The 144,179-nt window shown below is 39.0% G+C and overlaps 5 protein-coding genes across 5 annotated transcripts; 4 read left to right on the forward strand and 1 right to left on the reverse strand.

Moving 5' to 3' along the window:
- Positions 1-10,318: 10,318 nt before the first annotated feature.
- LOC308132882 (ephrin type-A receptor 6-like) lies at positions 10,319-68,971 on the forward strand (the record flags this gene model as incomplete). Its single annotated transcript, XM_080500068.1, is given in 20 exon segments — positions 10,319-10,397; positions 20,842-20,906; positions 34,464-34,592; positions 35,532-35,681; positions 35,780-35,941; positions 36,065-36,293; positions 48,014-48,169; positions 48,743-49,093; positions 59,610-59,734; positions 60,104-60,266; positions 61,557-61,662; positions 62,968-63,038; positions 65,443-65,568; positions 66,669-66,866; positions 66,869-67,041; positions 67,138-67,347; positions 67,428-67,577; positions 67,663-67,856; positions 68,208-68,357; positions 68,857-68,971. Coding segments are annotated over 20 exon segments (3,102 nt in total).
- Positions 68,972-73,524: 4,553 nt separating this feature from the next.
- arl6 (ARF like GTPase 6) lies at positions 73,525-77,100 on the forward strand. Its single transcript, XM_080512882.1, has 7 exons — positions 73,525-73,654; positions 73,908-73,969; positions 74,129-74,197; positions 74,285-74,379; positions 74,593-74,722; positions 75,057-75,112; positions 76,249-77,100. The coding sequence occupies exons 1-7, from the start codon at positions 73,535-73,537 to the stop codon at positions 76,272-76,274; spliced, it is 558 nt and encodes a 185-aa protein (XP_080369008.1). The 5' UTR covers positions 73,525-73,534; the 3' UTR covers positions 76,275-77,100.
- A 4,212-nt stretch (positions 77,101-81,312) lies between these two features.
- Positions 81,313-85,458, forward strand: slc5a7a (solute carrier family 5 member 7a; the record flags this gene model as incomplete). The annotated part of the gene is made up of 8 exons (XM_080496209.1): positions 81,313-81,496; positions 81,929-82,042; positions 82,357-82,512; positions 82,645-82,793; positions 83,078-83,221; positions 83,553-83,706; positions 84,449-84,666; positions 84,784-85,458. The coding sequence occupies 8 exons, from the start codon at positions 81,313-81,315 to the stop codon at positions 85,456-85,458; spliced, it is 1,794 nt and encodes a 597-aa protein (XP_080352335.1).
- Positions 85,459-97,762: 12,304 nt separating this feature from the next.
- Positions 97,763-99,402, forward strand: LOC308137624 (BTB/POZ domain-containing protein KCTD12-like). The gene has a single exon (XM_080506376.1). It carries the CDS (start codon positions 97,860-97,862, stop codon positions 98,640-98,642), a length of 783 nt encoding a protein of 260 aa, XP_080362502.1. The 5' UTR covers positions 97,763-97,859; the 3' UTR covers positions 98,643-99,402.
- A 13,394-nt stretch (positions 99,403-112,796) lies between these two features.
- LOC308131233 (LIM domain only protein 7-like) lies at positions 112,797-139,381 on the reverse strand (the record flags this gene model as incomplete). Its single annotated transcript, XM_080497884.1, has 30 exons — positions 112,797-112,803; positions 112,874-113,062; positions 113,173-113,344; positions 114,509-114,561; positions 114,807-114,851; positions 115,000-115,163; positions 115,422-115,505; positions 115,613-115,720; positions 115,833-115,858; positions 117,222-117,281; positions 117,412-117,475; positions 117,596-117,750; positions 117,889-118,050; positions 118,703-118,817; positions 119,724-120,023; positions 121,190-121,434; positions 121,603-121,798; positions 122,035-122,218; positions 122,395-122,540; positions 123,340-123,508; positions 124,183-124,242; positions 125,516-125,851; positions 128,705-128,861; positions 129,400-129,565; positions 130,023-130,136; positions 133,006-133,036; positions 133,571-133,677; positions 135,135-135,204; positions 135,642-135,712; positions 139,313-139,381. The coding sequence occupies 30 exons, from the start codon at positions 139,379-139,381 to the stop codon at positions 112,797-112,799; spliced, it is 3,825 nt and encodes a 1,274-aa protein (XP_080354010.1).
- Between the last annotated feature and the right edge of the window lie 4,798 nt (positions 139,382-144,179).

A 144,179-nucleotide genomic window follows, 5' to 3' on the forward strand; every position in this document is an offset into this window, starting at 1 on the left:
AATACAGTGGTTCAAATGAGCCTCCAACCTTTCTTCATATCAGACCAAAGACTACTTCTTGGAAGGTGTAGGTGCAATGTATTTCAAGTGAGAATATAAATAGAGAAAAATAAGAAGAATCATCTGTGGCCTTTTGAACAAGAGCTTACTACAAAAACTTGATAATTACCGCATTCATAATCATTCAAATTCATCATTGGTGAAATCCAGTAAGCTTGGCTAAAAGGTTGAGGTCAGCAAGGTCACAGGGTATCACCAGAAAGGGCATTCAGCATAATCCACTGTGACAAAATTTAAAAAGTAGCAGAGAATTTTCATCTGCATTTGCCCTGGGCTGTCCTCAAAGAGTTAAAGATCATCCATCTGATGTCAAATAAATCTCCTGGAAATTTTAACATTTTATCAAAATCCATCTGGTATTTCAACTTGGACATGCCGTGAGAAGAAATCAACAACCAAACATGTATTTTGGCAGAAAAAAAAACATGCTGAGAACTGAACATTAAAGAAAGGAAATGTTTGCACAAACACTTTGCTGTTGCCTGAGGCAGCGATGAGAAGGTCTGTTTTGTTATGTCGCAGTATTAGCCTATTAGTGATGATGGATCTGAAGTCCTGCCAAACGTGCTGGAGGATGGATTGGATTTTAAAATTGCTTGTTTTAGCTCATGGTAGGAGGCACGCTGAGAGTTGTGTTTATGGAAAGTGAGAAGCGCTTGATGGCACCTCCTCGTAGTCTCCACTGGAAGAGTGATGCACAAATTTCACTGACTCATCTTCCCAAACCAAACCTGAATCAGAGTCTCATTTAGAGGCTTTGTTTTTGTATAAGAAGCAAAAGAAAATAGCTCGAGAGCTTTTCAAGAAAAGTGTCAAGTTGCTATTGATTTTCTTAAAACTGCCATTTGGGTTTAAATAAACACACTTATATTGTTACAGACAAGCTCAGCCACAAAGACAAAACTGCCTTTAATCCAGAAACCTAATAACCCCTTTGATCTGTTTGGAGAGCAGTTTATATGGTGTCAATGGTTATTTTGAAACAATAGTGTGTATAGACCTGTAACGATCAAACACTTTTGAAGGACATGAAGCCTTTCACATCCTTAAATCACTCAGTGGATTCTGCATCCCACTGGGCCTCTTAGACACAGCTTCAATCCAATTCCTGAAACCACAAATCTGGGCTTCCCCTCCTGCCACTGAGATTGATCCTGTAACAACAGGTGTTCACAGGTGTTCAAATGTGGCCGCGCATCGACTGGAAGCCTTTCTGAGCCTCAGAACAAAAGAAATCAGCTCAGAAGGCAGCAGGAGAGGGGGAATCGCAGTTTATGTGGTGTCCTCTAGATGTTTGATATGTCACCTTTTCTTTGCCCCTGAGATGTCGACCTGAATACTTAGCGTGTCTTCCAATGTGAACGAAGATGAAGAACTTATTGTTCAGTACAGTACAAAGAAATGGGATATTTAGCTTCTTTGATCGAGCCAGATATCCCATTTGTAGCAATTTATTAGTGTTTCCGTGCCAACCTGGCAAGTAATCAAGGTTTTCCGTTTTCCTTAAAAATTGTTGACAACAGCAATTAAAGACTTCCACCTAACTTCAAAAAACTGAAACTTTGCTTTGCTGACTCTAAAGACTGCAGACTGTTTCACATCTCAGAATAAGTAAGGACAAAGTTTGGCTTCAAGCACAACAAACCTTAATAAAACTTCAAACTTTGTAAAACTCCTTTTTGTTGATGCACACTGATGGAAGATTGTCCTGTTTTGCATATCTCTAAAGGAGTTGTGATGTATGTTATCTGATTGGTTTAGTGTGTATCTATTTATTTTCATGGTTATTACCATACTTCACACAGATCACACAAACATTAACCAAATGTTAATTGTGACCTTTTTTTTTTTTTTTTTTGCTTTAGACTGAAATGAAACTTCTCCCCGAGGGGACATGGGGTTTATCAATCAAACTCTACAAGCTTGCAAAAGGGCAGAACAAGCCCCACATGGAAATTAAACTTAACATACACATAACCTCATTTTCACACGGTCCATTTTCTTCCAGCTTTGAGCCTGTTCGGTGCTCACTGTTCCATTTAATAGTATATAGGTAGCTTGTTTGAAGTTGTGGTTAATAGGCAGAAAAGATGCAGGCTTAGTCCACTCAACTGTAATGTTTAAGTTGGGATTTTTGCTGCTGACTTCACAACTTTGAAGTTCTAGAACCTTTATGTGGAGATAATGTTCTCACTTTTACTATACAGACACTTGACAGCTCGGATCCAGGATTTTTTTTTTTTCTTCAAGCCTATTGATTATAATTCTCAAAGCAATAACCGCTAATGGAGACCACAGCTCTCAAATGCACTCGAACACCACTTTGCCCACAGAAAATGAAGTTTTTCCTATAAAAGATACTGGTATCCATTAAAAAGAGAGTAGGTGAGTAATGTGAACTTTGGCTAGAATTAAACAAAACAGTAGTTAATAGCATAGTAAAAGTTACAGTTTTAATAGTTCAGCCTGGGAGAAAATTGCTCAAATGCATAATTAGCGAGCATGAGAGTTTTTATTTGTCACATATTTTTCATATTTTTTGCTCCTGGTTCTTGTTTTCCTGCTAAACAATAAGCTAATTACATTCCAACTCCAGCTGTAACTTCTGTCAATGTGGAAAAAGAGAATGAGCCACCAAGTAAATACCAGAACCAACAGTCTGGCAGGAGGCTTGATAATTCTTGATTCTCAGTTGTACTTTGAGCTTAATTCTTACTTCAGTTTTGCAATACATCTAGTACGTTGATCCAATTCAGGGTACAGGAGCCCATCTGGGCTGAACCAGGACTCAAACAGGTGACCTTCTCACTAGGAGGCAAGACTCATAATTACCACACCATTGTGCAGCTTGTTCACTATCTAAATTAATGTTTTTCAGCTAACATCGGATAAAATAATCAGTCAAATGAAATCACAGAAGTGATGCGATGTAAGTACAGTTATTTTGAATTTGAAATTATCACCAACTATGTAAAAGTCATCTTCTGAGGAGCCAGTGTTTACGTAATACTATCTGTTTAGATTTTCCAGTGTGGGATAGCTGATGAGCAACATATTGTCATCATGAACTTCTTTTTCTTTAAGGAACTGGAGCTGCAATCTGGTCTGTGGGAAACCCAGACAGCTAATTGTCTTGATTTGAACTCCCAGCCGCTCCCTGTGATCTGGGTGAATTACAAGTTCTGTCTGCAAACTGACTTCAAAGACATTCATGCATAGTAAATTTCAGAATCACTTATAGGAAAATTAAATTAGCCTCTGTAAATGCATCATAATTCCTGTACACAAGAACTGATTGTTTGCGTGATGTACAGGGCCAGGCAGTAACAAACTTAATCTAACCTCTTTCTTTCTATACACACACACACACACACTCACACACACACACACACACACACACACACACACACACACACACACACACACACACACACACACACACACACACACACACACACACACACACACACACACACACACACACACACACACACACACACACACACACACACACACACACACACACACACACACACACACACACACACACACACACACACACACACACACACACACACACACACACACACACATTTAGATATGCTGAACATTTCAGCATTGCTTTCCAACTCACGTTTTTCTGTTAATCATACCTAATAAAATATAGCTAAGTGTTTCTCGGTTGGTCTGTCTGCTTCTAAAACATCGCACAGTCCTTTCCTTTTCTCTTTAGTGATAGCACCTCCTCCTTTTCGAGCTCCACTTCTTCTTCCCCTGTCCTCACTCTTCTGCATGACCAGTTCCATGTCAGCCCTTAATTGTGTTTTGATGTTCTTCCAGACCTGCAATTGAGCTCCATTCTCGCCAGCCAAAACAGAACAGACATTTGTCAATGCACAGACACCGTGAGATTCCCACTCTGCAACACATACTCTGCAGTTTCCAGTTATTTTATCTATCTATCTATCTATCTATCTATCTATCTATCTATCTATCTATCTATCTATCTATCTATCTATCTATCTATCTATCTATCTATCTATCTATCTATCTATCTATCTATCTATCTATCTATCTATCTATCTATCTATCTATCTATCTATCTATCTATCTATCTATCTATCTATCTATCATCTTCCCATCTATCCAAGAAAACTTCAAAGATGTGCAGTGGAGAAGGAACATCAATGGAGGATGAAACCCAAAGACCTCTTTTCCCCCTCTGGGGCCAATGTCACATGTAATCACTGCACTTATAACACAAACACACACACACACACGTGCGCGCGCGCACACAGACACACACACACACACACACACACACACACACACACACACACACACACACACATACACAGACAGATAGTCAGTCCTAACGCTCAACTAAGCTCGGCTCAGGGAGTAAATATTTGTGCTGCGCAAGCTCCAGACAGAGAGAGGCTCCTCAGCACTGTGCCACCAAATCATGAAATATTCAGAGAGAAGATGCGAGGAGTAGAGAATGAGAGAGTGAGGATGAAGTGAAAGAGAGAGAGAGAGAGAGAGAGAGAGAGAGAGAGAGTGAGGATGAAGTGAAAGAGAGAGAGAGAGAGAGAGAGAGAGAGAGAGAGAGAGTGAGGATGAAGTGAAAGAGAGAGAGAGAGAGAGAGAGAGAGAGAGAGCGAGAGAGAGAGAGATAGAGAGAGCGAGAGAGAGAGAGATAGAGAGAGAGAGAGGTCACACATAACAGTATAAGATGGACGGAGGGGAAAATGTGCGTGGGTCGGTGGCTCTGTGCAAAAGCAGAAGATCTGAGGGGGGAAAAAATGGGGAAAGCCAGAGGGAATGTTGAGAAAGGTAGAGGATATGTACAAGTAGACTGAAGGGTTCAATAGAGATAAAGAGATGCAGGAAGTAGAGTGGTTGAAGGGTCTGACAGTACAAAAAAAAGGAGAAGGCGAGCGGATAGAGGTGAAGCAGTGATGGGGCAGTCTAAATGTGTGAGACAAGCAGAGATGTACACTGACAGGCACAAAACATTAAGAACTGTAGACAACACAACGTGTGGTATCCGACAACAGAGGGGATGTGTAAGAGTAAATGGATTGCAGGAAATGATGCTCTATAGCTTTTAATGGTCTCACTCAGTCTGAAGCTGAAGAGTGATAATCCCTCACCAGGACTTAATGAGGGTTTATTCTTCCACAGGATCTTCTGTCCTGGGATCCTGAAAGACTTCTCACCATTAAAGCGGCTCCATTCACATCCACTCCACACACTTCGAGGGATCACTGCGCTATTACATTGATTCTCTTTTGTGAAACGTGTAACTGTAATTGAAATAAAGTTTACTTTGAGATAATCAAAGGTAATCTTCATGAGAGGAACTCACAAACATTTAAAGGTTTTCTTTTTGGTCAGTTTTTGTTCAGTTTAAGCTCGATACTGAGTCTGTCTCACGCACGCAGTGAAAGAAAGCTTTGATTCAAGTCTGGACGTGGGACTCCGATGTGCAGAGTTTGCATGTTCTTTCTGCATGTGTGAGTTCACTCCAGGTAATCTAGTTTCCTCCTACAGCTAAAGCATGCATTTGAGGTTATCTGGTGACTCTAAACTGCCTGTAGGTGCAAATGTGATTGTGTCTGTCTGTGGTTGCCCAGTGATGGACTGGTGACCTGTCCAGGCCATAACCTGCCTTCACCCATCATCAACAACTGGATAGAGTTAAGAAGATGGATGATGGTTGGATAGGGAAGCCATAGCTCATTGGAAAGACATACATTTTTCCTCCCTGAAAAAAGACTTTTTCTCTGTGGGCTTGCTGAGTTAAGAAGAGATAGTTTCTTCTTCCTAAAGTTGAATGTCAGATTTAGCAAAATTTACCAAAGAGTCATTAATTAAAGTAATTGGTGCATAGTCTACAAATAATGTAGCTGCTGCACACCAAGCTGTTTAACCTTCTCCTTTAATGGTCCCTCTGCAGTAATTCAGCGGCCTGGCTGGCTTGATTATTATTATATATGCTTTCCAAGGTGATTTGAGCTGCTAATGATGCATTATTCAGTGAGTTTGAAATCACTTGCAGTTTTGCTTTAAGGTGTTTGTTATTTATATCTGCAACTGTTCCTGTCTTAGGTAGTTTTGTTCAAAACGAGACATGGTATAAAGTTCAATACTGCTGTACTTTAGTTTACAAGTTGGATAGTTGGCTGATTATGTAAAGAATGTGCCGAGTACAAAACAAAAACTGCATAAAAGATGTAAAAGGTAGACTGAGTCGGTAATGGCTGCATAAAATGCAAAGGACTAAATACTAAACAGCAAGTTTTTAAAAAAGGTCTGTGGTGCTAATTGGTGTGAATCATTAACATTAGTGAGGTATAAAATCATAAAAGGTTCACCCTTAAGCGTAATGATCTCTGTAATTTACTAAGGAAAATCTAACTTTGAAATGGCTCTTGGTCATGACAATGGCTCTGATGATCTAATCGCATTTTATAAACTACATGTGGATAGTCGACACTTTCATGTACAGAATGCATTTGCAAAGATATGCTTGAATAATTTTTCATCTGAAGAGCAAAAACATACATTTTCTTTGGCTCTGATGGAATATGTATTAATCTCACTCCCATTTAAAAATAAGCTGGGTTTTATTTAATGCGAGTTGCTGTCATAAATCAGCTGAAATGTTTGTGTAGAAATCTTGTTGATAGTCCTCGAACTTCACCCATGAGCTGGGATCTGTTCCAGACCCTCATCATTCTGTGCTGGATACTAAAGAATGAGGATGGGTCATTGTGAGAGCTTGTACATATTTAATCATCACTAACAGAGAGTCACAGTTTTAACATTTACTCCAAAAACATATAGGAAATCTTATCAGAGCAAATTTGATGACAAGGAGTTATTGTCTCTGGATTTAGCCAACACTATTCAGTTTATGTGCTTAACATAATAAATAACAAAAACAGTTGTTAGTCAATTTAATTGATAACAGGATCAAATGTCATTGAAATAACTTTCTAACAAAATATGAGACCAATGATCCATTATTCTCCAGGCCACAAAATGCGAGGATGGAAGGGACACAACAGCAGTATACATGTTACAAGTTTTCATTTTGGGACTAGAAATATTCCCATTTGGAGTATAAAAAAGCCAAAATGTGTCACGGATTGCAGGGGGACCCATATGCAGACTTGCCAGGTTGCACAAAAACTGAATATATTACAGAAATAAATATCCAGGAAGATCAACATCCAAAAAAAACCCCAGCAAAGTCCAAAAACCAAAGAGCAAACAGGTATCACCAGGTTGATGCGATGTACTGACACAGGCAACAGAGAATAAGAGGCTTAAATACACTGGGAAAAGGAGGACACAGGTGGAACACATGGCTACAGGTAGGTGCACGCACAGGGAGAAGACAATTGGATAATTGAAAACGTGAGGTGAGCCACACAAGGGGAGATGCATACAGGAATCTGACAAAATGTAGTTGTCACTTTTCAACGAAGGCTTTAAACAATGATCAAAAAGGAGGAAACAAGTAATAGCAATAATAATAATAATAACAATAATAATAATAACAATAATAATTATTATTATTATAATAATAATAATAATAATAATAATAATAATAATAAATAGCATCTTGTTCAGAGTCACAAGGTGGCGAGGATAAGTTATCCAAATTCCTGGTCTAAAATAAGTGGAATATAAGATAAATTATCGATACAGTATTTAGTCGCTATACTAACTAAAACTTAAACTTCACAGCTGAAAACCTGAAACAGCAAATTTCTGACTGAATGCTTTGATTAGTGAGTTAGAATAAGGTTTGCTAAGACAGGAATGAACTTGTGATTCAAGATAAAAGCGCTACAGAAAAGTTTTGTCATTCGCAACATACTGAAATTTTAATTATTGAAAAAGTGTATGAAATTACTTTCTGAATTCCTCTAAGAATCAAGTATTTTCTCTGCATTTAGACTGAAAGTGAATTCATCCTATGTGCAAAACATGAGCTATTGAATAATGGGGTGAACAGATTCAGTCACTATAAGTATGCTGACGCTCAATAACTTATGCTAAATGATGGTCACACTGTTGGAAAGGTAAAGGCTGGTGAAAGATATTCACTAAAACTCAAAGACCAAGATGTTAAAGACATTGGAGCCAATCCCAGCTAACTATGGCAAATGCAGAACACACCCTGGACAGGTCAACTGCCCTTCACAGAGCAAACACAGAGACAGACAACCACACACACTTACATTCACACCCAGGGTCACCAATTAATCTCATTTGCATTATTTTGACTGTGGGATGAAACCAGATTACCTGCCGAAAACCAACACAGCACTGTGAGAACATGTTTGCATGCACAGAATCCCCCATAAGCAGAGGTCAAACCAGGAATATTCTTGCTGTGAGGTGAGAGTTCTAACCTTTACCCCAGCGTGTGGTGTTGTAGTAACACATCTCTACACTCATGTTACACAGGTTTGAAATAGTTGCCTGCAAGAAAAAACAGCAATATGCCAATTTCCAAGTGATTGTATGCAGATGCCGTGCAGATCGTTACAAGGTAGAGCCTACATTTTTAGAAATTAAGCAAAAGTTTGAAAACACCAGGATACTTTTAGAGACAAACTGTTGAAGTAGCAGATTCCTGTGCTGACTGGGGTCGCTATCCATGGTGCTGAAATGTGTTGGTTTTTTTTATATCAGCCTTTAAAAAAAAAAGACAGCTCTAAATTGCATTAAAAGCAAAGCACTCTTTATTTTTAATAATTTATTTTTTCACTTGCCACAGGCCACTTCACTCAGCAACTTGAAGCTGCTTGCAATGCTGCTGTCGATACTTTTCCTGGATGTCTGTTTCCCGATCAAGACTTTGCAGAACACACGTTATTAAATGATATTTCTTGTCAGAAATCACATGTGTACATTGGTGAACTTCCTGACCAGACTAAATGTAGCACCATTGTCAATGCAGCCAGCAATTATTTAAACTGTCAGCTGAAGCGAGCAAGTGAGCGATGTGACTGCAGTGAACATTACCTTTATCCTCCAGTAGCCAAGCTATGGCTCCAGAGTCCAAAAGGTCATTATATCCTGACTGCTAGTCCCGGCGGACTTCTATTAACAGTCATCTCCACTATTGTGTCGCAGGGCAAAGCTCATAGGTCATTAGTGAGGACAGGTAGAAGTGTTTGAAGTCATGAGGAAACTCCTCATGTCACAGTGTGCTTTAACTGAAGCTCAATTACAATGTGCAAACGTTGAGTTCTTTTCTAATGAGCAGCACACAGACTTGCATGTGTGTCCACCTTCAACCCTCCATTCTCTGTCTCAACTTCTACCCAATCTATTCGTCTGCTTGCCTTCCTCCCCTGCCACCGTAAATAGGAACTGCCCCAGACACATTACAATTCCTGAAGCATAATCCAGTTCAGGTACATCAGAGCACAGAATTGATACAGTGGTCGACTAATGGTTTCATATTTCTCTCCATCTCCCCCCCTGGAATCAATAACCCGGGGAAAGAAGAAGAAGAAATTATTATTCCCAGTCTGTTTGAAACGATGGGTTTATATGTGAGAAATATGGTGAAATAACACGGTGAAATAACACAAGATCAAGTTTTAGGGGATTGGACCTGGTTTGTAAATCTTTGATTGTGAGAGAGAGAGAGAGAGAGAGAGAGAGAGAGAGAGAGAGAGAGAGAGAGAGAGAGAGAGAGAGAGAGGGGTCGGGGTGTACAAGCAGTGATACGGGGACACAGCAAGGGATGGAAGTGAGGCGAGAAGTCCGGATTATTTTTTCTCCCCGCTTCTTTCTTGTTTTAGGATCAAGACGCTGAATAACAAACACACCGGAGACCCTGATCGAGAAACCTCGCTTTCAGACACTTTAGCCCGACTTCTACCCGGACTCGTCTTTGAGGGCTGATAGTCAATTACTCCTCGTTGAACTTACTGCGCCGAGTTTTCTGTTTTGTTTTTGTTTTTTGTTTTTTTATCACGCACAATGGCGAGTCGCTGGTCTCGACTGTCCGTCTCTGTCCACATGGAGACCTCCGCGATGCGTGGCTGAAAAGAGGAACAGGAGAAGACGAAGAAAGAGAGGAAACAGAAAGACGGGACTCCCGTGGATATACTGGGAACATTTCAGTTGCCTCTTTCATGACATCTCTCCTTCTCACTGTGGGGATCTGTTTAGGAGTCTGTGCAGCGTTTTAGCTCGGAGCGCACTTGTGTCTGACTCAACGATGAGCTCCGCTGGGAAATACTGCGTGTTATTGTTCTTGCTCAAAAGTATCCTGTCGGACCCAACAACCACGAACCAAGGTGAGTCGAGCTGGTTCGTCACGGTGCATCACAGTTTCAACATGGTTTTGTCCTCTCCGCACACGACCACAACGTGACCACATGTTTGAAATTCAGTTTCATTTAACCTTTCATAGACAAACTGCACATGAAAACTTAAAAATTACGAATACATAAAGATATGTAGAACCTTCTAGTCTGGACATCCAAGCCGTCTTGGCTCAACTGCAAGATGGGGAATACATTTTAAGATGCTGTATTTTGAAAGTGTTTTTAAAATGCGTATACTGTTTCGCATTTTTCGTCATATTTCAAGCTTATTAGTGCATTGAAATTCATGTCATGTTTTAGGTGAATTTCACCCCCCCCCCCCCCCCGACAAATAAAAAAACATCTCAGTTAATTTGGAGTTCATATTTATACCTCAAACCATGGCCTTTGCAACTGTGGAAGTCAGAGCTTAGTTTTCTAACAACTAATGAGCATCATAGTGGAAACAAAATGTGGCTGTGTGTTCCGTCCTTGTGCTCCATCAACCAAATTATAGGACAGAATATGACATCCTGCTTCACCTCCCAAATATGAGTGCATAGAAACATCACCACAGCTATAGGGACCAGTGAGTATTACAGTAAAATGTCAGCCTCTGGCACTTTCTGTCAGCTTTACTGATGCTTTTTAGTTGCTATTTTTGACTCTCTGTCTTCATTGCTGAGCTTATATATAAAGTATATGCGCTTACTGTATATATTCCTATATAAATACATTACAGATTTTAGTCAAAGAAACTTAGATGAAGCTTCTTCCCAAACACCTTTCTGTAGAAAGAGAGTGTGGGACATTAATTTCATTAGGCATGAAATAGTTTTTTCGGAATACTGTTCCAGTCAAAAATGTACAGATTTGTATGGAAAACACAGTACATTATCTCTCATCGGCTGTACTTGTGAGTCTAACAGGTAAATGGTTGTCATAGTGTAATCTGTTTTTGACATATTGCACTTCACACATTTGCAGAGGTCAGTTTAATATTCATTGCTGAAATGTTTAATGTTGAAACTATGCATTTTCAAAGACGACAGGAGCCCTTTCACTATAGCCAAATGTCAAAGTCTCCTTCACTTCATTTCTTTCTGTCCTGTGTGTGTGTGTGTGTGTGTGTGTGTGTGTGTGTGTGTGTGTGTGTGTGTGTGTGTGTGTGTGTGTGTGTGTGTGTGTGTGTGTGTGTGTGTGTGCACGCGCGCACTCAGTTTTCCCCACAGGATGCCTTTCTGCCTGTGGTGGTGACAGGTTTGAAGAGAAGGCAATGCACACAAGGGAAACTTGAAAAAATGTAAACGTGAGGTGTTTAGAATGTAGTGAGAACCAGCCAATATACTGTATGTCACCCCTGTGCAAAATGTCTACCCTGCTAATGGATGTCTTATCAGATTATCAATGGCAAGGTGAGATCTCAATGTGTTAGTTGATTTAATTAGCTCATTTAGGAGGTGAAAACAAAGTTTAAAAGTACCTTAAATTATTTTAGGGAAATTTAGCACAGTTTCTTCCAAAATAACTCTGTTTATGTGACAATAGATACAATTCCTAACTGAAATTGTTTGACGATGCAGTCACCTTGTAAGCTGTTATTAGTTACAGCTTACTGGTTCAAAATTATGAATCCTACATTATGAATTAGGCATCATATGCACACAGGCACACATGATAATGTGCTAATTGTATATTAGAAGGAAGCAGCAGCATACTGTAGCTCTTGCATTGTATACACTGGAAAATAACAGATCAGAAATAATAAATAAATAAATACATACATACATACATACATACATACATACATACATACATACATACATACATACGTACATACGTACGTACGTACGTACGTACGTACGTACGTACGTACATACATACATACATAAATAACTCTTGTTGAGTTCAGAAGTTTCAAACCCTTGATTTTCAATTGTCGGAGCAAAGTGATGCTTCCATGGCAACATTTGTATTGCTATAACCGTTATTATAATGTTCTAAGGAAAACTTATTTTTGCCTTTTTTTTTTTTTTCATTGCAGTGTGACATGTGTCCAGTGGGGAAACTTGACTGTTTAAGGTTTAATAACAGTGAAGCAATATGGTATGTAAGAGCCAAAGCCTGGCAAAGAAACTCTCACAATTTGACTGAACAATTGAGACTAAAGTTGGTAACCTGAAAGGAATGATTTTTGTGTTTCTTTATCCACCGACCAGATATGTACTGTGTCTAAAAAATGGGTGTCTGACATCTCTGGGATCATTTTACCTCACAGCAGTACTGTTCAGGTAGATATTGCACTGTATTTTTCTTTAAATACGAAGAAGCAGTGCCACCTGTACCACCAGTGAATTAGATACTACTGTCCTATTTTATTATCATTCCATATGGAAATAATGATTCTTTTTCTCTGTGCGGCTCTTCGGAAGCACATCCCAGAAAATATAAGCCATGGGGCCTTATAGAAAACATTGTCTCTGTGGAGATTCTCATCCATGCTGGTCAAAGAAAACTGCCACAGTATGAGAGTGAAGCAACAAAGGCACTTCTGTCATACATCACAATGTATCATGATATATATATACACACACACACACACACACACACACACACACACACACACACACACACACACACACACACACACACACACACACACACACACACACACACACACACACACACACACACACACACACACACACACACACACACACACACAAACAGTATGTCTGACTGCTACAGAGGTTAATTGCTTAAATCAGGCAAAAATAACTTAAATTGATGAAGAAAACAAGACAAAACCATAGTCATAATATTTCGCGTTTCTTTCGGCAAGCATAGTGGTTGATGCTACATATTCAACCAACCAGACACAGCCTGTCCAGTTTTGTAATATCACACATTACAATCAAACACTTTTAGTTGTCATTCCAGTGTCTTGTCTTTTTGCCGTCCAACTGGAAGGAAAGAAGAAACAGTACTTGGCAACTGCTAAATCCAAAGGGACAAACAACAGAATGTGCTTGAGGGGTTGTTGGGGCAGAAATGGCAGAGTGGGACGTCGTATGATCTCAAGGTCAGAAGTTCAGTCCATCCACACATTTGTTGAAGTGTTCTTCATCAAGCTGAACTCCACTGAGCCTTAAGTTACTCCCGATGAAGCGCCTCCTTCTCCACTGAGCAGTGTAAAGCCCATTACTACCATGATATGTTAAAAAAAATAAAAACAACGTGTGTTTTATATCCCACACACTGTACCTTGAAAGAGATATTAAATCAATGTCAGTGTCATGCTTTTAATGTAAATATGATGCAGAAGAGAGATGCTGGCATAATTAGATCCGTGTATAACTAGAAAACAGACTGGAGCAGTACCAATATAGTCTTCATGGGGTCGTTCTTCAAAAAGACCTCCACCGTTTTTTTTTTTCTTCTGGAGCTCCCTGCATTTGCATTCATGTTTATTAAGTTCAAGTTTTCTTCTTTCCTGCCTTTGTTGGCCCATTCCTGCACATCTTTTTATGTTACTGCCCCCTGTGGATCACTGGAATAGTTTGAAACCACTGAAGGGCACTCGTTTGAATACAAGACCGCCTCTCAAGCCCAAAGCACCAGTAAACTCTGCTGGAAACAGTTCAGATGTAATGTAGCACCTACGGTGTCAACCCTGTAAATACACATGGCTGAAGAGAAGAAAAGACTGCACTCTGCTTTCATAACAAAGAATATTTTATCAAAGGCTGAAAACCCATGATGACTGCACTGTGTTTGAGGTGCAACATGAGTTCATTATGTTGCTGGCACAATTTAATAAGATTTGTAGCTGAGCCACAACCTCCACACACCAGCGTCAGTGGATATATATTTGTGTCCGTTTTGTCAGGCTTGTCGGTTGAATTCTCCTAATTCAGTCACTTCAGACTTAATGGTTTGGTAGATTAATTGGTTAAAACATACATAAAAACATATGGCTTAAGTGACAATTTAGAGCTCACATGTTTCCATCTTAATTTCTGTGACAATTCACCCTTCAGACAGTGAAGCTATGGAAGGACAGTTGTAGATCATCAGGCTTCCAGACACAATAACCAGACAAGAAAAATGTGATTTGGCGTCCCGATAAATAGTGCGCGTGTGTGTGTGTGCGTGTGTGTGCATGTGTGTGCATGCCTGTGTGCGTGTGCTTGTTCACTTTGAGAGGTAAATCCATGTATCAAATTCGCCACTGCAGTCTCGACCCATTATTTCCGTATTTGTGGAATTTAATTACTGTATGATTACATTGCTGTGTTTGTGTGCGTGTGTGTGTGTGTGTGTGTGTGTGTGTGTGTGTGTGTGTGTGTGTGTGTGTGTGTGTGTGTGTGTGTGTGTGTGTGTGTGTGTGTGTGTGTGTGTACATGTGCGCACAAAAGATCGACAGGTACAGTTTTGTGTTAAAAAAATGATTTCTGGTTATGATTATGAAAGATCGTTCTAATTTTCCCCAAAATCAATGCCGTTCTGTTTGAGATGCTCCGATATATTTTTTGATACTGATCCAATTTTTTATGCTTGAGTTTCGGCTGATACTGGTACTTTCCCAATCCAATACTTAAATTGGTATTGCGAATTTACTTAGCTAGAATTATTGTAAAACTCACTTATAGAATCAAAATTATTCTCAAAATCACACAATTACCTATTTTAACTTCATGCAGTCACAACAATTAAAAAAAAATCCACTCTGTGAAAAAGCGAACATATTCATTTGGAATCTATGGTCCACCTAAATTAAAGCATAAGCCACAATAAAGTACAACATTTACAATATTCAGGAACATTCCTTTAAAAAACATGCAAATACACACAGTGCTGCTATGTGACAGGAGCCCAGCATGAAAAGCCAGATGAAGCATGTGTGCAGCGCAGCACACACTGGACATCCCCAATTTCTTACATTGCCTTCTTCATATTCTTTGCATTATCACACAAAATGACATTTTATTGCACCTGGCTGTTTGCATGGCCTCTCATACAAGACTGTTGACATGTTCACCACTGGTTTGGTCATGTTGCTTACAGGATGGTTGCTATTTCTACATTTTCGGCAGGTCACAAATGGGGATCAGTGGACTGCCGCTGACGTAAAAAAGATCGGCAAGGTGATCGGTTGTGATTTATCGATACCCGATCATTCAAAACTCACCGATGGGCCTGATCTGATCGGGACATCCCTACATTCTGTGTGTCTTGGTCTATCTCACAGTCTCCCTCCCTCCATCTAACGATGTCCTTTGCACCGAGGCAAGGCCACCTTGTTATAATTCAGAGCTTAATTACAGGAGGGAATCAAGGCTAAATAGAGTCCCGGTAAATACCAAAGCAGTTCATTTGGTCATTCTCACAGCGTATCATCCCTGGTTATCTAGCTTGTTTTCAAAACAGTCACAACCCCATTAAATTAGTCCAGATTTGGCAAAGTTCGCTGTACACTGGAGTGACAGGTCGGCTGAAGATGTGACTCTTTGGTCTATAATGTCCACCACTGAAGTGGGACATACTTTTATTGACAAGAGACTATAATTAACTGGCTGTGTGGAGACAAAGGAAATTGCACATTCATCATATCAAATTGGCTCACGGGGCTTAGCAAGGACCAGATAATAACTATTTTCATGCCTGAGCCGTGACCAGAGTGCAGACAGCTACAGATCGTTATACATGTTGGTACACAATGCTTCATGGATTCATGAAATGGACATGTGTTCACATGTTCTTGCAAAAATGTCCATGCATCAAAGTGTCTGATTTGCTAAGAGTTTATTAAGTGTGCACACTTGTGTTTCCACTTTGCATGCATTTTCCAAGTGATTGACTAAGAACAACCGCATGAGTGATATTATATGCAAACAGGACTATTGAAATGATCAGTTGGAATACCATTGCTTTCCTATTTAATTGCACGGAGCCCCAATAGCACAAACATGTGGTGTTGGAGGTGTTAGTGGAGGAAGATATCGGACATGTTTGAGTCATATTTTGGGGAAAAATGCAATCCAGGAGATGATCAGTCACAAATTCAAAACTTGAGGTACATCTCATAAAGCATTTTACAATAAAGCCAGTAAACAAAAGTTAGGTTGAGGTGAGGGGACAATGGCTACCATCACATCAACGTCAAACAATCTGCTAAAGGATGAATTGATGAGCTTCTCCTTGTCCAACATAGTAAAAACAGATGGAATAATATACAATGCAAACTTTATTTCATAGGTGGTAAATCTTAAGTAAATCTTAAATTAAGCAACATTAATTATTTAACATAAACTGCTCCTAGTATTTTTACATAATTTGAAAACACCCAGGATATTTTATATTCATGAATGCAAACATGATAATTGCAGAGTGTGTGTTATTTAATATGTCTTTCAGACGTTATTTGTGCTGCTTTTCTTAAGTACACCAGCTTCCATATGGGTCTGTGAGCAATGTAATGTTTGTGTCCTTTTTAATTTTAATGGCAAAACCTTTTGTTGATCAGGAATTAAGTCTGTTTTTGCACAATGAATCCTAACTTGCTTCCAATAGGGAGCACGCATCATGAATTTCAACTGTTGTTACTGATGCGTGATTGTGTTGCTTGTTTGAACGAGTTAATACGACTGATCATGTTCTGCATGTTAATAACGCACCCACAAAATTATTTAAATGTCCCCTCTTTCATTACTCTAAGGTCCAGTTTAGTTTCTCAGGTGCATTCTGCTAGTGTGCGGGCCCCAACCCCACATACACACACCACAAAAAACCCCAAAAAACCCAAAAAGTAACAAACCTGACATCTTTCTATTATAAACAGCATGCAGGTCTGCAGCAGCTTGGGCTTTTCTGTGTGATCAAAGACAAATACACCAGCCATCATTCTGCACCTACACCAGTGAGGCTTATTTGCTCATGACCCTGTCACTGGTTGTCCTTGCTTGTATTGCGTTTGAAGGCTACTATCCACTGCGCACTCATCAAGACCTGCCATTTTGCAGGGACTCTGATTGAGTTGCCTACCCATCAAAATAGTCTGAATTGTTCAAATCCTTACAAATCTTTTTTTTTTCCGCACAGCCGTTTCGAGGTCTGTCTGTATGTTTGCAGTTTGATTTTCCACCTCTTGACAGATGCCACCGTAACAAGATATAAAGACATTCCCTTTAACTGTGAGGGGTTTTAATGTTGTGGCTGTTCGGTGTAGGTGATTTGAAAGATGTCAGGGACTGAAGTGACCTTATCAGTTCCACCCCACAGCATCAACTATAGATTCACAGTTTAATGAATAAAAGAAACCAAGCATTGTCACTCTGCGGTGACAGTGAACTCTGTCTTTCTCTTTTTACTCAGTACAAGGAGGGGAGGCCTCAGGGTACAGGGCATGAATATGCAGGGGGTCATGTCACATCCAAATCTGGAGCATCATTGATTGATGATCCCGTTAGTGAATACAGGATTGGAATTAAGATAAATATGATGTGTTTCTACTGTATTTTTTTGTTTTAATTTTAACAGTGAGTTCATTGTGCAACATTACTGAATATTTAATGGTTTTTCTCAATTATTAACACGGGAGGCAAAAAAAAAATCAATGTAATACAAAGTTATTTCTTTAGAGGCGTTGCAATATATTCTTTATTCTGCTTTCCTTGTTCACAAGTAGACAAAACACTGGAAGTAAGGCCATGCAGTTGCGTATTGTCCATCATGAGTTGAAATTGCCAGATCTATTTGTCCAAATAGAAGATTTTCAAAATCTGCTTGAGAACTCATGAGACAGGTTAGTTTTACCATACTGATGAATCTGTTGTTGCAAAAATAATTCACACTGTGTCATATTACATATTTTAAACAATGAGATTAAGGTGATAATGGGTTATATGACTATTTGTGATTGTTAATTAATAACGTGAAAATGGTTTGGACTCAAATACATAACTTCAACAGACTTGATTGAGGAGTAGTTATTAATGCTTGTCATTTATCATAAAGCAATAGAAAAAGCAGACAGAGCTGAGAATTTAACTTGACCTTGTATTAGACATTGTAGGGTCACTTGCAGCCTTTTGGCTCTTCTTTACTGTCCCCGAGGAGGATAACATAAAATTATGAATCAAATGACAATGTAGTGATTTTGAAGAGAAAAATGGTATTCTTTTGCGTATACTTATGCTTGCAGGCCACCTTTTCCCATGTTTGCTGCTCATTCACCAGTGTCATGAGAGGAATAACATGAACTGATGCAACCGCTTGGACATGGGCAGAAGTGTCTTCCAAAACATATGACCTTGTCAAGTTGAACTGTTTCAGCTGCTTTGAGGTGCCTCTTACCTGCACAAGCGAGAATATGCATGGGTAAGGCTATGTTTTGAATTGACCTTATCAGACAAAACATGACAAAACATGCAAGGAGAAACAAGACCTTAACTGATTGAGACCAAGAACAATAACTTTTCACACAATAGCAAACTGTTTTTTGTTTTTCTTCTTTGTTTTCTCCGAAGTGACAGAAGTATTCACATCAGGTTTATATCTCAGCCCTTCACGGTAGTTGAACTCCTGGACAACACTGGTCTGAACCATGAAACTAACAAGACAGAGTGCACACAGCAAATGAAACCAGTTGAACTGGCAACAGACAACACAGCAGCATGTTGTTTATATTCACGGATGATCAAGGTGAGGGAGTCTGCAGAAATATCAAGGGTGATGCAGCAAGAAACCTGAAACTAGAGGCTTGTGCATACATGGAGACACAATAAGCACAATAATGAGTATGAAACTGGATGTTAACGAGACCAGGGATGGACACTGAAGGGCCACAGTCCTGCACAGTTTCAATGTGCATGTAAAACCCTGCCATGCTGATTTTATCGAAGGAACAAAACATACTGTACGTGAACCAGCACAAAGCAAAATAACTGTCACTACAGTATTTATGTGTCTTACTTTGTGTGGATTTCCACCGATCATTAAACAAATGTTAAAAGAGTAGTGGCCTGATTTATTAAGATTCTAAAATCGTTGTTAAATTGCATCCTCACGCAATGTTGGATGTGCTTATGGTTTTTGTGTGTTTTACAAGTGATTGACTAAGAATAACATCATCAGTGACATAACATGAGAAATACAAGTATTCAAATTAGTTTTGCGTGTATTCTTGCTTGTATTAGCCATGTAGTGATTTGATGGAGCACTGAGCCCCCACAAGCACAAACTGATTGTAATAGCATGGACAAGTCAGTGGAGGAAGTTATCGAACATATCGGTACATTATCACAAATTAATCAGAATTTGAGAAAAAAAAAGAATCTGGTCTGTCACGAAGTGCGAACAGGATCAGAAACAGAAAGGATTCAGAAGATTGCGAGACCTAAGAAGATTTAAAACACAGGAAATATCCTGAAATAAAGCCCAGAAAATAAATAGTTGGGAGGCAGCCTTTCACAACAATAACAGCAGCAACTCTGCTGAAACTGATTTGTACCATCTTCTCAAATGAAGAAGTTAGAAACAGGCAGTCATAAACAATGCACATTTTTCAGACATTCTGATTTTATTGCATCGCATAAACTGATATTTTATATTACACGAGGGCCGATATGCTTAATTAATGGTGGGTCTTACTTTGCATATCCATAAGAAGCAACCCCCAGCATCTCCATGTCCATGTCTATTTTCATACATATTTACAAACCTTTGGTAAATCAGTATAGAAGATGCAGTTCCACACAGACAGATATGCGTTACATCACTTCAACCACCGCACCTGTTTGTTATTGTGTAGTGCTTTTGGTGAAAATGAAACCAGCTGTTCCAAAATAGTCCAATGAGGGCTATATAATTTCTGAACAATATCTGTGTCCGTTTTCTTTGAATAATTATTGGCACTTCGGCTATTTTTTTAATAATTATTTTTAAAATTGTAATTTCAAATACAATGTATTTTATTCATTCAAGGTTTTAAAGTTCACAGAGTACTTCCATCGTTCCCCCTTTATTCATCTTTGGCTTATCTTTGGTGTCATGTAGCAGAAAACGTCTGACCTCTGAGAAGGAGAGTACCAATTTCCCAGACTTCACCTAGATGGAGGGCGTATCTGTGTTAGTGTTGGTGTTGTTCTGGACTGTCCTAAGAGCTGTTATTTCATAGGTGGTTGAATCTGATAAGGGCTTTACAGCTCTGTCAGCTCCCCATTGACAGCTTGATAACTATTGTCTGCTCTCTTCCTGTTTTGTCACCTCCATTTCTCTTCTCTTTAAATTCACTGTCCAACCTCTCCTCTGCACTCGCTTTTCCTGTCTTTGCTCCCCCTGTCATTCTTTGTGCTTGTACTGTTGTTCTTTCACTCTTCCAACTTTTGCCCTTCATTTTACACAACTTTCTCTCTCACCACCCTGTTCTCTCTAGTGGTCCTGTTGGATACCACCACAGTGCTGGGAGAACTGGACTGGAAGACCTATCCTGTCAATGGGGTGAGTTATGCTTCATGTTTTAATGTATATGATATAAATATCTTCTTAGCTTGCGCCAATTTATGGTACATGTTACTTTTAACTCCCATATTATGCACTTTTTCTCACTCTACAAGCCAGTGACCATTTACATCCATAGGCCAATTTGAATAGAATAATTTGCACATTTACATTAGATCTCCTTCACTCACGATGGCCTGTTGCTATCAATGACAATGTCTCTAGTGACACTTAAGTTTTGTCAATCAACTCACTTAACCAAAAACATGGTTTTTGGTCTCTGCTTATGCTGTCATAACAACTGTCATTTTATTCCCTGTTGTCGATTAATGTTGTAAACAGACATTTAACTGACATCAACATTTCTTGAAATACGAAAATTCACTTCTTAGCTATTTTACTAAGCATTCATATTATCTTTAAATGTCCTCAAAAAAGAATATTTATGCCAGAGTAAAAAAGGCTGTCTTGAAATCAGTTAGGAGGCAAGGCCTCTTGTCTTATTAAAAATCTTGTACGCAGTCGGTGACATGTTTTATACGCCAACCTTCTTAATAATAGCTGCGTCAATGTGTCGTCCGGTGGAAAGAGATTTTGTGAGTTTTGATTAAGTAAAAATCTATTAATTGTAAGGAACAGACAGATAGACAGACAGGCAGACAGACAGACAAAAATATGAGGTTATTTGAACAAAGAATACACAACGGCTGTATTTGGTGTCTATGTTCTGACCTTGTCAATACAAGGCATCACAGCACGACTCACCACGGTGTCAGCAAACCTCTCCCCATGGGGTAGCTGGACTCAAAGCCCACAGGTTGGATGTTGGTTTTGAGCTTTTGAACTGGATGTGAGAACTGTAGCATTTTATCTGCTCGTGACAGTGGAGCTGTCAGGTGAGCATTGTAGAGGATACAACACTGCAAGTCCATGCAGAGTATAGCCACAGACTGGAAACACTGCTGAAATTAAAATGAATTAATGGACATGATGTTTTTGCAAAATGAGTGCTGTACCCTTTGTTATTTGTGAGAATCCAGCTGACTAATTTCACTAACGTCCTGTTTTCATACTGTTTATAAAAAAAAAAAATCGAAGCAGCAGCCATGTGCAAGAGCAATGAACTGATAAAGACGAAATGACTGAATACATCAATGAAAGTATTGTTAATTGAACACAAATACCTAAAAGGTTGCCATGATTTAATGAATGAATGAATGAATGAATGAATACTTTTAAACCTCTTTTTTAGTTTTAACACATGCTTGTCTTGTGTCTCTCGCATGTTAGTCAGAGGTTCACATGTAGAGAATTTATACCTACTATTTCTAAAATACATCAATGTTAAGCCAATGGAAAGTGAACTGCCATTTCCTGAGACACCTTTTCAAAAGGTGTCTCAATTAAAGGTATTTTTTACAGCTTTGAGCTGACATGATGCTTTTATCTTTGGTTAGAGAAAATACAATGGTATGTTCCTTTTTTCCAAGAGGAAAATAATACAATGGCATTAAGCCTTTTATCCAACTGTAGAAATTGTGGTTGTTGTGTGAGCATGCACGCCTCGGACTTAAGAGACAGAGTAATCCCATTACATTCATTTGACAGATGCTTTTATTCAAAGCAATTTACGGTAAATGTAGCCAAACCACTTAGAAGCAAGAGAAAGATCATTCAAAATTGGGAGTGTATTGCTTTCGAACAAATAACTAAAAGCATGCTTGGTGTGTGTGTATGTGTGTGTTTCTCTGTCATAAGACATAAAAACATAAAGTAGTCCTAACGGGATCTGTAAAATCTGCTGTAGCAACAAGATGTTTGTTAGCCGATTGTGAAATAACATTCTGGGATTTTTGAGAGAATCGCAGGACCAACAGAGCTGATTGTAATCTGAAATCTTTTGGTACAATCAGCAGTGATAAATGTCTTTCTTTTACGTTTGTAGACTTGTTAACGCTTATGTCCATATCAGCCACTAACAGGTCATTGGAATCATTTTGTTGCTATTAGACACAATTGAATGCAGTCTTAGTGTGAATGTGAGCTTCACAGTCACAATGTATTGCTCCTGTTTTCTTTTCAACAACTTTGCAGTAATCCTACTGTTCTATCTGCAGCACATAAAATATAGATAACTGCCAACAAAAGGGTTAAGATCACAGCCGTTACTTACCGTCAGTCCAGTTACCCAAAGCTTCCTCTCTTGAAAGAAACATTAAATTATGCATGTTATTAATCACTTCTCTGAACTGTGCTTATGTAAACATCTGCGTTTTCTCTCTATCGCAGTCTGATGCCCTGTAGATTGCCACAAGCTTAATGAGATACTATTTAACAGACATAGATAGGATGAATATAAATCATTCAAGCATCTCACACCAGCATTTAAAAAACAGACTTGTACAATGTCACTTGTAAGACGCTCAGCTTTTACGACCCTCAACTGAAGGATTCTTGGCTTATATGTTTTGTATCTTCATTCATGGTCACATCACAACGGCACTCAACTATAATGTTAATAAATATTTACAAACAGCCTTTTAAAAGTTAAGTGAATTTATTCCCGAAGCAATAAAAGGTGTAATAAAACTCCTGAAGCACTCCGATCTTGATTCAATAGTCCCTGGTTTTTCCACTGTCAGGTTTTTCTATTTTTACCGAATGAATACAAGAGCATTATTTACACGCCATGAATATACAATTGACCAGGCCTTTACAATATCTAGAGATTAAACTAATTTAATTGTGGCATATGATTCTTCCAAGGCTGAGCCTGCAGGGAAAATGTTGTAGATTTCATTCTTATAAACATTTCATCTGGGACTGCGCAAACATCACCACCAATATTTTTTCTATGACTTTGTGTCTAATTCGAGACACAAAGTGGTGGTGGAGGGGGCTGTTTGTACTTTCAGGCTATTATTAAAAGTGCAATAAATCCTTTGGAACAAAACCAATAAATAGCAACAAAATACTGAAATATTTCCAGGGCCAAATATTGGAAAAAAAAAAAAAAGCTTCCCTCCCCTTGCACACAAGCTAAACAGGCTTTTTTTTTTTTTTTTTGCTGTGGGGACCAACAAGGCCCATTAATTGGTTGAACAAAAACACAGCACAACGCCACTCCCATAGATTCTCATCGAATCAATAATTCATCAAAACTACAGAGATTTAATGATATTTTCATAACACCTCTCTTTCTCTCTTCCCTTTAGTCTGACATTGACAAATTGCTTTGTTTTAATCAAACCCTCACACCTCTTAGCCAGGTTGAGTGCCGCCACCAACACTATCTGTCTATGCACTGGGTTTATGTGTGTGCGTGTGCTCTCTGAACAGCCTCATGTCCTAATAGCTACTGACATGAAATATTTACACTCTTAAGAGATTTTTACCTGAAGAGGGGGGGTGTCCAGTTTCTAGTTTCCCTCTGCTGTACTAAAAAAAAAAAAAATACAGTGATTCTTGTTGGCATGTTATATAAATATAGTCTTTTTCCAACATTGTTGTGTGTGAATTGGAGTTGCCTTCACTCAGCTGTGGTGCAACTGTGAAGAAGAATGAACACGAGCTGCTTGTCTCTTTCTGCAGACTATAATGCGTCATCATCTGATAGCAGAAATATTTTGTGGAGTTGAACTGAGAATTTCTAAAAGTGACTCACTGGTCAATGAATAATCATTTGAGAAACAAATGATTTAGTGGCAGGTGTTCTGTCCAGTAAAGGTCGTCCACAGCCTCAGGTCCCGGGAATGTAAAACCCTTCCAGGGATTTAATGCGGTCATGTTTGGAACTCCCCTCAATGGTGAAACTGCCCTGAGAGAAGTCACTGGCTGCACTTTCTAATACTGGCTGATGTAAGAGTGATGGTCAATGTGTCAAATGTGTCTCTATGCAGCCAAGCTCATGTGGAGATTCGGCTTCATTTGCTTTCATTACACTGGTTGTTAGAAATAAGGCTCACTTGGATTATTTAATGCTTAAGGCTTTGTGAAGAAACTTAATGAGCTTCAGGAAAGAACTGTTTGAGACTCTTGAGAACACATGTGCTATGAATAGATGTTTATTGAAGGCAGTATGAGCTTGGAGAAGTAATGTAGCATACAAGTGAAGACCTATGATGCCACGTCAGTTTCTTTAACAAGAATATCTCTTCACAAGACTCACTGAGGATTGTATCTGACAGACAAAATAGCACACCAAGTGCGTTTTCCTTCGTGCATATGGAATACTGTGCAAACAAATCCCGCAAGGACTCTATGCTTATTTGTTTATTAGATGTACTATGCAATTAACTACATTTAAAAACATTTGCATTGTTTATGTTTGTTTTAGCATGTTTGAATGATGTGTAAATCAGCTCAGGGCTTATGCAGAGAGCTCACTGTCATTGTGGCGAGAATATTTTTTTCTCTGCTGGCTCCCAACAACTTTTGTTTGTTGACTTAATGATACGATTCTATATTCTGTGTTGTATTCAGACTTTGTGACCAATCATCGACCAGATTTTGTTTTTTTGTTTGTTGCCAAATTCGGATTTATTTGCAGTAAACACTTGGATATATCCACTAGCCTCCCTTGCCAATACATCCAACTCCAGGTTATCACATTTAATTTTATCCTTGTGGGAACTCAGCACTCCAACCAATTACTCCATAATAAATACAGGCAACAGCAAATATGGAAGCAAGGCAGTTTAGAGCAGACCGCTCACGGTTAAGCAAGTCCGAATGCACCCATCCTCATTTTCTTTCAGTGGATCATCTGCTAACTGCACACACACTGAAAGTCTGTTCTCGTCAGCCTGGAGTTGCAAACACTTTCCCCAGGATGTTCAGGCCCGAGGTATCTGCAGGAGTTTGCTTTGCCATACAAACCAATTTGCGGGTGTGTGGGTTAGGGTTAGGGTGAGGTACGTTTCTATGAAAATAGTCTTAGAAGTTCATTTTGCAAGTCTGGCTCCTCATATGTCTTCCTTCTGTTAATTTTGAGAAAGATTTTCGTTTGCAAAGGTTAAAAAAGAAGAAAGAACTAATCAGACGATCTGAGGATTAGTCCTCTGGGTAAAAGATATTTACTACCTGCTCATGTAGGATTGTTATCATACTGAAAGTCTGCCTGTAGGACTCGATCCTCCAAGCAGACAATGAGTAAAGGTTAATTAAGCTGTCCCACTGAAATGAAAAGATGTTCAGGGGATTTTATTAAACATCTGATATACTATCTGTCAAATGTCTGGAACGCGTCTCTGTAATTCTTTAAAAGGTGATGAAGAAAGTGTTATGCACATTAAGAAATACTGTTATTTTACACCCAGCACCTCGGTATGCTAATCATTGTTTAGATAATGATCACAATCACAAGAATCGAGAGGGATGAAATAATGTGGTGTAGTGCTTAGCATGGATGGATGGATGGATGGATATTCAAACCTTTTAGTAATATTTGGCCCAAGTGTAAGAAACAAGTGTTTGCATGATAACAACCTGTAGTTGTGGGGTTGTTGTCAAAAAAGCAACAAAAAAAACCCCAGATAATTTAATTGAATGCTTAAAGATAAATATGGTATTATGCACAAAGACACTGGATTAGCATTAAATTATCTCTATGAACATCCTCTCTTTGGCACCCCTCCCCTACCTCTCTCTTTTCTTACTATCCTCCATTGCCTTAATAGCATTCATAAGTCATGAGTAGTCAAAGAAAGGCAATGAGCTTCAGTGAACAATTGCGTAAAGAAAAAGCAACAATATATGATGAGCTCCGAAATTTATCTAATGCTGTGCTCATATGTTTTCCACCCAGCTCTACTTTCAACCAGGGATATTAGTAAATCAATTTAAAAGAAACATTTTATCATGCAGGTTAATTAAGTACCTAACCACTTAACTGTAAAAACTGAGACATACCATAAATAGGATGGTACTTAATACCGTATCTAATACAGATGATGCCACGCTGAAGCAGCATTGTTCCAAGTGAAAGACTTCTTGTCATGGTGACCTTGATCTCCATGAAACTATCCGCTGATCGGAAATGTGATGTTTTTGTCTGCAATGTAAAAGTTCTTCCTGAACCTTTTTCCAACACTGAACAACTTTAATAACAACTTTCCACCAACTAAATTCACTGGCTGTCAGAGATTCCTGTCAAAAGTAGAGTGCAGGACTTAAGCTGCAGGAAGCTATGGGTAAAAAAAGAAATCATACCAAGTTTTTCGTGCCTGAACATCTCTGCACAATGATATGGTTTTTGCAACTGCTTACAAACTGTCATAAAGAGGACTACAATGTATTTTAATGAAATCAGTGAGGTAAGTTGCTAAAACTTAGTATTTCAATACTGCTACTAGTTATTCAAAACAGTACTTTCTAAAATAAGTAATTTGTCTGAAAGGTAAGCCGTGCATTTGCTTTAATCGTCTTTCTTGTTTAGGATGTAGTCATTAATTGTGTGTGTGTCACTGCAATGCCATTAAATTAATGTAGTTCTATTATAGTGACACACTCGCTGAGCTTTCTGCACTGTTTAGGTCAGTTTAATATATGATTCTCTGCTGAATTCAGCGTACATTCTTGGAAATCAAACATTTGATTTCATCACTTATTAATATAGTAAACACATCATAACAATACAGCTGAGATAAACTAGCATGTAATCCGCTGCATTCAGGCATTAGAAAAACAGTTTAAAGTAGCTTAACATGCAAAAACTAAAACATTTTCATTATTTCTGGCATTGCTTGTTTGGAAGGGAAGAATATGTTCATTTATGAATTGGATCTCTGGCACTGTTGTGAAACCAACAAAGTGATGGGTCCTAGAAAAATTCAAGCAAATGAGGTAAATGAGGTAAAGTAGCCACAAATAGATAAAGGGTAAAATTATGTTAAGCTTAACTCTAATTCGCTGGGCTCTACTTCGAAAAAAATAACAACAAATGTAATGGCGTCACATAAGCGTAGTTGTTAGTATAGCTGCTCCATAGTGAGAAGCTTGTAGGTTTGAGTTCAGGAGGTCTTTCTTTGTCGAGTTTGCAGGCTTTTTCCAGGTACTCCTATCTTCTACCACTGCCTAAAACCATGGTTTTGAGGTTAATCTACCCTAAGTGGATTTGATTATTTGTCCAAGTTGGCTCTGGTACACAACAAACGTAAATTGGATAAAGCTGTTTAAAGTAATTATCTGTGGCTGCAACTTGTCAACAGATGCAATCGATTGTTTCTGGATCACCCTTTGAAAATTCTATCTGGATATCTGACATTCAACCAAAATATATTACTTTGACGTGAATGTGAGTTCAGAGTTAATTTGGTGGATTTCTGACTGGACAGCTCTGCTTTACTCAGATTTGAAAAACATTCATTTGACATGTTGTGTTTGGTCGACTGGTGAAGTAGCAGTATGTGATTGTTATAAAAATTCAACAGAAGATGGATATATGGACCAGATCAGGTGTCCGCCCCTCCGTTATACTCCAGCAAATAGCACCCTGCCAAGCATAGTGACATTGCAACTTGTCACTAGTGAGAAACTGTTAAAAGTTGCAATCACCGCTTCGTCTATAGAGTTAAAGCAGGATGCAGACCATTTCCTAATCCGAGAGGTATGGAGTCCTCTCTGAAGCCTGGCCCAAACACGGAGTTAACATATTGGGACTGAAGGTTTTATTGTGACATAAGCTTCAGCAATGTAATCAGGTATAAGAAATGTGACAACTGTGCTGTACAACATGTTGCATAGTCATTTTTGACAAAAACGAGAAGCTGTGACTTATGTGTTCCAAAGCAACTTATGCTTGCCAAATATATTCCAAAACAGCTTCTGGTTGCAAGATATAATCTCTGAATGTCAGCAAAATGTGCAAAACAGGAAATCTGACTCACCACAGAGATGACCAGAAGTGAGTCATCAATGGTATAACCACCTATGACCATTATAAGCTACCTAACAAGAAGTCTCCGCGAAACTGTAACTCACAGCTAGTTTCGGGTAGCTAAAGACAGCATGCAGGGAAATGTGTGTTGTGTAACAAGTAGTAGCAGATGCACAGACCTGCACGAGGTCCAATCAACGTCAAGAGTCCAATCGGAAGAATGGAGTCAGGCGAATGGGACGACCTGTGCATGGGTGCGGCTGGGCTGTCCCTCCACGATGATCCAGGATAAAAGACCGGAGCTCTAGTTAGTCAGGGTCCTTCTCCCCGTGAGTGAGGACGCACCTTTGTCTGATTGCTAGATGGAACGACCCAGAGCTTCGCACCAGCACATTCAATCCAATCTGTAAGACTGTTTGTAATAAAATTCCTTAACTGAGAGAAGTAGTTCATCGATTATTATTTCCTCAACAACCTATCAACGAATGCGCAGGAATCCAGAGGACAAAGTAGAGTGTCGGATTTATATGCACATGATGTAGCTGCGTGTTGAGAAATACGGAGGATAAAAAGTGTAAATTCTTTAGGTGTTACTGTGGTTCATCTGTTCTTTAAATCTCTGAAAGCGTCTTTATTTGAAATGTGCAAATTCAATATACTTCATATTGGTTGGATTTACACAAATGTAGGGAACTTAATTATAAAAAAAAGTAGATTCACACAGCAACTTTTAGTATTACATGTTTAAAACACAATGCCATGCTGTAAATGTTTGACCTAATCAACTGTGTAAATTCCTCAAAAGACAAATGTACTGCCACAAACTAAGACTTTTATTACAAGTGGCATAACTCACCAACTCTCGAATACACTAATGTGACTTCTGCAAGGAATTAATCCAAACTAATGATCAACTCTTGAGCATGGGCTGGGACTCGTGAAGTAAATAGTCATCTGAAAACAGGAATGATTAAGTGTTTTTTTTTTGTTTGTTTGTTTGTTTGTTTCTCCACCCTCTCCTTACAATAACAATCTGTATGCAGACACCGCAGTCATTAATTGCTGTGTTGCAGACTTAGTTAAAATCCATTTGGGCTTGGAGGAGGTGCACCTGAACAAGCAGAAGTCAATAGGATGCTTTCATAGGGAAGGATGGTGCAAGTGTCATTGTAATGACATGAAGTATTTGAATTGCTTTTTAGATTAAATGAGGGCATTTTTAACAAAGTCTCGTGCCCTGGTGCCAAACTAAGTGTCTATATTTTATCACAGAACCAGTCGGAAAACATTTTCATGACAGTTTCAGAACACATGGTCTTGCGTTCTCATAGGGCCATTTTAGAGTGACTTCAGTGCATTAATTAGTCCTATAGCTTGTACTGGGAACCTGCTTTCTGTCTGCTGCAGTCTGCTAAGCTGGGGACTAATAGGCAGTGCGATTTGGTGCATATCTGATTGCCTCAGAGAGTGCAGGCTGCAGCTCATCTTTCAAACCTGGGGTTTGCGTTTGTTTTCTCTGCTGTGAACCATGCCACCTCCCAAGGGTGCTTTTTGGAAAACTGAGACACACAAAGTGACAAATCACCATTTTGTCATGTTTGCATGCTTAATGGTACTCCAATTACTTAATGCCGATCGTATGCAAACCAAAGATACTCAATTTCAAGCCTTGTAACAAGGGAACTGATAAGACAATATATAGTGTGTGTTGGAGAAACTCCTCTTATATAAAGTGGATCTTGTCTTTTACACCAGACTGAAAGGCATGTCATAAAGCACTACAGAAGCTGGAAAGTTATATGCAACAATAGTGTGAGTGTCTGGATATGATGGAATTCAGCAGCAGGGCTGTGTGGATTGAAATGCCTGTCAGTCATCTACTTTGGTCCAGTTTGAAAGGTGTCAACAACTATCCGATGAATTCCAATATGACTGTCTTAATGTTTAAGCTTTCCCAAGGACAAAACTCAATGACATAGGTACTCCTTGGGCCTTTGCAGCATGAGCAGCTCAGATAATATGTACAGAAAAGCTTAAATACCCAAACCTCCAAGTCAAATATTTTTCAAAACAAATCCACTTTAGCTATAATTTTTGTGTTGTTCAATAGCCACATTCAAGTGAAGCCAGTATGTGACCTCCACAATGCAAGTTTTTAAAAAGAAATCACAATATAAAGAATAGACAAGTTAATTAATATATATGTATTTTTTGCAAAAATTAATTAAAGTTAATATGTATACATTTAAGGTAAAATCAGTTTGTTTTTTGTTGTCAGAATAAAGAATAAAGACTGCAACTATCTTTGCCCTTCAAATTCTAATGCATTTGGCAGCTGCTGCGCATACAGAAATAGAGGGGGCGAAAACAATTGTATTTTTTGTACGAGCACTTTTTGAGAAACACTGTGCATGTATCCTTCTCATGGTCCACATCTACAAACTCTCAACAGCTCTCGTTTATGATAAAATCAAATTGTCATTGAAACTTGTACGGTCTATTCTGATCTTGTACAAGTTTTTTTGCATGGAATATTTCAATAGAAGGTAATATGCTGTAACTAATTCTTTAATTCATAGGTCATAGATGTGATGGTATTGAGCTGCACTGCAGGTGTCTCTATAGTTATGACCCTCACATGTATTTTAACCATATTATAGGTTATAATAGGTTAATATTCCATATAACTTATAGGAGAAGCATAAATAAGCCACTGGACTATCCTTTTCTTGATCACTTAAAGTGAACAGCATTTTGCAGTTTTTTTGTATCATTGTATCAACATATGTATCATCATCATTATTCATTCATTCACAGTTAAATGATCTTAATAGCTTAAACAAAACTGAGCATGTTTACATTTGTGAAGACTGAATTTATGGCAGCTTTGGTTGAAATTACATTGTTGCAGCGTATTACAGGAAGTGGCTGTGTTTGTTTTCCTCAGAGTCCACTTTATATTTAAAAACACTCCCTGGCTCGACAATATTTGGAAGCCTGAGATACAAACAAATGGGGGTTGGATGGGATTGATTAATCATTTGGCCCATGGTTGTCACATAGAACTTATTTAGATCGTTTAATTAATATAAGATTAATTGCTTTTGTGCACTCCAGTCAAGGTTGAAGTGTTATTAAATAAGTTTTATTTCAGAACACTCTACTGAACTGGTTTCAATTTCCTCAGTGTCTCCGGCATTGAGGTTTACGTTTTCAAATCTATGCTGGTCACGATCAGCTGGCTAATTTTCCCCTCATGAACACTTCAGTTTGCGGATATCACCGCTATGGATTTACATAATGTTGGCGCCAACATGGTGGAGAGTGAAATCAATAACCAGTGTGCAGTCTGTTTCTGTGTAGTTTCTCGTGCTTTCTTATAACCTTCGTGCTCCAGGCTCTGACCTGGAAATGATCCTTGTGCAATCATGGAGGAAGCGTCAGCTGAAGTCGCTTTCAGACTGGGCGAGAAGAGACTCCGGGAGAAGGATTACTGACTGTGACCTGCCATCACGGCCCATCAAGCCACTCCGTCCAAATTCACAAAGACAGCATAGACTAAAAACATTGTTTGTTTTGTCTTCAATTCTGGGAAATATGTGTTGCATTTTTGCACATGTTGGCAAAACAACATAAGGATATCTTTTTTCTCAATATCATAACAGACCCCTGTGCACAATCCTCCACATATCTGCTGTCTGTCCCGAGCCCCTGAATCAAACCCTCTATAAGCTTGATGACAGCAGCCTCAGCTGAAAATCTAAATAAACCCTTTCACTATATGGCAAATCTGTAAAAGTGCCTTGACATGACTATGTTGTTATTGGCACCATATAAATAAAAATAAATGCAATTGAAAAGGTTCAGTTTGTTTGATCACCTGGTTGCATTCAGGTCATTTAAATTACAATGTTTTTTTGGATGGGAGTCAATTTTCATACAAGGACAACTTCCAAACCTCAGATGTTACAAGCACCAAATTAAATTGAGAGTTTATGGCCGTAAAAAGTTTTGTAAAAAAAAAAAATGTTTCCATGATAGCCTCATCTGTAAATGTCTGCAGTTTTTCACCATGACTGTGTGTTTCTGCTAGTATTTTAATTCTAGGTCTCTGTTCACTCATATTATCTTTATTTGTGTTGTTATTTAAATGTTGTAGATGATTCATATTGTCTAGGTTTGACTTTGTTTGAATAATTGTTTATTTTGATGATTACGTTTTGTTCTATTGGGTGAAATTCTCTCAACAAGCCTTTTGGTGTTTTTATAACTCCTGTGTACATATATCCGATTACATGTGCAAATAGATTTTTAACTTGAATTGACATGTCCTGAGAAACTAATGTTATAAATGTTTGACACACCCACTGGTGGCCATTTGGTGCAAAGTTTTATTTCTCTATTTTCAGGCATTGAATGTTATACCTTGAATAGTCTTAAACTGTGTAGTAGTTATGATTCATTGCGATTGGTTAGCATTCAGATCTTTCTCAAGTGGTGATGTTAAAAACCCCACAAATATGTTTTGTTTTTTATCCATACCTTCTATATTTTCCCATATTTCTGGTCAGTTCATGTGATGAAGATATCACATGTGGCAGAATAATTAATATGGCATAGCTATAAAAGATAGAAACCAGGCAGTACAGTGCAGCTTGTTCTTGTTTTCAGGCTGTAATATATTGTTAATGACAGTACACTGTGTAGTCAGTGAGAAATTTGAATCCTTTAAGTTTACTCACTTTGAGGCTGCAGATCTCATCAGGGATTAATGTGCATTCATTTTTAAGTTGTGGAACCTTTAAAGTTCTGTATCTTCCCCCTCATTTTCTCCAGTTCTCTAACCTTTTCTGTTCTTCGGGCAGATCTTTGTAAATCGGTAGATCAAAATGTGTTATTTTTTAATGAGAATCACATGCAGATTAATTTTGTATAGTCAATGCATGATAATTCACATGTTGGGGCTTTTTGTTGGGTTATTTTTTTTTAAGTTGTAGAATAGAATTTTTTTTATAATTTTGTCTTTAACCAAATAATATAAATAATTTCTAAACACAAGGAAGAACAGATAAATCATTAGTAATAGCCGGAGCAACAAGATTACTGCTTTATAAACAGTATTTTTAATAAAAAATGTGACGTAATGAGTTTGTCTTCACCTTGGCCAATTCAGAAGTGAATCAAATAAGTGCAGCCAGTTGTTCTCATACTATTTAGTTATTACGATGTCTTTATATGTGTAATTGGCACAGTGTCAGCGGCACATGTAATGCCACAGGAGTAGCGAGAGAAAAGTCCTGTCAATGAATGTTAGGGATTTTGTAGCTCTGATCATAACACTGTTAAAGCAGAGCAGACAAATGAGGGAGTCTGGCTGATGCAACAGCTTGAAAACATTTGGTAAAAACTAACTTGACATCTCTGAAACACCATGTTTCTATAGAAATTACGTTTCATTAACAAGCAAAGAAAGGTGCACAGATAGAACATTTTGAAATGGATGCATTTATCATGTTCTCCAAATAGAATCTCAACAATGCAGAATAAGCTACAATGGTGTATTCTATACACATATTTAAATGTACCATTAAGTCACTGCCACTTACATTAAGTCTGTCTTTTTGTTGCACAAGCCACAGACTTACTGAACACTGCTTTCTATATGTGTCTGTACTTTACAGTGGGATGCCATCACAGAGATGGATGAGCAAAACAGACCGATTCACACCTTCCAGGTTTGCCACGTAATGGAGCCAAACCAGAACAACTGGCTGCGGTCCGGATGGATCCAACGACAAGCTGCTCAGAGGGTCTGCACCACATTACAACTCTTCTTCAGATGCTTGTTTAATCTTTTTTTTTTTTTTTTCTCAAACACAGAACTCATAAAGTGGCCTTGAAGTGGGGTTTGTTGTTTTGACATTGTCTCAAGGTTGAGCGTCAGAGTCCCCTGGGGGATTTCAATCATCTACGTAAACCATCAGCAGGGAAAATGGCAGTCAGATGTACCTTAAAGTAGCAAAAATAACAAGTTCACTCTCAAGGGGCTGAGTTCCATTAGAGTGGCTCGTAAGATGTAGGATTACTTCTTTGCACCTTGAAAGCAGTGCTTCCTATTATATGCGAAACACAGCTGTAGCCTAAAATACTGAAAACCCTCAGGGTCTGGACCATCAGGTTTTGAAATCTCCCTTCTTTGTGGTTTTAAAAAGAACACATCTACATTTTATCAATGTTATATTGTTTTTTTCTGTTATTTATTTTCAAATAAATTTTATATATTTTCAATGGCGGAAATAGTACTGGAGGTTTGTGTAAAACTGCTGTTTATTACTTACTCAATAAGAAGTACAAAGAGGTTTGTACTTTGTACTCTTCTCAGAAAATAAGATGACTATCAGATTTTTATCACTGGATTTTTTTTTTTGTGGCATTTAGTAGGCATTCAATTCAGTTAGTGGGTTTATTTTTTTAATATTACCTGTATATAAACATGGAATATTCTCTGTTCAAAGAATACATGAACTCGAGACAAAAATGCACATCTGAAATCTGAATGTAAATTTACATTGTGAGCAAACTGAGTAGAAGCTTGTTTGAAAACTCACAGAATAGATTACATGGTATAAATGGTACTTTAGTTCATTTAAAAACTAAATACTTCAAAAACGTACATTAAAAGAGCCTGGAAAATGTCGTGATTACTGATATATTTTCTTATTTGTTTGTCTTTATTTATTTAATCCAAGGTATATGTGGAGCTGCGTTTCACACTGAGAGACTGCAACTCCATCCCCTGGGTGTCGGGAACCTGTAAGGAAACCTTCAATCTGTTTTACCTGCAGACAGAAGAACCGCTCCCCACGGCCACGAGGTTTCGTCCAAGTGACTACGCCAAGGTTGGTTATCGACTCCGTCTTGCTAAAAGGACTTTTCGGATGCAACACTGGTATCATTCAATAAAAGTAATTAAGTTGTTGTTGTTGTTGCCTTCCAGGTGGACACCATTGCAGCAGATGAGAGCTTCACACAAACAGATCTGGGAGATCGCGTTCTTCGCCTCAATACCGAGGTGAGGGAGGTGGGCCCAGTGACGCAGAAGGGCTTCTACTTGGCTTTTCAAGATGTGGGGGCGTGCATCGCTCTTGTGTCTGTCAAGGTCAGTGAGCAAGGTGGCGTGACTTAAGTTTGCATAAACTGCAGCTATGAACCTTTATTCTGGGGAATACTTCAACAATCTGTATTTTTTTTTTGTTTGTTTTGGTGTTTGTTTCCCCTGAAGGTCTTCTACAAACGTTGCCCATCGACTTTAAGGAACTTGGCAGAATTTCCTGACACGGTGCCTCATATGGACTCGTCGTCTCTGGTTGAAGTCAGGGGTGCATGTGTGGATAACGCAGAGGAGAAGGACACACCAAAACTGTACTGTGGCGCTGATGGAGACTGGCTGGTACCGCTGGGCCGCTGTGTCTGTAGCATTGGCCACGAGGAGATAGATGGCTTCTGCCGAGGTGAGACGCTCCTCTCACTGTGTGTTTGTGCGTGTTTGTATACGTGTGTTTGTACTAATTTTAGAACAGTGTACTTCACCTTCAGTGTGGTAAAGCTGCAGGTGAAGAGAGAAGGGCAAGTAAATAGGAGAGGAGATGAGAGGAGAGGAGAGGAGAGGAGAGGACAGGGGAGGGGAGGGGAGGGGAGGAGAGAAGAGAAGAGAAGAGGGGTTGCATCACACCAACAGATCTCTTGGGCCTCTCCAGTCATCTGCAGGACTTTGACTTTACAGTGCTGATATTCCCTCCTCTCACTCTAAGATCTTGCATCCTCGTCTGATCCTTTCCATCCACATTTCTATTCATCTCCCGTCAGCTCCGCCTCCCCTCGTCATCTTCTCTGCACTCTTGTCCACTTTGTTTACCCTCCATTTGCTCCCCCTTCATTCCTCTGCTTTCATTCCTGCCTTTTATTTCAGTCACTACTGTTTTTGTCATCCTTTCCCTCAAAGTGGCTGAAAACAATTCAAATCGGAAGAGATTGCGTGTATCACTCAGACTTTTCTGGCATTTCAAAAATCATTACATTGGCGCTCATGAGGACCTCTCTGGACTCTGTCAATTATGTGGTGTAAATGGGAAAGCAATTTCTTGTAACAATCAAGCTGTTTTTGGACTCTGGGTGTTTATGTCCAACGTTCCCTTGACAAATATCATTCTGTGTGGATAACTGCAAACATCCGGCCAATTAACATTTACATAAAACCACTCCAAATCTAAAAGCCTCTATAAATACCAAAATGCTTTTGCAAATGGATTTTCAGGATGCCCTCTCTCTAATTAGTCATATCAGCATTACCTAAATGTGGCCCATTGTCAGCTGAACAGATTAGAAAAAAGTTGAAGAAACTGTTGGTTTGTTCCAGATAGTCTTTGGCCTGGTTTCTCAATTAGACTGTGCAGACAGGCTTGGAGCTAGCTGGCTAATTGCCTTCATTTGTTAGTTTCACAGCTAATTTAGCTTGCACCTAGTTTTTTTTTGTTTTTTTTTTATCCCTAAAACTCCCCGACCTTCCTGTTCATTTACAACACTCACACTTTTGCTTGCAATTAAGGCACGAGCTGAATTGAGCAACACCGGCAGTATGCTTACAATAGAATAATAGTACGTGTTACTTGCCACATTTTGCAGATTTACAGAAGTCTTTGCTGGTTGATAGGAAATTCATGCAGTACCCCTGTGGTGATGTAGTTACTCAGGGCTTTACAGAGAGAATTCCAGCAGTCATTAGTACAACTGATATGTAGGACAGGCTGTAATATCGCCTTTATTTGCTCCTCGGGTGTAATTTTTCTTTTTTATCATTGTCTCTTTTATCTGCTTTTTATTTATCTTTTCTCTCGCTCTCACTTTCAATCATTTCAAGTTAAAGAACACAGAAGCCTGTCAGGAGAGATTATGGATGAGACGGCAGCTCAGGAGCAGCCCTCTCAATGGTGTCCCTCGTATAGGTCCTATCCATACCCTCCCTTTTCATCCGCCTTGGCTGGCTCTAGTTGCTTTGTTCAATTGTACTGCAGTTGCAACAGTGTCAAGGGGATCTTGGCAGCCACTGCGATGAATGGGTCACTAACTCTTGCAGCAATAACCCACTTGGCACTTGGAAAATGATAAGTGCTAGCCTTTTTACAGCCATAGATGCTGTACGCTGCTAACAAACTGCCAGCCCTCCGTGAGTACATACCTCTTGCTGACAGTAACACTGTAATGTAATTTTAGATTGGGATGATTGAATATATTTTCCCGAAAACCTATATGGGCATTACTAATAGATCAAATAGGTCATCTCATCTTGAAAATTAAACAGCTAACAAATCAAAATTCCTCATTACATCGTTGCCAAATTTACCATGAACTAAAACCCCAAGGTTGTTTTGCAACCTTATGAATAGATAACCACATATATATGATAATGACACCTAGACTGGTATACACATTATGTATGAGACATGTCTAGTTCTGATCAGCAAACTATATTTGAATATGTGGCTGCTGCTGATGTGCCTTCAGCTTCCGTTTTATAGGCAACGATTGAATATTTGCTGTTTGAGCCATCATGAAATCAACAAGGGCAGAACAAACTATTTAATTATGGTTGTAAGGTTACCACAACAAATGATCATAAATAATAATTATAATAGCACCAAAACTACAATTTTTTCAAAAGGATTAAAGCCACTATAATCACATTAAGTGTATTTAAATTGCAGATGAAAGTCAGAATGCAAAGTTCTTGGTGTACAGTTTCCTAGGGCTACGAGAGCCCATCTGTCTGATGCATGCATGCATGAATGCAAAAAAAAAAAAAAGCAACTCCCCCCAACATTGAAACAATAAAAAATGTGTATGGAAGAATAATTTCCTTTAATTATTTATTTTTTTAAATGTTTTTTTCTTGTTTATGGTCTCATAGACAAAAATAAAATAATAAAGTGCAATAACTTTCCCTGAACCCAAACTATTGGCATCAAATAGCTAATTCTCTCCAATCAGCAGTTCAAGTACAGTTCAACATTTGCAGGATTTGAACCGGAGGATGTTTATGCCTGAAATACGTGAAATTACTGCTTCTCTGCCAAAATTGCAGCTGATTAATTTTCTTCTCATCAGTTAGTTTTGACTCATTTTTGCAGCGCCAATACAAGACATGTTTCCAGGTTGTCTCTCCCATGGACATATGAAACTTAAACCAATCTTATTGTGAGATTGTTAGTCTGGAGGAAAACAAGTCCAATCAGACAATCACAATTTCCTCTTCAAAATACTATAGTAGAAGAGAAGACAAGTGGTACTGCTAAGCTGTGTAGTTGTTTTTTCTTCCTGTGCACTGATTGGAACAACATCTTTGGACTCATTACTGTTAAAAGAGATGGTCAATAGAAACAATGCATTATGGCATTACGATTAATGATTTATGACTTCAAGGATTCATGGCCAATTATTTTTTTTCTCATCAATAATTTCCATAGGTCTGCCAGGGCTTGTGCTGTAATGAAGATGTGCACTTTGCAAGTAGTTGCAGGAAGTTTAGGTATGAACTTGCGATGACTTCTGCTTTCTCCTCGTTTTCATTTTGGAACACTGCTTCAAAGGGTACTGTGATCAAAGCTGTCTGAGAGGCAGCATGGGGAAAGAGCAAAAGAGGCAGAGAGAGAGAAAGCGAGGGAGGGAGGGAGTGCAAGAGAGAGAGAGTGGGAGAGAGAGAATAGGGAAAGCCCTAGCGCTCCCAAATATAAGCAGAGCTCTGCACTAACACGTCCATCTTTCCCTCCCAGCTGCCTAAACAAAGGCATCAGCGCTTATCAAACCCTGCTTTCCACCCCAATAGCATTCTGCCAGACTGTTCTGACATCTCAATCGAGCGCTTTATTATTCTATTCCTTTCATTCAGTGTCAGCCACAAGAGGATTACTCAAAGATAGGCTTGGTTATATCATGACCTAGATAAGGCAACATCATAGTGCTAATGCTATTTGTTCCACATCCTTTCGTCACAGCATCATATTCAAAAGGGGGCGATGAATTGCAGGGGAGGCTAATAGAGATGTCTTTTCAAATATCATTTGAATCAGAGCAGAAGAGCAAAAACCCACCAGCAGGATGAGTGATTACACCCTCACATTGCTGAAAACTTCAAATATTTTTTGTCAGTTTTTTTTGCTGCAGTCACAACCTGTACTTTTCTTTAATGATATTGAAACTAAAACACTATAACTCCCTCTGCACTGTTCACTAAATCTGACAGTAACTAATATTGTAGAGTGACACAATGAAGCCCATCAGATATTTCACTTTTCCTGTCTAATGCTATAAACCTATACGTACCACAGACTTTCAGAAATGGAATATATGCATTTTACTCATGAATTCCAGGCAGAAGAACAAACCCGTGACCTCGAATCCACGTAAGATGGAATAGTAAATGAAGAAATCAATACATCTCCTGGTTGTATCCGAGTCACCAAGCACCTCTTCTGTCCATTAAGGGCTGTGTTTACTCTGGCCTCTAACACAGCACTGCTAGACTAGAGCATCACTCATTCTCTGTGAACTTCCCATCTGCATATCAAAGCTGGGAGACCAGAGTAAACATAGTCTCTGGCTCCATCTGTTTCTGACGACGTAAAGCCAAGCGAAAGCTTCCAACTCCACTCACCCAAACAACTTGAAATCTCAAAGCTGGCGCATCATCACGTTCCTGCAGACGGGCAAGCGATGCATCTTGGGAGATCAATTCTCATGAGATTACCTTCTAAAATGACTAAATTGATGCTTTTCACCACAGGACAAAGATTATTTATTATGTGTTTCCAACCAACTTCCACTGGTCATCTCGCGAGCACTGGGGTTGATTTTTCCAGTCCTGGCCAGACTTCCACATCAGCTTGTGCAGCGTGTCGATTAATTAATTCTCATCTCCAGGCATCACTTGTTTCATACTCAAGCATGCTTATTGGCACAAATGGAAGTACTATAAAATGCAGTCCACTTGCACTTATAATGAAATAACCTGCGAGACCAAACAAATAAACATCTTCATGCTCTTCTGCCTGATGGGACATTGGGACGTGCAGACAGCAAAGGTTTCATAAAAAGTAAATCCATATTTCATTCCAATTATTTCAAATCATCTCGTTTGCATATTTCTTGTTCTTTGTGTTCTCACTGTTTGTCACCAATAAAATATGTGGAGATCATTTTTTAATCAGTTCATCAAGATGATTTTTAGAGTATTTTCCCCCTGATAACTACTGATAAAAGTTCTGAATGTGAACATAAAGATTAAAATCTATTCAGCCTAACTTTGATCCCTGGAGTCATAAAATCACTATGAACTTCTTCCAAACTTTACATTCTCTATCAGATTAATATAATTGACAACATTGTAAAACAGTAGATGCCAAGAGGATTTTGAAGTCAGTCCAAATAAATTGTGTTATCTATAAGTATGTCAAAAACTGTTTCTCGGGCCAGACAGATAGACAGATTTCTGAAAAGCTTCTGGGGTTAATAACATCATTCAACTGGTGGTTAAAACCAATCCTTTCTAAAATCTCAGTCCCCTATTACTTTGAAACGACAGATTGGAAACAGGTTTGATCTTATAAAGTGATTCATCCAGATTGTTTGTCTTACAGTAGTATGGGTTGAACAATAACAGTCTCAAACGTTTTGGGGAACATGTCATCATTTTCGAAAGAATAGAGTGTATTTCATTTGCAAATGAACAGTAGAAAACTGCCACAGCTTTTTATTTATGCTTGCTCATGTGTAATTGTTGGATTTTTCTCAGCAAAAGTGCCTTAAAGCAATGATATTGAATAGAATTGAATTGAATTGAATTGAATTGAATTGAATTGAAAATGTATCCAATCCAATCCAATCCAATCCAAACCAATCCAATTGAAAACTAGAGCACTACCTCTGCTTCTGTGTAGGTGGCACAACTGAGCACAGTGTTTCCTTCATTTATAAGCTCGGTTAACGTCAAACATACCCTTCAGTTCATACTTTTACATTTTTTCAAATGACCCTCTTACCTCCTTACTGAAAGAAACTAAATGCAAACTTAAGCTCAAATTATGACGCACATTGTTGTAGTGCAGAAACACAAGGAGACCTACAGTCTCCTATGTCTTCCTATAGGGTCTGAAGAAAACCAGAACACCTTCCAGCTCCCAGGTTTGGTTCCAATCATCAGCGTTTTTCAGACAGAAAGGACAGAAATTTCACATCAATGATGTGAAATGAAAGAACCAAACTGAATATTGAAGTGAGGAGTACCTAAAAGGAACAAGGAAATGTGATTATAAAAGGTGAAATTGCATGAGGGAGAAAGAAACAAATGGATCTTAAAGAGGGCTCTGCTGTGAAGTCTTCTCTCAACCAGTGGAGGCAAGTAGCAAAGAGTTTGTACTTACTTTGTGGTGACATTTTGCTTTTGAACAGAAATGTCTGTCTTCTCTACTTTTTACATTCTCAAAAGCGTCTTGTTATCTCTTTCAACTTCTATAAGGACTCAGATTTAAAGTGAAATAATCAAATCGGTCGTCCCATTCACTCTGCACAATTTGTCCAAATTGGTGAATTGTTTTGACAGCTTTTACAGCACCAGATGTATAATAATCTTAACTTGATTTTGTTTCACCTTTTTAATGAATTTGTTTTCAATACATTAATCATATACAATCCATATATTTTCCACATGTGTTTTTCTAATTTGCATATAATTTGAGTATTTTCTGAATATTTAAGATAAGAGGCACAACAATTGATGAAATTATCACAAACACTGGAATATGTTTAGTCAGGATGCTACTTCATTGTTTTTTTAGGTGTTTTTTTTTCATGACACCTAATACCGGTTGTCAGGTGATAACAGATGTCATTCATTTGATGAAAACACAAATAGTTCAACAGTTATTGTCATAATAATTGAAAATTGTGTGAAAAACAATAAAGTTATGACATAATAATTATTGATATTGGTTGAAATTGAACTGAAACTGTTTATACTGAGTATACTTCAGAACCTGTACATTTCTTTTATTTTGCTCAGGTAAATTATCTATTTTTCTACTTCAGTAAAGAATATCAGAACCATCTCGGCTACTTCATATCAAATTCCTCACATGAAGTTTGAGACGGTGATGCAACAGTGTTGCGGGCACTGTTTGCTGCATGGATCCCAACTTGCCAAACAAAATGAAGAATATAGATTTCAGTAATCAGATTCATTTTAAGTCAATTTGAGTCCTCCTGATGGGAACAAAACGTACTCTTGGTGTAACATTTTCTGCCCTGTTGTGCAGCTCATCTCTGCTTCCAGCTTTTCAGATCTGTGGATTTGATTGCGCTTCTCTTTTTCTGCTTCTGACTTGTGGAAACTAAGAGGGTCCTCCTTTTGTTCATGACTATGAACAATCAATTGATTAACGAAAAGTGAAATTAACTGACTGAAGAATTTCTTCATGGAGTGGCTCAGCTTTTAAAAATATCTGTATTTTTCATGGACAAGAAGAGCTTTTTCCCTGGGAACGAGCCCGTGTTTTGTTTCTCTCATAAGAAAGATGTGAGAAAGAAAAATGGCTCGACGAAAACCCAAAGAAGTGACTTTAAACAAATTGGATCTCGCATGTCTCTGCGTGGGTGTGTGTGTGCCCGTGTGTGCATTTGTGTGTTTGTGTGCGCAATATGTTTTCCAACTTTTTGATAGAAATAGTGCTATGAGTGTTGTGATTGCTTTTTGGTGGTGATCTTCCCAGCTTATACTTGAGAGCAGGGAGCAGCTGGAATTTTAAATGAATCTGTGTGTTTGTTGCCTTTGGCAGGACCTCCACTTGGGAGGAAAGTAATATCCATGTGAATGAGGTCCCTCAAAAATTGGAAACTCTGTGACAAATTACTCTTCTCATTAGGAGCTAAGCAGCAATGTGATTGTGGCGAGATTTCTGTCTGTATGTCAATCTTCTGTCTCATCTCCTCTTTCCAACCACTTCATGAGGTTTTATTGTCTTGTGTGTTACTTCCTTTTTTGGGGGGAATATTCTTTTCTGCAAAGTGCAAGTTATTTCTCAATTTTTTACTAACAAAAAACAATTGGTAGACATAATACTGTTTCAATAACAAAAATGTTCTCGCAGATGTAGCTGTTGAAATTGAATGATTTGAATAAAATATCTCACTGCTAGAATTTCAGTAATTTGAGTCTGGTTGGAGTGTGTAAACCAACTTTTGTATTACAGCCTAAAAAAATGTGCATTTGAATGTTAACCAGTGACTTGAAATTGTACATAAGCATGAATGTGAGTGTATGCCACTCAACAGTGGTGGTTAGCCCCTGCATTAGTATGAAAACAGCGTGGGTTTGAGTCCTTTTGATGTGAAGGTTGCATGTTCCGTGTATTTGGTGTATTCAATTCAATTCAATTCAATTCAATCTTTATTTATAAAGCACCTTTAAAAAAACCAAAAGGTAACCAAAGTGCTGTACATCAAAAACATCAAATAAAATAAATCAAATAAATCAAAAGTTAATTCAAAAGCACAGAAGAGACAAGGCATAAAACATAGAAAACATGTAAAACAAACAAACAAACAAGCTTACTACAAGTTGTATGTGGGTACCGAGGATATGTGAGACCGCACAATGGTCACAATTCTGAGATACAGTATGAATGTTATGTGTTTGCGTGCGGGCTAGGCCTTTTTATGTAGGGTTTGCATGTTCCTGCTGTGTGTGCATGTACTTTCTTCGGGTGATCCAGTTTCCTCCAATATGAAATTAAGTGGTCGCTCGGGATTTCCCATCAGAGAAAAGGTGTTTTGTCATTTGTCTTTCTTTTATTATAAAATGGTGAGTGGATGGGTGGATGTATGGATGGATGGATGGATGACATTCCTACTCTAAGTTAAGGACTTCTATTGCTGTATTGATTTGTTCTTTGCTTTCACGATTCCTGGTTATGATCTGGTTCCTGGTTCTTTGATTATGACTTTGTCTACTGCAGGATATTGTGTTACCTTCCATCAGGGGAAGTTTTCTTTTGTGTTCATCATCTTTAATAAAGATCACCTTTTGTTTTGAGGCCTTTAACCTGCAACCCCAGTAGGCACAGCTCGAGCACTTAAGTGTTTCCCCCCAGTGTTCCCTGCAGCAAAATCTGCTCATACACTTTACATTATGTTGATGTCACTCATAAAAATAACTTTTTTGCCTCTTGGTATTTTTCACAAATAGGCCCTTAATACCTCCAAGGATTACATTTCATAATCCAGTATTAATGGATTTATCTGCAGTCTGAGGTCTCTTGTCAACAGTCTTACTTTCATAGAAATTGTCTTTGGGGAACATGTTTTTTGTTGTTGTTGTTTATCTTTTAAAGTGACTCACACAAGTGGCAAATCCTGCTGAGTTATACTTACATGGGAAAAACTGTGAGGGTGGGGGCACGACTGGAACTGATGGCAAGTCCCACTTTGTAACACTACTCCCACCAGAGACTCATTAATGAGCATGTTATGCAACTGAGGTTCAAGTTGAGGGATCTTACCGAAGTGCATCACAGGAGTTGAGTTTTAATCTTTCTGTCTTGGAGTTCCCTTTCCTGGGACTGTGTGTGCTATTAAAAACCAAGCCTAAAGCTCAGTGTCAAGTCCAGTAAAGAGACTACCAATTACTGTCACAGCTGGAGCATCATGCTATATTTTGTGATATATATATTGATGGTACAGTTGTGACTGACTCAAAAACCATAAGTATACATCCCTTCGTGGATTTGTTGGATCTTAAACATGCACTTTTAAATAAGTGGAAAAAGAAGTTTGTAAAGAAGTGTATGTTTTGTATGAGGGTCTTTCATTCAAATCTAAAGATGTAACATGTCCACTTATGTTTATATGTAGTTCAGCCTTTGAGTTTTTAATCAGCAACCATGTATTTTCTTTTATCTTTTATTATAATAAAACAATATCTCCATTTACACAGCACTGTCTATCGAGAAGATACCCCAAGTGTGATGACACCTTCAAGACACTGAAACATGTTACTGTAATTCCCAACACCATGTCAAAGCCTACACATTCAGTATTCCACTATTATCATAAGATTTTACATTGCTGAGAACAAGTGATTCCTTTCATGCAACTCCCACATGATCATGTATCACTGATTTTAAGAAAAGAAGAATACAATTCATTTTGGGGGTCAAAGGTTATGTTTCTCTGTGGGTGGGAGTCAGTGGGAGGTGTATATGAAACGGTTCAGTTAGTCTTCTGATATTCTTGGGGCTGTTGTGCAGGAATGCACTCCTACAAGCTGCAGAAACAAGACATTATTATGAGTGTAGTAGAACAATTCAACTGTTTCATGAGTAAGTTTGGCAACATTTTGGACATATTCAATGATTTCTATAAAGTCAACAAACTAAACAATAATAATCCATCACAAAGTGTTTGGGTAGATTAAGACAAACTTTATGACTGACAGACCTCATTCATGTGAGAATAAAATGTCTAATACTGGGAGAAAATAGTATTTTTTTCTTAAAGGAAGCATTCAATAACCTTGTGTGAGGAGAAGAAGGAAATACCCAGATGTGCCACACTGCTGCTTTTCTTTTGTTGTTGTTTATGAATACCAGGGAAAATATTAAAATGTTGATCTTATGAAGCTCCTCTAGCAGCCTGTCATGAAGTCTTGATTGAATTTGTGTGTGGGTTTCCTTTCTGTTCCGTCACTGCATTGTCTGTTCTGTAGCTGGCACATTTATTTGCTAATTCTGAAATTATTATCCCACCCACACGACAGTATTAGCAAACAAATAACTCTGCAATAAACATACCCCAAATTTCTCGAATATTAAATAACTGCGCTATTAGTGCTTTATTCTCCTCTGCTGAGCTACGCCTGGAAAGAAGGAGACAATCTGCAATGGTTTTGCCATCTTCTGATAAGCCTTAAGGGAATGAGCGGCGGGGAGGAAAGCAGGAGGACAGATGGGAGGAGAAAATATATTGGAATAAAGATGAAAAACAAGAAAAGGTGAAAATGTGGCAGAGCAATTGGGGCAAAAATTGAAAAGATAAGAAAAGGAGAGTGAGTTGAGTTGATGGAAAGAAAGACATATAAGGTGAACTGGTGAAAGGATGGAAAACGGTGAGGACTGAGTTCATTTAATGGACCATGTACAAGGATGGAGGTTTCAGAATGGAAACAGACTGTAATTACATTTTCATAATTCATTATTTGTATGTTAATAACTTTTTTCAGCTATCAAACAAACACGAAAAACTTTATATGCATTTTTGGGAACTCAAAGTTCAAATTAAACCACTGGCAGCAATTCTTTCTGTTGTATTAGCCCTCTAAAATTTTAATTTTGTTTAAATGTATATCTAAATAGGAAGATGAGGTCAAGGCTGATGATTAAAAGTGCCACCAGATGGTGGCACTTTTAATCATATACTATTTTACATAATTGCTGTAAATAATTTTTCTAGAATGTCATGCTGAGAATATATGTGTATGTATATACATATATACACAATAATAATAATGTTACAACGAGGAAATGTATAGCTATATGGAAAACTTCTGTTTTGCTGTCAGGTACTGTCGCCAATTACAAACGAGTCACCTGTGGTTGTATAACCGGCAAATTAAGCATGCTCGATTAATAAAGATAGATTGTTTTCTATAAAGTATGTTTATGACCGAGTGCATTTAGAGAGCATCATTAGTAAATACTGTCATTCAAGATTGCTTCACTTAACACTCTAAAATGTTCCCTTTTTCTAGTGAGAAGTTCCAAGTTGATGGATTCAGATATTTTCTCTCGTGTTTGTCAGAATTGTTTCAACCTGAAGTTACTCAGAGATGTAGCATCTGTACAGGTTTTGAGGTGTGTGTGTGTGTGTGTGTGTGCGTGTGTGTGTGTGTGTGTGTGTGTGCGTGCGTGTGTGTGTGTTAGCACTTCCATAATCTGAAAAGCTCTTTCTTAGTGCATTTCTAATAAGGAAGTGACAGTGATCTATTGTACCTTAGGAAATAAGGTCAGACCACAGGTGAGTAGAGAAGCAGCTGGAGTTTTGGATTAAATGTGGGCGCTGATGGAAATGCAGTTGTGTGAGCAACACAAAGCATTTAGAATGGTCTTTTTCCTCTGTGCTCTCTCTGCAGCTTGTAACCCGGGCTCCTTTAAAGCATATGCTGGGAACACCAAATGCTCCAAGTGTCCTTTACACAGCTCCAGCCATGACCAGGCTGCCACCATCTGTCACTGCGATAAAGGCTTCTACAGGGCTCTCAAAGACCCCACCACCATGGCTTGTACAAGTTAGTACAACACTTTTAAAGTGCCTCTCTTTTTGTGATACACCTCTCTCCAGAAATAATGTAATCTTCATTTTTCCCAAATTTTCAAAATGTATTTATTTCAGTCTTGTAACTCTTGTTTAGTCATACATAGCCATTTCTGACACTTGCCTCGAAAAAATTGACAAGCAGCGTGCTGGATTGCCGCTCTTATAGGTTCAAAGACACAATCGCAACAGTAAATTTTTTTATATTTGCCAAATCAGATACAATACATCTGTGAAATGTGGTAAAATATGAGCTGTTACAGTTTTATTCAAGAAACGGACACAAGCTGTTAGAATAAAACACATCTGTATGTGCTAACAGCCAGCCGCCCACACCCTGACTTTACCTACATATTGAGCACATATTGTAGGTGGCTGACTTCTTTAATTATCTGATTGTTTTTGAGCTCATGTGCCCACTGTTGCTTCATCCTCAAGGTCATATGAGTGATGTGACACTACAAACAGCCATATCTAAAAAAAAAAAAAAGTGACAAGTGAGTTACCAATGAGTTGTTGTCTTCAAATACTTTTCTTTTCTCTTCAGGGCCTCCGTCAGCTCCCAGGAGCCTGGTCTCATTGATCAACGACACGGCTCTCTTCTTGCAGTGGATGCCTCCCAGTGACACAGGAGGCAGGAAAGACATCACTTACAACGTCCTGTGCCAGCGCTGTGATGGAAGCGACACGGACACTGTTGTGACACAGTGTGAACCCTGTGAGCCAGACCTGCGGTTTATCCCTCGCCCGCTTGGTATCACTGGTACCTCTGTGGCGATATTGGATTTCGCAATGCATGCCAACTACACCTTCCATGTCGAGGCTGTGAATGGCGTGTCCGCGCTGGTCATGGCTGCGCGATCGCTGGCAAATGTCACCGTCAATACACACCAAGCTGGTGAGTAGCAGGCTTGTTGATCACTTTCAATTTCTGTCTGTTTGGTTGGCTTGTTGCGATCAAGCAGATTCTCAAGTCAAGTCTAGTCCTTTATATATCACACACAGCAATGATACATACAGTAACAGCGGCGGCTAGTGAGTTCTAACAACACATCAATTCATCTTTCAAAGCATTTTGGAATGCTTTGAAAGAACCCTCATAAAAATAACTATACTGGAGAAAGTTCTCCCTGACCTGCAGCTTTTCAGACAAATTTCTTCTTTCAAACTGGTAAATTATAAGAGATGTGACAGAGTTAATAATTAGAAATCAAGATATCCTCTCTTTTATTGAAGATTATCTGCTTGTTGGCATGAACAAATTTTGACAGTATTACAGTTTATTCATATATTTTATAAATTTAAAAAAAAAATGTGGTCTTGCTTCCGCCAGGGGGCCAGCACCCTGGCACCCTCTATTGACCAGCCACCACTATACAGTAGTATAATGGACAGTTAAATGCTTTAAGTACATGCTGCGCACCGAAACAACAGTTTTTATAGAATAGAGGAATAAAGATTAAAAAATTCAAATTTCGAACCCAAATAAGGAAAATGGCACACTATTTGACAATATTGATGTATTACAGAAAACTAAGGCACATGGAAAATAAAGGATAAATAGATAAATATAGGTAGACCAGTGTCAGTAGTGCAACCACACAATTTTTACAAAGCAAATTGTCAGGTCTATTTTTTTCAGTTCAGCAGGTGAACTGCCTGAGGGAAGAAGCTCCTCCTCATTCTCTCTGTGTTTGCCTTCAGGCAGCGGTAACGCCGCCCTGACGACAGCAGAGAGAACAGTTTGTGGCTGGGCTGGGTGGGCTCACTCAGAATCTTCCTGGCCTTTAACCTGCATCATTTGTTGTAAATGTCCTGCAGGTTGTGGAGGGTGGTTCTGATGGTGTGTTCCGCACAAAGAGAACCACCCTCCTCAGGGCCAAGATGTCTTGCTGATTGTTGCTACCCATCCAGGTGATGATACTCCAGAAAAAGGAAAAAAAACACTGTCTGTGGTGCAGATGTAAAAGTTTCTGGGAACCTTGAGAGGGAGTTTAAAGTCCCTCAGGCGGTGATGGAGACACCGTGGAGCTTTCATCATCAGGATGTTGATGCAACAGGACAACGTCAGGTCCTGTGTGATGTTGACCCCCAGGTACCTGAAGCTCAGTCCTGCTGATCCTGAGTGGGGGATCTACCCTCTGCTGCTGCTTGCTGTGATCCACAATCAGCTCCTTGGTCTTGCTGTTGTTCAGGAGGAGGCTGTTTTCTCTGCACAAGTCCTCCATGTGGGTGACCTCAATCAGATACTGCTTCTCATTGTTGTTAGAGATCAAACGCACCACTGCTGTGTCATCAGCAAAGACGTGTTGGAGACTGATGTGGACACACAGTCATAAGTGTATAGTGAGTATCGCAGAGAGCTCAGTACACAGAACCACCTGTTGTCTGCTGGTCAGAAAGCTGTAAACCCACCTGCACAGGGAGGAGAGTCCATTGTCCTGCAGCGTGGTGACCAGTCCGGAGGGGATTATGTCGTTGAATGTTGAACTGAAGTCCAAAAAACACCATTTGCACATAATTCCCCTTCCAGGTGTCCAGGTGGGCCAGGGCTGTGGTTGATGGTGTCGTCTGTGCTTCTGTTTGGCTGGTATGCAAACTGCCAGGGATTCAGAAGCAGGGAGGGAGGAGGTGATGACATATTTGACTTGTCTTGCTGAATAAATCAGCAGCAACTTTGATCCATCTAATTTTATATATATATATATATATATATATATGAGCGTTTTATAACAAAGAGTTTCACAATGGTAGTGTGTGCGGGACATTAATCTTTTTGAAATTGCTGGAATGGTACTCAGTACTTAGTTCAGCCTGAGATTGATTGATGTTGAGTCAAAAAAATAAGAAAAAAACTATAACTAGGTTACAGGAACATTACAATAAGTATTTGTAATTCGCATTTTTGTTTTTATTTATCTTTTTTTTTTTTTAAACAACATATATCTATTGAACATACATAGTATGTATGTTCAATAGGATGTATGTATTACATACACATTAACAATTTGTTCATCAGAATGTTATTTTCCTGCTTGCTTGTTGCGGAACATTTTTTTTCTTCTCATTTTCAAGGTTAAGCTGCAGCTGTCCATGTTTAGCCTTAAAATATTAATTACAAATCTCTTTATGGCCTATGCATGCCTATGTTTATACTTACATAATAATGTATTCATACTCCCAGAATACTTTTCATTGCAGCTGAGTTCAAATGAAAATATATGGCAGGATTTCTCTTGCGAGATTTGCCTTCCTCCCTCCTGTGTTGTGTTCAAGAGTCTTTGTCTCTCCATTCAGTTTCACATGTCAATAGGTGAAACACGCTTGTGACCCTTAAAGAGCTGACAGGGCCACTGTGACCTGAACCTACCTCTAATTAGCAGAACTCAGCTAACCTGAGGTCAGCCACAGCTGCCAGTTCACCAGGGAGCATTGTCTTAAGGTTGAATTAAGAAAAAAAAAGGAGACCTGCGGTTCAATCCGTCACGTATATTTTAAGGGCGAGTATATGGATGGAATAATTGATGGGTGCAGTGGAAATGAAGGAAAGGATAGGAGTGAATTAATAAATTATACCGGGATGTACTATGTGAACACATTTGCACCTCTTTCAGCATGTTCGGCAAGACAGTATTGGGATGAAATTCGTCGAAACGTTGTCTCTGCTCTTTGAACATTGAGGGTGAATAAATGTTTATTTCAAATTGTGTTTTTTTTCTCCTTTTAGATATGACACCGATTATCTTATCTTAACCCACTAGATCAAAATGTCAAAAGCTGTCTCGAAAAGAATTAATCCCAGACGTTTAAGCAATTATTGAACATCTAAAATAATTTCAAGTGGAGGATTGTGGCTCCTGAGACACAATGTGACACAATCAGCTTATAAGAAGACATAGAAGTGCTTTCCAATAGTGGAGTTTCCTTTATCTCTAAAACTCTGTTTGGCATTGTCCAGACTGCAGTGAGCAAGCAGATCCAATATTAGCCTGGTTTTATTTGTTCTGTCACTGAATCAATAATTAGAGACAACTGATGGGACCTGCCACAAGCTCCATCCCTGCATTCAAACAGTGGAAGTGATTTTCGGTGCGGGCTGAAATGAAAAGTCACTTTCTGAATGTTCTGTACTCTGCTGTTTTGTAATTAAAAAGACTCAGGCACTGCTGTGCCAAAATGATTATTCATATTCACTCTTTAGAATATTATATTTACTCTCCTATGCAGATAAATGCTTGCAAAAAGGAGCACATTAATTACCCTCATTGAAAAGTGATGTTTATGCCTCTTCTTTGAACACTAAGCCATATGGCATTTCTGCTTGAAAGTTCAATGAAACAATTCAATGAACTGTTGAAATATGGGTATTTTGATTATTTTCTATAGACAATCATTTCCTTGTTAAGATATATGCTCAATGACGTTCTTGATTTGAGAGAGCCAACACATTCCTACAGTACAACATTTAGAAGTAGCTTTTCAGCCATTTAGAAGAAATCAGAAAAGGTTTAGCTGAAATGTTGAAATGGAAACAAATCAAAAAATTATAAACCTACGATATGAGCACCATGAATATGAATTTCATCGGAGTTCACTCAATGCTTGTTGAGACATTTTAATCTTGACTACGGTAGAAATCTGTCAGCCCATAATGTGACTAATTCATAAAGATCAGTGGGGTAGTCTACATGATACAACAGTAAGACACTGTAAACCCACCAAGAATGCTTTGGGATTACAGAATAACTGCTGGAGAATAAAATGTTCTATATAGATACAGGTAAAAAAAAAAACAGCTCACAGGTACACTGATGGCTGTTGTGATGGAAGTCATCCATTCATCCATCCATCCATCCATCCACCAACTTAAGGTGAAGGTACGCTGCAGCCAATCCCAGCTGACACACATTCATACCTACTAGAAGCACTAACCACTACACCTTCCTAACATGATGTCATTCAGAGCAAAATGTTAAAAATCCTGCCCCTGTGTATAGTACGTAATGCAAAGCCAGAAATCGAGCAGCTTCCTGTGTCAAACGCAATGAGATGTTATGGGAATTGAGGCAGCAATAATGATCTAGTCGATAAGTGGCAGAGAGGCGCTCAGGCTGAGTGAAGTGAATGGCAGAACACATTTTAAATGCGTTGTTATTCAGCCTTTTCTGGCTGTGTTTCTGAATGGTGTTCTTTGGAGTGAAATTCAAAAATGTACAGTTTTCTCATCGACCTTCATGCATTTATTGGCTCTCTCCATGAGGATTAGGGGCTTGCACTCTTCGGTTATCTAACACACTCTCATGCATTGTTTATGAATCAGTAACGATTGGTCACATTTTTTATTTCTAATACATTCATATATATATATATATACTCCTGCATATTAAAAGTCTTTCTCAAATTACTGTCATGGCTGATCCACACTTGTGTACACACTTGAAGACGTATTGTATTGGGGTATTAGTAGTGAAATGCATGCTGATTGCCTGTCATCATACTAAAGAAATCAGATGTCAGGTGTAAGGAGCATGTGTCACTTCTTAGCGGTTTCTCCAGCACAGGTAGCCAGACGGATGGAGGGAAGGAGGAATGCAAAATAATCTCCACAGAGAAGGAGAAGCAGCCTGTGGGGATGTTCCCTGGATGTTTGGAGTGGATTAACTTGTCAAACCGCTTTTCCTCAGTAGAGATGTTGTATGCGTGCGTATGCGCACGCACGCACGCACACACACACACACACACACACACACACACACACACACACACACACACACACACACACACACACACACACACACACACACACACACACCTGGTGCATATGCAAATAAGCAGTCAAAAAGACCATATACTGTACTTGCCATTTGCAGACATGTACCACCTACAGACAGCATATGTTCAGATAATCATTTACCCAGTGCTCATCCATCGTGTCTCCTCATGGTATTTTCTTTTTTTTTTCTCCCACACACATTTCTAACATGCTCTGGTTTTTAAATCAACATAAATGTATTCAATAGATATAGCTGTGTCTATTAATGAGAGTACAGTGTTGAAGTTCGAGCTGCAATGATGTAGGATAAAGTGATCCTGACATCTTGTTTGCTATATTCTCACTGTTCTGTACATTTTACAGCAATTGAGGAAAGGACAAAACTAAAAAGATTTGCTCTCACATCTAATACTTTTTTTTTTTTTTTAAAGCTCCTGTCAGGAGTTAATAATATAAGAAAACAAACAAGTTATATCTGAAATTCTGTGAAGATGGAAAAATCCTTTAAGAGGGAACGTCTTCATTAGAAAGTCTATTTGAAGTCAAGTTTCAAAGCATATATGGCACATACATTGCATGACTAACACACGGTGTATATTCTATACATCTAAATGTGTATCTGACGGTGTGCAAATCTCTCTTGAAGCGTGTGAAAGCTTGTCGTTTTAAATGAAGCAGAACTGTCATTGAGCGGAGAGAAATGCTCGTTACTAATCCGTGCATGTTCAAACCTCTGTTTTGCCGGACTGTGGATGGACAGTCTCATTGCCAATTAAAACAGATACTGCAAGGTGATTCTCATAATTGATTGTGATATTATGCCGATGATGAAATAATAGCCTATCAAAAGGAGAATTAGCAATTAACGGGATTTCTTAGTGAGAAGGAGGCAGACTGATTTATTTTCTGTTGGCGTGCTGTCTGTTTGTAAATTGTATATTAATGCTTCATTATGCTTTTAATTACGATAAACCTATTAATCAGAATTACTGATAATTCCTCTTCCCTGTTGCCAGTGTGCTTGTCTAACCTTGATAAGTTATAATGCTCAGTTAAAGAAGATGTGTGATTTCTTTCAGTGTTTTGAGTGTTCACATGATGCAGTACATCGAAGATCAGTTAGTTTTGCGGCCGCATGAGCTCAACAGTATCTGCTTCATTATGAATGCTCAGAATACACAGGTAACCATTTTGAATATCTTTTTGTGTGTGTGCAGTCCTGGTGAACTAATTTCACTGTTAAGCACAGTGGTGGTTTTCTGATGGAGGCCATCAGAAGTCCTAAAGCTTCTGAAGTCAGCAGAGAGAGCACCGTCATCTCTGTTTATGAGGAGTGAACTGCACTCGGCTCAGAATAACCTTGTAGTTGTTGCTCAGCCGAGCGTTTTTCACTGAGGATTCCTCCCACCAAGTTCTCTGCGGTATTCTGGAAAGAGGCACACAGAAATCCGTGTGAATGTGTATAAGATGTACGATGCACAGGGCAAAAATGTGCTCATGCAGCAGCAGCCACAAATACAGACTCAGTCTTTGATAAAAGTAATTCTCACCTACGATTGGAGGGACGGCTGTCCCAGCTGAGGATGAACATGATTTTCTTGGACTGACCGTGGTGTGGTAGTTAGCATTGTTACTCCATAGCATGATGTGGGTCAAGCCTGGGTAGGGAGTTCCATTCTGCTGAGGTCAATTGGTGATTCTAAATAGGATAAAGGCATGAGTGTTTGGTTGTTTATCCTGTGATGGACTGCTGACCACAGTGTACCCTGCACTGGATAAAGCAGTACAGAAGATGGATGAAGGACTGAAATACATTAAAAATCATTGACATGAGCGCAATCATTGGCATAGTAAGACATATTTTATTTATTTATTTATTTATTTATTTATTTATTTATTTATTTATTTATTTATTTATGTGTATGTATGTATGTATGTATTTATTTATTTATGTATCTATAAATCTATAAATCTTAGGATTTTATGTGCACACATTTTAGGAACTTTTAATTGGATTCAATCTAATGTACAATTTCCTCAATGGGATGAATTTGTGTTTATCAATTTTGTTTGTTCCTTTTTTTTGTTTCTTTTTTTTTACAAATAAATACTCATTGAAACCAAATACTAACATGTTTTAGTAATATTTAAGCAAATTGTCAAACTGTTGCATATTTTTAGTAATCTCTGAGTAATGATCCAAAAATAGGAATTAGTCTGTTTTAAGTACGTGTTGAGATTCGTATAAATCTGAAGTTTGATGCAAGCAGAAAGCTGCAGTAGATGAGTGCATATGCTGGAGTTGCTTTTCCTCTTTTACATTGTTTCCTATTCATGCTCATGATGAATTATTGGATTTTTAAACATATTTTATTTTAATTTAAAATGCCACAATAAGGCTCCATTGCTATGCAAATGAAAATAATAAATTGAAAATCATCAACTACATTTGTTTCTTACTTTGACATAGTTTTAGGAGGGCACCCAGTTTTCTACACTTCAGTAGATTATAACGAGAGTGAAGTGAATGATGCAGACGTCAGCAACTGGCCTCATTCGGGTGTATTTTGATAACTTACTGGCATATCGGTGAGACACTTACGAACAATTATGGCATCAAATCTATGAGTGTGTACTTTAGTAAGGCATCATTACCTGCATATTAGCTTAATTAAATAACATATTCAGTAGTTAATTGTAATTTAATTGCTTCAGACTTTTTTTCATACGTTCTACTCTGAGCCGCCCGGTGATGTTTACCAATCTAAATCACAGCTAGAATGTCTCCAGTTTGAGTCAGAGGTCAGGGGCTTTCTCTTTATATTTGCCTTTCCTCACATATAATAACACACAAGAACCAGTTGAGGGTGATAGATGACACTAAAAGTACCGGTACCTTATCTGTGAATGCGAGACTGCATTTGCCCCTGTGATTTACCCTGCCTCCACCCTTCGTCAGCTGAGATTGAGTTCAGCGCCCAGTGACTATAAGTTGGATAAGATAGAAAGATACCCTACCTTGCAGAGTGCAAAACTATATAATTAAAAAAAAAATGTTATACCAGTACTACCGTCATCTTGCACAAACTGTGTCAACAGGTCATACAAAGTTCTTACATGCTAAATCCACATGTTTCTACTGTTTTGTTTCTTCCTGATTCAGTGGATGTTTTTTTTTTTTTTTTAACTCTCTTGCTTTTCTCTTTTTGCCTTTCCTCCAGTGGATTCTGTTCTCCAATCCCCCCCCCCGCTCTGGGAATAAGGCTGACTTCTATTTATATGCTCAGATGCTGGGGAGATGCAACCTCATGGGATTTCTTTACAGCTCTCCCTGTTCGCGCATCCTCTCTCCCCTTTCCTCTCCCTGTCCTTTCTTCATCTCTTTGAGCATCTGTCATCGAGGGTTAACCTATTTTTACATGTTGCCAATAAACCAACTAGAGCTTATAGATTCTCAATTACCTTTTTTTCTGTGTGACTTGTGATTAAACTATAATGACCATAATTGTTCTCTTTGAGTCACTCGTGCATGGCAGAAGGTATCTAATGAGCAGATTGATTGGTCCCAAACCCGAAAATAGCTTCTCGTGTGAGTGTGTAGAGGGTTTTTCGAGTTTTTCCACTTTGTGAAAAATGTCAATGTACAAAATATAGAAACTCCAGCAGGTTACCCCACATACTTATGCATATACAAATACAGAAGAAGATATAAATCCTATCCACTAAGGTAATTCTCGCATTCATAAGTAGGTCAGGTATCTTAATTGCATCTACAGGGTTACAACGATGTTAACAATAAAACATCACTATTGATTTATCTATTTGCTTACATTTACTTTAATTCACATCCATTTACTTTAATTCACATCATAAACAATTCACCAATCATTACTTATTAACTTTGTGTTTAAATGTATTTAAAATTTGTTGAAATTGATGTTGCATTATATTGAGTCTTTGTTGCATAGACTGTCATATCGCAGATTATCTGTCATGGCAAGCAGACAGACACAGTATGCTGAAACAATAGAGGCAGTTAATCTTCTTTTTTAGTTTTTCCGTAGAGTAATGTTACACGGTAACTGTATAAATGAGAGAAATCGTGACGCTTCTCAAAAGGTATCCATTGTTAAACCCTTTAAAAAAAAATAAAAAATCCTGGTTTTGGTACTTGTCTGTGTGCCATAGACACAACACGGCTAAAGGGTGTACATGTTTTTAGTTGTGCTTCTTAATTTTGATGCTGTGATGCAAAAGTTGGGCACACCTTACGTGTAGTAGTCAGTTGTCACCTTGACTTCCCGATTCTGCCGGAATCAGCATAAAATTCAAGCTTCTATGTGCACCTTTTTTATTTTTTTTTATTTTGTTTCATCACGAGCCACTGAACTGTGAAGCGTCGTGTCTCGGGAAAGAAGCTGCCACAAACTCTTGGCCTTTTGACAAGATACGAGGGTCGGATCTGCACCCAAATGCATCAGACTTAATACGACAACACAACACCTTTTTGTTTTTTTCTGGAGTGCCCTCGACTTCGGTGGCTCCGTGTGTGTGAGGGTAGGGTGGGAGAGTTCATGTGCTTCTTTAAGTATGAGGACAGTGTCAGATGCCAGGCTGGTCCTGAATTTGTATTCCATTAATGATCTTCCAAACAGCACGCTCAACAACAGAGGGACAGGATCTATTAGTTTGCCAAATCATATTCTGTTCATGCTGAGGCTTTATGAATAATTGATGGTAAATATTTGGATCTCTCTCTGAGGTGATTTTGTGATGTCCTCAGCAGCCTTGTGTAAAATATTTCCCCCCAAAATTCTGCTATAATGACAAACATGATAAAAAGTTGCTGTCGGTCTCAAACTTTGGTTAACAGAGGTGTTTCTCATAGGCTGCGCGTTATACTGGGGTGAACACTAAAAAGGTTGTTTCCTGGCCTTTCTTTCCTCTCGGGCATTCTTGTGATACTGACACTGTTCCTCTTTGAGATTGCTACCAGGTTGTAACATTTCTCAAACCCTGTTTTACTTGAGACTGTGTACTGTAAGCTGGAGAGTGGAGGAGCATATTGCAGTAGGCCCTTTTCACGGATTCCATTTCAGATGTTTGTTGTTTTTTAGTTTTTTTTGAGGGGGGGGTGTTTGCTGTTTGGAGCAGTAAAACTTTTCATTCAGTGCTCACATCTTTCTTTTGATGACTGAAGGCACTTTTGAAATGTGTTTTGCAGTACTGTCCCTAAACTCAGACGATACACTTTAGAGTTCATTGCAGCCGAGAAGTGGCTGGGATCACTTATTTCCCCCGTCTGCTGGGCTTTTTGGACAGGCGACTCTACTGAGTGTCTCAAACCGGTGAAAAATTGATTTTCTTTCTTGATTCTCTCACAATCTTCAGTATTAACAAAGGTACATTTCAGAAACTCTGCTATCATAAGTAAATCCTATAGTAAGTCAGATAAGCTTTTCATCATCTTTTGTTGATCTTAAGAATATCTATAAAAAGATCCAACCCATCAGGAAACATCCATCATCTATAAAGTTATATGAAATTCGGCTGCTCCTTAAACCCTTTAACTTTCATGTTTCATCATTGTAAAAGTTACTTCTCTGTTGTTTGACTCAAACCCCGCATCCTGCATCATCAGGTCCTGCTCTGGTAGGTGTCGTCAGGAAAGACTGGGCCTCTCAAAACAGCATTGCCCTCTCCTGGTCAGGAATGGAACTGCCGTCCTCAGACATAGTGGAATATGAAGTTAAATACTATGAGAAGGTAATGTATGTTTTCTAATAAATTGTCATTGAAAATACTTATAAAAGTGTTTCTATTCCTGCATTGATAGATTCATTGTTACATTAGTATATATTGCTGTTGTTTCAATACTGAAATACAACACGGTGATTACATGAACAATGTGTATTGTTGGCATCCAGAAGCTCAAATATTAGTGTAGAGAATCCATAATGTGTTGTTATCTCTGCTCCATTCACCATCTGCCCTGGTAGTTAATAGGATATGTGTGACTTTGTTGAGATATAACGGATTTATGATAACAGGTTTATACAGTAACAGTTTTATCTGCCCTCCCAAAATGTGCCTTTTTCGTTTATCATTCCTCTCAATCTGTTTATGCTTCTGCAGGAGCAAGAGCAGCTGAGTTACTCATCAACGCGCACCAAAAGCCCCAGCGTGGTGGTAACAGGCCTCAAACCCTCGACTGTTTATGTCTTCCATGTACGGGCTCGCACTGCTGCTGGCTACACGGCTTACAGCTCCAACTTTGAGTTTGCAACTGCAGCAGAAGGTATCAGAGTGGAAGAATGGGCCTGTGTGAATTGTGGTTTTCTCCAGGTTTGCATTTGGTTATGTTTTTAGTAAGAATTACACTAATGCACAGTCATTTAAATTTGTATTGTAGCAAGTTTTTATTAGGAAACAGAGCGCAGAAGATGAGGGGACTTTCAGAGCCAAAGATAAGATGTTATCCGTGTTGGTCAACTTCTTGAAAAAGTAATTTTAAAAGCACTTTATGGTTGGTCTTTATTATGGATCAGTGAAACTCATTAGTGTTTCTTAATGCATGAGTAATTTACTGTAAATAGATGTTGATAAGCTTTATAAGTTCATTGTTGTGATGGGACTGTTAGACTTATTACAGTTTGTAAACTGCTATCAATAATCTGAACGATGCATAGTTTGGGCATTGTATACATGAAGACTCTTATATAAAATCTTGACAAATGAGAATATGTTTATTCAGAGACATATAATGCACATGTATGTGTAGCTGCATGTAAAAAAATGCTAATTCAGCATTCAGTATCTGGTTGTTTTCTACTTTAGCTTCACATTAGACCAAACTCACTTTGGATCATTGAAGAAATGCACATCTTCCAAATTATGTAAAGTCATTTGAACATTACTCAAGGAAATGTCTCTACTCATTTTCACCCATTCCTATAAATTGTCCATCAGAATCTGAGTCTGTGAAGAAGAAAGTTTCATTTGTTGAAAAGTTGTTCAACTTTATACATACCAAATATATATATATATATATATATATATATATCCAACCCATCAACCAACCCATCAGGAAACATCCATCATCCATGCACGCACGAGCACACACACACACACACACACACACACACACACACACTGCTCTCTCTCTCTCTCTCTCTCTCTCTCTCTATATATATATATATATATATATATATATATTTGGTATGTAAGAGGTATAAAGTTGAACAACTTTTCAACAAATGAAACTTTCTTCTTCACAGACTCAGATTCTGACGGACAATTTAATTATTCCCAATCAAGGGAGTTCATCAATCTACTAAGCTTCACCAAGAAAAATCAATAAGTAAATTAAAAAATAAAAACAAACACTCCCCATGATTGTTCAGTGTGTAGACAGAAGCACAATCAAGGTCCACAACATCAGCATATAGGACTAAACTATACACGCCCTAAGTTCAACACTGAAATAGAATAAAGGACAGAGCAAGTCAAAATTTTATTTTTGCTTTTATTTTGATAAAATGTCCATTTGGCATGCTGTTCAATATTAATAATGTACTTTTTTTTTCAGATCCCGATGTGGCAGATCAAGGTCAAGTTCTGGTTGTTGTCACAGCATCTGTAGGAGGCTTCTCTCTGCTGGTCATCCTCACCCTCTTTCTCCTCATCACTGGACGGTATGACACACGCACGCGCGCGCGCACACACACACACACACACACTGCTCTTGTCATAACCTCCAGAGTGATGCTACAACCAGAAGTCTGTTAATGGACTCTCTTCGCCACCAAGCAGACACTCTTATTTTCCAAATGGCTGAGCCAATTTTCTGCCTAATTACTCTGCATGTAATGCATGTACCAGCCGTTTGCTCCATTCCATTAACCTCCACAGGTTGGTTCGGATTCTTGTCTTCAGACCGCTTTTGGTTCATATGGTTTCACCATTGATGGCACTAAAATGACAATGAGAAATTGTTGTGTCGATATCCATGCCCATATTTTGAGGTGATTGTGATGTGAGCTGAAGTGTGTGTGTGTGTGTGTGTCGTCCCATGAGATAATAATTTGTAAATTTACGTCCTCAGGAAACAGTAGCATTGATTCCATATTTGATCATATTATTAATAAGGATACTGTATTTGTATTCTGACGTTAGGATGCATACATGTTCCTCATTTTTGGCTGATATACACTGTACTCATAATGTAGCTTATTAGAGGCAGTACGGTAGTGAATGAGCTTGCATCACAGCAGTCCAGATGTCTGTCAGAGAACTGCTGTTATCTCCCTCCTGTTATTGTACTGTGTGGATGAGTTTCATATATTGTTCCAGCTTTATATTGTGCCAAGACTGAGCCACAGAGGATAATATGGAGTCAAAAAAGTTACCGTTTATGAAAAAAAAAAACTTCACCATTGATCATCTTTTGCATCTTGACTGAATATCAAAACAGAACTTTTTGATATGAGTTTCGTACAAGTAATGAAATAAATGCGCTTCAAAGTGTGTCTTTCAATATAAAAGGAGTAGCGTCTTATAGTTTCACATGGAGGGGAAAATTGTTCTTTTTGCTGAATACTAATGTTTTCTGCTTTTGTCCCAAGTCCCTTTCTCTATGGAGACTGAGCCTTAAAAGCTTTTAGTGAGGGGCTTCGTGAATACTGAAAAAATGGAAAAATGGAAGGAAAGAAAAAGAATACCACTGAGGCAAGATCAAAAGTTGCCTCAATAGAGAATTGATTGCAGGAGAAAGAAAATTGCCATCCTTTTTGTTTTTGTTTAATCTTGCCAACCCCAAAAAAAAAAAAACTGATGCTGTTGAATGACCAGTGGATAAACGGTTGTGTTTCAGTGATTTCTGCTGTCAGAATATTTGCTTATTTTTCAATCTTTTTGCGTAAGTTCCATAAACTGGTTTGAGCTGGCCGGTTTAGTGGTAACATTGGTTTTTATTGTTTTGGGAATATGCTTCTGCGCAGGTGCCAGGGTTACATTAAGGCCAGGATGAAGTCTGAGGAGAAGAGGAGGACTCGCTTCCACAGTGGACACGGTACTGAATATAGTTTTTTTTTACTCGTTCACTCATATAATGCTGATGTTACTTCTAAATGTACAGTTTCAAGTTTTAGTTTTGATGCAACTTTGGAAAAACTATCCACACTTTACCTCAAAGCTAAAAGTATGGTTCATCCCTTCACATTTGCGAGACAATTTTTATTTTTTGTTTAAAAAAATTGGCAGCTGATATTTGAGTGTCAATTTGGAGTATGATTCATGACAAAAATCAGCTCAACACAAACAATGCATTTTAATGATATTTAATTGCTTGCATATGAAGCCATATAAAAGTTTCATGTGTTGGATTGCTCTTCCTGAACTCATGGGATCATGCATAAAGAAGGAGAAAGTTCAACCACAGTTTACACACAAAACAACTCCAGGCTCAGAAAGTTCTTGTTGCTTTGTTCATTATACATTTAAAGCACAGCCTTTTCCCCAAAATTAGGTTTGGATGAGAGTGAGACTGATACATATCAGTACATTATCCTGGGTTATATTAAATAAAGTAACCAACAACTATGTAGACTAACAAATGCTAAACAAGCTTCATCTACATTAGTTTCTTTCAAGATAACACATAATTAGCAAATTGTACGGCTTAATAAGCTCTACTTCTATCAGCCTGATAAGATTAAACTACAATAATTAAAGTAGATTTTCTTTTTTTTAATCTTTGTCTTATCAATGCATTTAGAAAACACTCGTGATCATTACATCAATCTGTTGTGGCCTGATTGCATCATTTTTACAAAGATGAAACATTTTGTGTTGTTTGTCATCAGAAGATCATGTTTACAAATATGTCTTATCTTATCATTGTGTGCACACTATTTATTAGATATTGATTTTCCCAAATCCATTTCAAATGTCCTCTCCCTATGTTTGGGCTTTTGTCATTCAGAGTGACCTTATGTTTCTGCCAAGCCTTTATTTTTTTCAGGCTTTCAGCCCTCACAGCTTGCCATGCCAGCCTGTATTGGATTTTGATGAAACTTGCTGTTCCGATTAAGAATTACAGTACTGACCCAAATGCGGTGCTCCAATTACAGATAAAAACAGCTATTGATTGTCCCGAGGGGGAGACACATAATTCTTCGTGAGAAAAATTGGCACCCTGCTTTTTACTAAGAAAATTCAGTGAGAGCTCTTGTGAAATTCGATCCGCACATATATGTGGTATTCTACGCTGTCTCCTTCATGTATCCTTTGCCTTTGGTGTACACAAAGTTGGAATTTTGCTTGCAGCACATCAGAAGGACACCAGTCTTGCTGTTGGTATGCATGTCTGAGTCTTTTGTTCTATCAGAGTATTATGAAGATTATTTGAATACTTATAATATGAGCCTCCATGAATCCTTCCCTGTTGTTTGTTCTTTTTGGTTGCGTGCTGGGGAGGCATCGCCCAAGCGGGGGGTGCGCCAGCAGGCTCAACTGAGTGGCGGAAAAGGCTCCTTATAATACGGAGCAGAGCTTAGACACCCGAGAGACAGAAGTGGAATGTAGACTCCAAACTGGATTTCTATCTCAAACGAAGCCTTCAACCTTCTACGATACAAGCTGACACAGCTATAAAGTACATTTAGTCCCCAGCTCATCTGCTCCAGGTGTAGCACGAGCTGCTTCAAGTTATCATTTGTGCCAGTCATCATGCACAGTGCTCTCTGCAGCAGCATCCCCCGCCTCAGCCAGAGAGGAGGATGCTGAATTCTGACTGCCTACAATGATGTCTTTTTACGCTGCTCTGGGGCATTTTCTCAGCTTCTGCTTTCGCTCTCGTTTTTATGCCTTTTCTTTAAATCCCTTGACAAAATAACAGAGAAACTCTACACTATAATAGAAGCAAATACTTTGCCAATTATGGACTTGTACAGATGAGTTCAGAACCAACTTCTTTGGCACGGCACCAACAAAAATAGGAAGTCGTATGGTTTGGTTGAACAGATCTCCCTTCAGCACTCGAGAAGAGTGTTTTTCAACTGGTGGGTTGCGACATTAAAAGGATCACGGGCCCGTTTCCAGTTGGTTGTGGGACTTTGCCTCGGCAAAAGAAAAAGTAGATACATTCTGAAGCCCAGAGGAGTGGTCTAGTAGATCTTCTTTGCAGGCCTAGCATTGTTTCTGAATTAATTGATAGGAGTTCTTGGTTGTCATAATGCTTTGGACATTAGCAGTTTAAAAAGACATTTAGTTTTTAATGTTGAACCATTAATAGTGACAAATGGTTCTTGAAAACTTGTCTCAGTATCAAATAAGCTTAGAAATGTCTGATCTTTTGCTTCCTTGACACGTCATTGTCAATCCTTCCATTCATTGTTGCATAGCTAGGAATGTGCAGTTCTCATGCAAAAGTTTAAAACCTACTGATATATCACTGCACACATTTTGTCTTCCAGTGCCGTTCTCTGGGATAAAGACATACGTGGACCCTGATACCTACGAAGACCCCACTCAAGCTGTGGAGGATTTTGCCCGAGAGATAGAACCCTCCTACATATGCATTGAGAGGGTAATCGGTGCAGGTAAAATTTATACAAGCCCTAATCTATACACTTCTATCACTGCAGGAAATTGATATGTGTTCAGATATATAATGCATTGTTTAAAGTTTTCCATTATCATTTGTTTAAAGATTATTTTTGTAATTTGCAAAAAGTCCCAGTACAGCTCACCTGTGACTGAATTGTTTTATATATTTTTTTTTTTCATATCGAGGAAAATATCAAAAATGAGAAGCCTGACCACTATAGGATTTGTATTTTCTATTTATTTATTTATTTTTTGCAGCCTCTTCCAGCAGCTGATTTCAAAGTAATTTATTGCATTGTGCCTTGGAGAAACAAACCCAGCATTGCTGACTGTGAATAATAGTGTTTGATGGCTCATTAAATTGAACAGATTGTGTCTGTTGTTAAACCATTGAATAATTACAAAAGTGCCACCCATTTGTTAAACTTCTGTCATGTGGGCTCCATCTGGTGGAGAGATTGTGCGGTCACTTGTTTTCTAAATGACGGAACAAGAACTGAACATTGTTTGTCATCCATCTACCTTCTCTCTTTAAACTTCTGTGTAATCATTTATTAATTAGAAAGACTGTCATAGACGGATAGTTGGACTTGTTCATTATTCAGTCATGTTGTTTTGTTGTTTTCTTTTGTCTCTCACCGCCATAATATTCTGAAATGAAGAACAGGAAATAACTCAGAGTTCCTGTCAGCAGCAATGCTTCTTTATCTCAGGGGCTCTCAAAGAGTTAATGGATGAGACCTCTAAACACCACAGGGCTTGAACCACATAACCCCCTTCCCTCTCATGCATGTTTGATATCAAGTTTTAACAGTTGTCGAGATTCACAGACAATAAAAAAAAACAGTTTTCATGTTTTTTTTACAGGCTTTTGATTTTAGAACTGGTAGACAAATTCAGTTATGAATTGTGTGTTTGATCAAATGTTTACCTGTTCCTTTTAATCAGGAATTTTCTCAAAAATCCAAAACACCGCCTGACACATTATTTTTCACTGCACCCTCTCTTTGAATGTCTCCTACAAAACCCAAATATTTAGAGGTGAGAGTTGATTTAAGTGCTGTGTTTTTGATATTATTAAAATTTTGTTCAGGTGAATTTGGAGAAGTTTGTAGTGGTCGACTGCGCATACCTGGAAGGATGGACATTGCCGTTGCAATCAAGACACTTAAAGGTGGCTACGTGGAACAACAGCGCCGAGATTTTTTGCGAGAGGCTTCGATCATGGGACAGTTCAACAACCCCAACATCATCAGGCTGGAGGGTGTAGTCACCAAGAGTAAGCACTTTATATGTTAATGTGTGTTTCAATGGTTTTTTTTTTTTTTTTTTTTTTAACAGTTTGCTTAACTTTGGTCTCTTCACCCTGGTTCCAATCAATTTCTGTACTTTACTTTACCTCAGGCAGGCCAGTAATGATAGTGGTGGAATACATGGAAAATGGATCACTTGACTCATTCCTCCGGGTGAGAAGAATATACACGTGTGGATTGGGGTGGGGGTTTGTTTTCTGGCAATAGAGATTAAAAAGTGCAAATCTTTGACAACATCTTTAATTTCAGACACGTGACGGTCAGTTCACGGTGCTCCAGCTGGTTGGCATGCTGCGTGGCATCGCAGTGGGCATGACATACCTTTCCGATATGGGTTACGTCCACCGAGACCTCGCTGCTCGCAACATCTTAGTGGATGAAAGCTTGGTGTGTAAGGTGTCTGATTTTGGCATGTCCAGAATCCTTGAAGATGACACTGAAGCGGCCTACACAGCTTCAGTGAGTGTGGGTGATATGAAAAATGTGTTGTGACCTATAAAATCTGAATATGACCTGACCGTGTTTATCCTCTATGTAAGGGAGGGAAGATACCAATTCGCTGGACAGCACCGGAGGCTATTGCGTATGGAAAGTTTTCCTCTGCGAGTGATGTGTGGAGCTATGGCATCGTCATGTGGGAAGTGATGTCCTATGGGGAGAGGCCCTACTGGGAAATGTCCAATCAAGATGTAGGCTGTTGGTCATACAACTTCACAGCTACTGAATCATAGCAGTTTTTCTTTAAGATTACATTTGTTCTCATGCTTTTCTCAGGTCATTTTGTCGATTGAGGAAGGCTACCGTCTCCCTGCCCCGATGGGATGCCCCGTGACGCTGCACCAGTTGATGTTGCACTCCTGGCAGAAGGAGTACAGCCAACGGCCACGCTTCCACGACGTGCTCTCGTTCCTCGACAAACTAATAATCAATCCCAGCAGTCTGCTGACTCTGGTTAATGATGTTCAAAGGTGAGAGTGAGCTGAGTGTATGAAGTACTTTAGCATCAAAAACGTGTCAACTACAAAGCAGCCCTGCAGGAACATCTGTGTGATTTTGTATGAAATAAAACAAACAAAATAGTTGGTGATATATTGTGTATTTCAGATGTGTGAGTAGGTGTCTGCAGGATATTTCACGCCACATTTCAGACAGCATATTGAGGGTCAGACTTTGCTTAAGAATTAATTATTATTATCATCTCGCAGCAATTCGATCTGTTATTAAAACCCACGTTTGTATTTAGCTAATATGCACTAGTTATCTCAACAGCTTTCCAACTTGTAAATTTGCATTGGTTAATATTGTGTTTGTTATCTTAGCTACCCTGACTCTCCGGAGGACATGCCGGATTACCCTCTGTTCATCTCTATCGGCGACTGGCTTGACTCCATCAAAATGAGCCAGTATAAGAACAACTTCCTTGCAGCAGGATACACAACACTGGATTCCATTTCTACTATGAGTATAGAGTGAGTGGAGCCACATTATATAGAGTGCAGCTGCAGTTTCAAAAAGCACACTTACAGGAAACAGAGGTAGCATCAAAAGGGGAAAAAATATTGTGGCAATGTAATGAAATTGACTCTGTTGTTGAGTTTTGTCCAGAAAACATGTCTATAGCATGCGTGTATCAGGTTGCCTTCCCTTGAATGTTTGTATGATATATGTCCTTTTTCACTGATTGATATTTTCTATGTTCCCTCCCCTAAGAACTGTGTTGTCATGAATTTGATGTCACTTTAATTTGCAAAGTATTCTACTCAGTGTATGTTATTACTGCTACTTTTATTGCAGCATTTTAACCAATGTCATGTCATTTTTACAGTGTTGTCATTGCAATTTAAAGTGACATGCATGGGTGCATCCTGTTTTTTTTTTTTTTGCATGCTTCTCTTGTAGTACAAGTAAGCCACCTGCTTTTGTCAAGCAATTCATTTAAAATTGCATAAATCTTCTTCTCCTCTTCAGCGACATCAGGCGCATTGGGGTCTGTTTGATTGGCCACCAGAGGAGAATCATAAGCAGCATACAGTCTCTTCGCCTGCAGCTCCACCACATCCAGCAGAGTGGCTTTCAAGTGTGAGACCATTGCACTGAGTCAGACTGTGTGCACACACTGAGCTGGAAACAAACAGAGCTCCTTGGCATCGTCATTCAACTAATTGCACAAAACACCAGACTGTTAGGTGTAGCAGGTACCACATGCTGCTCATGTGAGGGCAGTCTGCTGCTGGACCACATGCGGTCCAGTCACTACACACTCTTCATCTTATGGATCATTATTAATACAGCCTCCACAACAACCAACCTCTGTCAGCATTGGCCCAATGCGGTCTCTTTATTATCTCAGCAAATACTAGCATTCACTTGAATTTTGGACTTCCTCTCTCCAGTGTCTATTCAAGTGTTCACCGATACCTCTTCTCTTTCCAAGTGACAATCCAATGGTCTCTATTGACAGTGAATGGTCTCAAGTCCGTTACCTCATGACGAGAGAAGATGTGGATAGGATGTATCATGTGGTGGTGTGTGCAACAGTGATTTTATTGACAACTTTCCAGCTGGTTCGTGAAGCAATTGAGCAGAAGTAAAGATAGACATTATGAAAAATACAATCATGATTTTTGAACTGAAGACCGCTGAATGTCAAAAGATTTTATAGAAAATATATGTTCGCTCCTCATGATAATGCAGTATGTCTTGTACAAAAAGTCTTGTGAAAGTTGTATGTTTTATTCAGTTTGTTGGTTCCTTAATAAACAGCCCTATTTTAATACTTAGTTTTCTCTCAGGCTTCAAGCACCTCCAGGCCTTAACACTCATCTCTCCTCATAACAGGCTGTGGGTTGCTCGCGCACACACACACACATAGGTATCCATGGATCCCCTCTTCGCTTCCAAACACACACAATGACAATGACCTTTTAATTGTCGCCCAAGAGACTGACACGTTTTCTGGACAGAGAGAATTGTCAGGTGAGTTTGTTAAGGAGTGCTCGTTGGTGGCTATAGGAGAAAGGCATATAACTTTAATTATAGAAGACACTAACACTGCCTGTGCTCAGGTCTCTTGTGTTTATATAGCAGATATTGTATTGTATACAGTTGTTTTGCTCACAAAAGAATGAATTGCCTACTCACCATTATTTTAATTTATAATTATCCACAAACTATATCTTAAATGGCCTCTCAGAATGTTAGTAAAATATAAAACAAGACAATATGCAGTTTGACATATTCTAGAAGAACAGAGGTGGAAATTTAATCACAGGAGAAAGCTACTGCAAATAGCCTAAATGTTTGTATTTGCTCTGGGTTCTCCTGCTTCATTCTACAGCCCAAAAACATGCATTTGAGGTGAATGGCTCCCTATAAATTGCCTGTGGGGGTGATTGTGGCTATAAGTGTGTGACTGATTATGGTTGTGCATTGAGGAACTGATGACCTCTCCAGGATGGTTGCGCTCAATAGTTTTTTTCCCCCATTGTCCAGTCATACACAACAGCAAATATTGTATTAATCACAATTCCTCAGTTGATGCCTTTGTCAATATTATTGTATAAGTCATGTGTTTTCAAAGGCTTATATTGGCACAATTTAGTTGATTTCCTGCTCTAATACAATTCATTAAAATGAGTCAGTGTCAGTGAAGTAAAGTAAATAGAAAACTCTCTTGTGTGAATGAAGATCACACTAACTATAGATCACACTGTAGTAATAGTCTACAGCAGTGAAGTTACATGATAGGAAGGAATTAATATATTTGCATTTCTCAACTTTTTGGTGAACTTATGAAGACATGCTGAGGCTGCATATCATTGTGGTTTGCATTCTTGTTTCATTGCCTTATTCTGTTTGAGTCCCAGTTAGGGTTTAGGGCTACTTTTTATGTCTGTAGTTCGCATGTGTAATATGTTTTGTCAGCGCATTTTTTTCTTCTGATGGATACATGCTCTCAAGAATCAAAGTAGATTGAAGTTGTTGATGACTGTGGCAACTCACATAGATGCTAAATTGCATATATGACTGTCATCAAAGGTTGAAATGACAAAACAGGAACAAAGGCTCCCTTTTGGGTCATTTCGAACATATACAATAACCACAGCTGTGAGTGTGTGTGTGTGTGTGTGTGTGTGTGTGTGTGTGTGTGTGTGTGTGTGTGTGTGTGTGTGTGTGTGTGTGTGTGTGTGTGTGTGTGTGTGTGTGTGTGTGTGTGTGTGTGTGTGTGTGTGTGTGTGTGTGTGCATCAATATCTCTATATCATATCCAGTATACCCCACCTTTTATCTTGTGGTGGTGAAGTGGTCAGCCCTCTCGCCTCATAATGAGACAGTGAGTCTTGAGTTGGGCTTGTTGTGATTTTGTGTGAGGTTTGCATTTTCTCCCTGTGCATAAATTGACGTTCTTTATGTATTCTGGTTTCCAATCAAGAAACATGCATTTGAGGCTAACAGGTGACTCCAACCTTCACCTCCTGGTGTGAGTGTGAGTGAGTGTGTGTAACTGTCCCTGTGGTAAACTGGTGTGACCTGTCAGCTGTGATCTGCTCCTTAATCAAGATAAAGTGAGTATGGACAATAATATACACTGAAAACATGTGTTGCTTGTTAAATGTTAAAACTGTGTTGAATGTAAAAACATTTGATTTCATTTTATTTATTCATTTTTTCATTTGAGTTTTAAAAGATTTCTACCCTAATTTCCAAAATGATGGTTTGGTACACTGCATAAGGTAAACAATCAGTGATACACTTTTCCAGTCAGATACAGTGAGATACAGTTTCATGAATATAGTAACTTTATTGTCCTTATGTGCCACATATAATGAAAATACAACTGCTGCTTACTCTGTGCTTATAAAGTGTAAAAATGTAAACAACTTGTAAGCAGAATAAAAAATACATAAGTATGAAGTCTGGAAAGGGGGACAAAATGTACACACAAGACAAATCATGAGGTAATATGAAACAGGGTTGCATGTGGTGGAAATTACAACACTAATATCCAGCCCACTGATTACAAAAACAAACAAAAAAACACGATAGAAGAGCTTACATTTGTCATTCAATTACCGGCTTGCACACTGACTGATTGTGTTTTTATGTCTCATGTGAGAATATGTGCATTGTTAATTTACTATGATACACATTCTTATCATTCATTATTTCCCATGACCAGACTCATACAAAGTCTACAATTTGTTTTTCGGGACTATATTTGTTTTTACACAGTGAATTCAAGTCATCATATATATATGAGAGATGAAGACTCAGAAGTGAGACCAGAGAATTTTTACATATTTATTTGTCCTCGTTGTTCCTCAGCAGCAGTTATTGTTTTCCTGCATCAGCGTTGGTCCTCGTGCGTCCTGCAGGGGGAGCACGTGAATCTGTGGTCTCATAGCAACACAGTGTAAATAACTCGTCGGTGTTTTTATTCTGTGCGCTACACGCATGTGATATACGCGGAGACATGAATGAAGCACCAATTTGACGCTGGGAATTACACGAACCAACCCGAGGACACTTAAAACGGCTGAATTGCAGGTAAATCACAGCTCTCCTCCACAGGCTGCGGAAGGATAAAACGAGCTAAGGTTAGCGCGGTCAGCCTCAGCTGACGCGTTAGCGTTAGCATTAGCATTAGCTATCTTACCACAGCGTTTCCATAAATAATGTCACCTCTCTGGTACTCGCTGCGTTTTAAAACGATCTCTTTCTTGTGTTTTGTATCACTTCTCTAACGTTAGATGCGGTTACAGGAACTGAACTGAGCAGCGGCTAAACATTAGCTGAGGCCAGCTAGCAGTAGTGAGAAGAGATTAACTAAATGGCTGTTAGCGAATGTTAATTACATCCAGACCTGTAACAACCTCCTGAGCAAACACGTTAGATAAAGCTACAGGATGGCTGATAAAGGTCGCCAAAGCTGTATTATAGGTCTTGGTTTTTCATGCGCAAGCACAACTTTCATGTCGTGGCTAAACTTAATCATGTTACTTTCATGTTTTCGTGTTGAAGAAGCAAGTGTCTCTTCAAGGAAATGTTCAATTAATGTATTGTCTTCCTCAATTCAAACACAGAGCTGTGGGTCCTTTTTTTAAATGCTTTGATTGTGAAACTTTTGATATGCTGCTATATACTGCACGACTCTTTCACATAACAGTAAACCTCAACATTGTATCAGATTAAATCAAAGGGCCTTTTCTACATTGTATGCACATGCTTACATAGAATAGAATAGAATAGAATGGCAATATATTACTAATACCAGAGGGAAATTCTTTGCAGCATTTCTCCACACAGAATAAAATATAATAACTAAAAAAGTTAATGTACCAAATGTGTAGAATATTAATCTTTGCAAGGGTTAACAATGGGGGGAATAGAATTGTCAGAAAACACAACAATTACTACTTACAGAAAGTAATGTTTCTCCAGAAAGAAATCAAATAAAAGGTTACACATTAATCGGTGGTCTGCATACTAGAAGCTCACAAAAAGCTTTTTCTTTGTTATCAGTCCACACATGACTCTTTGAAGATTATTATAATAATCAGCATTATTATTAATAATATCACTTGAGTGTTGCGGGTTTCATTGTCTTTTTTTTCCCAGACAAACAGTTGATGGTAGTTGGCTGGCCAATGGGGCTGTTTGACAAGTTGGCCGGATGGCTGGGGTTGAAGAAGGAGGTGAATGTGCTTTGTCTCGGTCTGGACAACAGTGGAAAAACCACCATCATCAACAGACTCAAGCCCTCCAATGTAAGTTCATCCAGGGAATATATATATTAACCAAAAATACTTCATTTTTGACATTTGTGTAGAATGTCACATAGCTATAAATGTGTGTGTGTGTGTGTGTGTGTGTGTGTGTGTGTGTGTGTGTGTGTGTGTGTGTGTGTGTGTGTGTGTGTGTGTGTGTGTGTGTGTGTGTGTGTGTGTGTGTGTGTGTGTGTGTGTGTGTGTGTGTGTGTGTGTGTGTGTGTGTGTGTGTGTGTGTGTGTGTGTCTTTCAGGCCCAAACACAAGATATTGTCCCAACAATAGGCTTCAGCATAGAGAAGTTTAAGACGTCCAGGTATCTAAAACAAAAAACTTCAGTTTGTAGTCACTGTTTAAATATTCTTATACTTAATGATATCTGCTGCCAGTTAGTTTTTTTTTCATCGCAAGTTTATTATATTTATATTATTTGTTTCAAACTTGACTGACAAGACAATCTTGTCTGTTCTTGAAGTCTTTCCTTCACAGTGTTTGACATGTCTGGTCAGGGCCGATACAGAAACCTGTGGGAGCACTACTACAAGTGAGTCTTCTCGTGGAACAAAAACAGCATTAACCTTTGCTCTTTGTATTATTTTTAAACACGGTAATGTCTCGACTCTCCCCTCAGGGAAGGCCAGGCCATCATATTCGTCATCGATAGTGCAGACAAACTGAGGATGGTGGTGGCCAAAGAAGAACTGGACACATTATTAAATCATCCTGGTAAGGTTGTGCTTTTTGAATTTTTTTTGTCTTTATCCCTGAGCATGTAGATTTGTTTTTGCTTTTTCTTGGAGTAGTGGTAGTGTGCAAGTCATTTCATTAACTAAAGCAAGGACAAATGTTTATTTTAGGTCAGTTTGGTTTCAAACTATTGTTCCTTGGTTTGTCGAGGTGAAAAGCAGTTCCGATTTATTGTACTGAAACGTCTTGCAGATATTAAACACAGGAGGATTCCCATCCTGTTCTTCGCCAACAAGATGGATGTGAGGGACGCTTTGTCTTCTGTCAAGGTCTCCCAGCTGCTCTGCATGGAGAACATCAAAGACAAACCCTGGCACATCTGGTAAGAACTTACACACATGATTATTTCTTCACTGACTTTTCCATGGAAAGAACAACAGTAAAAACCCTCTTCTCATGGTATTTATTCAGCACGCTTTTCACATGACTTTAAACATACTGTTACATTTGCATTTGATTGCTCCATCACCAAAGCCGACCCCATCTGACTGTGAGTGAGGGCAGGATACAGCATATGTCAGCAAAATAGACTCAGAATAATAAGAAATGTGTAAAACCTGAACCACAATCAAAGCTGTCTACGTGTCATCAGTTTTAAATTGACCAGGATGCAAGACTGCAGTTGTTTTAAACGTTGCTTTGTTTTCATGTTTCAGTGCCACTGATGCTCTGAAAGGAGATGGTTTACAAGAAGGAGTCGACTGGTTACAAGGTACAATCAGATCAGTTCCCCATAAAGTTTTTTTTCTGTCATTATAAAGTCTATTTAGTGAATTTTGCAGTTTCTTTAAATTAAATACATTTTAGTGTCAGAAACATGGATTTCTTTACCTACATTATCAGAATGAGAGGATAAAAGCTTGTACCTATATCCCCAATAATTGAACAGTAATGTGCTTTAAGCTGTATGTATTGATGTCGAGTTTTACACTCAGTTGATCCACAAAACAAAATATTTGTGCTAACTTGTTCATTCTTGTGTTTTTTTAAAGAGAAGTTTTCATCTTTTGTCATGTTTCATGACATTTTCAAAGTTAAATGTTCTTTGTACCTTTTCAAGTGTTTTATTTTATTTATTTTTTTGTCTTTATGTCACAATAACCAGTTGGTTCATAGATCTTTCTCACTCTTCCCAACATGTACGCTTTCAGTGTCTTCATTTTACACCTCAATAATTGTTTCATACAAAGGAAACAGCCATTTTAGCCATTTTAATTTCAATTTTATTTATATACACTTTGTGACATCAAACTTCCTATTTGACCCAAATTCACAAAGCCCTCCTCTTCCAGTGATGCTGGCCACACACTTATTTAAAATCGCTCAGCCTGTCAGAGCCTGGAAGCAGCATATAACTGTGTTTAATACTGCATGGTACAGTTTGTTCCACACCATCAATGTCTTCTTTTTTTTATGTTTTGTGCTTTCATTCAAATCCTTACATAGATCAAATTATACAGTGAGTATTGACTGTGTCATCAGTGCTGTTTCATTCATTGTCTTGTTGTGTACTTATAAAAGGTCGTAGAACAATGTTTAGTCTCACATTCCTTTGGTTGTTGTGTTGTATTTTAAATTTTAAACTAGAACTCTTTATATCCCCAAAATTAATTATATGCACCGAGTACTGCTGATATGAATGCTTTAAAGGAATTATGTTCCTCAAGTCCATCCCTTTTTGAAAAGCTAAAGCCTTAACAATAGCTGTGAAATGTCTGTTTCAATTTCCGCCCCTAAACCTGGAATCAAAGTGTCATCTGGAAGCATCAGAGTCTGCAGCTGCTCAGTATGTTTCAATCCTCACACACACATTTCTTTTGGTTAACTGTATTTCTCTTGTTTTTCCAGATCAAATCAAAACAATGAGAACATGAAACCGTGACGAGGGACCAAACAGAAGTAGCTGCAGCTGAGGAGGAGTTTTTGTTTTTGTTTTTTTTTGTTTTTAATGAAATAAGAGGTTAAGAGAATGTTTCTAATGGGATATTCAGATGGTTTGTTATGTGTTTGGTTTACTTAGAAATATTGGCTCCTCTGATATGAAGTGAGAACAGACAAACACTTTATTTCCTTCAGACAACTGCTTATTTATTTTTAGCTATTCCTACAGATCATCACCCTTATTCACTTCTAATCAATACAACAAGTCTGCTAAAGTACAAAAAATAAAAAAAAGAGGTGAGTGGCTCTGTCAGGGTAAACTTAAACTGAAAATTAAAAGAAACACATCAGATATTTGAGGGGTTAAAACAGCAAACCTTTAATTATAGTAGCTCCCTCCTCTTAAATATGCCAAATCTGTTTTAGTGTGTATTTTCTTATGTCTCTCAGGGCTTCTTTTCACCGTTTCCACCGATGGTCATTCGCCCAGCAGAGGCAGTCTTCTGCCACTGGTTTTACGAATACAAAGATTGTCAGAGAATTATTTGAAATAGTCATGGCCTTTTTCTAAAACTTGCACAAGGACCATCTCTTTGTCACGAAAGAACAGCTACTTTATCTTTACTGCAGCTAATATTACATGCAGTTCTGTCTGTGTTTAGGTGATACTGCTCTATGCATAGCCATACTGTGTGATACGTTTGTGAGAAACGGAATGTTTCATAGAGCTCATTCGACTCCTGTATACATTTCCATTTGTAGCTCAAAGTGGCTCTATTGTCATAAATGAATGTCAAGTTAGTCTGTAAAGTTTCTTTGAGAACCTGAATATTTACTCTATAAAGGTAATTTCCAACCAGTATTTTTGTCTTTTATTTTTGTCAAACTGAATGAATTTTTTTTTATATATACAATTGATTCAATCCTCCAGTGATTCAAAGGGAGAGAACTATAAAACCCCTTGTTCGGTCTGCACCGAGTTTATTATGCAAGCCTTTGATCCGCTGCGTCAGCCTCAGACTGAAAGCTGCTATTAAAAACAATTTGTGTGCAGATCAGAACAAATGGTGACTTATTTCGGTCCGATTGCGTTTCAGCTAAACTGAGTTTCATAGCAAACATGACACATCTTCAATGTTTTTGAAGGTAAAAAGGAAAACGGACCATAACTTAACTAGTTTTTTTATATTCTTTGTGACAGATAGTACATGAATGCTTCATCTTGATTCTAGAAACTCTATTTTTAGTTAAACATATGTTGTATAATACAACACAACTGATAATACTTTGAACTAAATATCTTTATTCTCTCTTTAACCAAGTGCAACACATTCAAGTCAAACTTTTCAGCAGATTACCAAGTAAAGCACATCTTCAACTGTACAACTTATCAGATTGCTGGTTGAGGTGTTTGTGTTTATGTCTTGCAGCTATCATAGCAGGTACACAGTCCTTATGCGATCATAAGTCTTGTTCTTTTGAGCAACTCACTTTAGTGTCTGACAAGTTCTAGATCGTCCCTTCAATCTGCATCCATATATGAGTTGCATGTATTTTATTTATTGAATCATATCTTCTGATAATAAATACTGGGAGAATGCTGTTATTGTTGCATCTCTCTCTCTCTCTCTCTCTCTCTCTCTCTCTCTCTCTCTCTCTCTCTCTCTCTCTCTCTCTCTCTCTCTCTCTCTCTCTCTCTCTCTCTCTCTCTCAAACATCTTGAGTGCTGCCAGCAACAGCTGCTCATTAAACCTCAAGCACTTTTGAACTGTTGTTCATGCAGTGAAACGTAAACATCCACTTCTGTAAATAATGAGCTTTTCTCTTGTTACGCTTTGCCACATGCTAATTCTGTCCATCTTTGTGCCAGTATATCCACATTCATAAACCCATAGGCTGTTTGGGCTTAAAACGGGTGTAAATATGGGGAAGCTTAGCTTCAATGTTTGATTTGAACAAGTGTCAGGGTCATGTGGTAGCCATCTGTCAAACATTTAGTTAAGAGGTTTTCCAACTTCTTTCCAGATGCTTTAGGTTTTGGCACCAACACTGAAAAAGCACTTGTCAGCTGCCAAACAAGACCATGATACAAACTGTATCAATTACTCAACTTTTTAAATGATGTTGTAGGACATGGATATCAGTTTGTTATTAAATATTCAATATTGATTCAAATATTAGCTCCTAGCCCCACATGCAGAAATTAGTAATCATCATAGAGTCACAAAACAAGAGGAAATGCGTGTTTCGACTGGGAACAAGAGAACCCAGAGAAAATCGTTTTTCTCCACACATGGACAGCATGCAAACTCTGCACAGAAAGGCCAATTAGCCCGGATTCAAACTGGGGATTTGAGGAAAGAGTAAGTGCCACTACTCCACAATGCAGCACAATCATCATCTACATCTTATTTTTCATTAACAAGCAACCTTATTAACACTATCCCTTCAACTATATAACAATCAGATAATATTTACCCACATGATGAATCTTTGGACCAGTGGTGTCAAACGTACAGCCCAGGAGCTAAAGGACCCATAGAATTAAAATGAGGTGTGAAAACAACATTCATTCTTTAAAAAAACATTTTTTTTGAATAAGAGACCTGAGACAATAGATCAGTGGTGCAGCAGTGAAATCTACTTTATTGATAAATGTCAGGAACATTCCTAGCAAAAACCTCAAAAGGAGACAAAGTTCAGAAAAATCTGACTGAGAGCAATTGAAAAGATTAAAATGGCATTTAATGAGGAAAAACTTGGTTTTCCGGCAAGAGAACAAGTCATAAACAGCCTCATCTTAGAGCTGTGCAGGAGTTGTCCAAAGATTTTTCTGTGCAGCCCCTTTTTAAGTAAGTGAGAATACACACTTTAATCCATGGCGTCTTAAATGACAGTTGTAAATGGAACAGTTTAGGCAAAGATAAACACAGTCATTTAGAAATCCTCATCCTCCCCTAATTTCCTCTCTGAATACCTCTTTGATAATGGTGAAAACATCTTTACTCCACAGTGCAGATGACAAACACATCCTCTATAACAAGTAACAGCATCACATAAAGACACTTTAACAATAAAGTACCATGAGCGCCCAAGCCACACTGTGTGACCCAACACACTAGGTTATTATTGTTATTATTATTGTGTGATACATCACTTCATTCAGTTTCAGCATTCACATTTGCATTTTCTTCCGGAAATGCAAACCTCGAGTTAGACAAATAAACCTAAGACTGATTCTCTGTCCATGGTACTGATACATGTATTCTGTTGTCTTGCCACAAGAGGGGGTTGTATGTAACACAGTGGTTACAATAAATGTGTCACGCGTCCTCTTAATTAGTAAAGCCTCTCTAACGAACCATCGCCATTGCGCCGGTTGTAAATATCTGTCCTGATATCTTGTGCCAGTTTTTATTTCTTTATTCTTCCATTTTTTTTTTCATCAGGCAGACTGTATCGTTAAATCTCCCCGCTGCTCTTCAGGATCCATCCTAATTGGATACCTGTCAGTTTTGACAAGAGTAGTCCAGATTAAACGGCTCCACCCGGACAAGATCATTAAACAGAACATAGCTCATTGGTATATCCTGAAGCAGGGCAAGTGGCAGAAACACTAAGATGAGTTGTAATTGCTCTAAAGTGGGAAAAGCATTGTCTGTGAATTCTCACTATGAAAAGGCCGTGGGAAGGAGGAAAGTACCGAATCATTTATTTATTCGTGTGTTTCAAGTACTTTCTCCAAAGAGTGTGTCGAAAGAGTGTGTTGTGAAGACTATTGTGTTTTTAATGAAAGTGGAAGTAGATAAAAAAAAGACTGAGTGAAGTGTATCAGGAGCTTGGAGGAACAGTTCAAGTTCCACGTGAAAAACACCACTGCTCGACAATTAATTGATATCCTAACATGTGTGAATGCAACGTGGTGTTAGCGTTTCTGTCCAGCCCTTCAGTGACTGGGTGCTTAAATTGGTACTCATGGAGTTCAGTTTGTTTTATCCTCTTTCAGTCACATCAGCCATGCCGCGCTGTGACGTGTTTCCATGCAAGGTGCTTCATTACGAGGGACGTTTGGTCTCTCTGACGCGCGTCTCAGTCCTCTGACGGCACCTGCCCCCTTATAAGCCTCAGTAAGTCACCAGAGAGACCCTTACTAACACTTCATCTGACTGTTCCTCTCAGTGCAGGACAAGGAACTCCATAGGAACTTCTTAAAACGTCTGATATGTTCCCAATTTTCCTCCGATGCCCACGCACATGACTCTTTTAACACTCAAGGTAAGCTTTCCAATAATTTACTTAATGATTTACTTATCAGTCGATTTTTTTAAAGTTTTATGAAACAATTGTAATATCAAAGGAATATTTTGAATTTATGTGGGTGTTCATGTTGTCGACGATAGTTTTTGTTCTGTTTTTTTCTCCTTGTAAATTGCATACGGCTCTTAGTTTCTGTCGGGAATCCCGTGCGTAAAGGACATTTTACGCACGGGATTCGTCACAAAGAGCTGAGGAAAGATTGAAGAGAAAGGGACTAAAACAGATAGTCAAGGACATTGGATGTTTGAAAGTGGTTGTCACACATCTGACTTTTTTACCTGTTATGGTAAATTTTTAGGCTGATTGTTTTACTTTAAACAGTAATGATGAAAATGTTTCTTTTCAAGTATTTTTCACCTTATACTAGACGATGATGTGGCACGAATTATGTTACAGTTTGCTATATATTCAAATATTGGTTCAAATTTTACAGTGAGTCTTGCTTTCAGTGAGGAAAAATTCCCCCGAGCTTTTCCTATTTAAATACGTTTCATTTTGTGGGTTTTATATTTCTTTTGAATAATCAGTCAAGAGGAAACAATCATATTCTGAATCGATTTCTCAGAAATAGATCACAATGTAGGCACTCGTCACTTACCACAAATCCCTCGTTCATTTGGTTTCAAAACAAAAAGTTGAATTGAGAAAATTCTCCTTTGTTTCCACGTGCAGGTCTTGATGTCGTCCCGCTCCTAGCAGTAGACCGCTGCGACAATGACCGTTCATGCGGAGGGGCTTGTGGCTATCGCGGTCTTCTATCTGCTGATCCTGTTCGTCGGTATCTGGGCGGCATGGAAGAACAAACACTCCGGGGAGGCAGAGGGCACGGACCGCAGCGAAACCATTATGGTCGGTGGGAGAGATATCGGACTGTTCGTGGGTGGATTCACCATGACAGGTGAGTCAAGTTGTTCTTTTGTTGAATGATGTTGACATGAGCACTTTTGGGCCTTTTTTTGTTATGTTTTTTTCTTCTTTTTTTTTAAATAAAGACATTCCCTCATCAGTCAGTTTTGTTTTTTTCCCCCCCAATTTCCCCCCTAAAGCAACGGCAATGCCACTCTTACTGCTTTTTATTAATGGATTTATGAATGGAAGTTTATGTATATCTTTCTTTCAGGTCAATACATTTCGAAATATTTCACAAATTATAAAAAATATAATTATATGACATTTCAATATGTACAAGAAAAAAAAGTGAATACAAATGAAGAATAGAAAAGAGATAAAAGGTTTGGATTTAAATAAGTAAAATCAATTTTTATTCTATAGGCTAATGATTATTTAAATAATTCTAATGTTTAATCTAATTTGTTTGTATGTTTTACAGCGACCTGGGTGGGAGGAGGGTACATCAACGGTACAGCTGAGTATGTGTATCTTCCAGATTCTGGCTTGGCTTGGGCTCAAGCTCCCTTTGGATATGCTCTCAGCCTGGTTGTTGGTGAGTGGAGAAGGTTTCTCATCTTGAATATGTAATGGCTCTGCAATGTCACATAATGACACTGAAATAAAATCCATATAATGACATACCAGCATCACCCTGATTGAAATGATAGGTGTCTTCTCTAATGAAACTGTTGCACGTGTTCTTCTGTCCAGCACGTGAATCATATCTTCCTACTTTAAATATATATTGTTTTAAATTCCTTTTTTTTTTTCATTGAGATTTAGATTAATAAGAGTCTCTTGAACCAGACATTCTGAAAAGTGGTCACCTTAATTCTCTGCCTGTCATATGTCCACGCTTTGTCATAGGTGGTCTCTTCTTTGCAAAGCCCATGCGCTCACGAGGTTACGTCACCATGTTGGACCCATTCCAGCAGTTGTATGGGAAGCGTATGGGTGGGCTCCTCTTCATACCTGCCCTCATGGGTGAAATCTTCTGGTCTGCTGCCATCTTATCTGCACTTGGTGTGTTTAATTTCCTACTTGATTGAATATGAAAGATAGTGGTGATCATATGGGGTGTACACTTTGTTGGATTAAAATGACACTGCAGCTGTAATAATATTCTTCTATCTGTTCATCTTGTCGTAATTGCAGGTGCGACACTGAGCGTCATCGTTGACATCAACATTAAGATGTCAGTGGTTATCTCTGCACTCATTGCCATCTTTTACACTCTGGTTGGAGGACTTTATTCTGTTGCCTACACAGATGTTGTCCAGCTGTTTTGTATTTTTGTTGGCCTGGTAGGTTCATATGATTGTTACAACTCAGCAATTTGTGTAGTGAGCCTGTGTCTTCATTAGAGCTCTGTGTTTTATCTTTCACAACACTGGATGAACATGTGTTAAATCACAGAACTGTGGACAAAAGTAACAGGCACCGCAAACATTTCTTAATGAGCGATGTGTGAAAATTTGGGGCTCAGTGAAATTGTATCTCTGTCATATAGTGCTGAAAGTAAATAGTAGCATCAAACCTGTAAGTTTGTCCACTTCAGCTGTGTGCTTGTGGTCTTCTCTGTCTGCAGTGGATTAGTGTCCCCTTTGCTTTGACCAACCCTGCGGTGACAGACATCACTGTTACTGCAGTGAAGCAGGTGTACCAGTCACCCTGGAGAGGCAGCGTCAGCAAGAGTGACACGTGGGTCTGGATCGACAACTTCTGTCTCCTGGTACCTACAAGCTGTTCGTCTCACACTTCTTGATGTGGCAGTACATTTTGGGTGAAGTTTACTGAATCAAAGGTGCAAGGCAGGGATGGCCATATGTTTTAATATGCTTCTGTCCATACCGTGCATCATTTTTTTCAATTTCTCAGTAATTTTGGTTTCGTAATGTTAATTAAATTCCACACAATATAGCAATGGAACCCAAAGTGCCTGCAACTCTGAACTTTATACAATCAAAATCTGTAGCACACTTTTCTCTTGATGTAAGCAATGTCAACTGATCGCCACCATTTTAGACTTGCAGAATGTTATTTGGCCTCTATTTGTGTTCCAGATAATGGGAGGAATCCCATGGCAGGTGTATTTCCAGAGGGTCCTGTCAGCCTCCTCTGCCACTTACGCCCAGGTCCTCTCCTTCCTGGCTGCGTTCGGGTGCCTCGTCATGGCTGTGCCCTCCGTTCTCATCGGGGCCATCGGAGCCTCTACAGGTCAGAGACGCATGAGCTTGATTATGCACAGTCTATGTTTTGGGCTGCTGTTGGCTTGTTGTTTGTGTGTATTTGTTTGGGCAAGGGGGGGCTCCGGGTGGGTCTATGTTGCCCTTAGATCTGAGAGTGTCTGGTAAATAGCAGCTGGTTCACCTCATCTATAATGAAGCAGCAATCCATTTAATAACCATGCTGGTTGTGTAAATATTACATTAGAGGGAGGCAAGGGACCAAATTAGTGGTTTAAAATCCAGATTTTCAGGCATCACATTCCTCAGAGAACAGGTGGATACATAACTCTGTCATGTCCTTTGCTGAAAGATGAACTATCATGTCAAATATATATCAGTATAAACATGTATACAACAGTTAATGTTATCAGTTAGGCTTAACTCTCAACCTCCTTTATTTATACTATAATGTTTTTTCACCTTTATGTATTTCCTGTTGAGTTGATGAAGACCAAATTTACAACACAAGATACTAAATAGACGAAGTTTCATGGAAAACACTGTTTTATGTCCATTATTTAATACATGATCAGACATGGAGGAATACGTGTGTGTTGTAGCTTTAGCTTGACTTTCAAGTTGTGTATTGAGTGAGCAACAACATAGTATTCATTTGTGTAACTTTTTCTGAATTTTAAGTGTGTGAACAGTAAATTAGGTTGTAGTTGTACAAATTCACAAAGTGTATTATTTGTTATTTTTCATGCTCGTTTGATTTTTTTTTCTCTCAGACTGGAACCAGACAAGTTATGGTGCCGTACCTCCTAAAGACAGGGAACAAGCCGACATGATTCTACCCATCGTGCTTCAGCATCTTTGCCCACCATTTGTCTCCTTTTTTGGGCTGGGTGCAGTGTCTGCAGCAGTCATGTCATCTGCCGATTCCTCCATCCTCTCGGCGAGCTCCATGTTTGCGAGGAACATCTACCAGCTTGCCTTCAGACAGTCAGTAAGTACAAGTGTTTGTGCTTATTCAGGCCAACAGATGGCTTTGCATTTTGTGCTGGTTTTAGTCTGGTCTTTAGATGTCACAATCCTACAATCCCACCCCTCTCTATCTCCTCAGGCATCTGATCGCGAAATTGTGTGGGTGATGCGAATCACTATCTTTGTCTTCGGCGGTCTTGCCACCGTGATGGCGCTGGTAACCGGTACAGTTTACGGCCTCTGGTACTTGAGCTCAGATCTGGTTTACGTCATAATCTTCCCCCAGCTGCTCAGTGTGCTCTTCATCAAAGGAACCAACACGTATGGCTCCGTGGCGGCGTACCTGTTCGGCATGGTGTTACGTATAGGTGGAGGTGAACCCTACCTACAGCTGCCGCCCTTCATTTATTACCCTGGCTGGACGATTGAGCAGCGGAAACACCACACAACGGGAGAGTTGGAGGATATTGTAATCCAAAAGTTTCCCTTTAAGACCGTCTCTATGTTGGCCTCCTTTCTGGGAAATGTTGCTTTCTCCTACCTGGCCAAGTACCTGTTTGAGAGTGGCAAGATTTCTCACAAATACGACTTTCTCGACGCGGTGGTGTCCAAGCACAGTGGAGAGATTATGGATAAGACGACACTTGTGACTCGTGGCAACAACATTGGGCTGTCGGAGATGGCGCCCGTCAAACCACGGCTGAGCGTGACCTTGGCGGCCGCCTTCACACGCCGTGACACGCTGCCGACAGAGACGGTGGAGGAGGAGGAAGAGGAATCCAGCCCCGACTCCTCCCATCACGATGAGGAATGACAAAGTCAGTATCCAGTTGAAAAAAAAATAAAGAAAAGAAAAGAAAACATGGCACTTGACTGAACTGCCAGAAAGCTGCCAGAGAACCAAGAGACTACAAGCAAACATTTTTCCTTTGGACTACAAAGTACATCAACCTGCAGGATATATAGTGTAGCAGCTTACTTCTATGTCCGGACATGGAGCTGTGTTCCTGTGACGTAAAGCAACACACGCACACGCACACACACATGCACACACACGCACGCAGTTCAAGATAGTTTATTGTAATGAATTCAACATATTTTGACTGGTTTAGAGATATACTGAAAGAAAACGTCACCAGGATCATTAAAAATATCCGACCCGAGGAATTGAGATAAAGATGCTGCGGTAGTACGATACTTAGAATCAGTAATGAAACAGATGAATAAGGTGACGTAGCTCCAGCACAACCATCATTAGAGGGGGTGTCACTCACAATATATGTACCAGTCAGATAAAAGCAATAACACATACATACACGTTAACATATGTACAGCTATTATAATAGAACTGCAGTTGTGACAAGGCAAAATTAAAATACTTAATGTAACTAAATGATAGAAAATATTATATTTTATAACTTTTATGTGTCATATGAGGCTAATTTATTTATTTTATGCACAATCAAAAGTCCAGTACCCCTGAAATAGCAAGATTTTGATTTATAAATAAATTATTAGGCAAAACCATAGTTCTCATGTTCATTATGGATCACTATTGAACTACATTTAACGACACTGTATCAAGAAGAAAACAATCCATGTGTCATGCTGAGTAGAAAATATACAAGCAGTAGAGATGGTATAGCCGATTCTAGCTAAATAGCTACTATTCTCATTAATATCAGTGTAGTTGCAGTTTTAATCATAAGAATTGGTGTGAATTAGTGTTTAAACTTATCTTGTATTCAGCTGCCTTAAAGAAGATCACGACTAGAGATACTTTTATTTCCACAGTTCTGACTTCATTGTGGTCAGACTGTAGTGAACAAAGACTTGAATATGAATGTAACCTCCACAAAAGATCTGCATATAACAAATAGTGTACTTCTGCTAAAATTTTGTTTATGACTCACAAAATCTTAACATCTGCTGCAGAACAACATCGTGGCAGGTTCTGAATCAGATTTGTTTTTTGTCTTTAGCAGCGCTGTGCAGACTATTTTCTCTGTGACGTGTATGTTTGTATGCATATGAGGATAGAAAGATATATACAGCAAGGGTGGTAAATAATATTCAGATGATATGAAAGAATGCTGTCTAAATGTTGATTTATTTTTGACGTCAAAAAATGAAACAATAAAAAAGAAAATAAAGGAAAAGATCTTACCTTTTTTAGAAAATAATATACAATTTCACTTCATTTTCAGTGTTGATGAAATTGTTTTGGCAAAATTTAAAAAGAACTACATTTTATTGAGTGTTCCTATGAGTTATATTGCAGGATTGTATGAAAAAATTCTCTGAAATGTCTGTTAATCTTAAAACAGCTTCTGAAATTTGTGGGAAAGTGATATTAATTTGGGACTGCTTTATGTGTTTCTGGATCCAAACAAAAGTGATTCATCACTGCTTGTCTGTTTACCATTTTGAAAGCCTTTTTGAACGTTTAGAACAAATATTAGGGAGGAAAATAGGAAATTGTCATGCCCAAAAAATATTGCAAAGAGTGTTTGTTTTTTGTTTTTTTCATGTGTTGATTCACAGAAATAATACCTGACAAAATTTTAGTCCATAAAGAGTCTGGATGTTTTATAGCTACTTCTGATAATGTGAATGTTTTGTTTTAAATGTCATATTTTAAGCTTAATTTTAAGGCGTTTAGCTGCCTTCCGTTTTGGAATAGCTTTGTTTTTCCCTTTGGAAAAATGTTGGGAATGAATTTGCTAGACATTTTCTCATCTGTAAGGCCCTGCAGCAAGCTGGATGTTAGACCGAGAATAAGAAGCTGTCCGAAAACGTGACTGAAATTACGATCGCTTGGCTTGCGTCTTTGTTCCCCTCCTTGTCCAGAGTGAAAGACGGCATCTTAAAATAGCTCTCCTCTCTGGTTATTTACATTACTTTAAGTGCTGGAGTCACTCTGGTCTGGGACTTGGGGAGGAGCCACTCAGATGTGGGTGGGATCGTGAGCATTTGGGCAGGGAGGGCGAGAAGGGGGTGTAGCTCACTGGCTTCAGTTTCCATCAGAACTCACGAGCTCTCATGCGCAGGAATGACGCAAGTGCCCCACCCTTCCACTGCGCCTCCTCCCTCCGTCGTCTGTGTCCTTTTGGACGCCCTTGAGAACTGAGACCAATCCCATAAAAAGAACGGAGGGTGGAGTAAAAGAGAGAGAGGGTCCCATCTCCATTCATAGAAAGTATCTCAGAGAGCACTCATGATAATTAACAATTATGAAACAAAACTGTCACTTGTCCAGAAGTCAATCCATTTATTCTGGGCTTTATGGAGGAGAGGCAATCGCTGGGGGAGGGGTTTGTGCAGGCGACGAGCTTTAAGAGAGCGTTTGGATGCAAACCAAAACTGATTCATTCTACGGATACATTTAGAGTGTCCTCCGATGTCTTTGCTGGCGTCATTGAGAGTTTAGAGAAATGCCTTGCTCATTTTAAGTGTAATGATTCATATTTATATTTGTATTTCTGCTCAAGTGAAACTGGATTCCAACCATGCTTCCATAGATGCAGAAGATGATTAGTACTATTGTCAATGCAATACTGTAGTTCTGGTCACATTGCTTTTACTAATTAGGTTGTTATTCTATTGTCGATGGTGAATTTCTTTTACAATTTGTTCAAATGGAGTGTTTAACAACTTAAACCTGAGTGAACCTGCTCCAGCTGTCTTTGTTTAATTCTTCCTGGGTATATTCTTTCTAGACAAACCCTTAAAGATTTAAAAAAAAAAAAAAAAAAAACCTAAACTAAAAAAGGATGAGAGTTCTGGGAATCCAGGTCCCACTTTGCCCTGATGTGGACATGGGGATGAGATTACTGGGAACAGATAAAGCAGTCTGAGTGACATCTCACATTGCTGCAGGACCCAATTCAAGGTGACTGTCTATGTGTCAAAAAAACTACTGATTGTCTTGATTATTTGGGGGATTTTTTGGGGGGGAAAGCCTTGAAGCAGACCCACATCAAATTAAATGTTAGGTTTCCTTATTTTGAACAACATAAAATGATACTTGTTAATAGCATCATAAAGGTGGATGCAACACCAACACAAGTATGTGTTTGACTATAACAAATAATTAGCGTTTGGGTTCACTTTGGCATTCTCTAGCACGATAAGACGATATTCACTGTGTCATGGTGAAGAGAGAAAAGAGCTACATATTTTATATAAAGGGCCATTTCAAACTCAAAGCTCATTGTCTGTCACCATGTTAAAGCAAATGTGTTCATGTTTTCAACGTGTGATTAGTTCAGTGTTATCTTGTATTTAGTCTCTTGAAAACAATTTATCTGTGATTTTATTAAAGACAACAGTAGGAAGTTACATTTTAACTGTATTGCCCTGCATTGTGAAACAGTAAATCAAGCTTGGAGCTTTAACAGAAAGAGTCTAAGTGATGAAGTTTAAAAAGGCAATCTCAAAATTCCTCATGCATATCATATTATGATTGCAAAGTTCAGACTGGTTAACGGCAGAGAAATTTTACCGGATTGAAGCTCCAAAGATCCTCAGCCCTCCAACGCCGACCTGTCAGTACTCTGGAATGTCAAGTCTTAACAGATATACAAGTACAGTACAATTTTTTTTTTTATTTGTCTTTATTAAGAATACTTTTTTTTGAGGGGAATGGAGAGTGAAGAAGAGTTTTGGTTTGTGGATGTCGTTCCTCTGCTGATACGACACTAGACAGCTCATATCTCATCTGAGGCTGAGGCCTCACATCATGTTGGTAGGTTACTATTTATGTCCTTTATAAGTAATGTCCCCTGTAATGTAATTACAAGCAGGCAAATTGAAACATGGGGAAAAGACAAGCGATGAAATGGGGGGCATGAAAAATAAGGCATGTTGGTTTTATATGTTACTGTATGTGTCGCGTATATTCCTCTTCTTTTTTTTTCTTTAGACAAACTGGAACAAATACCTGCTTTATGCATGAGTACAAACATGTGCACAAACGTACAGACTTACACACACAAACACCATACGATAATGTCAAGTCTAATTGTTTCCAATATATCTCTCCATCTCCTCCATTAGTCCTTCCAAGCAGCTGAGGAGCATCTATGGCAAAATGAATGTAGTGGCTGCTCTAATTCAATCAGCCAGGAGAACTTAATTATGAAAGCAGCTTTGTTCTTCTCTGGTTGGCTGCAGGTAGACTGTCTGGAGCTCACCGCAGGAATGAGACAAAGACACTGCAATCTGTAAAAGACCCACTAATTCTTAATGAGTCAGAGCCATGAATCAGCCTCACTCATATGAAATTAGGGCCCGAAAGAGTTTCTCAGAGCTCATGAGACAAGATCTTACGACTGTTTGGAAAACATCAGCTTTCGACTGGATCAATGAAAACCAGATTGTCCTGTTGCATGATGGTCCATGTGGGGAGACTGGGAAGCTTAAAAAACGTATGAAAACTGAAGGCACATGGCTTAAGTTGAATTTTAAATTTTTCTAAGACAATTTAATGATGTCACTGCATTTTTTTCCCCACCAGTTTCTTTGGAGGTTAATGATGATGTGTACCACAAAATCTACTGACCAATGCAATATGACACATTGCATCAGATGTGTTTTTGTTCATGTGAGGAATGCTCTGCTTTACAACAGGTCTCCTCAGCCCATCTCTCTTACAAAGACAGAAAAGAAGGCGCATGCTGAATGGATCGTCTTTTTTTCCCTGTTCCATCCCATAGAAAGTCAGCAGGGAGAATAATGTAGTGACCATGTACACGCACAGGCACACACATAGAGAAACACACATCAGCCCCAGGGGACCTGTTCACTCTCTGAATGGAGGCACCAAGGGAAGGAGGGCGGATGGGACCCATGTGAACCATTCGCATACACACAAGTACACACACGAGCAGTGGTGAGGATGGGGGAGGAACAGAGGGCGACACACAAAGAAAGCAAGATGTGACATTTCAGATTGAACATGTTGTTCCAAATCTATACTTTTAAAGTTAAAAACCTGTGATTATGTGGTTGAATGTTACAACGTGTGGTCTGAAACAGTATGGAAGGCAGTTTTTATGTTGTATCGACTGCAGGACTGATGGATTGATGTGGTCAAGCAATGGAAAGGACGGAGACGGGAATGTTAGGAGGGTCGTTGCACCTCTTAGCTCATCACGACGCCTATCAGGCTGCAGCCCCACCCTGTCTTGTGTGTGTGTGTGTGTGTGTGTGTGTGTGTGTGTGTGTGTGTGTGTGTGTGTGTGTGTGTGTGTGTGTGTGTGTGTGTGTGTGTGTGTGTGTGTGTGTGTGTGTGTGTGTGTGTGTGTGTGTGTGTGTTTAATATCGCAACCAGCGCCTCGGCTGAATCTGAGCCAGAGGATCCATTAGAGCTGATTGAGGAGCACAAGGGTGCAGCTATAACCCTGAAAGAAGGTGAGGAGAACACACACGCGCGCGCGCAATGCAGACCAGCCACATAAAAAAAATAGTAAAAATATGAGTACAATGAGTACAACTGGGGCCTGCATCAATGAGTCAGGCAGATTAAGAAAAGCACGAGCACAGAAATACCTGCAGCAACAATTATGATCACAAACATGATCAAGCTATCCATGAACCTCTAAATGTACCCAGTAAATTGGATATTGAGAATAAATAAGTCACTTTGACTATAAAGTCAGCAGTATCTGATTTAGTCGGCACACGACATATTGCAGTGATTTATAATAATAAGCTCCGAAACAAAAGTTACACCTTAGTTTTTATTGCTGTTCATAGACACACATTGAACGCCACATCACAGGAATGTTGACAACAGATATCATTAGAGTTTAATGTATATTTGTAACTTTTTCGGATACATTCTCCCCTAAAAGTAATAAAAAATTAATAAAAAACCTTACAGTGTAACTGTAAGAAGTGAGACACCCTGCAATGGAAGAAGACCAACACTTCACAAGGAGATTTCTTTTAACATGAACATTTTTGAGGGTAACACTGCATTTAACGAGGTTGTTTTTTTTGTTTTATTCATGTTTTGCTATTTCATTACAAAACAACAAGCAACAAAACAATGTGGAGTAGTTCGAACTCTGGCCTCACATCAACCCTGTTCCTGGTTTGAGTCCAGTTGGGAGCCTTCCAGTGTGTAGTGAACATGTTTCCTCTGTGTGTGCATGGGGATCCTCCAAGTACTCCAGTTTCAGACCGCAGTCCAAAAACATTTGTTTGAGATTACTTGGTAACTGTTTGCCTGTAGGAATGAATCAGAGTGTGAGACCATCTGTCTCTCTGTTGTTGCCTTGTGAAGGACTAGTATCCTGTCCAAAGACCTTTGACTTTGCTCATAATTTGCTGGAATTGACTCCAGCCCTCCCACAACCCTGGAATGGACCTCTGAGCAAGCCACTCTGTCTTCTACAGGAAGAACACAAAGATGTAAGCTGCTGTGTATGAGTACTTCTTGCTGTTGTCTCTGAAAATGCCTTTTATAGATAATTAACCCTGTACAATTCACAAAAACAATGTAAAACACATTTTGTATTCTTACTGTAGGCGCATGAACAACTAACTGACGTCAACATCCTGGAGGTGATAAAAGATTCTTCTGTCACTTCCAGTTTTTGAAAACAGCACGGTGTTAAGGGGAATTCTTCTTTGAGCGTACATGCTGCCGAATTTTGCTGTCAGGTCACAGGAAATATTTAAAAGGAGTGAGCACATATAGCACTTGTCTGTCAAAAGAGTGTTTGCAGATACAGAGCAACATCTTTGGTATGGTCTTATCAAACAATAATTATAATTTGATGCACCACCTGTCACACTTTTAAGCTTCATAATTTAAAACCTTCTCTCATCACCTGGTTTATTTATTTATACACCACCCTATATAATCAAGTCATTTTTATGGGACACTGAGCCACATTCTGAAAATCTCCACAGTTCATAAAGGGTTTTAAGTTCTTGAAAGCCATATGAACTGCACACAAAAACTCTGAAAGCCAGGTTATTGTTGTTTTTTTGTTTTTTTAATGATGCTACATTTGAAGAAATAAAAAATATCCACTTGTGGGAGAAGAATGAATCCTCCAAATACAAATATACGTATTTACTGTGCATGATTTGTACAGACATTCAGTTTATTTCCCTATATTCAAGTTTTGTGCTGGCAAAGAATAAGAATCGACATCTATGAGTCTATATTTCTGTCTGCTTTTGTCTTGTTTTTCATTTTGCATAATATTGGTGACTTAACTCGTGATTAATTGCATTTTAAAAATTCTATTTTAAATTCACTCCAAGAGGAGTGAAATGAGATGAGCAAACGGAAGGGCAAGTTCTCATTCATATGAAATATAACCTACTTAATAATCAAAAACTTGAGCAAGTGTAGGAGTTTTATTGACTCACTTACTGTGGGTTGAATATAAAACTTACAGAACACCACAGATTTGCAAATTGTATACAGGCAGTTACTCAGTACAACTGTAAACCAACAGTTACTACACATGTAGTTAAATTCAAATAAGCACTGGCACATTGTAAACAAGCTGTCACTTACTGCAAGTCTAATGTAGTGTGAGTGGAATTAAGAACAGCCTGAATTCTGATATGAATGTTGACAATATGTGGGCAAAACATAAAGTAGACCTTTCGTAATCACAGTGAAAAGACTCCCTGAGAGATAGAGTTTCACATTATTCATAACGATGCAGGTTGGTACTTCTCCAAACTTGAGTTATCCTTACACCAATGTGTTTGTTGAACTCTTTGGAAGTATTTGTACTTTGGCTCAAGACAGATGAAACAGGGAAAAAAGAATCAAATGGCAAACAGTCAAAGTGCTTTTGGGAGAGAAAGAGACTTCGTGTGCAAAGAAAAGGAGAATATTTCTGCAGTTTCTTTTTGTCTCTGAACGGGGAGAGGTTCAGTGGCGAGGAGCTGAATGAGGGCAAGAAAGGAGAGACAACACATGGATGATGGGGCGGGTGCTGCAGAGGCCTCACTCCAGTAGGCTGCAGAGTGACAGTGTCTGGCCGGGTGTCACTTCGGGGAAACTGCTTTATGTCACAAGCAGGACAAATGATTTCTCAGAGGGGTGTGTGTGTATGTGTGTGTCTGGGGTGGTGGGGTGTAGGAAACCAACACTGCACACGCAGACACACATGTGCATAACAATACTGACACACATGGGGTGGCAATAGCAGCCACCCTTGACTTCTATATTCTACGCACCTCAGATTTGACAAGTTTCTTGTAGCTCTATGGTAATGCAGTATAAATAGATATGATAGCATGCATGTGATTCATGAGAATACTGTTATTGATGTCATTGTATTTTTGCTGGAGTGATCCATACATACATACATACATCCATACATACATACATCCACAAGATGGAGACACTGAACAAAAATATTGTTGTTCATGTAGGTTTGATTATGAATAAATCAATACAGTGGACAGTGTCTTCAATCTAAAATCATATCATCTTAAGCAGGATTAAAAATAATTTCATTCAAAAACATTTTAAAAGACATGTGCGTTATGTATGTAACATAAAGCCATCGGTTAAACAAACCCATTAGAATGGAAACTTAAGGAAGAGATAACAGGGAGGATTTTCTCTCATAGGAATAATAAATGACGTGTCACACTTTTCAGGTAACCTTCATATTATCCAGGAAATGGTTGGGGAGCTAAACTTTACAACTTTCTTCATCCAATTATCTCCTGCCAGACGATGAGAAAAAGGAGCTAACCTTTTACAGCGATGACACAGACAAAAAGGGGAGAGTGGTCAGGCTGGCAATCTTGGTCTGGTGAGGTGAGGGAATGAGGAGAAACTCTATCTTCTTTTTTTTTTTTTAATGATAACATTTATGATCAGTTTGTGATACAGCTGTCTGTCAAACCTTGCATGAACACATCAAGCATCCCCTCTATTCATGCATTGTATGGCCATTCCAAAAGGCCTATAAAATGATAATAATAATGCTAAAATGAAAGCTGAATGCCAGTATAGGCTTGTGAGAGTTACCAAGAAGCTTCAAACACGTCATTGGACCGTGGGAAGAAACATGCGGGGAGAGCACGCAAACTCCGCATCAACAAGCTCGACATTTTCTTGTAAAGCAGATATTTTTATCAACAATACAATGACACAGGGGGGAAAAAAATGCTTTTCTATCTGATAACCACTAGATGTCGCCCTAATATAAAGATTGAAAGTTAACCGGGCAGTTCAGGAGGAGGGTGATGCATTTGAAATTGTGTGGAAAAATAAGAACTTCAAGGGTTAACGAAACAACAAGTCTTCGAAGGATGACACTTTAAGTGAACATAAAATTATCACTACCATTGATAATTAGTGAGCTTCTGGGTATTTTTTTTTTAGGTTTATTTTTACTAGTATTTTGCATTAAAAAAAAAGTATCAACTTACAAATACCTTCAATAACAAGACGACCAGTTCAAAAGTCAGTGCATCCTCATTAAATCTTCATCACTCCAACATGGACTGTAAATCGGGGTCATCAACTCTTTTGAAACTAAGAAGTTCTTAAAGGATATGAAGTGATATCTGTGAGAAGCTACAGTTCACAAACTTGAACATAAATATTTGGGCGTTTCAAATCCTGTTATGTTATGTGTATGGATGACTATCTTTAGAATATAACTTGCTGGCTACATACAAGGTCCTGTTGGACCACAGGGAGCCAACTCGGACCATATTGGGCACTCCTGGATATGATGATGCTAATGTGAAAATGTGAAAAATTTTACTGTCACAAAATGTTTAGTTACTTTTTTTCAAGGCAGCACTTTCTGTTTCGCATATCAAGTCAGCAAAATCTCTGGGGATGTACTCCATATCCCCATATAGCCCATTGCACAGCTGTATCAACAACATCTGCTCTGAAATGCCACCCTGATGATTAGTCTCCAATTACTTTCTCTGTATGTTATGATCCATTCTGCAAACAGATGCTCTGTCTCTCTCTCTCTCTCTCTCTCTCTCTCTCTCTCTCTCTCTCTCTCTCTCTCTCTCTCTCTCTCTCTCTCTCTCTCCACACACACACACACACACACACACACACACACACACACACACACACACACACACACACACACACACACACACACACACACACACGTTTCAGATCTCTGTTGTTTCTGACACACATCATGATGTTGATTTCCACAGTACAGATACATTTCATTTGGCAGTCCCTCTTGTTCAAATTTGACACACTTCGCAACTTAAACAAAATTCATCATCACAGGAAGGAGACCCATTACAGTATGTGCTGAGACAATGTGCGATGATGTCAGTGGTTGTCCTCGGGAGAAATGCTGGTGTGTGTGTGTGTGTGTGTGTGTGTGTGTGTGTGTGTGTGTGTGTGTGTGTGTGTGTGTGTGTGTGTGTGTGTGTGTGTGTGTGTGTGTGTGTGTGTGTGTGTGTGTGTGTGTGTGTGTGTGTGTGTGTGTGTGAGTAAGTACTGAAATATAAACTCAGAGTACATTGCGCTTCAGGACTAGATCAAAGAGGTCTTTCGTGTTAAGCTGAAATCAATTCTGTCTAAAGACTTGTGTGGGTTTGAGGAAAATTGCTGCCATTTTTTAGGTGTTTTGAGGCATCATAGATCAATCAGACTACTCTCTTCTCAGTGCATGGGTACTCGGCTGTTATTCCAGTTTTCAGGGGTGAGCACACACAGCGACCCCAGGCACCAATATGCCACCTCATCGTGGATAGATTGACTCCAAGTTAAGGTGGTATTTTCATCAGCTTGACCTTTTTGTATCCACAGTATAGTTTTTAAATTCGTGAAAGACCTGAGGATAGGTTTAACCTCCACTGGAAAGAAAATTAAAGGACTTATGTGACAAATGAGGCAAGACCCCTAAATGCAGTCTTACAATAACAGCTATGAAACATTAGTTGTGTTAGCAACTCTGCATAAACATGCAATCATATTATAGCATTTTTATATAAGTTTAGCCAGTTCTTATTAAGCTGCAACAGTTTTCTGATTTTTTTTTAGGGTCACTTTGAGAACAGTGGTCCTTAAAGACCTCATATAAGCTGATCAAAACCCCCAGGAGGGCTGCAAGACTAATGTATCCTGAGGTGAAACTTTATTCCAAGCACCATAACTATTTATGATTTCCCCACTTCTTTAAGTGAACATATTATATAATGAGTTATTAACATCACATGGCTTCATGTAAACATAATGAATTATTTGGTTGTCATAATGTTCTTCATCATGACATCTTTTTTTGCTTCTGGTTGAGTTGAGGGTGAAGCAATATGACCTACACACACCATGGATTTTCCATTCACCTCAGGGTTACGGAATACTGGAAGCCACCCCATGAAGGATGGCAGGCTAGAACATGGACAGATCCCCAAGGCAGTGATAACCACACACTGAAGGCATGAGTTAGTGGGCTGATCTATGACTTAAAATGAGTCATTAATTGGCTCATGAAGAACATGCAAACTGCACAGAAAGACATAGTGAGGCAAGTGGCCGAACCAATATTCCACCACCTGCGTTAATTTATATGGACATATACAGTGCTGTAGAAAGACCCCATCATGTTGCAGTTATCTTCTCCTGAAGCGGTCAACGGGCTGTCATGAAATCATTACTGCAGACAATAAAACTATCCACCACCCATTAACATAATAAGAAGCTTTAAGATTATCATAGATGTTTACCACCATCATAAACATTTGTGAAGGCTTTAATAGTATTGAAACATGAGTTATATAAATGAATAATTTGTTTTATAACCATGTTTGGAAATATTTGTGATGGAGGGATTTATTCTAAGAGGAGAGAAAGGGTAAAAGTGAATTTATGTAATTATATATTTTTTAAGTTGTATGACTAAGAGAGGAGTTATTCGAGATGATTTCACCACTTATGTGATATGAAATGTCACCTGATGGATTCTTTTTTTTTTTTTTTATTAGTGGGAAGTTGGGGCTTCCATGAAGCATTTGAAGGCAGCATAGTGTTGTCAGAGCTCTGAGCAGTTAAAGTCTCTGCTTGGCCGTCCTTTTTTTCCTTCTCCTCCTCCCACACAGCCAAACCAATATAAACATTTCTGTACACTGAGCACACTCCCGACTATCCGCCCTTGTTAGGTCACCGACAGGGACACAGTCGGCATTTTTATTTTTTATTTCTTTTAATTTATTCATAAGATAGGCTGAGCGATGGCACAAACTTCAACTTTCCCTGACATAGTGGAGCTGAACGTGGGCGGCCAGGTGTATGTCACCCGCCTGGAAACTCTCACCGCGGTGCCCAACTCTCTCCTCGGGGCGAAGTTCGGCCAGAGCTCCCCGGAGGACCTGCCCAAAGACAGCAAGGGCCGCTTCTTCTTCGACCGGGACGGCTTTCTCTTCCGATACATCCTGGACTATCTGCGGGACTCGGAGCTCTTCCTGCCCGAGTTCTTCAAGGAGAGGAGGCGGCTGCAGAAAGAAGCGGACTTCTTCCAGCTGCCGGAGCTGTCGCGGCGCCTCGCCGCCGCCAGCAAGGACAGCTCGTACGCGGAGGACAGCGGAGACCCGGAGGAGGCAGAGCTCACCAGCCCGGTCACCTCCTCCTCGGACCGGACGCTGCGCTCCCCCGGGGCCGACTCCGGCTTCATCACGGTCGGGTACAGAGGCTCCTACACCATCGGGAGGGACATCCAGGCGGACGCCAAGTTCCGCCGGGTCGCCAGAATCACGGTGTGCAGCAAGATCTCTCTGGCCAAGGAGGTTTTCGGGGAAACCCTGAACGAGAGCCGCGACCCGGACAGGCCGCCCGACAAGTACACGTCCCGGTATTACCTCAAGTACAACTTCCTGGAGCAGGCGTTCGACCGGCTGTCCGAGGCTGGCTTCCACATGGTGGCCTGCAACTCCACCGGGACCTGCTCCTACGGCAGCAGTGACCCGGGGGAGGACAAACTGTGGACCAGCTACACCGAGTACGTCTTCTGCCGGTGAACCGGTTGCAAGCCGCCCGGGGAGACCGTCAATGCATTCATTATCTTTGGGAAAGTTTCAACTCTGTCTCGTATAGTTTCTGACATTAGTCTCACTCTTTTGGGATCGGGCTGTGGTCAGGGTTATTCTCTTCTCTCCTCTGCTATGTAAGACACTTTGCTCCCTTTGGTTTGTGGTAAACACAAACACAAACATGACTTTTTGTGATCTGGTTATTTTTGTGTCCCATTTGGTGATTTAACCCTTGTGGCTTTCACAAAGACTGTTTTGTTTAAGTTTTTAAGTGGCTCCCCAGGGTGGCACAAATGTTGGAACTGCTTTGTTTTTATCCCAATGAGCTTTGCGTGTGTTGTAGTGTTCTTTTACTTTGTACACAATCCAACACTCGGTCTGCCCTTTATCCTCAATTCCATTATTCCTGTTACAGCTCCCAAAGTCTTACATTTTGTGCTTTGTGTTATTCTTTTATTCCGTCTGGTTTGGATCCACCTTGTTTTAAAGATCACACACTATGGAAGTCCTTCCTGCCATTTATAAACTGTTGTAAACTTTTTCTCTTTAAATATCGTTACTGCAATTAAAGGTGAAGTATCATTATCTAATAAATCTGTCATGTTGAGTTCACAGTGCAAACTTACATTACCTACATTCAGTTAATATCACAAATGTGTTGCTTTTTCTCTCCAGTCACAAGCATCTTTGTTATTTTCCTGTACATTTCGAAGTAGAAATAAAGCATGTCAGAATGTTTCAATGTCAACTTGATGGTTTTTTTTTTTAAATTCTATTGTTAGATTTATACAGGACACCTTGCTGCTAGAATTACCTCACTCAATTTCCAAATGTTGCAGAGAACATCATCGAAATATACTACCATCTAAAAGCTTTGACCTGGGTTGAGTTTGTTTTTAATAGTTGTTTTAGCATCAAAAGGCACATTCACATATAAATCCAAAGATGACTGAGTGAATAGACGAGTGAGAGAAATGATGTTAAAACAACAACAAAAAAAGTATATACAGAAATCTCCCTGTGAGGCTTGTGGTTCCTGGTCATCATCACAGTAGACGATGATGCAAATTTCACCAAATTACAGAATTGTTGTGTTCACTTTCCAGGAGCACAATATTCCTGTGCCAAAGTGACATGGTGGATAGAAACAACCACAAAAAGATGCTGACTATTTCTAACAATGTCCGTAAAATGTAGTAAATTGATGCTCTATATCTTTGGCTTAAAATGGATATTGTGGTATAAATGATTACATTTTTATTGAACAATTCCATGACTTTGCAATTTTTTTTTTTTTTTTTAATATCAATACAGTCTCGAGGAAACTTTCCATTTACCTTAGATTTAAAGTGTAATTCAAGATTAAACAAATTGTAGCCAAAAACAGAACTAGTTTGAGGGTCTGACAGAGCAGCGTAGTGAAACAGACGAGGACTGTTATCTCCCCTGGGCAGGATGGGAAAGAGGAGGAGGGGGGGATTTCTCTTTGGCTGACAAGTACAGTAATCAAATGTCTGTTCTCTCGTGGGATCCTGGGACACAAATCCAAGCTATCCCAGTATGCAGTCTACTACACAAAAAAAGGCTTTGTGTGGGTTGTGCTAGAGTGTGCTAGAATGCAAATCTGCAAGAGCAATCTTAAAAAAAAAAAAAATCTGCAAAATGAATCATTTATTTGTCAGATATCCAGCAGCATCTGAAGCTCTCGGTGTGAAATATGTTATGAGATGTGTTCTCTAAATTTCTACATGCAAATAATCACAAACAAAAATGAACAAGCATGCGAAGACACACACAAATGCACACTTGCCTCTTCAGCCATCCAGCACACCCACACACACTTCTGCTACCAAGGAGCTTCATGAGAGCTTCAAAGATAGACATGTCAACTGTAGAGACTTCGTATCTGCTGTCAGCTGATGCTGCCATCTGGACAGGAAAAAGGAAGGCTCGACCACGAGCCTTCCTCTTATGTGAGCTGCAGAAACAGGACGTAGTGAGCGACTGAGCGACGACTGTGGGTCAGCAAAATGAAACACAAGCTGATTTTGTATCCATCGAGAAGAAAGCGAAAGAAATAACTAGTGATATGAAAGGATAACATCTCAGACCTTAACATTAATGTCTTGTAGCAATATCAAACATTAGATATGAATGCTTTTCAAAAGACATTTCTTATTTTCAGGCAATAGCAAGTATCTTTAAGACTGATTTATTTTCTAATAGCCATTTCTGTGCTTGCGTGGCAGATTCTTTGGTGATAAACACCTTCAAAACACATTTAACTTTATGTATGTCGTTATTTATTCTGTTAAAAAGAAAACCAACAACATAGATACCAAATTGCTAAATGTACACACACACACACACACACACACAGACACACACAGACACACACACACACACACACACACACACACACACACCTAGTCACACACATACATACTCAGAGTTATGAATATAGAGAGCGTGGGCGGCAGATAAAGAAAGCCAAATTAGCCAATTCAGAGAGTTGGAGATAACACAGACATGCTGGCTTTTTCATATCGGCCTCTCTGTGTTAAATCTTTCACACTCTTTCTCTCACAGTTTCTCCTTCTCGCTGACTGTGACCTGCACGTCTCTAATGCTGCTGTTATTTTGCTTTTATTAATTTCGCCTCTGATGTAGATACATCACACTGTCCACAAAGGGAACAACAGATGAATAATTAACCCAAGCTGCTTTTTCTTTTGTTGATATCAGGTGTCAGAACAGAAACTGAAATATGAGTGCCCTGAGATAAAAAAAAAAAAAAAAAGTACAAACAGTGTGCATTCATTCCCAACTGATCTGAAATGTCCTTTTTACAGAACTGCTTCATTTTTGATAATGACATTGCTGATTATTGTGTTACTCATGCACCTATAACTTCTTTACATTTCTCAGCAAGGTAAGTTTGTTGAGATACTTAAGATTAGTATTAAGTCACTAATCCTATCCTGCACTTGCATGATGTGTCCCTATTATTTTTTGACTGAGAAATGCCAACAAAAGAAATGAAAAGTTCACAACAACAAGAACAAAAACCCAGGAGTGGAGCTTGAATGTCTAAAATCTTGAATAATGATCTTACTTTCATCAGTATCACGACTAAAAAGTCTCCATCCGAAAGTGCCAGCGACCTTTAAATCATTTCCCTATCTAAAAGAATGCTTCCTAAAATGGCATTGAATTTTAATTATGCAACCATTTCTCTTAACAGTCCAAAGCTGGCTTTGCGGAGTGTCCACTTTATGCCAGCATATCAGCATGGTGCAAAATTTCTCAGGGACCAGAATGAGACATGAATGCATTTGAGATAAGATTTCTCTGTTGAGGGAACAGTGGTGCAATTTTGATCTGTGGAAACAAATACGGGAAAACACAGACGGACATTGTATTAAGCACACAATAGTCACAAACAGTAGTTCGGGGTCATGTGGACATTTTCCACACTTTAAAAGATGATTAAAAGTTTTTGAGAAATATCAAGAAATGGTTTACTTATTGGGAATAGAAAAAGAAGATTGCCAGCTGAATAATAGCGTAACTGAACACAATGACTCAAAACAATTATTCTCACTTCTTGAAATAAGTGTTTTCCTGGCATCAACTCCAAAGATGACATAAAAACACACAACTTTTATTAAAACTTCATTCTACACAATTTCACCAAATATTAATTCCAGTCAGGAAACTTATTTTAACCAATCATTCCATCTGGATTCTATACTGCTGTATTATATTTGCAGATCACCAAAGCCAATCCAACAATGGGCAAAGGCAATGTATACCCAGTGATGAAAGTATGTCAAATATAATCATTGGTGTATTAATTGAACACATCTGGGAAAACCAAATGTGTTTGATTGGAGTAAGGAGAAAGATTTCTGAAGCCCAATTAAAGAAACAAGATTAAGAAATGGCAAAGAGCTGCTTCCACTTCTCAAATAGAAGACTCGTAACTGTCTTATTGTGCCAGTCAGTATTTTACAAGAAGCATCTGTCAATGTTGGCCACATTTTCAATTTCCATAAGACCATTGCAGGTCATAGAGTCATGTCAACGACTGCATGTCTGCAGTTGAACATACAGTTGACAAAGGACCGATTTAGTGTTTCAGCTTCTCTGCCTGGAGAAAACCCAGTCAAGTTCACTCCAAATGGGCAAAACGGAGTAAAAGCAATAGGCTTGGGGGAATGCTCAAAGGAATCATTGGAACAGGCATTTGCCTTCTTGTTAGTTCACCACAAGTAATCCTATGTAGTCTAGCTATGTGGGGGATACTGCAAACAATTATCAATGGGCTTATTGAAACTCCATTATGTATATTGAAGCTTCAATGAGTTGAATTGCTTCATGTCTATCATCAAAATGGCATTGCATACGGTCATGAGATCATCACCGCAACCTTTAGCAAGTTCAATGGCGTTCAGTTCAACAGAGTTCAATAAAGATGTAACTTAAATTTACATGTGTATTGTATTGAATGTATTTCTGTGTAAAGCATTGTAAATTGCCTCATGTCTGAATGGTGCTCTAGAAAATACATTTGTCCTACTTTGTGTGTATTTTTTCAACTGTTTCAAAAGTTCAACTGTGGTCTTTCTGGTTAGGTTTTGCATGTTCTTCATCTGAGAACTAGTAAGTTGGATAAAGTGGATGGATGGATATGTGTCTGTCTATATGTGTGAAGGAGAAGCAAATTAAAACAAACTTAATGACTAGAAAACTGCCCCCAAAGAAAACCACATACGTTTTCTATAAGTAATCAAGCTAACCTGCAAGAATTAAGGCATATCTTTAATACGTCAATAGTATTTCACCTTACCCTTTGTAATCAGAAAATACTGATGGACCTTGCATGTTGGGCGTTTCTTTACAAAAATGAAAAAAGCATGTCAGCTCTCACAGTCACATATTCATGGTACCAACTACGTTGATATCTTTCAAATTATTTTCAATTAAAAGCTGAGCTTTTGTTGTCGACCTTACAAACGGCTGTTACCTCGATAGAAAGTATTCTTACCGGCTTCTCTCTTCTAGCTTTAAATCTCATTATCTTGTATTCTTGGTATTGGAGTAAACACGTCACTGTTTGAAAAAACCTGTGAACCTTTTCAACCATTTATGGCCACGGTAAAGTATACAAAAGATACCAGAACATCACACTCTGTAGACGCACTTCTTTCATAATCATCATCACCCAATTGGTGTTTCAGTTTATCCTTGTGGCAACAAGAGTGATATTATTTGTCACCAAGCAGTAGATTACCGTACTAACAGTATTTAAACTTTTCAGATTAAAAAAAATGCACTGAAGTGCTAGTACTTTGTTTGGAGTTTTATATTGGTTATGATGCAAAAACTGAACTTTTCAGTTTCTTTTAACTACACTGGCACATTCACAAGACCACAAACATCCTTTTTTGTCGAGTCCATCCCTGAGGCGGCGGCCAAGTGGAGCCGCTAAAACTCCATTGAGTCACAATCCATCATTTGACGACTTAGCCATGGTCCAGAATTGTGCCTCTCTAATCTATAGTGCTACAATTCTGCTATCTATAATTCAGTAACGTCATTCAGTTTTACAAACTGACACTTCATTTGTCATAATGGATGTTGGCTCGGTTTTGACCCGATTTCCTTTTCTGTTCAGAGCAATGATAGATTAGCTGGGCAGCACATGTTTGTCTTCCAGTCGAGTATGGAATTCAATCACCGCTCAGAAGAGGATAAGATGCAGGAAATGAAAGCAATAATGAATTCTAGTCAGGACTTTGCTCCCTCAGCAAGCTTGACATAAGTCTGTTTCATCTTATAAAGTCCCAGAAGTGAAAGATACAATCCTGCAGACAGGCTTTTCTCCTCGTAACTATGAGCACAGCTCCGAAACAGAAAATAAATAAATATATAAAACACCCTATATAATCAGATCATATATCTAAACATAACAGCAATAAAGAATACCTTCAGGAGACTGCTTTGTGTAACATAAGCAACATCAAAGATGTCTGACGTTCTCCATATATGGATGCACAAAGTCACATCAAAGTCCAACTGCAGCTCTTAAGTTAGAAAATTAACCTTTAATTCTTTAATAAGAATAAGAATAATTTTTTTAAAATGTATTTATTTTATTAGAAAAGAACATTACTAGAAAAGCCATGACATGTTTGGGTTGTAAATCACATCTCAATTGACTTAAGATAAAATAAACTAATTTACTCTGAGTTGCTCCATAAATGTTGAGTGTAATGTGACATTACTGGATTCATCATTTTCACAGTTGTTTCCAATGTGTTTGCTGCACTTAAGAGCTGCTTGCCCCGCTGTCAACCTTAAGAAGGATAAAAGTCAGGTAGGGCTGCAGACTGAGATTAAAATCTGTGATCCTCCAGTGGCCATGTTATCCACCTCCTTCAAGGATTCTACCCCAGTGTCTCTGACTAAAACCTTCTCTCCCTCTGTCTGCTCGATGGAGTCTTTGTCAGGCAGAGGGAGGGTGTAAATGTCGCCAGTCTCCGCTGAGCTGCTCTCAGTGCCCAGCAGCAGACCGGAGATTGGTGCAGTTCCCAGTGACAAAGCTGAGCCTTGCACTGTGCCGGTAAACTAAAAGGTAAAAGGCTGCCAGCATCAATCAGCTGCAGGGAACAGAGAGGGAGAGAGGGGGCATCCTCCTCCCCTGCTGCTCCTGCTGCAGTGGGCTTCCTTACACAAGGAGTGCAGGCCTCCTGCCCCTCCCTCACAGCGCTGGTGGAAAGGGCAAGACGTGAAAAAAGCTGATTCAGAGTCGATCAGCGAGCGCTCTTATCATCTGCAATGTGTGGGAGTGGGTCAAACACTTTTCGTAAGGTCACCCAAACCTAGGCCTTTGTGAATTGTAGAATACTGTGATGTTTTTGGTGCCACATTTCAAAGAGCATTTCCTCTAACTATCTACGAAAACCATATCAATGTGTTTAACCAGTCTGGTTTCATAAATGTTGCCACAATATTCAAGAAGCCGAAATATAAGCAGGTACATAAATTCATCTTTCTCCAAATCAGTCTGGCAATCGGTCAACCACTTGACCCCAGAGAATGGTAGCACAAACTGTACCTCACAGTGTGCTTTGCAAAAATTCAACATGCACAAATAGTCATTTATGAAACAAATGCTACACATGGCGAAACTCATAAGGTCTTTGAAATCATAATTATGATTTTCAATTTTGTACCAAGTTGCTGAAAATGAGTACATTTCAGTAACTGCATGTTTAAAGCGGCAATGGAATTATTGACAGTGAAAACGAAAAGAAACTATTTATTTAGAATGGAGCTATGGTGTTCGTTTATCTCAAATCTTGTTTTATTGTAGTTTTTCCGTGTCACATTAGATGAGGTGTCGGCACTGTGCAGGTCCAATAACTGATACCGCCGAGTTCAGTAAGGTTGCTTGAAAAAAAAAAAAACACAACTTGGATGTGATTGAGTTCATGAACTAATGACAGAGAAGAAGCAGCAACAAAACAGCTGAGATAAAGAAGTACATAGGTCTTATTCAGTGACGATGGTCAAGGCTATTAATTCAAAGTTGTTCTGAAAGCAACATTGTTTAGGAGTATAATGTTATAACAGGTGAATAACTGTTGAGGATAAGTCCATGCCTTTTCCTACAAGCCCTTTTACCTTTTAAACCACTTTGTTGAGGGTTAAACAATTTTTTTCAAAATCAAATCTTATACGTCACTAAATATGTTACACGTGTACATTACCCACATTCTCTCATTTGTAAAACTTTCTACCATTTAAGAAAATTAGGTTTTCATTTACTTTAGTGATGTATTGAAGCTGGTAAAAAATATTTTAGGCCATTAATATATGGTAAAATTCTAGTATAAGTATAGTATAAGTATAAAAGGTAATGGGAGCCTTTAAAGTGCCCTCTTACCTATGAACTTGTCTGATGTTCTCAGCTTTTTAAATCTTGTGCTTTAATAATGGGCAAAAATGTCAGAGGAGTGCAAACATAGTCTCGGAACCTGGCTGACTGTTGAGCTGAACGTGTCTGGTTGGACTCTGGATAATGTTGCAGCCGTGATGTTTCACCACGACGACACAATGACGTCCACAAGACAGAGACCCGTCTCCTTCTTCTCCACGGATACTTCCTGTGTGACCCACAAAGACTGTCTAATGTTGAGCAACAAATGACTGACGAGTAGACAGAGGGGGTTAGTGTCAGATTTGTGGCTTCAAACTTTTACTTCATGTCATCCTGTTTCCCCGCGGGACTGCATAAACACAGGGGCTGTCCGACGTGTCAACGTGACAGCATCCTAACGTCAAGCTGTCTGCCACATTTTTTGCAGGGAAAAACATCCATAGTTATGAGGCAGATGCCGAATCACAAAATCAACTTTTCTTCTGTGGAAAAAGAAAAGTCAGAACAGAGAACACAGAGAGATGAATATGTTCTTCAAAATGTACACAAATTAACAAAAATAATTATCTATTGGGTAGATCAGGGCAAAAGGCAGGAAACCTAGAGGAATCAAGAAGTCTAAAGCAAGTACAAAACAATCTGATTAATGACAACCATGTCTGAAGGTTGTCTCCCATGTAAAAATAACATCCTAGCAAGTGCTTTCCTATACCCAAAAGGAACATCGACGAAAAATTCTTGAGATTCTTTAAAAGATGCTGAAGGTCACAAATTTCCACTCATCTGTCCTGAAATCACGTCTTCAAACCTCAAAACAACTTCAGGCACTGTTGCTCAGGACATCTCTTTCCTATGTTTTTTTTTTGTTTGTTTTTTTAAGCCAGCCGTATACCTTTAAAAACACGTCCTTAATGCTACTGTGAATTTATTTATTTGGATTTTCTACATGTGCATACAAAATAAAACATGTAAATATATATTAATGATTTTGACGACATGTAAATAAATCCCGAGGATAACACAAAAAAAGTCATGGATAAGACTTATTTTTGTTGTGGTCCTCATAAAAAAACAAAAGCAAATAAAATACTAATATTTGCATGCAACATTTTTAGATGTAGTTTTCCTTTGACAATCATTTCTGTGAAATGACAAAACTAATTAGTCATATTCGGCAACTCACAGACGCTTGTTATTTTCTGCTGTAGTATTGAACTATGTGAGGTAGTGTACTGAGACATGTAAAACACAACAGCTTTGTGAACACTGTACACAATCAGTGTATTCAATCTTTCAACTCTAAGGCTTCATTTTAATGTAACATAAGCATGTGGCCCGTCCACTCTGCTCAACCCCGAGCTGTTTCCAACTTACTTTATTTGTGGTATTTAACTGGGTCAAACTGGCGTCACAAGTGTCATCCTGAACAGATGAAGCATCTCAGAAGTTGAACGACGTCTCTACTTGTGCCTTAAGGGAAGTGAACTGAACTTGACGAGGTCACACTAAACTGTAAAAAAAAAAACATTTCCTCCATTGGGACAAGAGCCTCTGAATTTTGTTTCTGCATCTTTATGTAAAAATCTGCATAGTCACTGCCACAATGACCTCGATAACACCTTTGTTACAGTTTACTTTAGATTTTCCTTCCTCATGTAATTTGAGAAGTGGCTTGTCAAAAATATCTGGCAACTGCCAGCAGCGGTGCACAACTTCCTCATGTATGAACTGTGGCTTTTAAAGCTGTACTCCTGCTGTGTTTACACGCATAATGATTGCACGTATCCAAAGTCACCTGCTGATGACTCAAAGAAAGGTCATACAATTAATATCCGACCGTCCATATTTCACTCGTACTAATTTTGAAGCCAGGGTGAAAACGAGACCACAGACTCCTCTTGAATTTGCACATCACAGCCTGAAAACCACCATTTTAGAGCCTGGTACTTCCTTTTTGAAAGATCTGCTAGCGGTCAACTTTCTCTTCCCATTTTGTCACTTTAAACTTGTTTCACCATTTTCTTGCACGTTGGTAAAAGGAAATAAGAACACCGTCTCTGAGCCCAGCACATTTGGGAGATGTTACATTTTGGATTCAGAGAGCAGGAAAACCCGGTTTCATGAAATCCTGTGTGTAAAAGGTGAAAGAACCCCCCCCAGACACACACACACAGTAATGTTGAACATTCTAAACTAAAATGAAAAGTTGCGCTATTGAGAGAGGTAAAATACAACTCCAGCAGCCTGTGTTGCACCATTGCTGCAGTTATTACACATTAGTAATCTGTCAAACATGAATTCAAGTACTTGGATCTGGATTGTGTTGTGGATAATAAGTGCCAGAGAAGAATTACCTGTCCCAGACATGCCATCACTGCGTGATAAAACTCTTCCTGTTTATTAGTACAGTCAACAGAAACCTAATCATAATGAAAACATGAAAGTTCAGATCTTGAATTTCAACAAATGCTTCTGTTGCTTTGGTTTTGCATAAAGGGAGTAGCTGAACGGACCATCAGAGAATGATGTGTCCCCAAGTGCACAGGACTCACTTTAAGTTCCTTAGATGTACAATAATATATAATAGAAGTAGCCCCTCAAAAATCAAAGTTTCAGACAATGTTATATTACAAAGAAATTATTGAAAATAAGTGGATCTAAATTAAACCATCCATACCTCTTCAATCCTCTATTAAAGTACTTTTTCAAAGATTCTTTAAGATCTTCATTCAACCACTTTCTTTGCAAAATAATACGTTAAATAATTATTCATGAACTGTTTATTTAACAGATTTGAATATTTACATCTAGAATGAGTCAAGCAATTTTGAATTCAACCAGATCCATAAAATTCCACATATGCAACATTGAAAGTAGCATTGGTGCGTTTCATATTATATCTCTTTCTTTTGAAGGATGCAAGTTGATGTTCTTAAGTGTTTGCTCCAATCTTCCACACAGTAACAAATTGGTTAAACAAATGGAGCATGAAAAATGTGAAGCAGATAACCCAAGTCTTTATTTTCTAGGACTTAATGCTCAAAACTTGGTACATTAGGCAACAGACTGAAGAAGGCACAACATTTGATTATGAAAGCCAAGCATGGCAGATTTCTTGCTTCCTTTAAATTCTTGGAATTGCCATCAGTTGGTTTCCTTTGCAGGGCTGGTAGTTCCCATATGTCAACTATAAGCTGTGGTTGTTGACTCCGTGTAGATGGGAAAAGTCAGAAAACTACATTTGGCATCCTTTCTAAAATCACTGAAACTACAGTGACCTCCCATTATTCAAGAATAATCAAACAATGACTGATAGTAGGATTCAGAGATTTGTGCCACCATGAGATCAATAATGCCACCATGTGGCACACAAATGAAATGCAAATGAAACATTAATATTCAGTGCACTTTATTTACAAAAAAAAAAAAAAAAAAAACACATTTCAGTTAAGATGCCACTTTTCCTGTGGTTAAGACAGGTATATTACATACCAGTGAATTCTCCCATCGTGCAGTTGGTGAGTTTACAGGGACAGAAAGTGCATTAGTTTATATTCAAATGTGCTTCCATACCAGAGTTAAATCAACAGCTTCTCAAAGAAAGGTCTTCACTACACTGATGGGAAGAGATTAAAGAGTGCAACACTAACATTAAAATGAAATCATCAAACCAACAACTCAGTTACTTTAATTCATATAATAAATCTATGTGTTCATAGAAATAAATTAGCAGGAAAAAAAGATGATACAAATTAAGTGCCATCTATCTAATTAAAAACAAGATGTCATCACATATTAATTTCCAGCAATAACAAAGAAATAAGTAGTGAATTGGATATGTATATGATATTTCCACAGTTTCTCCTCATTTTATTTATGATAGCCCATCATTGTATTTACTCTTCAATCTCGAGGACAGTGTGCTGGTCAAATGCAGAGGACACCAGAGGCTGAAAGGTAAAACAATAGAGTTGTAGAGAATTTATATCAGATAAATAGATAGTGAAGACAATAAACAATACTGGAAACTCAAAATAACCTTATAAAAGATGCCAACAACAACTTTGATTTTACCTGATGGGAAAATCAAGGTTTTTCCATGGGAAAGCCAGTCCATATACCCAATTTAAATAGAAAATATGAAATAACCCCAGAAACACAGTGGCATCGACAGACGTGAGGTCAGTGTCTCGCAAAGACCAATACTCACAATTGAGTTGGTAATAATGGAGATCACGACAGGGCTTCCCATTTCAGATTCGAACCTGGACTCTGGTCTGTGTTCCTCAGAGATGTCGATGGCAGCCCCCGCACTGAGGGGAAGACGAAGAAGTGAGAAAGGGACAATTTAAAAAAGACATCCAGCTGACGTGTAATGTGGGCCTTTTGTTTCTGAATTGTTCTGCCCGACAGTCTGCCACCAAAGCAGAGAACAAGCCAAGCCTTGTTCTTTCCTCTGCGTAGAAACACATACCACATATAGGTATTACGTGTATGATATTTCTGTCCAACCAATATGGAGAGCGGAGATGGACGCAGTTTTACACGCACATGCTAATGAGCCAAGTCCAACAATATCTGGGCGTCTTCAGCCTGAGAAATTCTTAACAATAAACTGTTAAAAAGCCAAAAGCAGGATCGTGGGCTTGCTGCTACATTGTGTCCAATCCTTTAAAGTAGAGAATGACAAAGATGAGACAAGTGAAGTCGTCAATCTGGGAAATAGTGACGTGCAATGAGAGCAGCATAATCAAAGTCAGCCAAGAGTTGGAACAGCTCCTGATAGCAAATGCAAACCTAAAATTATATTATAAAAATAGAAACTATAAATAGACTCATGGTCTCGCCCCACATTATTTATCCGATTTGCTCCGGCCACACACTCCCTCGCACTCTCTCAGGTCGGCAGATCAGTCATTGTTGTTTATCCCTAAGACCTAGAGGAAGCAGAGAGGTGATCATGCTTTTTTTAGTCGTAGCTTTAGAAATTGTGGAATGACTTGCCTTTGCACATCAAACAGGCCGACTCACTTCCTGTTTTTAAAACCTCTCTGAAAACACACTTTATCTCTTTGGCTTTTAGCTATGTCTGAAAGGTTGACTTTTGTTTTTACAGTTTTAATCATGTTTATTAATTATATTGTTTTCATTGTTCTACTATTCTGTGTTAATTAAATGTATATTTTATCTGCTCCCGTCTGTGTACAGCACTTTGGCCAATAGTGCATTTAAATAGTCTCAACTCAACTTTATTTATAGAGAACTTTAAAACAACATACTGTTTACCTTCTGTTGCAAGGTGTGATCACATTCTTTAAATCGAACAAAAAAGTAATTACAAAAGCCACCAGAAAACAGGTGCCATTTCACTGCTGTGATGTGAATCATGTATACTGGGTAGAATATTTGTAGATGGTTACAGTCTTTCAATTTAATGCTGGTGAACAAATATTAAACCAAGGCAACATTAAGATAATTGCTCACTAAACAATATGGCTTCATTGCAAAAGTACAGGAACACTATTTGAAAGAAATTACTGCAAATCCAGCAAGGTTTTAAATCATAGTTAGTATCCATGAACAGTATTTGCAGACTGAAACTCAAGCTGTTATTTTTTCATCTGCATTCATCACTGCTACAATTGTCCCCCAGGTGGCGCACTGTGTTCAGTATTGAACTTGAGTTTGAAGGTGGATTTGGTTGGTTTTTAAGCAGGATGCCTTTTCTGTATTAACTGGCACTAGAACGCAAGTTTACAGTGCACATTGCAACAACTTTCTGTGGCAATCCATGAAAGGCATAGCAGCTAAAAAAGACTGCTGTTGTATAAAGGAATGCAGTCGACTCCATTTGTTTTATGTTGAAACGTCTAGACACCATTGCCATTTTTCATCTGCTCATTGGGCCAGATCTTTTAGTGACAAAAGAACAATGTGCTTATGATTTATTTGCAATTTCCATTGTGTTTAATTGCATTTTTGTTCAAAACTTGGGCAACAATTACTCTTTCGTAAATAAGAGAAGCCATTTTTGCACAATTCTGAGGTTGGTAAAGTTTACCACAAGAAGAAAACTCAACTATGTATTGAAATAATACAACAACGGCCGCGGCACTTCCCACGACACACACAAGTACGCACAGTAAGTCGTCTTGCCATAGGCCATCATGGGGCAGCACACGATAACACTGAGACTATAATCTACAATCGCATAAACAACAGAACACATGCACAAGACGGACCCGTTTTGAGATTCACACAAATTCTGTACCTGCCATGGTGAGAGGACTCCATGGATGTATTTCTCTGGGATAATATTGTTCCAGTGCTGTAACGGGAATAGGAGTTCCTACTTGGAGCACAGTAACCAGCAGCCGCCGAGTGTGGGCGAGAGTAGTTGAAGGTAGTGTTCAAGCTTGGGGAGCGACGCAGAGAATCCAGGTTATCCAGAGACTCATACCTGAAGATAAGATGCCACAGGAAAGACAACAGCAGAATGAGGTATAACACTAAAACTGATAAATAGCTTGCTCGAGTGTAGCAAGTCCAAAAAGAGAGGCGGAAATCTACCTCTTCATGGGAATGCCAGTATGGACGGGCTCTTTGTAAAAGCTGCTGCTGCGCTTGCGTATCCAGCTGTTGTCGGTCAAAAGCTGAGTCCTTTTCTTCATCTCCTCCAAAATGTGCTGCCTATCTTCCTCGGCCTTGGATATTTGCTGCCCTTTACTTTTCCTTTGATCACCTAGACAAATCAGAACTCCTGGGGTTAACCCAGCATATCTCCAGAGGAGGTGTACTACAAAGCAAATATAACATTCAGACTCTCTTAGAGCTATGGGTATAACAAAGCCAGTTAGTAAATGTCTTTGCTAACTAGGCCTTTAACTTTTATTGTCTCATGATGGGGCAGAGCCGCTAATTCGTATGTGATCCCGCAGTCATAACTATTTTACTTGAGATGTGAGAATAAAAAGTGATCCCTGCAGGTACACTGGGTGCGAGAAAAAGCCCATCATTACATTTGCCAAGGTAAAATGTGAACGATAAGATTGACACCTGCAAATTCAAAATGAGTATATACACATATCTTAGTTCAAGTTGGTTATTGAGAAGCTGTCCTTTTCCGCTTGCCAATAAATAAATATATTACGATGTGTACAAGAGTCTGATGAGGCCAGTCTGACATCATTAGAATGAGGGAAAATATTTTTTTAAGTTTTTACTTGCGGGTAGTGTTGCAGTCTACTCGTGTTGTGAGCTGAAGTGACAATCAGAATGTATAGGAAACACTGTTGGGAATTGTGTTAGTAATGACAAGCTCTGGGCCATTAATCAAATATGTATTCAGCCTGATAAACGCATCCTCTGTTTAAACTATGTGAGCCATTGCAAACAGTGGCAGTCTGCTCACAAAAGTGAAGTTCTCAGATCTTCATAAAATGACTCAAGGTCACGCACACTGTGCAGCTTGGTTTGATGCACAATGCAACGATGGTCTTAACCAATCGCTCAAGAGGTGAGTCCCTATGATATAAACTATATTTATAGATGTGTTCTTCATTGAGTGTTCTCAAACTGCTCATTATCTGCATGTTTTTTTTTTCTTTTTTCCCCAATGACGTTCAGTTAGCGTTGGATCCACCCACGGTTTATACAGCTTTACCAAACTCAGGGTTGCAGTGGGCTGGAGCAGATAACAGCACAGTGAGAAAGCAGGTTACACTCTGGACAGGCTGCGAGTCCATCACAGGGTGTTTGAGATGTCTCTCATCTCGAACATCAACTGGTTTGCAGCAGGTTATGTGCCCACTTTCCCATAGTGAAATGGCCTGGATTCATTGCTAGCCCACTAATCTATTTGTCATACACCTCTCAGTACTGACAGGTTAAAAACTGGATAACTAACCTCTTGTCTGCTTGTGGGCATCAGCCAACACTGAAGTAGAAAGAGATTTTGCCCTGCAAGAGAGAGACAGTGCACAAACCATTATTTTTCAATCCGAGTTAGGTATTCACATGTTTTGTAGCCTCGGCACCACAGGCCTTGTGAGTTATTCTTTCACAGAAGGAATAAAAATCTATACTTGATGCCTGCTAGAGAAAACCAATCACCATTATTCCTTATAAATGATTAGGAGAAATGTTCTGTGGGCTGAAATCATACAGATAGTCTGTAAATAAGAAGTGGCTGAGCTGGATCTGACCTGTGTGCAGGGGACAGCTGAGTGAAACCGCAGGAGGTGTCAGCCCTGAGGTGCAGTGTCAGAAGCAATAAGGCCCAGTGAAAGAAACAAGATTCACAGCAGCAAAGAGAGAAAGTGGTTTAGGAAATTTCTCAAATCAGAATGTGAATACCCTGCAGATTTATGTAGATCAGACGAATAAGGACACACTTACCAGCCACCCTGCACTCCTTGCACATTACTTGAGGATGTTACTCTGGTTGTGTTCAGTTCTTCCCCATCAGGGCTCTGCTTTTCTCTGCTTTTCATCGACTGTCCATTTATACAGAGCTGGGAATTGACATGTCTCCCGTTGTCAGTTATCTCCAAAGTGCTCTGCTAGACAGTATGGTAAACAAGTTCATGAAAAAAGAAAGGTTTTATGTTTTCATTAATACTAATCATTAAAACTGGATTTATCAATTACAAAAATGTGTAAAATGGAACTGTTGAGTAAACATACTGACTAAACATTGCTTTCTTAGTATCCAGTGGGATTTGTTTATACAAGAGTTAAAGATGGACAGAAAAAAAACCCCTTGAGAATTATTTATGACCAAACAGTTATTAACTCTAAAAATAGATGAAACGTATTACCCCCAACTTTCTGCCATCCATTGCTTCCTGTTGAGCTCTCTGCCACTCTGCCTCCAGCCTCTCCTGATCCCGCTGGTATTGCTCCTGAAAATACATAGAAAAGCATTTTGCAAACACTCGTATATTGCACTGAAAATCACCAGTACTTCTGTGGGATGTTTTGTGTTGGAGGGACAGGAAAACATCTTCACCTGCAGGAGGCGCTCCTGTTCTTCTTGCCACTTCTCCTGCCGCATGCGATCCTTCTCTTGGTCCCACGACCAGCTGGATGAGGAGGGGCTGAGGGAAGGCACCTGGAGCTGGAAATGTACAGATCGTCACCCCAAAAATGGATAATCATGACATACACACGCATAACTCCTGTGTTGACATCTATGAAACAACTTTGGATCGAGAGTTATGGTGACTTACATCAGATATTGCAGATTCTGAGCCTCCTGTGGGAGAGAATAATCCATCAGAGAATAAAGAATATCATAACTACTGAAATGATTAAGCTGTGGCTAATAAATATGACTCATACACCACAAAAGACTGGGGACACATTAAAAGACTGGGAGTTAACTGTATTGCTAAAATGCACCGAGTGGATGATCTATTTTTGTATCGTGTACTGCATTTCATAATTTTTTCCCAGTGTCTCACTCTCATATCACACCAGATAAAAATTGAAAGACAAAACACTTCATACTTTATCCCAATGACCCTGACAAATTGAATGTACTACCCACAAAAGTAGTGTTTTCTTTTAGCCGCAACAGTCCTGCAAGGAGCCCTTGGATCTCAAACATTCACTGCAGACAAATTCCAGGCATATAATTGTGCTGTAAGACGTGAATGCTGAAATTTAACTGGATTAAATACCTCGTCACAGCGATCAAAAATTATCACTGCTGGCCAGCTGGGCCCGACCATAGATCAGGTTCAGCAAGCCTGTTTGTGAAACTGTTCTCTCAATGTATCCCCATCCTACCGATGCTGCACAGCAAACACTCCAAAAGAAACTGCAAGCACGCACTGGCAAACAAAAACAAGTATGTATGCATTGTATGACAAACACAAATCTGCTTTGTTTGCCTGCTCATGATGCTCCACAACAAACAGCGCAGTTTCAAACTCGAGCATCTAGCATGCTGCTCAAAATAAACAAAAGCTGTACACAGTGCAAACATTTACCACACAAGTACACCCATGAGCTGAATCCTGCAGAGCCTGAAGAGAGAAGCCATTGTAACACACACATCAGGCTCATTAACAGCCACAAAAGAATGTCTTACCAATCAGTCACTGTGCCACAAAGCGATTATTGAAAAGTTACTAATCAAACATTACAACCCATTAACATAAAGATTGAGTAATACGAGAGTAAACTGGAAAAGTATCGCACACATGGCATTATGTTTGGCCTATAATCTGATTAATACGGACATGATCATGACTGTTAACTCTGATTGCAAAGCAGCACCAAGCATTGCACAAAGAAGAGCTGTGCCTTTCCTCAATCTGTAGAACTTTTCAGTGGATTTCAATAGAGAAGCTGTATAATCCTTAATTTCAAGGGAATGTTATAAGTGGATGTGCATAAGGTTAATCTATGAATCAAAAACTGCCTGTAGGTGTGAATGTGAAATTGTCTCTTTCACTGAGATGAATTTGCAGCCCGTCTCTTGCTCCAGTACATTGTGACACCAAGTTGGATGAAGCTGCATAGAAGATTAGTGGATGAATACTCAATTAAGTGAAGCAGCAGCGACAAACAAAACTGTCACATACGCAGCCAAGGTCAAGCTGGTGTTTTACCTTTCTTTTCAAAAAACTCTGCTCTCCTTTTTTCATTTTTCTGAGTGATACTAATAAACTCTATGTGGAAAAAGTGAACACATAGGTTGTCAAATTGCAAGAATACACATTATATTCAAGCAGTGTTTTAAAGAAAATGTTTGCCAAAACTTTTTCAATATTGCAGCTATTATAGACTGCCTGTTATTACCTTTACTTCTAGCTGTCCTGGGGTTGTCAGAAAGCACTCCACTCATGACCTCACCCTGTATTACCTACAGGAAAGGAAAGAACACACAATTTAACCTGCACTAGTCAGGGAAAAAAAATAAAAAGGTTTTGAGCATCCATTTTTTTTATAAAATGAAGTTTTGACTGGCTGAAAGTTTGCTCACATCGTCTTTTGGAGCATTGCATTTGGACACTTTTGCATATGCTGCCTCACAATGATCAGGGCATCCTATCAGAACAGGGGCAGCAGCAGTCAGATTGAGCGTCAGCAGGCTCCGGCCTGGCTGGCTGTGATGATTCTCCTCGCAGGCGTTCCAATCTAGTGCAAAACACAGCCACAAAAACAAAACTCACTGTGAACTAATATTTGTCAGCACCGTCAAAAAACTCAAGGTCAATCCATCCCAGTTGGTTTACAAGAGATGGTACAGACAAACGTTTTGGCTTGTAATCATACCCTTGTAGCCATAGCGTCTAATGTCCATGGCCAGTTCGCCAGTTTGCAACGCAGACGCCATTTTATCCGTCCACTGGCTGTAGCTCATGTGTGCCACCAAAACGCCATCAACAGCCACAATCTCATCGTTCACACACAGCCGGCAGAGCTCCGCGGGACTGCCTGAGGGAGGAGAGGAAAATGAAGAGAGATGACAGTGAGGACAACATAAACAGGTAACAGCTTCAGGAGGTATTTGCTTAATCCACAGCAGGACGGTGTTCCAAATTGAAAAGTGGGCCAGTAAGCCAAAACTACGTGGCAGTGAGTAAGTGACACCGCGCTCCCTCCTCATGAATAATTCATAGTTGACTTTTAAAATCACTGGCTACATTTTAGCAATTATGGGGAACTTGTGTTGCGAAAAAAAGGGAGCACAATATTAATATAACTTTTTGACTTTATAATCAATGCAGTAAGAATTAAAAAACAATTTTTCCAAAATTCTCTTCATCTTTGTATAGAAATGACTTCAATAGTACAACCCTCCCACTCAACATTTTTTCTATCAACAAAGCAACTCATTATTTTGCACCTCTTTAGTGTGAATGAAATGTGACTGGCAGCCTTTTTTTCTATGAACAGTCTGTTTTTTTTTCTTTTCTTTTTTCAACAGGACATTCACTCAAAGTACAATCACAATGTTGCTTTTCCTTGGATTTCCGTCACATTGTCGATATTCAAAGACCTGAGCTTAAGGTCATTTCACCAAAAGGATCCTGCATTTACACGAAAATTGAACCCTGGATGATCCATAGTTTTTCAGAAATCTTACCAGGTGTGATGGATTTGACTCTTGCCCCTGTGGAGTCCCAGTGAGTTTGAAAACCAAAGTCTGGTATGCTGTTGGGTTTGAGTGCAAGGCTGACTCGCAGATCACAGTCATCCACCTGAAACGCACACATACACAGACACACACGGGTAAAGCTGACACCCAGTGATCCAATGTCTTGTGCTTCCTGGTGGAAATTAGACACTTGAGGCTCATGCTACACAAATGCAGTACAGGATACACTGAATTACCAGTTCAGTAGTTGTTGACGCCAAGTTACATAAAGGCTTTTACTTTTAGCATATAATCGTGTTGTATTTTAAGGTGTTTGACCTTCCTACAGCACACTAAAATGAGGTGGACGCATTATTAACCAGACAAAAACAGAGCAACACACACACACACACCATGTTTGGAACAAGTGCGTTTTAAAGGCCCCAACCTCCCACAGAGATTTTCATTCTTGAGCTAATTACATTAATTAGATTCGGGTAAGGTGCAAATTACCATTAATGGTGCTCTTCGAGGAAGTATTTTACTCAGTCAGTGTCTCCAAATCTAACAACACAACTTTCCGAATGGCATGCTGGCTTGTTGAAGTGTTTCAACCAAAAGTCACATATCAGAGGACCAATAATCCATAGTGTCCAAAAGGTGTGTGAACAGCACAAGAACAATGAAAGTAGCTCACCAAAGTAGAATGCAATGGTCACTTACCCTTTTTCTTGCCGTGACAAGCTAAAATGTTTTTGGTGATAAAACATTTCATAGTGCAATTGTTTCATCTGATCAACTGACTAATCAACTGATTGCAAATGATGAAAAAAATATTTTAATGGGAGCTATTTCTTACTACATTAGAGGTTATTAGGGTTGAGCTCATTCACATCAGTAAGCCTTCAAAGTTCATAACATCTCAGGAAGGGCAGCACACGACTGATCCATGTTTTATTTTACACGTTTAGTGGTGGATCTTGTCAAAAGGTGCATCAATCTTTAAATTGGAAAAAAAAAATCTGTGTACCTTTTCAGGATCAGTGCTTCCATTCGATGAAGACAAGCTTTTGTTGCGGTGGTGCTGCAGGTTTGAATAGGGCTGAGGCAGTAGGTGGGGTTGAGCAGGTTGAAAGGACACCTGGGTGGAGGGACTGGCACCACTCCCCTGCTCTGTGCTAAGCTGCTTTGCCTGGTGGGTATTCCTCTGTCTAACAGAGGACTGCTGGCTTATAAGGTAGACTGTCGCAGTTTGTCTCTTAGGTGCTGAATTGCTGGGTGAGGAATCTCGTTTCTCAGTGTTTAAGAGCAGACCCTGGTTATCATCCACCTGCAGATGAACAAAAACATGGGCCATTTAGAGGGACAGTAAAAATACATTTGGCTGAACATTAGACCTCGCAGCACTGATGTAGGACAGCTGGGTGTTGACTGCCTATAACTAGCAGACCGGTGTGATAATGGAAGTGTGCAATCTTGTACTGGGTTCAAAATGTTCACACTGGTACAGCAGGAATTCAATTATTAATGAGGGCGATCATGAAAAGAGTAACACAGGCTTGTTCCCATATAGTACACACATGATAAGGATACATGCCCACTCACACACACACTAAATTCTTTCATTACACTAACTGGAGCTGAATCAGCTCCCTTAACAAGTCCCTGCGCACTTTTCCTAAGACTAAACTGCCATTCAGCCAGAACTGAAACAGTCCTGATGGGGAGAGAAGAAAATCAGCAGGTTAAAAGGTCCGTCTCTGAAGCGCAACATCTTGTGGAATACATTTCTAACTTTAACTGTAGCGGCGCAGACCTGTCGACTGTTTGCCATTGTCCAGCCATTAATCCCCGTCAGTGTAGTCAAAAGACCCTGGAGAGCGCCTTGATTTCAAAATTGGATTTGAAACAGAATCTTAAACCTGAATGAATTATAGTTTGAAAAGCAACAGTATTTCAACTTTTTTTTCTTTCTGACAGCAGCAGAGAGGAAGGATGGCAGCTACTACGGACTGTTAACCTCACTGTTGCCCTTACTCCTTCAGCATGATAACCATGAAGTCAGCATCAATTTTAAGAAATCAAAAGCACAAGTAGACAATCTAAAATGTGACTCAATCACAAGAACAAGCTTTATTAGGTTAATATTGTTCCTGGAACCGAGGCAAGATATGAACAGATACATTCTGAAAGTAGGACAGATATCAGGTCGCTGTCTGATGCCTCCAATTTTCTCATTCTATTCCCCAATAAAGAAAGCCGCCACCTGTTAAGGGTAGGGTTTGCAGCGGCCTTTTTCCCCCCCTTCAAAATAAGTTTTACCTCGTCACTATGTGCAAAGCTTGGTCATGTAGGATTGTTGAGGTACAGACAGTACCATGTTATAATAATTCCTATATAAATAGAACTGGATTTATGTTTTTAAATTGAGACTTGCTGTGCAAACAGCAATTCATTCACCGAGGACATATTCTCAAGGGAAACCATTGAACTCACATGGCACAGTCTTGGTAGTGAGGACATCTTGGACTGCTTGGTCACAAAGGGTCTTGCTGTGATTGCCGAGGCGAGAAGGGACGAGCCGTCAGAGCGCCGGTAACCGCGGGGAAGGCTGGCTGAGCCTGACCACGGACAAGCTCCAGACATGTACTTGTAGACACTTGCAGCTTGCTTGGTTTTAGTCTTCACTGCTGCTGAATCAGAGTGTGACATCTCTAGGGCATTAGCGTCACGCTTATTAGCTGCATCGGGACCCACATCCCGAATTTTCACTTTTGAATCTACACACATCGACCGTTTCTCATGACTTGACAGTAATACGGTAGAATTCTTGATACCAGTTGCTTTTGTGGTGTCATTTGGTTTTATGGTTGTTATAAAAGTGGAGATTTGGCTGATGAAAACATTGCCTGGCTTGGTCAGTTCAGAAGTGGACTGGGGAGTGGTGGGGCTGTCCTGGACTCGGACTTGGTCTCCAGAGCTGAAATGGCAGTCCAGAGAAGGAGTTGTAATTCTGTCTCCATCTGAAGCCAGGGAAGCGAAGTGGGTCTCCTCTCGCCAGATGTTCCCACCATCAGAGGGAGGCATGGCTCCAAGTGATGAGCCCTGAAAGAAAATAGGTTGACACCAGCAGCCAATTTGTGAAGCACCATGTCACACTGTAAAAACAAAACATTTTGTTCACACCTTGCACACCTGCACTTGTACCCGAGAAAGCTTTCAAGTTATCATTCATGTGGCCTTTCTGACCGCAATTATCGCAAAGTAGCAAAAAGCATTCATAATGGTCAGACGGGGGGGGGGGGGGGGGGGAACCCAAACATACATAACTGTAAACTTACCCAAGTGTGGGCTGAGTTATGGTGACTAAGTGGAGCTGAGGGGCTGGAAGCTGCCTCAGTGGCGCAGCAGCGGGTCAGCGGAGCGCGAGTGTGTGGCCGCAGATCAGAGCTTAAGGATTTTGATGGAGGAGAGGCGGAGTAAGGCTGAGAGGCAACGTTATGCTTCCGTGGCGACTGTTGGTCTCTGGGGATGAAACAGATGGGGAGTCGGTGTAAAAAAACGAAGCAGAAAACATGAGGTGAGAAGGTGTGCGTCATATTGGGATTCACCAAGTTATTAAGCAAGATCTGCAATTCCTCATTTACATTTTATGTGAATACTAGTAAACAGCTCTTGACAGTGCAAGCTTCCCAGTGTACCTCTTCACCAATCCATGTTGCGCTACATCCATCTCATAGTTCACGGCCCCATTAGTCATCTGGTTAATGACATGCTCCCTGTCTTGTGATTTCATACGAAGGTCACCCTTGGTGCTCCTGCGGCGATTCTTCCACTTTGTGAAGTCCTAACAAAACAAAAAAGTACAACAAGGATGGACTTCTGCGCATTTTTGCTGACTAATTCAAGATCATTTCCCCTGCATGGAACAGTTGTTTGAGTCCAAATGTTACTTCTTGAGAAAAGTAATAAAATTCTACCCTGTTATAATAGAAAACTATTATTTAGCAGGTCCTTTGATAATTTTCATACTACAAGAGTTTTGTTAAACTGTGGTCCTGTAAGGCCACTGAGCTGCATGTTTTATACGTCTTCCTTTTTGAACATACAAATCCAACTAATCTATCATGGAATTCTGCAAAAAGGCCATTGGCTGGATGCCCATTACGTATGCATGCATGCATTATTGGAAGAGGGCAACATCTAAAACAGGCCTCCAGGCCCTCCATGACGAAGCATTGATACAAGTCTATTAAGTATTTATTTTGTGAAATTATAAATTTCCAGTCTCATTGGGCTAAAGGAGGCCTAAAATATTGACCGTTTCATTTTATTTCATCTGGGATAAATCCCCCATCGATACAAGTCTTACTTGTGCAATGCTGAACCAACAAATGTGGTCACCTGATTTTGTTCGAGACTACAATTGACAAACTAACAATAAAGCCCAACAAACTTTGGAGATCCCTGAAACAATCTTAGCATTTAAAATTAACCTTCTACCCTCTAAAAGTTCTACAATAAATAAGAATTTGAAGTAAAAATGTCCTGTCCTAAAGAAAGCAGTTCTGGGTAGCCTTGGAACGGGTAGTAAATAGACCTTGTGAGACTTCTGCCAACCTTTTTGTTTTTAGGGCATGACTTACATCCTGCCACTGTGCTTCACCATCCTTGGCAGCAATGAAACACTTCCTTTTGTTTTCTTGACTCCACTGTCTTGCCAGGCCAGGGTGCTGGCCCTCATCGTAAACTGTGGTTCCATCAGAGGCTTTACGCACAGGGTATACCATCGGGATGTCATTGAGGGATTTGCTCCTGGTTCAGATAGACCAAAAAAAAAAAAAAAAAAGGCAGGACACTGAAACAGTGAAGGATATACAGAGCAAATGACACTTTTGAGCACCACGTAGCACAACAAGCACAATTAATTGTGCTGGAGCACAGCAATCCAGCATGCACAAGCACATGGACATACCAGACAGTTACATCGCAGCATGTCACAAACGCAACAGACAGCTCGGGCCAGAGTATTGCCAGCTGTAACACAGCACATTCTGCATTCACACAACAGAATCCTTAGCCAAGTGCAAGCAGGAGAGTCATGCAATGCAGCACTGTAACTGGCAACAGATGTTGCTGTCTAGATAACACAGCAACCATCACTTGAAACAAGTACGAGCACTGCTGTAGGCAACAGAGGATGTCAGACGTGACACCGGAGTAACTTAGAGCAGCACTTAGCAAGCAGTATTTCAGAAATGTGACAATTTGAAAGGAGAGACCAAGACTGCGATTACAAGCCATCTTGTATGGTATCATAAATCCAACTGTCATGTCTTTGCCGAGAAATGCAATATTGACGAGTTTTTTCTACCATTTGTAGTATTCAATTACATTGAAAGCAAACAAAAGCAGCGATAAAGTAGATACAGTCAAAGCTGTATTTAATGTTTTTGCACCAACATTGTACTTGAAACTTCAGGACTTACCAAATCCAGCCAGGATTGACCTGAAGCGGTCTCTCAGGTCTGACTTGGATTTGACATGGTCTACAGAACCAGACAAACAGACACGAAGACTGATAAACGCCTTCGGATAAAAATGCACCTGGTTTAACAAAAGGACCCAGGGGGTGAACCAAAGGGGGAACGCCCAGCATGACCACAGCCTGGAGTATAAAATGCAATATTAGAAACACACATTAAGGTCCACAGCTGAATGACGCACTGATCACACAACAAGAAATATGTTTAAAAACATTTGCAAAATGCAAATTATTACACACAGTAACTCACACCAATAATCAAATGCTTTATTTTTCAACACAAATGCAGTTTTTAAAGTCAGGCAGCAAACTGAGAAACACAGTTGGCACACAAGGCATAGTGAGCAACATGATTTTGTTATGGCTACAAAAGTCGAACAGCACATGACTCATGTTTAAACATTATGAACAAATGAATCACTCAGCGTGATGCCATCAAAACCTCCACACAATAGCATTATGAAAAGCTGTGAGAATAAATGCAAACAAAATATAATGCTTTGGAAAATATCAGTCAAGGTAGAAATCAAAAGCTTTTATCCAATAACTTAAAACAGTTGAGAAACATGAAATTTGCAAACTACCACTTCACAAGCTAAAATGGCATCTAAAGCAGGCATCAACAACACAGTGTGCAGATTTTCACATCAGGAGGCGATGTTCAGCCAGAGAAGGTTTTCTCGAAATGGTTCTGAAGCTCTACAGATGTGGTCGACGTATTTTCCTCCGCCGAGGTCACGTCCCAAGAAAACACGTCGGCAACAGCCAAAGCTTTCCGACTACAGTGATAGAGAGACAACAAAAGATGCATTTGACGACTGTCTTGCTCCTGATCATATGATGTTATAGAACAAATATATTAATTGAAAGATGTGTTCAGTGGTTTTAGTTTCTTGCATATTACTGCTTGCCAATCCCCTGTGCTAAGCAAACAAGGATTTATTTTGCAGTTTAATTAAGATGGTTTTATATACTACTATATAACACTATAGCCAAAAGCACTGCTGAATAATTTACCATGCCATAGCAGTTTAAGCTTTATTACAAAAACATCTGGCATTTCAGATGTACAGATTAGCAGTTAAGTCAAACTGAAGCCCACACGCTATCCAACAGCTACCTTGATCAGTTTTTTTTTAAGTAAAGCGTGAACAGAATCTGAAATTAGGCAGAATACACATTGCAGTTTCCATTTTGCATTAGTTATTAGTAAACCTGGCTTCGCACTTGCATTGTTACTCCTGCTTTACATTAGAGCGGGGAAAAGAACAACAAACCTTAGGTTAAGCATTTTACGATACCAGGGTCGTGTCTGGGAGCCGAGGTAGATCCTGCGGACACGAGTCTCCTCTTCAGGCGTCCATTGTTGTGGTAAGAAACGGTCATAGTTGGTGTTGGTAGAGGTTCGATGATGGGTCTGTTGAACCCGTCGGAAATACAAATCATCCAGGACAGGATCTGGATCGGAATAATCCTCTTCTGAGTCTTCCTCAGAAGACGTTTGCTGGAAAAGCTCTTCGTCAATGACGTGCTCATCAGGAGACACAGTGAGGTACGGTTCAGGAGACAAAGGGGCATCTACAGTGCTGCAGTAAAGAGTAGTACAGCTGTGTCTGTAGTGATGACCAAATACTTTGGAACACAAAAATTACAACTTTCAAGCATTCACAGTATTTTGTAATTAAAACTTTTTTTTTATTTTTAAAGTTTGGGTTAAACAATGCTTTCAATATCCCAAATGGTTGGGGCGATGTGTAAAAAACAATGAAGCCTCAAACCCAATAAACACTTGTGGGATTGGGCATGCTGTTCATACTAGAGTGACAAAACTCACCACGCAGGCTGACCTGCAGAAGATTCCCATTAAAGAATCAGGTGTAATCCCATAGTGTCCACCCAGGCTTGAACACCATGAGGAACTGTCAAGGTGCTAACAATAAATTGCAGAATATGACTCGTTTCTTCCACCTAGGATTGAAAATGCTAGCTATAGTGTTTTCTGGAGTCTTGTTAGATCTATTGATTAAAGATATTCCAGTTCAGACTCTTCTACTGTGAACTCATACAGATGTGATGGCTGTACTCCAGCATTGTCAGGCTTAATGATTCAAGACCCAACTCCAAATAAGACCTTGGTTAAATCTGAATATTCACTCCTTTCTTCTTTCCTATCCACTTTTCCTTTACCGTGGAAACGTTTAGTGGCGGCCATGATAAGGAAGGTTTGAATTGTCAATAAGCGAAGGAAAGGAGACTCAATGCTTCCTTTAGAACCTCCTTTAGCCTAGGAAACACTGATGCATCCTTTATCAAAGGAGACAAGATAATGCTGCCCGCGAATTCCTTGCAGCGACAACATTTAAAAAGGACCAACTCATCCAAGCGTTCAGAGAAACTCACGATGACTCAAAGCAGATCATGTTATGTTACCAATGCATTAATATGCCTTGAACAACTTTAGATAATCAAAAACCCATATCCCAACTAGGAATGTCATGTGGATGTTGTTAAACAAACAGGGTTTTTGTGCAGCCCATTTTCAGCTTGATTTAGTTATTTATTCACCCAGTAGCCTCTTTCTTTGATTTCAATTCAAACATTGTGATATTTGAGATTATATCAGTGGTTAGAGCCACAGGGGAAAGTGTTAGAAATGCACTTTTTGTAGTCTATTTTTGGAAATTCATAGTTTTTTCATCACGGCTGACATCACCAACTTGCCTCACCGTTGGATTATTCTCACGTCACCAAGTTGCAGTGCAGTCCTGCGGTCACAACAACATGAACGCCTTTAGGAAAACTAACACCTTTCCTTAACCCTGTGATGTCATCCACGTGGTTCAGGAAAAGTAGATAGGAAAGGAGAAAGGAGGGACTATTCGTATATACCCATTGTCTTGATGTGAGCATTGTAAATGATGAAATAAAAAATGAAGGTTGGAGAATAATCAAAGGTTTCCCAGTAGCTGAAGCCTGAGGCACCAATACAATTGCAGAGTATTAAGAGATGCAAGCTTTAAAACGCTGGACAACCAGCTGAGTTGTTCCTTTTCTATTCAGTCTGCGACATGGCTTTTGCAACAATGTAGATTGAAGCAATGTTCCTCATCACGAGACCATAGCTACAATAATTTCTATAGTCTTTTCCACAGGTTGGAGACTTTGAGTATAAAAGCAGAATTTTACAGTGGCAATTGACAAGTTAATTGCTAATCAACTTAAATAAATCACTTGCAGAATGCTTCACCGGCATTCAACAAAAACACATTTGCAAGTCCTGTTTATATTTAAATTTTACATATCCTCCCAACATTTTTGGAATGTGGATTGTGAATCTCGGAGCAGGAAAGTTGTTGAAAACAGGGATGAGTAATGACACAGTAAAGCAGAGCATAGAGCACAGCAGCCATGTTAAAATGATTACTGCCAAGGCCTCAAGTCCTTACACAATGTGCCTTTTTTTTGTATAAAATAAAAGTTTGTGTGCCTTCTTAGGAACTTCAGACCCAAGGGTAAAGGTCTGTGTGAATGATAATTTCAACAATTTCTCAAGACTTTGTCATGAATCACCAGAAACACTCACTTGGGCTACTATGGCAACATAAATTCAAATGAATAAACTCTGGGATGATAACAACAGCCCGAATAGCTGAGAAATGGTCGTATTGACTTACTATAAATGTGTGATTGTGAGAAGTGTCTCATCCACTCGATTTTGATATCTCAACCCAAAAAGTACAATAAAGCAGAGAAATTCAGCATTGCAGATTTATACTCGTCATTGGGGGGTAGCCCACTATACGTGTGCATTATGAGCATTCAGTCATTCACCCAGATGTGAAAAAAGCAGCTTCTCAATATAGTCAAACACATAGCAATATTGATTAACTGTCAGATATTAAAAGTTGTTTTCAAAAAAGGGCCAGAAGCACTCACTCACTGTTCATTTGACAACCATACAGCCATAAAATCAAAAATATACCCAGTCATCCACTCAGGGTTAAGACATTTTTCATGCTTGTGGGGCAGTTCTGCTGTCTTAGACTCAAGTTCACTTCTCGGGTCCACTTTACTTTGCACTCATATTTCACAGTAAGTTGAGAGTATAAGACGATAAGAAAAACTAATGCTGGACAGTTGTTGTTGTTGAGGTCTATATCCCCATGGAACAACTCCCATGGACATGCTGTATACCAGACTAAATGCAAATCATACCATTTTGGATCACTGTGGTATCATTTTTAGTTGCCAGCAACTCACCAGCAGCTTATAGGCTGCCTTCCTTCTGTCAAAACAGAAGGAAGAAGGTCTTCATTGTACACATCGGTCACAATGCTTACCCCAATCGAAATTACACAAAAACAGATTAATGTTAAGCAGTAAAAGTAAACACCTACACCAATTTTAGATCAGTGTTAGTAAAGCTGTGTTCACTCAGGGAACAGCACAATATGTATTTCGATTACCTGGAAAGTGGACTTGCGCAGGTGCTAATCTTCTTCTCCTCCCGAGCCTGTTTACTTCGAAGAAGTGGAGTTGGGATCCGGCCGTTGTTTTGATGGGCTGTTTGCTGCGTGCTCTCCATCTTGAACACCTGCTCAGCTTCTGCGTCACTTCCACAACCTGTGGACAATTAACATAAAAAGCACCTTGAGGAAATTAGATTAAAGAAAAAAAATCAACTCTCAGCTTGAAGAATTAAATAGGTTGTGTCAAAGAGGATCAAGAAGCCTTTACTGGGGTGTCTTCACACAACTAATCTGCTCGAGAGCATCAGGCCAACTATTTCAGCCTCTCCCATCACACACACTTTATCACCAGAGTGTGGAACTTGCCACAATCCATCACTGACGTCCACTGAGGCAGGAACAGACGCGATGACCAATGACTTGTTCATCCAATAAAAATAGAATAAGTGTAACAACATGGCTATAGAAGAAATCCCTTTACAGTAACTTATGAATTGGCAAGTGGGTAAATGTTTAAGGAAAATGATGTGCATCACTTCAGCTAGATGTTTTTTGTTACGTCAGCAATGGGTTTACTACTATCCATTAGTCATCGCATAAGCTGCTGTAGTGTAAACACACTTTAAGGTTGAACACAGAGGCAAAGAAAGCTTCTCACTTAAGAATTGGTTGAGACTGACTCACAAACATACCGTCATTGTTTGGGTGGGGCATCCGAGTGTCCAGAGACCCTGTGCAGTCCGTAGAGTTTTCCCTCTTATAGCCCAGTCTCAAGTGTTGACACTCATCTCTCTCCGCACACTGGCACCCTCTGTACCCACCGTCTTTCACCAACATATTACAGCCATCTTCCAGAGCCTGTATTCACAAAGAGTTTGCTCTTAACAGTAGTCAAAAGTAAATTGAACATTTCAGTCCCTGAATATGTTTGCAAAGGACAGTTCAACATGTCCTCTTACCAAAACAAACAATCACTTCAAGAAGAAAGATTCCCTAAATTAAAGTTGTTTATTGAGGCAATACATAACCCCAAATGTGACTTCCCAGAACTATCAGTTATATTTGAAAAGGGAAAATAAAGTATATTTTTCCCCCAATGTTCCAACATGTTTTCAAAGTTAAAGGCATCAATCAGATGCACTGATGGGAAGGAAATCATGCCAGTGTCGAATAACAGCATCTTTGTGAATATGGAGCAGAAGTATTCAATCATGTTTTTGATGATTGTCCACAATATAAATGATTGGAAGAAACAGGTGATCATATTTCACAACTTCTACATTTCATCTGTTAAAAGCCAAGAAGAGCATCTCACCTTCGACAAAGCCAACCCCAACAGCCCCTCGAAAGCTTTCAATTTAAGCTGCGGACCGCTGTAAAACGTGTCCAGATAAGCCTTGCGACCCAACCAGTAGATTGTGATCAGGACCTGGGAACAAGTCGACAAAAATATTCACCTCACAATGACTTCAATCCCTTTTCTGCTCCAAAGACTGCCGAATGTTTCGAGTAAATGAATGCTAGCTGTCAACTTCAAACCAACAATATAAGCTGAAGTAAAGAACAGAAAAAAAAATCTGAGCATCATGCACAAGAAAGACTTGCGAAGTGGAGGCGCACAAGACAGCTTTAGACACCTCTCGTGGTACACGATATACAACAGAAACACACTTGACAACCATTAGTAAAGATACTGAGAAAAAGACATGAGAAATATGAGTCTTTACAAGTCAAAATCATTTTAACGCCAGTAGGATGGATGCAAATTCCTAATTTGCCCTGACGCAAGAAAGACGTTTCTGACAGGCTTTGTACATGGCAGCCTGTGTTACAGAGGGACAATGTAGAATACCGTTTATGTGCCGCAAAGATCCTGTGTGAGGAAACTAATCCCCCACAGAGCATTTAGTTGACTACATAATTTGGAGTAAATGAAAAATATATATTTTAGCTTCTGCATGGATTTATCTGCAGATTCAAGTGTTCACCAAGACAAATTTTATGGTAAATGGCATAATGCGAGAAAAAAAAAAATTGCTTATTGATTTTGGTTGACAAGTGAAACAATAGGCTGGTTTCATAAATGTGGAAAAAAAAGTATTTGCATATATAATTTACATTTGCAAACAGACAATGTGCAAACCATTTCCAACTTAAATGTTTGATGCATTTTTTTTTTTAAACCAAATGCAGACGAGTTTTAGCTATTGAGAAAATAAGTCAATAAATAAATGACAGGCATGACTAAACAATAATTGGATAACCTCTCTCTCATATGAATTCAATTTAGAAAAATGATTCTCTACTTTATTTGAACTGGGTTTTGTAACATCGATATTCATTGTATGAAGTGTTTCAGTTTATCTAGTTGGAGGAAAGCTTGAAAATGCTGCCATTCAATAGATGCAAATTGACCCTAATTGGTTAACTCAAAGAAAAATGCTCCACCCAGTTCAATGAGAGAGTGTCCTAACAAACGGCCTCATTACCGAGCCCATGTTATCAGCTATTGTGCGATTCAAATGAGGCTTCCCAAATAGCCACATAACCCCATAACCATTGAAACATGTGAAATGCCAGCAGTGCACACAACCGTGGACACATACAGTGCTGACATGTTCCACATTCATTACACACAAATGTGATGCAGGGGGAAATAGATTTACAGATCTGGTTTAAAGAACACATATGAAACTGCTCATTAAGACACTAACAACTAGGGGGTATGACCTCGAAGTGAGTAATTAAGAGACAAGAAAAAAAAAAAACATGCCTCAACCACACAATCTGAATGAGCCTTGACGATGTCAGATTAAGCATTTTGAATATTTATTCTCGGAGCCAAAACTACAGAGAAACATGTGCAAAGGAACTAAAAAAAAAAACCAAACTTAATTGCAGAAAATCTAGCTTCAATGACTAGAATGCCTCGAAAAGACACATTGGAGCGTCACGCAACAGTCTGATGGCAATCCCTCATCCACAGTGACATGTTTGAACTTTGAATTAAATTATATCTTAACTGCAATTGTGGATTTAAGCGCTTCCAAAAGCTTTTTTCAGTAGAATTTAGATAAGGAACTATAGCTGTCCACTGTTAAAAAAAAAGAGTCCATCTTTTCTCTTTTGTACTGCTCGGTGTACGCTTTGGCCAGTTGCCCTGCTGAATGACCCCGAGACCTTCTGTTTAAAGCTAGTTTCCGCAACGATCAGCAGTACATCAAGTTCCTAAATGTCCATCATGTTCAGATTTCATCATTACAGAGATGCATTTAATGACTCGAAAGGCATGACAGAAATACAGAAATATATGACAGTTCTATAGTAGTATGCATTACTCCATTACTAACACACTGATACAGTAAACTTTTACAGAGAGATAAATCTAAAACTCTACGGCATAGTCTGTGGCCCATCTCTTAAGAGCCAAGAATACTCCACAAAAAGACATTTGCTCACTCACATCAATTAAGTGATTGGTCATAAATAAGTTTTAGTTCATGCCGGACTGGAACCCAAAACAGTAGGTAAACCTCATGGTCATCGGATATGCTGCATAGTTTTGCGTGAGTTTATATACACTTCAGCTGGAAGGATATGGGCACATAATGCATAAAGTGCATTTATAATTGTTTGTGTGTGTGTGTATATATATATATATATATATATATATATATATATATATATATATATATAAAGTTTGAAAAAAAGCCTTTGCAAAGTTTTAACACTTTTCTCACAAAGTTAGAGTTTAATGACAGTAAAACATTTTATTAACGAGCATATTGGTGGGGAATTTTAATATCTTTTGGAATAACATGCAGCCTGTAAGGTACAGCAGAAATTATTTGATACCATTTCTAATGCTCAGACAGTTTGGCTATCATTACTTTATTGGAAATTGAACCAATCCCCAAATAGAAATAAATTATAAAGGCTCATGTGAAGCTTGAAATAAAGCAAAACAAGTACAAGTTTGAAAAACAGATTTCAATCAATTAAACAGGTGTTAAATATTGTGGGATGCTTTTGTGTTTGTATTGTTTACTTCGCTGAAATAACAGTCTGTTCTTATATGCTGTACTTCATGAACTGGAGTGCCAATAATTCTGACAGAAAACACTGAACATACTTGCCATTTTGCATTATTGACAGCACTAATAGGCCCTTTCCAAGTGAAGTGGACCAAGATGTCGCTGCCTTTGATGTTTTGTAAAGCTTTGTCTGACCATGACAAGTAAATATATAGGAGAGGAAAAAGAAATATGGGCAGATTATGAAACCGATGGTACACTTACATTTTTAAGACGTCTGCTGCTTTCATCGCGCCTAAAATAGCAGTAAAGATAGAGTTAAGCATTTGAATAGAATTGTGAGGTACTTCTTGTTACTACTTTCCGCATCAATAAAATGCAATAAATTACTGTCCAGTCAAATGAAATAGAGAGCTGTTAAGCAAAAAAGAAAGTGACATCTCAAGTCTCCTCATTTGCTGTTGCTCGGTAATCAGCATTCATCCAGTTTTATGGGAAATAGACTGCTCATATGAAGCGGACACTTGTCAGGCGATGCTCAAACTAATCAATGCAAATCAGCTCATTCATATTCAACATCACTTTTTTTTTTTTTTTTTTTTTTTTTTTTTAAATCACAGATACCAAATGATACTTCTTTTAAAAGCGCTATTGACAGCCAACACAAAATATCTTGCAATGCATTCCAGTATACATTTATTATTTCACCCAATGATGCATCGTTGTACAGAACTGAAATCATTAAAATCTCCTCAGCAGCTATCGACAGGCGCATGGTATTTGCACATGATTTTGTAGGTTCACTCCTGCTTGTGGAAGTTAACTTTACCTCACTGTGGCACGTGTTGACAGGTCCTGCAGGTCGCCTGAATGAAAGAGCTGAGAGTCATTCAGTCCCAGTTTCTCGCAGCCCATTAGGAAAACGTTGATGTTATCCTGCAAGATCCCAGGAATATCCAATAAAAAGGAGGTGAACTGTGCAGAATGTGCAAAAAATACTAGCCGATATTGTCTTTGAGATCAACTGGGGTCAGGTTGGCTATTAAAACATTTGAATGGCATTGCATCCAAGAAACATAGATCTTTTTAAATGCATTATAATGGAGGCAGGTAACAGTTATAGACTTATCAATACAGTAATTATTTATTGGCCTGGTGTTTGGCCCAGAGTCAGCAGATTTTATCAACTACACTCAAACATTGATTTCAAGAATCGACTTGGTTGGCTGTTCAGACATCACACTTTGTCAACATGAGCTGCTGTGCACCGTCTGTCACATTGAGCAGTTTCCTGTGTTAGCAGAAAGGTGAGCACTCTTATAACCATCTACTGCTATAAATAATAGCAGGTAGCAGTGGTTCTCATTCAGAAGTAGCGTGCATGTGCAGGCGCTTGATTTTATATACCTGCGGCTATGGAAGTGATTGGAACACCTGAATTCAATGATTTGGATAGTTGAGCAAATACTTTTGGTAATATAGTGTACGTTAAAGCTTTGCTGTAGCGTAAACACTAAAAACAAGGCTGTGGTCAGGTTAATTTATCCTGACAATATTAAACTGCACGATGTCCTGGTCAGAAGACTACAGCAACTTCTGAAATTTTTTGAATAATTTCCGATACTCTGAATGTGTATGGACTGGTGGGGTAATTATTGTTTGAACAGCCCGTGCTGAAATTTGACTGAACCACAACCTATAATTATTTTAACTTGAAAGTGATACATTATTTGATCATTTTTCATTATACATCATAGATCAAATCATGCAAAAATATAATTGCCTGAAATCTTACAAAAGTCATAGTGGTTAATAGTCTTGAAGTTTTGAAGCGAAGGGAAAATCATTCTGCATTTAGTTAAGAGGCTAGAAAAATCAATAATGACCGATACAAGTGGAGTGTATTGGATTTAACTCAACAAATTAGAGCATGCAAAACCAACAGTTTGGCTCTACAGGATGTCACAGGTACCTGATGATTTTTTTTAAACCACATCTGCATCTCACATCCCACATGATCAACACAACTCTTGGATCTGTAGTTGGGCTCAGTGCATTTATTAGCCCCCAAAGGGAGATTGGGATTGATCCCTTCTTGCCCTTGCTTTAGGCGATTTGGACAATTATACTTGTATGGAATCATTGAAAAACAGCCTGAAGCCAAGAAAATCTTCATTTGCATTGATGGCCAATAAGCGTAACACCAAAAAGCTACACATATTCAGTAGTTGGAAACGTTGCTTCAGACTCGGTCTTTAGCAACTGTCTCTCTGTGCCTTCAACAGGAAACCACACATGATGTCAAACTTCCTGGCTGGAGGTGCCTTTTGTATTTCTTAACCTATATTTATTAGATGCATACATACAGACAGGCGAGAGGTCTCAACACTCACCAGGCCAGCAATGGGAGTAGAAAGCCTGTTGACTCTCTTGATGATTCCAGGTTTCAACTGGTTGATCAGGCTGCAAGTTACAATACATTAGCAAAAGTAAATATAACCGTCAAGCAGTTCACACCTCAGCACCAGGGTATAGATTCCTGAATAATGAGACATTTAATCAATTTCAAATCAATTAAATTTTAAAAAAGGAATAAACTTTGATATCAGATGAAAAATGAAGTAAATCTTCCAAGGCCAGTCTTTAACTTTATGCCTTTTTCCCACATGCCTCAGCTTTGAAGGTCGTGCATGTCTTTAGTAGCCAATAACCGCTTACAAGAACCAGAACAAATACATAATAGATCTTCTTTACAAATCATGGAATTTTCCTCCACACATGTGAGTAAATAACTGAACAATGTGCACAGTGGAGCTCTGTGTGCAACCGCTTTGGACAAACAAATGGAACAAATATGAGCAACTTCAATAACAAGAAAATAGGTGGGCATCATAACTCACTCGCAAAGCAGGACTCCATTCTCCAAGGCGGCACGGAAGTCATTGCAACCAAAGGATTTTCCAGTCACTTCCTAAATAGAAAAAAGGATACGTTTTCCATTTAAACATGCATAGAATGCATAATTTTACAAAGGATATTTATCGTTTTGGAGGTGATGCCATCATATCCATCTCCAATATTAAAGAAAACAAAAAAAACAACCACATCTTTGCTCACAATAAACTCTGCAACTTCAATGTGACCTTATGCAACTAAATGTTCATTTTCATGCATGTGTTGCATTTTCATAGACGTTTTCTGCAATAATATAAAGCTCAGGTACTGTGATGATGCATTTAAGTGGATGGACTATAAATGCAGACAGTCAGAGAAATATGAGTCACATTAATTTGATAATGGCAAATAAAGAAGGGATTTAATGCTACAGTCAATACAACAGCCCATTATATTGACCTGGGTCACACATTATGTTTTTAGCATGTATGCCAACGAGTAAGCTCATTTTGACCACTCTCAGATAGCAGTCAGTGTCTACAGCAAGTTTGACAACCAATTAAAAGTCGTTTCACAGAGGCCATGCAAAATAATAGGACATGTGAAAATCATATTTTAACAAATTGAAAGGCTTGGTCACAGTCACCAGTAAGCAGAATAAACACAACTAAAGGATCGGCTACCACAAGGCACATTCAGACACTTTGTAAACCAATGTCCTGTATCAGTTTATATTTATCAAAGAGTAACCAGAAAAAATGTTTTAAATATGAAAGAAATTCCAGACAGGGATTTTCCAATTGTGAGCAGCAAACTTCTGATGGGTGCTAAAAGGTGAATTCCAATAAATTCACAAAAGGTTTGAAATACTCAATCTTGAAGTAGTGTTTGGAATTGATCAGTTTAAATTTTCATTTCACCAAGACATTTTCTCTTCTTAAAGTTTGTTTTCCATTGGAAGGTGCGTCACCCAATGACCTTAAACTACACTTTCAACAAAACAACTGATGTACTGTACATGACAGACCTGATGCATTGTGACTTGAGAGTCCAATCAGCATCAAAGTTGTGATGAACCTCAAACAAATATCCCATTTAAATCTTTGTGCTTGCATCAATATGCACTTGATTTCCATTAACCCACATCTAAATTGAATCATTCGGTATCAGTTCAGGGAAATGCATCTTGGGCTCATATTTTCATTGTGAATATTGGGGTTGGCTGGGCCCCGGAAGACTTTATGATTTTCAAGTATGACTTTCAATTTTGTGTTCGAGGTTGTCCACCACCAAGAACTATCAAGTTTGTCAAATGCAATATCTTACTCTTCACAGATCTTCAATCAATGCTGGGTATTTTATAGAATAAATGATTTACATATTCCAATGGTATGTCAACATTACAAACTGGATGAGGTACACACAAAATGTGTCCTAAAATAATCTGTTGGTGATTTACAGTTTTGACGTGAAGTAATGAAAAAAGTTCACATATTACAGGGCCATTTGCACAGATCTCAAAGTATCTGAACAACTGAGGAACAAGTTGTTCTATTATGTGCTTCTGGCAATGCACACACTGAGTCGTCCAGGGCCACATCATGGGGAAACAAATATAAATATGGTGAAAATTAAGAAAAACATAGTGGTGGATGAAACTAATTAAAAGAATCCTTATGTCCACATTGGACAATGTTCCTTTTTAGTAGTTGTCATCAACTATAAAACAAATTAAGAGAACTCGATACCATTGAGATTCTTTTACTTCAAGTACAGACTAACAAGCTCCGCCATAAAAGAAAATCATTAAAATGCATCTACAATTTAAAGTAACCATAATATATATATATATATATATATATATATATACGTATGTGTGTATGTATTCAAAAGGTGCTTCTTGTCAAAACAAAAACAACATAAGTGAAATTATTTTTACATGGCAAGAGCAAGCTCTGTAATGAGGACATAAAAATGAGACTGTTAAGGTTTGGGCTCATAACTAACAGTAGGGCCCCAAAAGGCTATTCTTCTCACTAATTAGTCCCCCCAGGAATCCACAATCACAATTCCTTTTTAGTAGAAGTGGGCATCGGGCAGAGATGCTTCTCGGTGGAATCAGACAAACAAAGCAGCGCAAGGTTAACACAATAAACCATAATATGGTTGTTACTGTAATATATGCTCTGTTCTGTCGCAGCAACCTTTAATTGGTCATTTCGATAAACAACAGTCCCAAAGACAGCACAGATTAAATAAATCGGCTCTGACTTGCAAACTTCTCTTGACTGCTTCATTTTTCAAAAACTGAGTTTGCCAAAGCTGAAACAGATGAATATTATTTTTTAAAGTATAGTTATGGGATTCAGCCATCCCTTGCAGCCAATAGAAGTTTTAATTTTTAAGACGCATCGACTTGATTCATGTGCAACAAACTGAACAAACATCTGGGTTCCACCTGTGAAATGTGTAGATTTAAAGTTCACTGGGGTCACACAAAAATAATCTGAAGACGAGTCAGTGATGGAAGCAAATCTTTTTTGCTTTGCTGATTTTTTGTTTTTGCTGATTGTCTCTTTGTAAAACAGTGATGAGTACCATTCAAGACCAGGAGAACACCGGCTGAAAAAAAGTTGGACAGCACTGCATCTCTTTCACCAGAAACTAAATTGCCCAGCTTACATAATGGAGGGGAGGCTGATCCAATATTTTTCTTTCCCGGAGTCCAGTAGGCATTGAGCAAACAGTTGCATGTAATTGCTGCTGCAAGTGTGCTAATGATAAATAGGAACAATTCATGGATGGTTGAATATACGGGAGCTTATTATCCGGCAACCTGTAGCAGGAGGCATTAGTGTGAACACATCCCCATTGTGATTTGAGAGTGGAGGACACAATTTAAAAGGCAGTCTGCCTTGCTGCACGCCTGTCAAACACACACATATCTCTCATGCCTGCTCACCCATTCTTTCATCCGCCGGTGCAAGAAAACAGACGGGTAAAATTGGCACGGGCTTCCTGCCAAGAGAGCTCTGGACAAAATTCTCATAATGATCTACTCAAACACAAGTGACATTAATGGTCCCATTTAGATTTGGTCGTCACTCAGTGCCCACAGTCTACAAGTTTTATTCATTGCTTATGATTTAAGGATCACTACTTGTGCAGTACTTGGACAGGAAGAGACTGAGACAGCCTAGAAGCTGCAAATGCTTGAAAACCACATCCTCCACAATGCAAGCATGGCAAAGCCTGCCCGCCTACCTTACTTGCCAAGAGCTGGTGAAAAGCCATCACATCATGAACTGCTTTCTATTCATTTTGAGTCCCCCCATAAATGTTTGCATCCTGGAGTCAAATTATTCTTATCTGAACAGGGACAGAGAGTTTTCAGACGGGGGTTTTATTTTCTGTCAGGAGACAAACTAACCCCGAGTCTTATCAAGGTGTATTTTGCATTTTAAGCCAAAGATATGCTTGTAGAGCAGGCAGGCACAGGAAGTTCAAAAGTGCTGAGCCAGAACATATTAAAAGTAGCACACAAAAGTTTGTGTGTTGACACGTAATATTGACACTCTCCAGTAATACAAACAAAACAGCAATAATGAGCAGAAATCATCTGTGAGGAAATTGGGGGGGGGGGGTTATTGTAAATATTTAAAATGTGAAGTACTACCTCGATCCAGCGTTGAGCCTCGGTGAAAGCGTGTGTGCAGCTGACAGTGGTCTGCTGGCGCCACTCCATCTCAATCCCCTCAATAATAAGCAATGGGCGCAACTACAAGAAGAGCAGGCCACTCAGCAATTAGCGGCCACGGAGCTGCAATGCAGCAACAAACAGAGGAAATGCATTTAAACAATGTCAAGAGGACGGAAAAGGCAGTGGAGAAATGAACGTATGGCTCCTTGTTGAATCGCCTTCCGATGCGCGAGGCTGCTCACCAACGATTCTCTTCAGCTAATTGCCCTGCAGAGTTGCAGACTTTCACCAGCAGACGAGGCACCACCTCTGCACTGACCTCCCATCGCTGACATCGTCGGGTGAAATAGAGACGCGGGTCTCCGCCCACCACAAAACTCTCAGCAAAGTTCAGGAGGTGAAGTGAAGTGAAGTGTCAATGATTCACAATCCCCCTGCAGGCCGTTTGGAGAATCGCACGGTGGACATAGTCTTGATAAAAGTCTGGGTCAGAAGATCTATCAACAGGTAAAGCCAAGTAAAGATGGTTCAGCCCTTTAAAAAAATTAAATTAAACCCACGTGCAGTTTAATGCATTTCGATAGGTCCTCAGTGTAATTTGAAGACTGTTCCTACTTTCTAACCAGCCAAATTATGTTTAAAGAGTCTGGTTTTAGGACTCCAGGTTAAAGAAGTGAAATCCAGCGGAAAGAGTCCATGTCGATCTGAAAGAATGTAGGTGTGGTTGAAAGAGTTAAAGCCCAAAAGAAAAATGTTTGAGTCTCTTTTAAAGAATGGAGATCTGGCTTTAGGGATCTATGTATAGTTTACATAGTTAAAGTTTACATTTTAGAGTGTGTATTAAAGCTTAAGTCTAATTGTGTTTTCAACCCAGACAGAAATCTAGAATATTCTCTGCAGTTTGTATTTTTACTAGGTTCAAAATATCCAAGACTTGTGTTATTTATCAACATATTATTTTGGTTTGGTTTCATTAGTCTTGTATAGTTTAGAGAGTCAATGTCTGTTTCAAAGAATCCAGCTCTGTTTTATAAAATAAATCAATCCACTATAGCCAAAATCTCCTTGCCCACAAGCACAGTTGGTAATGCACCATACAATGCATGAGAAAACAAAGATGACGATGGCTGAAATAACGACAACAGCAACAAAAAAATTTGGGTGAACTAAAATCAATTCAATGATGGAACCAAGAGCTTCAACGCTCATGAACAATCTCTCGTATTGTTCATTTATCTTCTTAGCTAAGGGTGAAGTATACAATCCATCCATCTTCTATCTGGAGCCGATCCCAGTGTGTGAAGGCTCGCTGTACCCTGGACAAATCGCCTCTCCATTACATGGGTGAACGCTGGGACACAATCAAGCTTTTGGACAACACGGGGAAAAACGGAGTACCTGAAAGAAACACATGTACTCACAGGGAGAACATGCAAGTTCAATACAGAAAGTCTGGACTGTATTTGTTCAGTGCATTTAATACTCGGTTATGGTCATGACAAAGTTGAGCTTTAAAGTCAATTAGGTTACATTTGACATCTGCCTATTTGAGTTATGAAGGTTTGCTCAGCTAAATGTGATTGTAATCCAGCAGAACAGTTTTGCATTAAGTTCTGATTTTAGGTTTTGTTTTTGTTTTTTGAGATTGCAATAGAGATTTTCAAGTACATGTTGATTTTTTTAAGATTGTTGATTTGTTTTTTTAAATTATATTCTCTATTTTTATCTTTCCTGCGGGAATCTCTGGGGTCTTTCGTCTGTGTTTACTGATCCCACCAGTCTTCCCTTTTTTAAATTGCTTTGAGACCACTTTATTCAGCATTAAATTAAAATAATTCAATTTGTCTAATTTAAAACCAAAAAAAATATTGATTGTTGCTATTTGATAGCCTTTATCCTTTATTTCCCCTTCGTGATGGGCTCCTTCTGTATTTTTGTGTTTGAATGATTGAATAAAACTGAATAGAAATTAAATGAGTTGAGGCCACATGGTGCCATAGTTTCTAAATTCTGCCCCACAGCGAGAATACCCCTGGTTTGAGTCCAGGCTTACTGGCCTTTGAGGTGTTTGTATGATCTCCATGGATTTGTTGTCTGTCTGTCTGTCTGTCTGTAATTGAAGATTGATTAATTGAATCGAATCAAATTGTGTTAAATAGAAATAAACTGATGAGAAACATGTATTTTTAAAACTCCTACATGACCACTGCAGATTTCTATGGCATTTGCATTCTAGGTCATAATTTACATCTGCCTCATTGATATTGTTGTTTACGTTCTGTTATTCCCAATAAGTATTACTCCTTCTTTTTGTTGAGTCACACAGGTATTTTTATTTTATAACTACCAACATGAGAAATAAAAGGTAACCTATTGCCTTTAAAAACAAGGCAAGCCTTCAACTGTGTAAAACAGATGCCGATGAAAGATGTTTCTCTTTTTTAATCTGATACAACCATGTTTTCTGTCTGTGTTTGTGTCGAATACACAAAATATGACATGAAATTTCAAGGGTAGGTCTCTTCAATATCTTCCCTTTTATATTGAAGTGATGAAGGATGGCCTCTGACAATTTCATATTCACACATGAACTGCACATGCCTATGAATAGAAAATAGTTTTTGTTTTATATTCTTTTTACAAATTCAAAAGCACGATGAGGATGTGGTGTGTTGACCTCATCTTGTATTACAGCACATGCTTGTTCCAAACCAATTTCCTGCCAAATGCCCAATGGTGCACTGTATAGTGAAGAGGGCAGTGATGGAATCGCATAATTGTAAAGTGAAATGAGGAGCAGAGGTGTAGGACACTGTACAAAATATAATGAGATGCCTATTAGCAAGGAAGAACATTATATGAATCAATAATCTTCCCGTCGTCTAATTATTAGCTAAACTGTGGGAATTAAAATATAATTTCCTGCACCACCTGGCACTTCACCTGAAGAATAGGGATTATCTTTAAATCCTCTGGCACACTTTTGTGAGTATTAAATATGACTGAACGTGTCCTCAGTGCTCTGAAATTTAACAGAAACCACTGCAACTTTTTCAATAAACAGTGTGCCAAGCGTCTTTAGAAACACAGTCAAGGACACATCCCCAAACACTCCTCTTTCGTTTTCCATTTATTTCTGAAAACAACAGGACACTCTGAAGCAGTAAGCTGTGATTGAAAGGACACTTATGGAATATTCCCTTTTGTTCCGCGCTGGCACGTCTGAGAATTTACTGTGGTATTTAAGTGTGAAGGATTCAGTTCACCTTTTCTGCAGTGCTTGATAGAAGCGTGAATTATCTGAGGTTGTTTGGTTCCTGACATGTTTGGGCTTTACGTGAGCTCCTCACCGAAGCTACGGTTTTGTATCTGTAATACTGTACACTGTAAACCGGTGAAAAGAGTGCTCCACTTACTCTGCATTTGTGATGCAATCCAATCCTGGAACTATAAAAGTGACATGCATAGGAGGACAGTTATCTTTTTAAAACACATGAGGGGCTTGTTGCACGTCTGATTAAAAGAGGGATACAGTTAGTGGAAATCAACAAGGGGCTGCTGTGCAAATGGTATATTTGGTCCTGTGATGATTTAAGCATCTTATACAAAGATTTATCATAGTTGTGTAAAAGAACTGGGATCAACATTGCTTGATCCAATTCAAGGTCTTAGAGACCTGGAGCTGATCCCATCTGACATTGGAGGGATTCACAGTATCAGGATCATCAGTTCAGCCACAGCGGTATTAAAAGACAGAGCGAGTCACATGGATGGACTCACCAGTTGACATCCAATGTTTTTACAGTGTAATCCCAGAAAAAAAAACCATATATGCATAAGAAGAACTTCCAAACAGGATCCCAAGCGCAAGAGCAGAAATATCACTGTGCAGCCAAAGAGCAAGATTAAACTACTGAATGTACAGCTACAGTGACATCTTAAATATGTAACTGAAGCAAATAATGTTAGGAGATGGACATACATATTTAATTTACATACTTACTCCATATTAAATTTGAAGAATTTCCCTCTGGAATTAATAAAGTATTTTCTTTCCTATATTAGCTGAGGTAAAAGTTTATCTTGTAGTAATGTGAGGTTAATTTGAGGTTCAAACAATATAATGAAAGTATATTAGCATACACCTTGTACTGTCTAGATAGCTTTTGTTAACGTAAACGAGGGTTTAATTTACTTCAATTTGTTTGCTTAGTATCCCATTTATATTCCACAGTGGCTCTCTCAGCATCTCTCGCATGCCTCTGCGACTTCTTTTTAAACAAACATTAAACCACGCATTATCTTATCTTCAAGAGCAAACAAGTCTAACCATGAACAGCAAAAGAGAGAATGTAAGAGAAATCATCACTGAACAGAGATGAAATGCATTTCATTTTACTCGTGCCATGACTTCTGAATACATCAATCTTATCAGCACTGGGGGGTTAAAAGAACCTATTGCATTTGACTACCAGTAGGTGATGCTGTAACTCTGCATGTATGTGCATCATTTAGGGTTGGAGGTGGTGGTGGCGTTGGTGGGTGGGGGTGGTGGGGATTACAGGCAGAGTGAAATGGACAGTGACGACAATCTGATTTGCCTCCACATGGAGCAGTTCCTTTCCCATATTTTCCATTTGTCTGCTACCCTGGGTCTCGTCCAGAGTGAGGAGAGGAGTAATGTGATGCTGCTCAGAATGCTCAGTTTTCAATTATATCCAATATATCATTACTGTTATCAACAACAGCAGCAACATCAACAGCTAATCTGCCTTCCATTATATTGCAGAGGGAAATTCAATTGAAAACCAAGAGTTCTGGATTTGAACCTATATTAATATGA

This window comes from Blennius ocellaris, assembly GCF_963422515.1.
Source record: "Blennius ocellaris genome assembly, chromosome: 1".
NCBI lineage: Eukaryota > Metazoa > Chordata > Actinopteri > Blenniiformes > Blenniidae > Blennius > Blennius ocellaris.

Bases quoted from the DNA above. Each gene is read 5' to 3' on its own strand.
- arl6 (XM_080512882.1), top strand. From the start codon at position 73,535: ATGGGGCTGTTTGACAAGTTGGCCGGATGGCTGGGGTTGAAGAAGGAG. The intron at 73,970-74,128 runs GTATCTAAAACA...CTGTTCTTGAAG, and splicing joins GAGAAGTTTAAGACGTCCAG to TCTTTCCTTCACAGTGTTTG. The intron at 74,723-75,056 runs GTAAGAACTTAC...TTCATGTTTCAG, and splicing joins GACAAACCCTGGCACATCTG to TGCCACTGATGCTCTGAAAG.
- LOC308137624 (XM_080506376.1), top strand. From the start codon at position 97,860: ATGGCACAAACTTCAACTTTCCCTGACATAGTGGAGCTGAACGTGGGC.